This window comes from Amblyomma mixtum, chromosome 7 (genome assembly GCF_055824585.1).
Source record: "Amblyomma mixtum isolate Tamu chromosome 7, ASM5582458v1, whole genome shotgun sequence".
Classification (NCBI taxonomy): Eukaryota; Metazoa; Arthropoda; class Arachnida; order Ixodida; family Ixodidae; genus Amblyomma; species Amblyomma mixtum.
This window is the reverse complement of record NC_143018.1, coordinates 115,428,869-115,573,047: the sequence shown is the minus strand read 5'-3', so window position 1 is coordinate 115,573,047 and position 144,179 is coordinate 115,428,869. Positions and strand designations below refer to the sequence as shown.

Sequence of the window (144,179 nt, the reverse complement as noted above, 5' to 3'; positions counted from 1 at the left end):
GATTGCTGTAACAATGGTTGAACGAACCGGTTCATGAAACTGACTTGTATGTCGCCGAATACTTGAAACAGGCATTCTTGGGCGGTAGAAAAGTGAAAGTTGGCCTGAAAAGGGCATCTTCAAATTGCGGCTCTTGCATGCTTCAACGACAGCTCGGCACGCACCCGCATCTAAGTCCACTTTAGCGCATTTTTTAAGGAGGGTTAGACTTACGGGAGTAATTGCTCATTACAGTCCGTACTCCCGTGCTACCATCTGCAGGCCGCTCTGACTATTTTATTTGGTAGAGCACTGCCCGAATAGGCGTTTTTTCAGAGTTCGATCGTCGTACGAGGATGAATTCTTCTGCGATGTTCCATAACACCTTTATACCTTCAGCCGAATGGCCGCGCTTGGGTCGATGCTAATGTGTGCTTATATATTATTAATGATTCCATATTACGCGCACCTTTCACCACGCAGGCCACCGCGGTCGACGCTATCAAGGAGTTGAAAGGTGATCACCTGGCCACAATCATGTGGGCCGTTTCGGTGGCCATGTACGGACGTTGGTACAAACCCCGCTACCCTGACCTCGTAGCTCATTCGGTGCCGGGCAACTACGGCATCTACAACCAGTGCCAGGACGTGCCGGAGAACCAGATCGCCAGCTTCACGGAGGTTTGTCACAAAATCTGCCGTTGGCAATGGCTGCAACGGATGGCATTGCAGCAGTGGTACCCAAACACTATGCTCCATGCAAGACGAGGCACCTAAAGAACAGGGCTCCCTTGCTTTTCATGTATGTCCTACACAACCAATACTTTCCACTGAAATCATTTCTTTCGCGCTCGTAAAAACGGTCTCGGATTCTTAGATCAAAGCGTCGGAACGCTAATAAACCGTGGTGATCAAGCTGACTTTTGGCCTTGTAATAGCGGAATTGTTTTAAAATGGTACTAGTATGCCATCATTCTCAACGAACAAGTAGCAAGATTCCAGGTTACACCTCGTTAGTTTGCATTGCCCAGAGAAGAATAGTTCATTTCAGCGTCCTCCCTGCTCTGCCATTGTATTTCAGTCGTTTCCGAGCGGGTTGCAAACTTTATGTCACGAGGTGTTGTAAATCAAGATTTAATGCGTCTGGCGTGCCCTATGCTTGTAGTTAGAATGACCCATAGCTAGCAAGTGAGAGGCCATATATTAGAAGTAATTGGCTGCCTCCGACAGGACCTATAAAGCCACCAGTTCCAAACCTACTTTGGGGTCTTACCCACATTTCGATTTCGAAATGAAGGGGTGCGATCGCAATCCAACCCAGAACGCCAGGTCTTCGTTAAGCAGCATATCCTGTGGATAAATTGCGATTTTTAGATGAACGATAACCTCAATCACCCTTATTCCGTGCCGCCAGGGCCCATAAAACACGCTTTTTTGAATAAATAGAAAAAATCATAGCCAGCACCTATTTGTTGATCGACATCGACATTGCTCTTCAGTAAAGTGTGCGATGAATAATTGGTTTTTAATAACGTGAATTTGGGCTATATGGTACATTATTTGAGACAGAAACCGTAATAGCGCTACTGCAACACGTACACAACAAAGACTGACACAGGACATGCGCATGTCCTGCGCCAGTCTTTCTTGTGTACGTCTTGCTGTAGTGCTATTACCATTTCGGAAGAATAATTGCGAAATCTTTTATTCCCTGATTTCCGTGTAAGTGAAATCTAGAAATGGAGCTCGACGCACAGCAGTATGAAAGAAAGTGTCGTCGCGAAACAGAATGTGACATATTCTGTTCTACGTCAATATTACCTAGACCAATATGGAACACGAATTTTAAGGTATGGACGTTGGTGGAGAAATTTCATAGTTTAGGCTTGCGGAAATATTAACCAACAAAGAATCGCTGCTTCCTGACGGAGTACTTGGTTTCGACCCAATTACAATCAGGTGCAAAACTGCAGAAATAAAAAAAAAACATTTGATCTGTCGTGTAAGAGGGAGCTAGATATAGAAAAGGGCATAAAATCGGACATGAATATAACTCACCACGTATCCTGTGCATTCGTGCTCCACAAATGAATCGTTTCGGTATTTCACTCAATGAAATCAATTTCCCAAGTATGGAATTAATTTTCATGTTCGAAATATTCTCTCTTTTATAACACTATTTTGTTTTAATACATCGAGGGCGTTCACGTTTTTCTCTATTAACCACTATCAAACCTGATCAAGTAATGTTTTACGGAATCTCTTTTGTCTGCTTCTTTCTTTTCCTATATAATGATGACGGTTGCTTGATTTTAGTCACTTTGAAGCGAACAGTCCAGTCTGAGACACAAAGATAAGGAAAGAATGATACGTGCAGGGCGCCATCTACTAAGGCTTATTTCTATGACACCATGTGTAAGTACACAGATGGCACCAATGGGATTCAAGACATACACTTTAGTTTTTTGGTACCGGCGCATATGTTTGGAATCGCTGTGGCGTCATGTGTGTAGTTATGCACGATGTCGCAGAAATAAACGTTTAGTTCAACAGCGCTGTGTTCGTCTCGTGTTCATCGTCGTGCCGTGTGTGCCTCATGGCTGCGCGAGCCGGGCAATTTTCTATGCACCTTTCTGCCTGCCTTTTCTTCTCTTTTTTTGCGCCTCATGTGGGCTGTGAGATATTATTCATATTCGTTTCTTGGGTGCCAACTCTAATTTTTTGCGTGTATCAGGCTTCATGATGCTTCGCAGCGAAGTATAACGGCAAAATGTCTAAACGCATTTGATTTTACTCTTTCAAAAGTTGTTTGACAACACTATCTTGACTGCCTTCTCCGGAAAGTTTGCGATGTGAGAAAAGAAAAGGCGTGAGTGGACAGATTCTCACATTAATCAAATCCTTCACATGCCAGTTTTGAAAGCAAAAAAAAATAAACCTTCCCCAAACAGAAAAAGATTGAGGTGAGCACGCTGCTGGGCTTGTTGGTGCTTGATGATGTGAGAAAGTTGACGCAAATGCTGGACGAGGGAGAGTGGAAAGGCGTACGCCGAAGGCGTCCACAAGAGTTAATACCAAGTGGTTATTCAAAAAGTAATAGAGTGTACATAAGGGGAAAGGTGGGTATGCGCTGAAAGAGGCAGTTGAGACACGGTTAACGCGCAAACGTGGTTTTTAGCAAAGTCAATAAAAACAAATCAACGGGACGCTCAAACTCCGCCTCGAGGGTATGACGCGATAGCACAATCGGTTAATTCCAATTCCGGAGGCCCTGTTTCGATTCCCTACCTGGACAAACTTGGGAGTGTTTCTTATTAACCCTTCGGGGATTTTTCGCTCGCGGCCAATGCCTTCGACGCCGCGTGATCCTGATGCTGCTGATGTCACGTACGGTGATACGGACGGGGGGAGCGGAAACGACGTAGATGCGCTACCAGGCGCCTTCTCAAAACGCGTGGGACTCAAGGGGCAGTCGTAGTTCGTCAGCACATCGTTCTCGACAAACCCGATGCCACGAACGCCAGCATATCTTCCGTGCCAAGCGAACGTGCAACAAGCCACAAGCTTCGTGGTGAACGCGCCTTGGATGCGCGCTGCGTTGTTTGCCGCTCACCGCGTGATTCCTGCGTCCCCGATCGGCACCACTGCACCCGAACGATACGAGCGGGAGGCGCTGTCTTCGCGTGCTATCTGATGGAACAGTGGCGTACATTGTGAGGAGGAGGAGTGATTTTAGTGGGCACTGCCTGATGGCGTTCAGCCACCTCCCCTGTTCTGCAGTTGCCTAATGGTATTATTTCATTTGGGATATCGTTTGGGCCTGCCTTCGCAAAGTCTTTGTTCAAAGGCATTAATTGTAATTCTACGCTGTTTGACTGGCTAAAATCGAGTATATACTGAATTAACACTGATAAAAAGACGAAACATGAATTTTTAATCCTTGTTTAGGTAGCAGCTTCACAGTTTTGCAGGTCCTACCGGAAACCGGACGCGCATCTTTTCGTTCAATCTCTCCTCTCACATCTCTCAACTCTCCTCTGCCTGCACGTGACAGCAATTCTGGCCCATCTTGACCAAGTGGGCGGGCCTGTGAACTTTCCTTTTCATCCTTCATTCAGTAGCAACAACAACCGGACGGAAAAAACATGCAAGCAAAGAACATTGAAAATGTCATTGTTAACTTCCCTCCTGCGTTTAAAGCGCATTCAGCAGAATAAAGATGTGTCAACCACGCAGTGGTGAGTGATTTTTCCATGTATCTTGTATCAAACAGAAGGCTAACGTTTCCATGCACAATCCTGCTAATATTCGTGGTGTTCTAAAATCTTGCTTAACGCTTCTAGGCACAGGAAGGTAAATGGAGTGGACAATTTGTGCCTTTTTTTCCAGATTTTTGACGTGCTCCTGTAGTCAGACATTATTGGAACGCTCACATTCCTCTACATAGAGTGCTCCACATTAAAGGAGAGTGGAGTACACCATTACCATATTTCTCATTCATAAAGGTTAGGCTTCCATAAAAATGCAAGGCTTCTGCTGGAAGTTTGTCGCATAAAAAAGTTGATCACTACGTGAGTGACGCTCCTTTACATCGAGCAAACGTGAAATTTCAGCGAGTTGGTATGCATTCACTGTAGGGGAACGGCGCAGCAGCGGCGGGGCATCGGTTTTCTGCAGAGTGTGCATTTTCGTAATCTTTTCGTTAAAAACCGCGGTTACGTGTTATTCCTACCTCAACATCCCCATGCTTACGTTTTAGAGCGAAAGCTCTGATATCTTTTGACAGTCTATTTAATAGGAACACTTTATGAGGTACAAGGACAGCCATGTAAAACTTTTTTGGGTGAAATGAAGTGGCGCAGTAACTGTCTTAATACTAAATGGATATCTTGACATATTGTCACGGGTCGTTCAAACGACGCGGGTCGTGGGGACACTAGAGACCACAGGAGAGCAGGCGCCAGGGACAGTCCAAGCGGTCGCGGCCGGGCTCACGAGCGATTCTTCTTCTTCTTCACCTCTTTATAATGGCACATACCCACGTGGGGGGATTGGCCAAGGTGTAGTGGTATACATAAGAAAATTTTCATAGGATTAAACGTGAATTTTGAAAAATGTATTCATGGAAAACGACAGAAGCGATTTCCCACCGAGCCTCTTCTTCTTTGCCGGCGATCGGCTCCCCGCTCGTTGAAGATCACGTTAAGTGGAAAATAACACACATGACATTGCTCTCCTCCCGAAAGGCGCATCGTCCCGATGCGCAGAGAGGCAAAATTAGCGCTGTTAAACGCGCAAGGCGCGAAGAGTAGGCCACGTGCTACGAGCGGTCACAGTACGGTCTGAGGCGAACGACGTGAACAACCTCGGAGGCAGGCGGGCGGCGGGACGCGCGCGTTACTATCGGCAGCACTTCGTAATTTAACTCGCCTATACGGCGAATCACTTCGTACGGGCCAAAGTATCTTTTGAGCAGCTTTTCGCTAAGGCCACGGCGTCGAATTGGAGTCCACACCCACACGCGATCACCAGGATTGAATTGAACATCCCGATGGCCTTGGTTGTATTGCCGAGCATCGACTTGCTGGCGGGCTTGGATGCGAAGGCGGGCCAGCTGTCGGGCTTCTTCCGCATGTTGGGCGACGAGTTGAGCATCGGCGTGAGTGTAGACGTCAGGCTGGTGGGGCAGCATAGCGTCGAGCATGGCAGTGACTTCCCTGCCATGCACCAGGCGAAATAGTGAAAATCCGGTAGTTTCTTGAACCGCGGTATTATACGCAAAGGTGACGTAAGGTAACACTTCGTCCCAGGTTCGGTGCTCGATGTCTACATAAATTGAGAGCATGTCAGCCAAGGTCTTGTTAAGGCCCTCGGTCAGCCCGTTTGTTTGCGGGTGGTATGCGGTAGTTTTGCGGTGAGCGGTATGGCTTAAGCCCAGTATCTGGGAAAGAAGTTCGGACACAAACGCGCCACCACGATCAGTGATAAGGACCTCTGGGGCACCGTGCCGAAGAACAACTGACTCGACGAAAAACTTTGCCACATCCGAAGCCGTTGATGACGGCAGACCACGTGATTCGGCATACCTCGTAAGGTAGTCCGTCGCAACTGCGATCCAGCGGTTCCCCGATCACGACTGAGGAAAAGGTCCGAGTAGGTCCATACCAATTTGCTGGAACGGACTGAGCGGTGGCGTGATGGGGTGAAGGAGTCCCGCAGGTTTCATGGGTGGGGTCTTGCGCCGTTGACACTCGCGGCAGGTTCTTGTGTAATGGCGAACTGTCTTGTCAAGTTGTGGCCAATAATACTTCAACCGCATTCGCGCGAGCGTTCGACTGAACCCCAAATGTCCTGAGGAGGGGTCATCATGAGACGCTTCCATAATTTCGTCGCGTAGATCAGTGGGCACAACCAAAAGCCATGACCTGGGGCTCTCGGCAAAGTTCTTCTTATAAAGAATGTTGTCTCGGAGGCATAAATGAGGCAGTACGCGCACAAAAGGACGTGGAACTACGCCTCCTTGACCCTCCAAATGTGAGATCACGGCGCGAAGTTCGGGGTCGAGTCGCTGCCGCGCAGCCATATCTACAGGCATTAGAGTATCTAGGAAGATGTCAAAGTCGTCCGTATCAGTAGGCGCAGATTAGACGGGAGCGCGGGACAGGCAGTCAGCATCAGTGTGTCGGCGACCAGACTTGTAGACGATCGTAACGTCGAATTCTTGCAGTCTGAGAGCCCACTGCGCAAGTCGGCCTGCAGGGTCCCTTAGATTGGTCAACCAACACAGGGAGTGATGGTCTGTGACCACCTGGAATGGGCGTCCGTACAGATAGGGTCGGGACTTTGTGATCGCCCAAATTACTGCGAGGCATTCATTTTCGGTTGTCGAGTAATTGATTTCTGCCTTCGATAAAACACGACTGGCGTATGCGATGACACGCTCGGCGCCATTCTGATGCTGGATCAAGACGGCCACGAGACCCGTGTTACTAGCGTCAGTGTGGACCTCAGTCGCGGCGTCCTGATCAAAATGGCCTAGTACAGGGGAAGCCTGCAGGCGCCGTTTCAGATGGTCAAAAAGCAATCTGCTCTTCATCAGACCACTGGAAGTGGACGGACTCTTTCGTGAGGCGAGTAAGCGGCGCGGCGATATCTGAAAAGTTGGGAACAAAGCGTCTGTAGTAAGCGCAGAGGCCCAGGAATTTACGCACGGCGTTCTTGTCTGACGGCGTCGGGAAGGAAGCGACGGCCACTGTTTTATCTGGATCAGGACGGACGCCCTCGTGACTGACGACGTGACCGAGAAACTTCAGTTCGTCGTAGCCAAACTGGTACTTCGTAGGCTTCAGGGTGAGGCCGGCGTTTCTGCTAGCCTGAAGGACGGCTTTTAGGCGAACCAGATGTTCATGAAACGTGCTTGAAAAAATTGAGACGTCATCAAGGTAGACAAGGCATGTTTGCCATTTGAGGCCGGTGAGCACGGTGTCCATAACGCGCTGGAAGGTCGCTGGAGCTGTACAGAGTCCGAAGGGCATCACCTTGAACTCATAAAGTCCATCTGGAGTGACGAAAGCAGTCTTCTCTCTGTCGCGCTCATCCACTTCTATCTGCCAATACCGGCTTTTAAGGTCGATGGACGAAAAGTAACGGGCATGGCACAGGCGATCAAGAGCGTCATCGATGCGTGGAAGTGGATATACGTCCTTCTTCGTGACTCTGTTGAGGCGCCGGTAGTCAACACAGAAGCGAAGGGTGCCGTCTTTTTTCTTCACTAGCACCACCGGAGCAGCCCACGGGCTGTGAGATGGTTGAATAATGTCATCAGCCAACATTTCGCGCACTTGATGTTGTATGGTTTCACGTTCTTTCAACGAAACTCGATAAGGTGACTGACGAACAGGATGGACAGCGTCGTCGGTAATTATTCTGTGCTTGGCTATTGGCGTCTGGCGAACCCCAGGTGACGTAGAAAAGCAGTCGTGGAACTCACCCAGCAGAGCGACGAGCTCGTCTCTCTCCTGAGCAGAGAGTTGCGGTGCAATGCTGACACCTAAAGGCGGCACCGAGTGTTGGGGAGAGGGCGGACAGGAAGGAGCCGCAGACAGGGTCTCAGCGTCGACAGGGGCGCTGAGGCGCTCGATAAGGCCGATTACTGTGCCCTTGGTGAGGTGGTGCGCAGCGCTGCGGAAGTTCGTGACGAGGACTTGGGCGCAACCAGAGTGAAGACGCGTGACACCTCTAGCAACACCAACACCCCTGTCAAGAAGCAGCTGCACACTACCCTCAAGAAGAACTTCCCCAGAAACAACCGGTGCGGACTCGACCAGCAGAAACACGCTCGAGTCAGGCGGCAAAGTCACGTGGTCCGCTAAGATGCGCGCCTCGGAGAACGTCACTCGGAGCTCGGCGGGTCAAGGCAAGGTCGTTGAAGGGTGAGGCGGCAGTCGGCGAGGTCGATAACAGCACCGAACTCGGTCAGAAAATCCATACCAAGAATAATATCTCTCGAGCAGCGCTGCAAGACGACGAAGGTAACGGGGCACGTGAGACCGTTATTCTCAACGCGAGAAGTGCAGCGGCCTACCGGGGTGACGAGGTGACTTCCGGCGGTTCGGATTTGTGGGCCATCCCACTGCGTTAGTACCTTGCGAAGGCGGCGGGTCAGCTCCCCACTCACAACGGAGTAGTCGGCGCCGGTGTCGACGAGGGCGGTCGTGGCGTGGCCGTCGATAAGCACGTCAAGATTATTGTACACTGGGCAATCAGAGGAGGCTATAGGATCGGCGGAAAGGTCGTCGGTCGGTGAGGGGGAGCGGGACGTCGTACGTGGAGGCTCTTTTACAGATTCTCGGTCGGCAACGCCACCTCCAGGCGTCGCCGGGCTTAGTTTTCCCGACGAGGAGAAAGGCTTCCGCGACGGTCGCGCAGAGGGGAATCGAAGCGGCGCGGCGGCGGCGAGCGAAACGCACGACGAGAAGGCCGCTCAGGTGGCGGGGAATGGCGCAGAAATTCCTCAATTTCCTGAGGCTGTTCGCCGTACCGGGGGCGGGGCGCATCTCGTCGGAATCAGCGAAGACCGAGCTCACGATAAGGGCAGCGGCGATAGACGTGACCGGCTTCCCCGCAGTGGAAGCATAGCGGACGGTCATTGGGGACACAGGCGCAGAAGGTGACAATGGCTGTAGAGGGGGGGACGGGTGGTCGAGCGGTGGCGGCGACGAGCTACGGACGACGGAGGCGTACGTCACGGCGGGCTGTGCGGGAGGAGGGGTGACGGTGCAGCGAGGAGAAAGTGCACGTTGCACTTCTTCTCGGACGACTTCCGTGAAGGGGGACGAAGAGGAGCAAGCGGTGGGTGGCAGACACTTCTGGAGTTCCTCCCTAACAACTGCGCGGATGACCACGCGTAGGTGCATGGCGTCGACGCGTAAGCCACCCGGGTGGTCAGCGCAAAGACTGGAAGCGGTAGAAACTCCAGCAAGCCGACGATAATGATCTGCTCTGGCTGCCAGAGCGCGCTAGATGTTAGTCGTAACATTTGGTGTGAGGTGCGGGTTCTTCATCGCCATCCCGGACCCTAGAGCATCGCCGCCTTCTGCTCGCCTTCGTCGTTCGCCGAGGGGACCTGGACTCCGCCGCCAGCTCAACCCGAGCCCGACCTGACCAGAACCGACAAGCCGCTTTCCCCCGCCCCGTCCCCAGCCCCGACCACAAGACAAGACGACCAGGACCAGACGCAGCATGACCCGACGACGACCAGAATCAAGACGGCACCCCCGCCCAAGCTGTCTGGCGAGTCCTTAATCTCTGACCTTCTGCTGTGGGCGACCGACCGCTGGACCTGAAGCTCCAGGGACAACCGTTCATCGGATCATCTCGTTCATCTTGGTGGCAAGCCTTTCATCCTCTTCTATCCTTTGTGATCATGGTCATCGCCACCTCATCATTGAGAATTTAAGCAATCGATCGGGACGGTCGCTCGGAGGACCCGGGTCGTGTTACGAAGAAGAAGAAGAGGGCAGTGGCGCGGGACGGAGCGCTCGTGCTAGGCCCACAGCCATTAAATCATATCATCTGTCATCATTTCCTTTTCCTAAGCTTGCCACCACGTAACAATATTAACTGCACCTTGTTGGAATTGAGGACGGTGGGAGCAGCAGAGGAAAGGGAGAAATAGGTGCAGTAGTGGAGGGCGCCTAAATATTTCCTAGCACCTGGGGATCTTTAACGGGCGCTGACATCGCACTGCACATGGGCGCCTTTTGTGTTTCGCCTCCATCGAAATCTGCAGGTGGATACTATCACCAAGTCAAAGCGCCTTTCCGGCGTCCAGTGACACAGTTAGCCAGTTATGCGCCCTTCCTTTCCTGGAAACCAACTGATGGTTGATACTGCCTATAAGGCTGCGCTGGGAAATATACTCCCAGCCCTCCTCGACCCTGCCGCTGCAGTACCTTCAACGCCTTCAGGACTGCATTCAACACCTGCGCGCAATGCCGCCTCGATCATCCGACCGTGTGGTTTTGTGCACCCAGACCTTGCGTCCTTGCGGCCGCGATCCGTGGTAACAATGCCGGGGCAGCCGAAGCGGGAAACCCATGCAGAAACAGTCTTTGACAACTGTTTCCGCAGTAATGTCCGAAATGGGCAATGATTCGGGCGAACGAGTGAAGCGCTCGATCATGCTTAGAATGTACCGGCAGCCATTAGAGGGAGGTAGCGGTTCAACCAAGACAAGATGAACCTGGTCAAAATGACAACCAGTTGGTAGGAAAGAGGGTGGTGGAGTCTCTGTACAGCGGGTCACTTCGGCGGACTGGTAAGAGAGGCACGAGCGTGCCCACTGGCGAACGTCGCTGTTAATGTTCGGTCAGACGTAGCGTTGGGAAATGAGGCGCTGTGTGGCTCTGATTCTGGGATGGCAGATGTCGTGAACTGAATGAAAAATGACACGACGAATGGCCTCCAGGATTAATGGACGAGATAGAGCCCATGACATGTCACGCCAGAGCAATCCGGGCACAAGCGGATGAGGGACGAGCTGCAGAAAGTGGTCACGGGGTTGGTCACGCAGGGCCTGAAGCTCAGGGTCTTCTAGCTGCGCCTGGGCCTGTTATTCCCAGTGAATAGCAGATGTAGACACGCCGATGGAGGTAATGCGTGAACGTGCATCAGCTGTTTCACTGTCGATGCCTTTTATGGGCCGGATATCTGTTTTGAACTCCGATATGTAGGCCAGCTGACGAAGTTCGCGGCCGACGTACTTCGAAGAGTTCATACGGAACACATACACCACATACAAACATACAAAGTTTGAACTGCGTTGCAGAGCCCAAATGGCTTGCGCTCGAACTCAAACAGGCTGAAGGCTGTAGTGATGGTCGTCTTCGGGATATCGGCCTGTTAAACGGAGATTTGATGACACGCTTTGAGAAGGTGCACTTTACTAAATATCTTGCACTCCTCCAGATGTCCAGTGGAATCTTGGATGTGTGGAAGGGGATAGCTGTCGTGGACCATGTGAGGGTGGACAGACCTGTAGTGGCCGCATGGACGCCAATCACTCTGTTCTTTCTTGGTCACCACATGGAGCGGTGAGGCCCAAGTGCTGGGCGAAGAGCGAATAATACCCAGCTAGAGCATGTGGTCTAATTCCCGTTTAGCAATCGCCAGACGCTCACTGAAGAGGTGGGGCGGACAAGCTGCGACCGGTGGACCACGCATGACAATGTGGTGGGTTATACCATGCTTGGGTGGTTGGTGGAGATTACAAGGCCTCGTGACCACGGGATAGTCTGTGAGAACTTGGGCGTACGGGCATGATGGGATCAGCGTGCGGATCCCAGTGGAAGCGACAGCCGATATAACGCCGGTGAGGGAAAGGCGTGTCGTACTGTCGATGAGACGATGGCGACGCATGCTGACGGCCAGATCAAAATGCATCAGCAAGTCGGATCCGATGATGTGTTGACGGACACCGGCTACTATGAAGACCCATCGAAACATGCGGCGTATTCCAAAATCCAGAGTGAGAGACGGGAGGCCATACGTGGCAATGGAGGTTGAGTTAGCCGCACGGAGAGTAAGCCCACATGACTTGGAAGTACGCTCAGCCTTGGAGGACGGCATTACGCTGACTTAAGCACCAGTGTTGACGAGGAAACACAGGCCGGAAATGTGATCCATGACTACGAAAAGGTAACCAGGGTAAAGGGCGAGGTCACATATCGCTGTCAGTGATCTCGCAGCGTGTTTCCAGACCATTTGCATGGTAGAGTGCATTGGCGGCACGGTGTGATTCCAGCAAATACGCCGACTGCGAGAACTGGAAGAGCGCGAACCTCTTGGCGAAGACGAACGGCGGTGCGTACTTGAGAATCCGTGCTGGGCATGAGAGGACGTCCGAAGAGTATCGAGAGAAGCGGCCAGCTGGTCGATCCGGGTCTCTAATCGTGAAGTGACAGAGGGCACTGGTGGAGAGGAGAGGGCGACGACGGAAGGAGAAGTTGCATCGGGAACTCGATCAGCAAGCAGGGCGAGGCGGCCAAGGGTCAAGTCACCCGCAGCAGCCAAGGCGAGGCGGATAGACTGCGGCAAATGCTGCAGGAAGAGGTCTCTCAACAGTGCGCCGTTCGAGACGAAGTTGCCTACACTCAGGACCTACCGCATGCTAGTGGGTAGCTGGGAGGGGTGGCGGTCCAAGCTCGTCTCAGGTTGAGCAGCTGCTGGCGGCGCGCAGTCTCAGACACCGTGGTGCTGTCCAGAACGCACTGCTTAAGTTGCTGATGCGGAGTACTGCCCAAGGGTCTAACGATGACATCCGCCACCTCTTGAGCCGCCTCAGGAGGCAGGTTGGAAAGTGACGAAACCGAGACGCCTCTGAGGTGACGTGGTACAGATGGAAAATGACTTCTACCTGGGCGAACCAGATCCGCGGATGCTTGGGCCAAAATGTTCGCAGGCGGAGCGGTATAGCTGCAACGTCCCGTGGGTGCAAGGTAGCGTCAGGCGGAAGGTCGCCTGGGAGCGGTAGGTTGCTGGGGTCGGTCATCTCGTAGGCCGGAGTCGCCACTGTAGAGAATTTACGGGGTCGCAGCGGAGCACCAAAACAAGAGGTCCAGCGTGGCAGGCTTCTCGAACCTAACAGACCGTGCCGTGCTTGCGCACCGAACACGCGCCGTTCAACATTATTTTCTTCTTTCGCCGGCTGGGAACGCCGACCCTATCGCCTCCGCAATGCGGCGTCGCTGTGCGCTACACTATCACCTCCTCAAAGTGCCATTGCGGCACCCACTGACACAGTTAGCCAGTTATGCGCCCTTCCTTTCCTGAAAACCAACTGAAGGTTGAGACTGCGAATAAGGCTAGACTAGGAAATGCTTATTTACTCCGTGCAAGCGGACACTTAAGTCCGTGAAGTGTGCCGGTAAAGCCGTCAAACCGAAGACCGCAAGCGGAAGGAGGTAGAGTATTTACTTATGCGTATAGACGTGAAAATAGGCCTCTGAGACGTTTAACCCAACAATCGCCAGTGACACTTCAAAATGGGCGGGCCCCTCCAGTCCTCTCGGCCGCTAACGCTAATCAACCTTCACTGCTAATCGGGGAAGCTTACATCGAATAATTTCTACAGCCAAATCTTTAAGCCACTAATGGGGAACATCGGCAGCCATAATTCGAAATGCGTTTCGAATAGAGCGTAACGATTTCGCAATCACCCGTCGACTGTAGGGAGTGAAACCCAATATATCTATTTCCGCTTCCCCGCGTCGCCAGGCTTCGATGACGCATGATCGCCGTGGACCAAAGGTGACAACAAAGCACACACCATCATTTTCAGATACTTTTAATGGTTTGTCGTTTGATTTATAGCGACTGAAGGAAGAATGTAAAGTGCTCAGACCTGTACACTGGCTCGAGCTTAGCAACAGTCGCTGCCCCTCGCAGAGAAAATAAAGCTGGAAGAGATGCGCGGGGAACTATTGAAAGAAGAGATGGGCGTCGCAAGTACGGCGTCCACAATAACGACCACGTCTGCTTTAATAACAGATACCCGAGTTGTAACAAGCCTCTATATCGCAGCCTCGCAGGATCAGGCCAAGCTAGATGGCGCGTTGGGTGTTGAAAGCCTCTGCGCTTTTCTCAAGGCTACGCGTACATATACGGGATGTTGCTTCAGAAAGCTAAATAATTATTCTTTCCCTTCTGTTGTTAGTGCCCCCCCCCCCGTTTACCTCCGAAGTTAGCCGTGTCATCTATGAACAATTTTATTGATTAACCCAACGTTGCGAAGGCGGATACCCAGGAAACCGCGGATGCGATTTAAATGCAGAGGGCTTCGGAATCAGCTGGCGGAAAGAAGAGGATAGCGCTACTCTTCACCCAGGAACGAGCGCCACTGGTGGCTATGGCACCGGCAGAGCGGAGCGCGCCTCCGACGAGCAAAGCAATGGCCGTTTAGTCCCATCTGCGTAGCCAGGGGACCGGGTGGAAAGAAAAGACGGAGAATCGCGCCGGAGGGCAGGCAGGAAGATCGCAGTGGAAGATGAGACAGAAAACGGTGACGCGTTCAGTGACTGGTGGCACGTCCTGCCGAGGCTCCGGCGGCTAGCTCTACGCGGGGGCAGGGGAGAGGGGAAGGCTAGCGGGGAGGGGGGGGGGGTGTTGAGCGAGCTGCAGCGGAGATCACTGGACAAGGCCGTGGAGCGTGTCATGTAACAGCAGCCGCATGAGGTTTTGTAATGTCCCACAGTCAGCTGGGGAGTTCAATTCCGCGTTAACGAGATGTAAAGAGAAGACCACGATGAATGTTCGTGAAACGTGTGCACCGTGGGCCAAAACCAAGTAGCAAAATGTGCTCATAAAGAGAGGCGAAGCCTAGGCACTTAGCGCGCGCCAAACAGAAAAGCAAAGCAAAGTAGGTAGTGCGTCGCGTTGGCTCATTGCGTGCATGTGCCAGATAGAGCTTTCCTGACGGAACGCCATTAATTCCAACCAGCTGATCCTGAAGAATGCGCTAAGCCGTCATTCTTTATTTTGGAATGTTTGAAGAAATGGCTTCACTCTGCAAGGTAAAGCCAGGTATCGCCGTGTGTGCAACATGACTCTGGCAGAGGGTGCCAAATACCAACCTAGGAGGCGGGTAGGCCACCTAGGTCACGTGACCTTACGGTGTCATCACAACCTGCCCACCGAGTAGTGAGCAAACGGCCTGCCATGGAAGGCGGCAGTTAATGATTGGTCGCTGGGAAGATCAATCAACCTTGAACGCACAAGGCCCACTGTTAGGAGCACCTTCCATCGCAGGGCAGTGGCGCATCGCCTAACCGCTGCACAACTGCTCCAGGAGTGGTGTGAGGACTCCAAGGGATCTGTGAACGTAAAGTGTACAATGACATTCTGCATATGTGGCAATTAACCCACTACGCTATCGCGCCATACTCTTGAGGAGCTCAAGGGCCTCTTTTTTTCGTATATATCCTCTGCATGGCAATCTCAGGTTTCTATTTATTTTGTTCTTCATCCAGTGCTCGCACTCACTTCTTCGCAATATAGAACACAGATATATGCGTGGTTGACTTGAACTGGAGATCTTAACGAGATCCCTTTTCTTTCTGTTTTGTGACTATATCTTAGGATAATCTCTTTTTATGCGACGACGTTATGGATATCGGAAAGGACATCTGTGAGAAGTCTTTGGTTTCCAGCTAACGTTTCCACCATGCAGAAAAGATGCTCTAGCCATTTCGTGTCCTGGTTGCGGTTACTGGTTGGTTCGTCTTAAGTTGGCGAATGCTTTTGCCTTGTTTACCTTTTTGCAAATCAGGGGAGGAAGAGTGAAAAGACGGACAAACATGAAAAGGGACACAAAACTTAACTCTTAAATGTTTTGTCACGGCTTTCGTATACGGCTGTCGTATACATAGCGCTCTTTACACTCATTAAACAGGAGGCAGTCCTGTCTCCTGTTTTGAATTTGTCCTCGTCTTTCGTGCCGCCTCCCCCAAGTTTATGTGATCTGAGTCGTCATCATATACCGAGGAGGGCTGGAAGGGGGCTTTCGCTTAGTCATAGCCAGTTATAGTAAGTGAATATAATTAATATGAATGATGCTCAACGTAGTCGTTTTCGTCCTCTTTCAATCCAGGTTTGCAAGCGGCCAATATGCGGTGACGGCGGACACGAATCCTTCAACTCTAGATTTTGCTACGACAAGTATATCGAGCGAACGTTCACCTATGACACTGCGAAGACGCTGCGCGCAAAGGTTGGCATGTTGCGCTTGGTACCTCTGTGATGCCGGACGCAGATTGTTTTGCCAAGTAACCAGCGCATCTGAGGCTCCGCATTGTGAACGAGGATACCAGAGGAAACTATTTTGATAAGCGTTGAGATAAAAGTAGCCATATAGAGGTTCTCTTTAACCATTCATGACTTATATTTCTCCTTTTTGTCCGCGTGTTGCATGAAGGATGTACAGTATTAAACCCAGCGAAGTAGGGCGACTTGAGTTTTGGTATCCGTCAATGGTCGAAGTTTTGCGTGGATATAGATATACAACTGAAGGAGCTGCCGAAATTTTTAGTGTGTTCCAGGTAAAAAAAATAACCATGCGTTTGGAGAACGCGGTGTTTTACAAAAAATATATTGGTGCGATCTTTTCTTACACATAATTTCCAAGCAACTTCTGTTTATCATCGGCACCGCACGACTTTATTTCTGTTGGCCTTACGAAGAGAGACGAACAAAAGCAGTGAGCTCTGGAAGGCCGGAATCGTGCTCAGGCGCCTCTAAAATTTTCTAGCCTCAATTCCATCTGTTGCACTGCTCTGTAAAATATTAGCAGTCATGTTCATCATGAGCAAGGCCTAAAGCCGTGGACATTCTCCACCAACGACAGCCAACGTTCGGACACGGGCTACTTGCTCACGCATAGCAAATAAAGCAGGGCCTACCGCAAAAAATAACGCACCAAAACCGCTGCACTAGCGCACATTTTGTTTCCATTTTTATGAGAAATACATCTATATGGCCTAACCACTCTCTCCACCTGTTGTCAACTGAAACAAGAGATGAGCTAGGAAACCCTGAAATGAAACAATCTCTTGATAAGTGAAACGGAAGCTTGCATATATGTGTCTAGATCTGCAACTGCCGCAGCTCACATTTGCGACTCTGAAAAGCCATACTACCGCTGCCTGCTTTATTTGCAGAGAGGTCATGTTCGTTTAAGTGTTCACTGACACACTTTGCAGTCTGCCCGACGTATCCCTCTCCCCTGGCCAGTGCAAGAGAGTCTGCAACGCCTTCAGTAGATCATGGCTTCTAGCTATCGTTGTGCCCTTTATCGCAGATGCCCTTTATGGCGTCACCATTCAGATTGTGCGATAGCCGGGAAAGCTCCTGAACGTGGAGCGCTGCCGGAAAAACACCCTTCGAATTCGTCGTAACATGACAAACTGTACTTAATGAAGAAAATTAGTCGTTCCTTATTTTTACATTGTACAGCGTCGACTGCCCGGGAGCTCAATTGGCCTACGAAGGTCTGTCAAACTGAGAGACATTTCGAGACAACAAAGTTTCGCTAGTTTCTCATGTGGGGTCAATTCAAAAGACTTTATCACAAAGGGACATGCCGTGAAAAGAAACATCAAGACAAGAGCAGCGTTGTTTAAGAACTGAAGATTTTATTATGATAGCATACGTATTACAGGCACACAAAACACGTTACCAGTACAAAGTTGAAACCGTGAAGAAAAGGCGAGGATAAAAAAAGACGCAGGCCTAAAAGTAAGGTTGACTGATCAAGTGCTGACGCCAGTTTTGCACGTTGTCATGGAGAGGCAAAGAAACAAATGATTGGCTTGGTTTATTGGAGTTTAACGTCTCAAAGTGACTCAGGCTATAAGGGCCGCCGTAGTGAAGAACTCCGGAAAATTCGACCACCGGGGGTTCTTTAACGTACTCTGATATCGCACAGTACACTGCCCTCTAGAATTTCGCCTCCATCGAAATTCAACCGCCGCGGCCGGGATCGAACCCGCGTCTTCTGGGCCAGCAGCCTACCGCCGTAACTACTGAGCCAACGCGGCGGGTCTCTGCTGGCTGCAGCGGTCTTTTTAGAACCCTGCCTACCCTATGACGTCATGTGATTTCATGATTTCGAGCTTCTTTTTACATTTTTACTTGTTGTTTTTCTATTCCAATCATCGCAAGTTCCTTTATATGTCTATAAATTCGCTGCTCTAATAATAATACTTCGTTTCCAAACAGCCTTGGACTGGTATTGATCCTTTGTCTGGTTTGTGATGTCTGCTTGCATTAGTCACTCAAAACGAAACCGTGTTTAAACTATTTGAACTTTGCGTTACTACGGAGTGCATTTCCACTACCTCGGGTGCGTCTTCTTTCTTTTGTCTCGTAGTGTTCCCAGTCCAGCGAGTTGGGCAGTACTCAGTGCTGCGTGTTTGTTCACAGCAAGAGCAGCATCCTGGCCTAGAAAGGGGACTTTGTGCCCTCCTGAGGTATAGACAATGGTCGCTTCTCTCCTATCGCCATCTCACCAACCACTTACGGGTCTGCAACATCCTTCGCTCACAGTGGTGGAGTAAGACTCGAATTTGTAGGAACTGCCTACACACGATGTTCTCCATCATCAGCGGTTCCAGAGGCATGAACCAACTCTGCCGGCCCTGGTGTAGTTCAGTCAGACTTAAGCGTTCCTGTAGGCAAGGAAGCGCCGTCATTATCCAAACGTAGCACAAAAATTAAATGATATAGAGGTGTGTCTGAGCAGATATGCATATCCTCATCAGCGTTCATAAGCCGCTTTGCGACACAGTTTTCCCTCTCTATACAGCAATGTGGTTTTGAAATTAATTTTGAACCAAGTGCTGAACGCAATTCGCTTTCATTGTTCTTACGAACAGGTGCTTTCGTGCGCTGTTGGTAGTGGGCTGTGGTATGCGAACAGTCATGGCTCTTGTAAGGTAATTGGTTGATAATGATTCGATGAATATTGTGAAAGAGGTAGATTTATTTTGATTCACATCCATTGTTCTTAGAGATAGCTAGCGATGCCTTAGCAAAGCATTTTAGGCCATTCCAAGCCATGTGAACAAAGGTTAAAGAAACAGCCTTGGCAGTACTGAACCATTTTTGTTTTGAGCAGTAGCCCCGGAAGAGTCTACGGCTCAAAAAACAGAACGGAGTTTGTTATTGGCGGTACAAACTCACAAGACTTATACGCCATTTCGTGCCACAGTCACATGGGCTGGAGCTTGGCAAATTTTTTTTCTCTGGGGTTTCTGCAGAATTACTCAATCCAGTCTTGAGCTAGTTCGTAAAATTTTGTTTCCCAGATCTTACAAAGGATCTAAATGTATGCAGAGTTGAAAATCGGTGCCCATCGACGGTTTCAGTAGAGAGGTTCAGAATTTGTTTTTTCGCTGTCATTTCAAAAGCTTAAGCCCTTGAAAGATTGCGCTACAAAGCACAGCAATAAATTCAGGGGGCACTTTGACTGTCTAAAGTGGGTAGAGGCGGAAGCGTTTTCCACACCATCTTCGCTGTTTCTCTGGCACTGGTGGCGTCACATATATTTAAGTACTAATACTAAGTGATGGCAAATCACTAATTAATTCTTAATTACTGATTAATCCCTGAATACAAATTAACTGCTAATTAATGACGCTTAAGCTTCGCTTAAGTCTCTCATGAGACACGAGCACGCTATCCACTCCGCCATGCCAGCTCGATGGTTCGGAATCAACAAAGGCGCGTCTAGTGAATACGGTGTCTTCACTCACTCTCATCCTCCTCCATTACCCTCCGGCGAGGTTTAGGTGTCCACCGACAAATGAGAGACAGATACATTTCCTTTCCTCAAAAACCAATTTACCGACGAGCGAGGCGTAGAACCTAATGGGCGATGGCGTTCTATGGACTCCTTGGCAGCGTTGCAAGACGCTGTCGCATTCCACTCTTAGGGGCGAAGCTTAACATCTTAACCACACATCAGTAACCACACTTTAGGTCAAAGAAGTGCCCTTCTGAATTTTGACGGGTGTCCACCGAGATATGTGAGACAGTTACTGCGTAATTTCCTTTCCTCAAATACAATTTTCATTTTCTTCATTACGGCTCCTCTTTATCTATCTTCTTTCACTTCCACCTCCCTTGCTCTACGGTGCGGTTCAGGTGTCCACCGAGATGACAGAGAATTACTGCGCCGTTTCCTTCCCTCAAAAAGCCTGGCGTTCGAAGGGCTAGGCATCGCGCCCAACGGGTGGTGGCGTTCCGTGGACTCCCTGGCAGCGCTACAACGCGCTGTCGCGTTCCACTCCTAAAGGCGAAGCTTAAGCCTCATTAATTAGCAGTTAATTTGTATTCAGGGATTAATCAGTAATTAAGAATTAATTAGTGATTTTCCATCACTTAGTAATTAGTACTCACATATATGTGACGCCACCAGTGCCAGAGAAACAGCGAAGGTGGTGTGGAAAACGCTTCCGCCTCTACCCACTTTAGACAGTCAAAGTTCCCCCTGAATTTTTTATGAGCATTAATATGGCTTATGGGTTGATGAAGCGCTTTCACATGGTTAGTTCTCGATGAGTGATGAAATAGTTCCTGGATGTATGCGTCTCTTGATATGTTCAAATTACCATGATAAAGTAAGAACAGAAATTTTAGTCTTGATGTTGTTCTACGCTGTGCCAAGCTTTGAAGACCTGCTTTGTGAAGTAGGTTAGATACGCTGGAATGTCTGGAAAAGTTTGAGTATACAAAGCGTACTGCTAAGTTTTGAATGCGTTCTAGTTTGCCTATAAAATATTGCTGGTATGGACTCCAAATAATGCCAGCATATTCTAAGGTTGGTCTCACCAGCGCTTTATATGCATTAAGTTTTACATTAGGAGGAGCGTTGCGTAATCTTCTTCTGGGGAAATATAGCTTTCCTTGGGCCTTACGACATATGTTTTTAACGTGCTGTTCCCAGATTAGATTGCTTGATAGTGTCACTCCTAGGTATTTTACATAATTAGTTTTCTCGATTGGGACATTGGCTATAATGTATGAAGAATCTAGTGGCTTTTTCTTGTTGCTAAAAATTATGCTTTTTCTTTTAGTAGAATTGAGTCTCATTCCCCATCGGCCCCGCCGCGGTGGCTCAGTGGTTACGGCGCTCGGCTGCTGACCCGAAAGACGCGGGTTCGATCCCGGCCGCGGCGGCTGAATTTCGATGAAGGCGAAATTCTAGAGGCCCGTGTACTGTGCGATGTCAGTGCACGTTAAAGATCCCCAGGTGGTCGAAATTCCCGCAGCCCTTCACTACGGCGTCCCTCATAGCCTGAGCTGCTTCGGGACGTTAAACCCCAAAAAACTAAACCAATGATTCTCCATTTAGTGCACCAAGACTGAATAGCCGATAGGGATTGATTTCGTTTACTTTGGTCTTCTATAGAACTATTACCTTATATACTACGCAAAGAAATATTCAAAAGAAATACTTTCCCGTGTTCCCCTGAACGGCACCTCTGGTCAGTTTTGACCTCATCATGAAAGTAACCATGGCTGCCAGCGGTTTTGTCTGACCGGCAAAATTTAGCCCCATTAAGTTACTTGCAAGGTTGAGAAAGGTGCTAAAAATTCGTTTAATGCTCTGTATTGGCACAGTTTTTTCTGCAGAATTTTTTTTTGAAAATATTAGCCTCTTAAAGAGAGGTAATAGGAACGTTAATGAAGGCATAAATTGTCTAATTCTGTTTATTAGCATCAATCTGGGCATTGTATACATAATTGTAAATTGTCGCCCATATGTCAGAAAACGTTCATTTTGCCACGGTATCGCAACCTGCTGCCAGGAGAAGTTTGTAATCAATTCCATGTACAAGAACCGCACTTGCATCAACAAGTCGTCGATTACAATCTGGGTAGAGGGAACTGGATGTTTGGATAGTGCGCGGTGAGGACCGCAATATTTACTACGCCTGCTTCTTTTTACTTTGGTTATGCACGGTTGTTACGTTGCAGCAATAACTTCTTTTGTTCTGTGACTGCGAAACTCTTCGTTTTGAGAATGAACCCTTCACCTGCGAAACCGCTTTGGTCTGGTCATCCTTGCTTTGTGTTCCTATCCGTGTGCGCTAAAATATTTCAGTGACAACTAGAAAGTCTCTAAAAGAACTTAAACAAACAAAATTGTGTGTGTACAGCGCACCGAGGCAATTTGTCGTCTGGTCATCGCAAGCGCCACTGTGCGCAGCATTTTATTGCCGTGTTTTCGAATGCAGTTCTTCTATTTTTTATTCTGTACTTGAAAACCGCACGAACAGGACAGGGAGAAAGAAGGAAAGGTACAACACGAGCACACTTTTAGAATGAGTACCTACCAACTCGCCCAGGCTTCTACTTAGGCGAATTCCACATTCGACAAAGCCTTTCCAAGCACAGTGGTTATTCTTGTTTCACTGGAAATCCGTGAGGTATGAATTTCGCGATGGAACTGGCGGTACAGAGACATAAACAAGCGTAGCGTTTTGCCGCACAGCCTGCTGGTGTAAGTACAACTTAACCCGGCCGTTGCGCCGACTAAGTTGCGAAGAAATGATGGACAGGCTAAGAACGTGATGGCTACCGAAAACCCAATATAAAGGGCTATGTATCGCGGACAACTTGCTGGTCTGCTTGCCTAGCCTCTTTATGCCCATGCACAGCAGCTAGCCAGAGAAAAATGTTTATTCTAGCGATGTTTTCAAAGTGATGAAATAAAGAAATGCTTAACAAGGTAACCCAGGACACACTAGAACACTCTCTTGTTCACCATCGAGCCCAGTCAGCTCAACGCTTCCTCCTCCCTGTGTTCCAGCTGTGCCACGTGAAGGACCAGTACAGGTCTACGCTGTTCAGCGTCGCTGCGTACAACCTGGAGTACGATGACACCGAAGGCGCCTGCGGAGGTGGCACGTACCCTGTGCTGGGAACAATACGTGAAGACATCGACTTCTTGAGCGAACCGTCCGAACCAAGTAGATATGCCCGGTGCTACATGGACACCGGCAGGAATTTAATTAGGCCTGAAGGCGCCCTTATTCGCGGATGGCAGGCGCAGTAAAATGGCGCACGCAATAAATCATGATAACGCCTGGATGTGACTGCAGGACTACTTGCTCAATTAAGTGGTTAGGGTGCCTTCCCTGCCACTTTTGGTTTACGGTTTATGGGGTTTAACGTGCCTAAGCGACTCAGGCTAAGGGGGACGCTACAGTGAAGGGCCCAGAAAAATCGACCGCCTGGAGTTCTTTAATGTGCACTGACATCGCAGCGTAAGAGTCTGGAAAGCGCTAACTAGCACGGAAAGGACACACAGAAACACACACCGTGCTTCGTCGTGTATTTATTATGTGTTCTGTACCTGGCAGTTAGCACTTTCCGAACACTTTTTATGAAACACCAACTAGCCGCCATAGTAACTCTTCTGATATCGCACACTACACGGGACTCCAGAATTTCTCCTCCATCGAAATTCTGCAACCACGGCCGGGATTGAACCCCTGTCTTTCGTGCCCGCAGCCCAGCGCCATATCCACTCAGCCACCGCGGCGGCACACTTAATTAAGTGGTGTTTCCTTTAATAGCAAAAGCTGACATCAGCAGCGATTTGCTAGTAATATTCGGCAGAAAGCGCCATCAGAATTTAGCGAGTATTGTGGCAATTACTTCACAGTGTTAGTGACATTCAGGGCTGGTTATAGTTAGAAACATCTGGCGTACTCGCTTTGTATATACCTATCCAATGCATGTGAAGTTCCATGGGCGGTGGCTTGTCTGCCCCAGCGCGTTTTCTTATCCGTCGTTCGAAGCCACTGATCAAACCTGGGTGCGGTTTGGTTGATCTGTATCTGATAGGCAACAAGTACAGGTTGTTGATGTTATTAAGGGCAATTGTCAACAAGATCAAAATCTGTTCAACAGAACGAGATACTAATTGATAAGGTAATGCTGTTGGAAGGACGCTCAATCTGAATTCTTTTTTTCAAAGTTCTTCATATTGTACCACCTTCTCTACATCATTAGTTTTTCTCTCGCTGAAGAGATGATTGATGTACCCAGTAGTATTGTCGTTATTAGAAAGCCCATCGCGATGAATAATGCCGAAATACGTATGAGCGTCCCTGGTAAATAAAGTTGAGCACTGTAGACGAAGGAGCAGATGACCACATGGGCTTAGTATTTAATTGGAATACTAAACCCACATACCAATTATAAAGTTGATAAAGTTATAACATCGCGCTTTAAAACAACAAACGTGCGATAAACTGGACATATGACTGTTATCGTTCGAACTGTAAACGCTTTATCGCAATAAAGATGTCATATCCTGTGCAAACCTTGCTATCACACCGGAAATTATTACAGCATCATGTTCTGAGGAGCATAGTGGTGCTAGAGATAGCCTTGCAGGCACGTTTCGTTCGAAGCTTTCAGTGAAGCAGTAATTGCGGTGATTGAAGAGGAAAGCCTAACAGTTATTAGGGAGAGCGCTTCCGGTATTTGTTGAAAGCAAATAAATGAAACTAGTCAGAACACTGCTGGGAAAAAAACGGCGCTGAGACGAGGGACAAAGAAAGAAGAAGACAATACGACCGGCGCTGACTATCAACTGAAAATGTATTAGAAACAACGCGCAATATATACTCCATCGACAACCAGGAGCGCATGGCAACACCAAAAGCCATAGTGATACATTAATCATCTGGATCAAGATACTTTAGTTCACAGTCATGAACTATTAGAGAGGGTGTGCTCAGGCACTAGTCAATGTTTTCGTGGATATGAAACGCTTCACTGATTTCCCATGTTAGTTTATCTTTGTGTCTTTACAGGATCCTAGTTTCATTAAAAAAAGGGGTACGTGATTTTTCAGAAATATCAGGTTCGTGATTCCGGGGACAGTTCCTGTAATGGAAGGTCAAATTTGACGACGGAGCCCCTTTCAAAGAAGTGTAGTGGTCACTGAGGCGGGTTTCAAGCACTTAACTCTTTAACCTATATAGGTCTTCGCGCAAATGAACGGCACTTCACACACAACCCCTCTAGCATAAGGAACAAACCTCAGGTCATGCTTAAACTGGCAATCTTTTTTGTTTTTGTTCGTTTATTTTCCTCCTCCCTGGCCCTTCTATCTTCAATGGCACACAAATAGAATCGTGTACAGACACAGATAAACTAACAAGAGAAATCAGTGAAGCGTTCCATATAAAAAAAAATGGCTGAGGCTTAACTTGGTTAAGCCTGGAGAATGCGAAGCATCATCGTGCCGCGTAATTTGGAGGCGCACAACCACAGCGACGGCGCGAGGTGGGCCCCCGTTTCTCCACTGTCGTGACGTCATCGTGTCACGTAGTGTGACGTCATGTATCACGTGATTTGGAGGCGCACAACCACAGCGACGGCGCGAGGTGGGCCCCCGTTTCTCTACTGTCGTGACGTCATCGTGTCACGTGGTATGACGTCATGTATCACGTGATTTGGGGGCGCATAACCACGGTGAAGGGCTGAAGTGGTAGCTAAAGTAGTATGCTTCGCATAAAAACATTAACTCATGCGTGACCCTATTGAAAATATTGAGCGTGAATTCTGCGTGCCTATCTTTGCGTGTTTATTGCCACGCAAAATGCGACGATTGAACGAGGTCGCAGAACGCGAGACATATTTCACATTATTTGCGCAAGCTGAGCAAGCTCGCAAACGCGAGACATCTCTTACATAAGTGCGCAAGCCGCGTAAGGCTCGTACAGCAGGAGACATCCTCGCGTAATATGCGCAAGCCGGCTGAGGCTTCCAGAATGTCCGAGAGCCAAGGGTGAGTCCCAGAATGTTCAAGAGCCGAGTCTGGCTCACAGAGCACTAGACAGTGTCTAATGGAGTTACCATCATGATGCCGATAATACCTTGCATGGCTGCAAGGCTCCTACATCACTGCTCAACACGGTACGCTAATGTACTGCATTAAGGCCTCCTCATCTGTCTGTCACTGCCTCATTCAGCATGCATGTTGTGAGATAACAAGCTTTGCAGAAACGGTGCTTCGTGGGATGGTTCTCATGTGTGTAGCATGCTTGCAAAAGGACATAGATAAGGTCACCTTAACTGGCTTTATTAATGCCACATCCCTCATGATGGGTGCCACACAGTGGCTAAACAATTTCTTCAGTTTCTCCAAGTCCAGCAGGTTGGCGTCTTGATACAGGTTCTCACTATGCAGCACCTGCAAAAAGGTAGGAGTATATGCAAAAAAATTCAGTTAATCTGTTTTCTGGAAATTCGAGAAAAGGGCACAAGTACTTCTTCCATTAATGAACTAATGATGATTTCGAAAAGTTTCATTCAGGTTTGAAATACAGACACTGGAAAACCCGACTCAAGCACGCAGACTGCTCAGCATCAAACCTGCACAAAATCTAATAACCGTGTCACACAGGCATTTTGAAGGCTTTCAAATGGCTATTAACTCAGTGGCACTTGAATACAGCTAAATGGGCATTTCCAATAGCCACTGAGTCCCTAGAACAGTGTGGACATCTATTAAGATTTTGAAGGCTTTTCAGTGGTAGAAATTTGCACTCAGACATGGAGCACTCGCAACTATACACGAAGGAATAAAATCAAAGCAATTTAATCGCTCAAAGAATACTCAACATGAAATGTACAACTTATTTCACTAAAAAAAAAGAAGCCTAGCCACAAAACACTGCAGCAAGCATATTATTACTGTTGCCAATAGCACAAAAACAATGAATACCACCTTTTCAAAACTGTGTGAGCGCTACAACAGCTTCCCAGCAAAATTATCAACTGTGACAGTGGCGCCACAGCAGCTTGGTGCGAGATGATGAAATATCTCTACGGCGATCAAGTATTCTGTGTAGCAGTGGCATAACTCCCGAGTTGAAGTGCAAATCTCGAAGCTCAATCTCCCACCTCAACTGTTATCTTTAAATACATATTTAAATTCATTGGAGCGTGCTGCAGAAGTAGGTGGTCAGTTCATTCGAGAGGATACCTGCAAGCTATCTCAGGAAACGAAAGATCTGATGAAGAAACGCCAAAGCATGAGGACGTCTAACTTCAGAGATAGAATAGAACTAGGAGAGCTATCGAAGTTATTTATAAGTGCAAGGTAGCCAACATAAGAAAGTTTAACATGGAGAAAACCTAGCATGCTCTAAAGCATGGAGGTAGCCTAAAATCAGTGAAGAGAAAACTAATCACAGATAAAAACCAGATGTATGCGCTAAAAGACAAAGAGGGCAATGTCATAAGCAATATGGATAAGATAGTTAAAGTAGCCGAAGAGTTCTGCACAAATCTCTACAGTAGTGAATGTAATCAGAACGTTACGGAGAGAGGCAGTAGAGCATAGCAATGGGACATCCCGCCAGTAACGAGGGAGGAAGTAAAGAAAGCCTCAGGAGCAATGCAAAGGGGCAAAGCAGCTGGTGAGGATCAGGTAACAGCAGATTTGTTGAAGGACGGAGGAGAGATTGTGCTAGAGAAACTAGCCACCCTGTACACGCTTGCCTCGTGACCACGAGCGTATCAGGAGCTTGGAAGAATGCGAACATTATTTTAATTCATAAGAAAGAAGATGTCAAGGACTTGAAGATTTACAGACCGATCAGCTTACTATCGATTGCCTACAAGGTATTTACTAAGGTAATCACTAATAGAGTCAGGACAACCTTCGAATTCAATCAACCAAATGATCAGGCAGGCTTTCGTAAAAGATACTCAACAAGAGACCACATTCATGCAATCAATCAGGTGATAGAGAAATGAGCAGAATATAACCAACCCCAATATATAGCCTCCATTGACTACCAGACAGCAATTGACTCGGTGGAACCACAGCTGCCATGCAGGCATTGTGGAATCAGGGTGTAGAAGAGTGTTATGTGAAAATATTGGAAGATATTTATAACGACTGCACAGCTACCATAGTTCTCCATAAGGTCAGCAATAAAATTCTTCTATATTCCGAGTTTTCTAACACCACCATCATTTTTTGGCACCGTGACCATATCATACAAGAATGTGAGACCTACTGCATACCTAAAGAAAAAATGTGTGTAAGCCAAGCATCAGCCGTTGTATGCAATAAGAAGTCTAAGTGAAAAAGATTCGATGTAAATTAGAGAAAGCCTTGCCATTTTTGTACTTCTGCTTCTATGACTGCTTGCTGGATTTTTTTCTTTAGTTGGAAGCATTCTTCCATCCCTTATCTCTATACACTATTCCTCTGCCAAATGACTGAGTAACCCAAATAGCAATTCCTAAGTAGGGAGGGGGCCTTCCACAGTGACCACACAGGGGCCTTCAAGTTCTTGCAGCAATCAAAACATCCCTTTGTAACACTGGCCTTGAATGCACCACTATACTTTTGTGGCAGGCCAAATACTTATACAATTTATGTTTTAAAACCACACAGAAATCCACAACTGCCATTATGAAAACAACCTAGTAATGTAATCATAAGCGTACCTGGCCAGCATGATCAGCATGGAAAGGCGCACAGCTTGTGAGCAGCTCCTAAAATGAAAGCAAATTCACATGATTAATTGCAATTTCCACAGAGACATTCTTGAAAAATCATGTTTTTGCACCACTCAGCCTCAAGCCTGCCTTATTGCTCCTGCAGCAAGGAGGCAAATCTGAGCACAGCTTGGGGTGAGCTGGTGGTATCACATTACGCACCTGACACTACGTGCATCAATCCATTTGTATGATAGAATTTCAGAATGGCGAAAAGACACACACACAGGAAAAAATGGTGCGTGGATGAGATTAAGAAGTTTGTGGGGACACAGTGGCCGCAAGTGGCAAAGGACAGGGTTAATTGGAGAGACATGGGAGAGGCTTTGCCCTGCAGTGGGTGTAGTCAGGCTGCTGCTGCTGCTGCTGCTGCTGCTGATGATGATGATGACAGCCTGAGCACACCTACAAAGTAAAACTGTGATCTCGACCCAGCAGCACTTTACTGTGTTGAAAGAGAACAGGTACAATTGAATTACTGCATTACCTTGTTGTTATCATTAAAAAGTACAGGGCTCTAAGGACTTCCTAATTTACATCGAAACGAATGGGTTACAGTGAACTTTCACGGATTACACTAACAGGCACTGAAAATCCAACACAGCTGCCCAAGAGAATATTAGGCAGCCGCGCTAGCCTTCTTTTGCACTATGCTACCTGATACCAGATTAAAATTCCAGAGCAATTTACTCATACTCTAGCACTGGGATACCTTATGTCCCAGACTGATGCAGCTGTCTTACTAAAGGCAGAGAAGCTTTCAGTGTGGGTCATGTGTGCTGTGGCGTGAACACATGCACAGCATCGCCTGCTACCATTCAAGTCCTCTGTGTACACAAATGCAGGTGCAATAGAAAACCCACATCCCAAATTTGGCTAGTCTGGTCGGCCAAGCATGGGCCAGCTGATAGCACGAAGCAGCAGGTGCGACACATACCATCATCATCAGCCTGACTAGGCCCACTGCAGGGCAAAGGACTCACCCATGTCTCCACATTAACCCTGTCCTTTGCTAGGTGTGGCCACCATATCCCCGCAAACTTCTTAATCTCATCCGCCCATCTAACTTTCTGCCGCCCCCTGCTACGCTTGACTTCTCTTGGAATCCACTCCATTACCCTTAAGGACCAGCGGTTATGTTGCCTTCCCATTACAAGCCCCGCCCAGGCCCTTTTCTTCCTCTTAATTTCAAGTAGCATGTCATTAACCCGCGTTTGTTCCCTCACCCACTCCGCCCCCTTTTGGTCTCTTAATGTTAGACTTATCATTTTTCTTTCCATAGCTCACTTTGCTGTCCTTATCGTTTGGCACGTGTTTTTTTCTTTGTAATAAGGCATAAAGTATTATACACGGATTACCACATGGCATCCTCCTATGACCGCTAAATAATTTATAATCAAATTTCTTTCTCCTGCTGTATTTGTTTCGGTTTCAACAGCTGAATGATGGCTGTGACGTCAAAGCGAGGTTATTGGTCACGTGAGGCATGAAAAACTGCAATACAATTGGTACTTCTGGCTCTTAAGGAATGCTGGCGTCAGCGCTGTAGCGAATTAAAATGATGAAGCAGCGATTATAAGTGCAGTTTTCCCACGCCTCACGTGACCTATACCTCTCTTTGATGTCATAGCCATAGTCAAATTGTTCACCGAAACAGGATGGCAGAAAAAATTGATTATAAATTATTTAGCGGTCTCACGCGAATACCAGATGGTGATTCATGCATAGTAGTGTCTTCCGCACCATTATAGAGAAGAAAACATGCCACCAAGATTAGGTGTATATACTCTTTTAAGCTGAACTCTCTTCATTAGCCTCCAAGTTTCTGTCCCAAAAGTGAGAAACATGCAGGCTAAAGAAAAGATTTCAGCTTAAGTACCAAAGTGGCTCTAATCACACGATGAAGCGGAAAAACTCTCGACACTTGAACAGAGAACAAATAGGAATTCCAACAAAATTTTAGATTCTTGTAAGGCTATCAAGCATTTCTGAATATTGTAAACTGCACTTTCACACATACAGTATGCATGTATGCCAAGCTCACATTCAGTAGCTCTGTTTACCGGCAGTAATTATCACGGTCTGAGCTCAGTTACAGATTTAAAACCAGCCAAAAGATGCAACACAGGAAAAGATAAGAAAACAGGTTGGACTATCAATTGAATTTTTTGTAAAGGAAAAGAAGGCTCGCATGAAGATGCGCCACACATGACCCACACCAGGGAAAGGCAGGACAACAAATAACTGTCACTGATATATAAGCACGTCATCTAAAAGAGAAAAATTCTTTCCGTTGAAGATTGACTAATGGCTTCGCTACTCATATAGCCGTTGCCTTGGAGATATGCATCAAATACCTTACAGATTTGTTTACCACTTCTATACACCACTGAAGTGTCACAGAAATCAGGCGTACACTCTGATGGGTCATCTTATGATTTACACTCACGACATTGGCACTGTAGTGCCAGATTAGAAGCTGCCTTCCCCCTAACAAATTAGTGCTCACTCAGGAACACATTAAAGACACCTGCACATATCCCTGAAGTAGTTTCTTGCACAAGCTAGCGGAATGTGATAAACCACTTCCTGCAAGTCCTGAACCTAGTTTTATGGGATACCATACTGCTATCCCGGTTTTAACAGCAGCGCAAAGGCCATCAACACAATGATTGGCGCAAAAATTACATTTAAAAATTTTCCCGCCACTCGATTTGAACTCATGAAGTCTACACAAAGGACTCCATGATAACCGTTCTGAGGTGAATGGCAGTTCAGCCTAGCCTCTGGAATCTGTGCCAAAAAAAAACGGAGTCAGCGCATCGCAATTTACTTCCGGAATCAGCCGGTGCTGATGAAAATTGTATGTTTTGCTTTCTCTGGCTTATAAAGCTCCACTTTCAGAAAAAGTGTCGTCTTTGTGGTTAGGATGCGGAACTTCATCATCACAGGTCAACTTCAGCTTGCCATCAGTGTCCCTTTAATGCCTCAAAGTTGAACAATAGCTCCATTCATAGAGGAGGGCTGTGCATAAATTTCGACCACCAAAGATTCTTTAACATGCACTGACATTGCATAACACACGAGCAAATATGCATTTCGCCTTGTCGAAACGAAGCCACCACAATTCAATCTCGCGTCTTTGGGCTCAGTAGCCGAACACCAATGCAGTAGGCCACAGCAGCAGGTGAAAAACAAAAGAGAGCCCTTAATAGGCAATCTAACTTGCCAAAATCAACATAACGAGGGGTCACACAAGTAGCAGTGGACTAGGAAAATAAAAGCTACTTGTGTCGGAAGATGTCTTCAGTGCTTACCTCAAAAGCCTGCTTGCTTGCTGGGCATCCTAGCACCAAGTGAAAGGCTGGCACAGCCATACTGGAGAGCTTGGAAGAGGCATTGCTGGTAAAGCTATGTGGAGATTGCTGCAAGGTAAAAAGACACATTTAACAGCAGCACAGTGCAAAAAATGGACTAGAATCAAGCATGTAAGGCAAAATGCAAGGCACAAAAAGGAGCCGGTCGCAGAATGGAACACAACTGTTTAACCACATTTCGAAGTGGGCCAGGCAACAAGAAATTCATAACCACGGCAGTCATTTACAAGCTAGCCTCAGACCAGACATCACTTGCATATCGATATCCAGCATCGTTTCTACAATACATGCCACCATTCAAAAGAACAGACCACAGCAGAACGATATTTTCAGTAGAAGGCTGGTTTGCTTCAAATTCTGCATGCGTCCCTCAATTTGAAATCTGGCATGATTAGCACTGATTTCACATTCTCACAGGTATGATGAATTAATAGTGCCAATTGCAGAAAAACCACACTTTTTCCTTTAACATCAAATAAGGTATTGGAGAGGTACCTCAGCATATTTAAGTCAAAGTCAGATTTATTTGCGCCATTGGTTATAATCATGAAACAATCAAGTTTATTCTTCGTACATAGTAAAGGCTCAATTACCCTTAAATTTCACTGCAACTTCGGGATTTAGGGCAAATGGAGCTAGGGCACCTGTGTGCATTTTGCAGTTGTTTGTACCATTTCAGCTCCGAGCCAAAGTATGAAAAAGGGAATGCCAAAATAGAGGCGGAAAACTTCAGAGCAATTTGTTTTTATCTCACCGTTCTGCTATTCAAGGCTCGACTACACTGGCTCGGCTATAAGTACGAACGCAGCTGGATCATATGCAGCTTCGTACCTTAAATACACAATTTATAAAAGTACAAGTGAAATACAAGTGAAAGAGGAGGAAGCTCAATCCTAACGCATACAGCTGAATCGCAGTCTACGTAGTTAAACTGCTCGAGCGCTGTTACTTCAATTACAGCGTAACATGCGGCGAGAATGTAAAGCCCGGGCCGAAGATCTATTGGTGGGCACATATTCCATTCTCGGCGAGAGATGAATGGCAGTAGGGCGGCAGTACGGCGCCGATATCGTGCACCCCGCGATCGGATCAGCTGTGCATATTTGCATGGCATACTGACCATGACCGTGTGACCACTGACACTACACGCGCATTCATGCCCGTGTGCCGCCAGCAAACAACCTTTCAGCGCTGCGTGCTGCCGCGATAGGCACTGCGTCTTCGCGTCTCTGTACTAGCTGTGTTGACGTGGCCAGTTGTGCGCAAAGGCTTTGAAATAATGAACAGGTTCGAAGAAAATTAACTTACCCCCAAGATGCGAGATGTCACCCGGGTAGTGGTCTCCCACCAGCTGCTCCGCCATGGAGGAAATGAGCCCCACCGTCAGCATAGCGTTTCCAGTGAAGGCGCGCAAAGGACGACGCGCTATCCGTCGAGCCAGCTGACGCACGCTATAAACACAGGTTTACTCAGCACCTTACCACGTTTTCGTACATCGCACCAGCGAATTTCACTGCTGTCGGCACATCACATATCGGAAGAGTGACAAATGCGCATGCCAGCGACGGTTCATGCCCTCGGCACCACAAAGGACCACGACAAACGTAGTAACGCTGACCGCCATGCTGTCCCTCCCCAGACGCTGCGTTCGTTGGCTAGCGCTTCGGCCAGTTCCGGCTTCCTTCGGCCCGTTTAGAAAGGCATCGCCTCCAGGCATTCCTCCAGGTCGTCTCTTTCGGGCTCTATGCTTTTGGGCAGTGCGATAGCAAAGGACTAAAACCAAATGAAACTTTCGTTACAAAAATAATTAAGTTCTTGTGCACATATTAGCATTAAAAACTTGAGAAATTTGTGACGCATGGACGCATTAATATGCGTGTCGGTACATTCGTGCGTGCGTGCGTGCGTGCGTGAGTGGGCATGGTCTAGCGCGTCAAATCCAAAGCCTATCCGACATGCTGCATGGTTTCTGAGATCACCGCCGTGAGCTTCGCTTGTTTTCTTGTGCTGCTGCTGGGCGGTCTTGCGCGCCGCTGTTACTGTGCTGGAATCGCAAAAGAAGAAGGATTACCGGTGTGTGCTGCCGGTGGGCGCGCTCTCATCCAAGAGTGGTAGTTAAGCGATCCGTCGGGGCATATGTGTTATGGATGTCTGGTCGACAACGATAATGAGGTCAGCAGTGCGGTGCCGTCGTTTGATGAGTCGAACCTTTCGGCCTATTGCACTGCTAACTTCGTTGCAAAAATGCCTGGCTCATAAGCAGCGACAGTGGCCATTGTTTCTGTGGTGTGTTTCGATTACAAGACGGCGCCCTTCTACAGTGTGGCTTCCTTGGAAACTTAGTCGGCGGTGTGCCTGCAACGCCTGTCGCTGTCAGCTCAAACTGCCCGCCTGCGAGCGCTGCCTTCTTTTGCGATGTGAACGGTGACGGGACACTTACTGCCTGTGGCCGGAGCTTATAGCAAAAGCGAAGAGTGTTTTCTGTGAAGGTTTGACGAAGTGCGTGTGTCAGTCTGGACCCTTAGCAAGTCATACGAGATGCGACATGCAAAAGTGGTCCACCAGTCGCTTCAGCAGAAAGGAGTGCGGATGTTTTTTACGTTACTTCAATCGAGAACTGCCCATGCAAATATTTCAACTCGTCTCTTGCCTAAACAGCATAGTAAAGAAGCTAAAGCAACAAAACTGCTGTTTCCATGCTGTATATTGATTCCGCACTCGTGCTAGAGGTGGGAAATATGTAGCAGTTATTGGCGGAGTTACAGCCTATGAAGCACGTGCAGCTTCATGTAATTGCAGGTTAGGATATGCGCCTTACATGGTATTGACTTTGTAACCAGACATAGCCATCTGTCAACTAAAAGAAATTTTCTTGCTATAGGATTCTGCAGCATTATGTATGCTTCTGGACACTGAATACCGGGTGCGTCACCTCTTTTGAAAGCACTCAGATTTGTGTACTTATCAGTATGTTTGAGATGAGAAAATTTTATCAGCTTCTTTTCTTTATTTTATAATTAGCTACACAGCATGTCGCAAAAAAAAATGTTTTAAGGAAAAGTATTTCAGTTTAGAGTAGAACAGTTCAACAAAGTTGTTTTGGGCATTCTGGTGACTTCAAGATGGTATCTGATGGTTGCATACAGACACGCAAGTCAAACCTCAAAGGGCATCAAACTTAACAGTACCGCTGAGCTTATCCTTTCGTGCTTTTTATGTGTGTGTAGATCACCTGGGGAAGTTCAGTATTGTATGTTGGATTTCATAGTTCTGCTACAACTTTTATCTTCCTTTCTACACATGAAACATGACTGAACTTGCTTACATTCCCCAAGCAAATACCTGACGCCTTACAAGCGTTCCTTACTGTGCACAGTTGTCCCAGTGCATTATATCCACTCATGTGCAGCACACTGTTGTGTTGCTCTTGGTCTCCGAATGTGACTCTCAGCAATATGATGGAATCATAGTCCATCCAGATGGTCTTTGTGGTAGTGCAAATTTCAAAACAGATTGAAGAAGAATGAAGAGTGTGATACTTCGTCATGCATCATGCAATGCTGGTGCTAATCAGGCAACATGTGTGATATATATACTTCGCACATTTGAGATTCATTGGATTTGTTCTGGAGCCATACTGGGAATTAATTAATCGATCTGTGATTTGTCACTGAAATTGAGAGAGGGCACTAATTTCTGAACTTTTGACACCAACTGTGAATACAAAACTGTCTTTTCGTGTAGGCTTACATGGCCTTTTTACGTGTATGTAAATTTATGCTAATGACTTTGGAAATTGTTTTGGAAATGGTTTTGGAAATTGCCTCGTAACATTCCTGTTACAGCTCACAATTCGCTTTCTGCACGTCATGTTTGATTGAACCTGATTATATCCCCAAGCTTGTTTCTGCACCTAACAAACACTGTTGCCCTTTCAGAGTTATTCCATTGATTGACTCCTTTCGAGTGCAAGCAACAAATGGTTGTGTTGCTTCTGATTTCGAAATATGGCTGTCTGCATGACGGGCAACAACATAAGTGCTCTGGATGGCTTTCATCATGCATCTATAAGATATCTGTAACTTTCAGAATTGGTTAAAGGAAGAACTGAAGGATGCTGTAAGAGTCATTAGCAGCTTGTTTTTTACATTATTTTACAATGAACTTGCAATGTTGACAAGTTCTTGCTCAGTGTGCATGTTGTCATGTACAGGTCCCTGCAGTATCGAAGGGAACCATTTTGCACTAAAAGATAATTTTTTGGTTATTTATTTGCTGAAGTTGAAAATGATTAATGGGTACTTACGCCAAGACGAAAATTATAAAACAGCAAAACGTGAGCTTATTGCTCATTATTGAGAAGTAATCATTAACTGAATGCTCGAACTTTGTTTGCTTTCACCCTAAATGGGCCTTTACAGTCTCGACAAGTTGCTACTAAGCAAGCAAACGCACACATGGCCACACGCAGCCTCACTGAGCTTGCTCAGTATGCACATAAGCACGCACAGCTTCGGCAAGCCCCTCTCAGCACGCAGATGTCCACGTACAGAGAGTTCTCCACGAGAGTCCACGATTTTTTACACGCAACGAGTGTGCGTGAACGTCTATCAGCTCACAGTACGCGCATATGTACACACAGGACGCACAGAATGCGTACAGGTAACGCACAATTTCTGCGCATTCGTGTGCAAAATGAACGTGATCGTACAAATATCACTGTTCTCGTGCAAACTCACGCAGAGTTTTTTCAATAGGGGAGCGCCCCCTCTGTAACAGTTCATCACTGTGAAATAAAGTATCTTGGTCCAGGTGATTGATGTATCACTATGGCTTTTCGTGTTGCCTTGCGCTCTTGGTTGTCGATGGAGTATACAAGGTGTCCCAGCTAACTTGGACCAAGATTTACTAAAAAAACTAAGCGTTGTTCAGAACTGAAATCGCGTGGATGCTGTTAGGGTTTATTTAAAGTTGGAGTACCATTTTTGGTCGCTCGTCATTTTTCAAAAATTAATTGAGATAAATAAATTAACTTTTTAAATATAGCTTGAAACGTTCAGGCGTCAATAGGAGAGCTGTGGAGCTCCACAAATATTGTCCAACCCGGGCACTTCGAACAAGATAGACTTAGCGTGGCCATATTTATTCGGGAGTAACGAAAGGCCGCGGAGTTTAAAAAATTATGGCTGAGGCTTAGCTAAGGTTAAGCCTAGTAAGATGCGAAGCATATTGGTGGCTAGGCTTGGTAATACATGGCTTTCCTTGGTTGCATACTTGGTCATTTTAATACAACCACTAGAAGCCTTCGTCGTGGGGGAAGACAACGGCATGGCTACAGCGGAACACCGACTAACCTCGAGACGCGCGTTGGGTGAGCGCCTGGATTGCCACGGAAGCCGCGTCTGCCTTCCGGTGGAGCGAGCGTTTCACCTACACCGAGTGTGAACGCGCGTTCGAAATGCGCGGGAATGCCGCTCGAGGACATTCCGGCGTCTGTGCGATGGCATCGTCACGACGACGTCACGGTGTCACGTGGCGTGACGCCTAGGGGTCCCACGGCGACGGCGCCAGGTGGAGGCCGCCTCTCTCATTCAATGTCACGTGGTGTGACGGCACGGTGTCACGAGGTGTGACGTCAGGGCGTCACGTGTGTGACGTCCTGGCGCACGTGGTGTGACGTCACGGTGTCACGTGGTGTGACGTCTAGGGGTCCCACGCCGACGGCGTGAGTGGTAGCTCTAGCAATATGCTTCGCATAAAAATACCACGTGACAGCGCGCTCCGTGCGCCCGGATGGGAGGGGATTACAGCGCTCTCACCCGTGCTTTGTAAAAACCATCACTCGCTTCGCGCCTTGAATGCTTCCCAATAGAAGGCTTCGCGTTGTGCTTGATTCAAAGATAAGCGCCAGTGGGTTCGGGTGGCAGTTGAAATAAAGAGCGGCTCCCGTTTCTGCGGCGATAATTGCGCTCTCACGTTAGCAGAATGCATGCGGAGGAACGATGACAATCTCATGAGATCGAATATGGGAGCAATATACCAACAAGCAAAGGCGCATATAACAAGCTTGATAACGTCGTGTGAATTACGCTGAAAAACGGAAGCCGCGCTTTCTTTTTTCCTTACCACATGGTAGGCAGCGTCGGAGGAAGGGAGCCATATCACTTCGCCTACCCAAACTGCAGTGCGACATCGCTCGTGACGCGACCGGTTGCCTGTAGGACGAGGGTGATAAGACGTCACGCTCTTCACTTCGCGCCGGGCGGGAGGGCTTTGGCGCGCGCTTATAAAAAATCAAAAATAAATCCATCCGCTGAAAAATATGCGAAGTGACGACTAGATTTCGGCGTAATCAGATTCCGAGAATCTATTTTCAGTGTTTTTGTTCAAATTTAAGATTTTGCTCTAGTATCCATTTAAACGAACGCTCCAATGGCCGTCAGGGTGATCAGTGGTTATTGCACTCGGCTGCTGACCCGAAACACGCGGGTTAGATCCTGGGCACGGCAGTTGCATTTCGGTGGAGACGGAATGCTAGAGGCCCGTGTGCTGTGCGTTGGAAGTGCACGTTAAAGAACCCAGGGGATCAAAATTTTCGGAGCCCATCACTGCGGCGTCCCTCACAGCCTGACTCGCTTTGGGACGCTAAACACCATAAACCAAGGCGAACAAAGGCTGGACTGCGTGGCTTGCGGTGAAGCCAGCACCATGAATCATTGGCCACTGGATAGGAGATTTCGCACGTTTTTGGCGGCTTAATATTGCTGGAGCGCTGTTGGATTCTACTTCTATTTCGCCTGTGTCTGACCAGCAAGTTTGGTTTAGTGTTTGGTTTAATAGGGTTTAACGTCCCAAAGCTACTCAGGCTATGATAGACGCCGTAGTGAAGGTGTCCGGAAATTTCGACCGCCTGGGATTCTTTAAAGTGCGCTGACATCGCACAGTACACGGGCCTCTGGAATTTCGCCTCCATCGAAATGCGGCCGCAGCGGCAGGGATCGAACCCGCGTCTTTCGGGCCAGCAGCCGAGCGCCGTAACCACTGAGCCACCGCGACGGGGCTGAACAGCAAGGAGAGTGCGCTCACTAGACGGGCGCGTTTCGGCGCGTCTAGCGTGTGGCGGTGTTCTCACGCGCGCACGAAAACATGGTGTAGTTTGCTCAACCCTGCACCTCGATAAGACGTGAGACAGCTTGCGCGCTTTTCTATTTTGCCTCAGAGCTGCAGCTTGAATGAAATAAAGACTAGGAAAAGCAAACCAAAGGTTGGTTCATGGTGTTCGTAAGATTAGCAAACAAATAAATCTGCTGGTTAGAGTTGCTCACGTTCTTCTTGATTTCTTCATTCCCTGACAGTGCTCATCACAGTGCTCTAGGAGGCTAATGGCCTGCTTCCCGGCTTGTCCTCGCCGGCCGGCAGATCATGGTTTCTCTCGTGCCGTGAAAAAAAGAGCAAAAAATTGACGATGATTGGGTTATTTCCTAATGTGAAATTGCAGCACAGCTCAACAGCTGTTTCAGCTTTTTGATAGATTGAGGCAAAGAATGCGAGCAAGACATGTATGTACAATTACAGAGAGCTTGTTATTTTTCACACATGTTCCTTTTTCATGAAACCCTCCACTAACAGTAAAGTTACACTTGACAGAGATTACAATAGAAAGAATTAACGCACTTGAGGCGCACTACCACAAAACACAGGCAAGCACACAAAACACAGTTTGTTCACTGAAGCTTAAACGGCGGCTCGGGCGGTCAACGCCTTTCTTATATTGGCTCGCTCCACGTCTGTCTGTTCTTCGCGCCAACGCAGGCGTGCACGTACACACAGTGCCGGCTGTGCAGTCTTCTTCTCCTTCTGGCGCTGGGCGCCCGTCCTCATTGGTCAAAGGCCGGGAGTGGCTTCGAGGAGCACCTGGAACTTTCTGTCGTGGCGCCGCCCCCGTTGCGCGAGTGAAGAGGTGGAAGGCGTCTCTTAGCGCACGCAAGGCTACGCCCGCTCCGTCAACATCCCGACCCGGACAGTCTCGCACCGCATCGGCGTGCGGTGGAGAGGGGGCACCCACACACTTAAGGCTAGTCACTCTCCAGGGATTTCTTCTCCCCCGTTTTACGAAGCGCCGGCGAGGGCCGTTCCCGCGGCACTGTTTCGTTTTGTTTGTTTTTTGCTAAGGAGGGGAGGAGTTTGCGCTTTTACTCTCCTCTGGTCACAACGGACAACGACGGTGGAGACGGCGACACCGCGAAACGCGGAAACAGGCTCCTAAGAGCGGCGCTCTAAAATAACAAGTTGTCTGTAATTGTACATACATGTCTTGCTCGAATTGTTGGCCTCAATCTATCGAAAAGCTGGAAAGCCTGATGTGCTGTGCTCGAATTTTGCATTAGAAAGTAACGTAATCGCCGGCAATTTTGTTTTTTGTTTCTTGCTAAGGAGGGGAAGAGGGTGCGCTTTTACACTCTCCTGGTTACAACAGACAACAACAACGGCGACGGCGACAAACGCAGAAATGGGCGCCTATGACCTGCGCTCTAAAAGAGCTGCGCCTTTACAGAGGAAGAATACCCACGAGCCCGTGTTTGTTCTGTTTTTCAGGTGAAAGCCTTTAATGCCTCTGTAGAGTGGTTTATTGGCACGTTGAAGTGCTGGCGACGAAGACCCGGGCGCAAGTCGTCTAGGAACCAGCGAGGCGAGAACCCGGCACACAAGCGGCAGTTCTCCAGCACGAGCCTTCCACTGGCGGCGCAAGCGCTTCGTCGTCGTTGGTGGCGGTGCTGAGTCACCTTCTTCATTCCACCTTATTGTTGTCGACAGAAGGTTGTCAGCAGATGTGTCACGCATTTTATGGGTGTCCACCGAGACCGTTACTGCTTAATTTCCCTTCCTCAAATACAACTTTTATTTTCTTCATTACGGCCCCTCTTTCTCTTTCTTCTTTCACTTCCACTTCCTCCTTTCCTGCACGGTGCGGGTCAGGTGTCCTTTACTGAGCCGTTTATTTTGCTCAAAAAGCGTTGCGTTCAAGGCAAAGCATTGCGCCCAACGGGTGGTGACAATCCGTGGTCTCCCTGGCAGCGCTACAACACGCTGTCGCGTTCCACTCTTACAGGCGAAGCTTAAGAGTCATTATTTAGCAGTTAATTAGTATGTACTCATTATTGCGTAATTAGCCACTAATTAGTACTTTTTATTATTTAGTAATTATTCATTATTTATGAGCGACGTAATCCAGTGGCGACGTCACCAGTGCCAAAGAGGCAGTCAAAGAGGTGCAGAAAACACTTTCGTCTCTGCGCACTTTAGACAGTAAAAGTGCCCCCTGAATTTTTCCCAATCTTTACTCCTTTTTAAACTGAAGCTTTGAGGCTGAGTTCGAAAGGCGTGCCATCTATCGCAAGCCCTTTCAGGCTGCCAATATACACAAACCGCTACGTCTTTCTGCGCATGCGGGGGACTACAGCCATGAGCGAAATCCTGGGAAAATGGACCGTCAAGAACATGCGCTCTCCCCGTTACTCAGATACAGGCGAAATGCAGGCCATATCAAACTCCGCTGCAGCTGTCGTCAGCGGCCGCAAAAACTGTCTCAGATCCAGCAGCGAACGCTTCACGGCTCGAGCGTCAGTTCAAGCTCCGCTCTCGAGAGTTCTTAATCCACAGTCGACGGCATATAATTTGCGAATATTACCTAACGGAAAGCTGTGCTGCAGTTTATGCGGGTTACCTAAAGAGGGTTTATGTTACTGCGGGAGTTACGAGATGATGATGATGATGAGAACTTTATAACAAGGGAGTTTTGGACACGTCGGTCCTTGGGCCCCCGCACGGCCCCACTGCACTCAAACGTTCATGTCCCGGAGGCTCATGACGCTGGCAGCCCGGCCGGTGGCGATGGTTTGCTTGGCCGGGTCCTCGGAGCGCAGTAGGGTCTCCCAAGCCTCCCAAGTGGTAAGGTGCTCCAGGCCCCGCGGGGGAGGATCCGCCGGGCAGAGGAAAAGAATATGGTCGAGGGTGGCTTTGGGGTGGTGGCAGAGGGTACAGGAAGGGTTCGTGTGGACTGGGTGATATCGCGAGCGTATATAAGGGGAGGGCAAAGTGCGTGTTTGGAGCCGCCTCCAAAGTGTCTGATGGTAATTGTCGAGGGAGGGATGAGGTGGGGGGTAGAGCCGACGCTCGGCTTTGTAGGCCTGCGTCATTCCACTGAATGAGTGCATGCGCTCCCGCGAGAACCCCAGGTCGGAGGCCGCCGGTGCCCGGTTGAGAGAAGCTCGGGCTAAAGCGTTGGCGGCCTCGTTTCCGGGATTCCCGGAGTGGGCAGGCACCCATATCAGCTCCACATGGCGGGGCGGGTGCGCGGCGAGGGAGTCCAGTATGCGAAATGCAGGGACGTGAACTCTCCCGCGAGCAAAATTTAGTATGGCAGTTTTGGAATCTGACAGTATATATCGCGCCTCCGTGCGGGTGATGGCCAGGGCAATGGCGGCCTCTTCGGAATCCTCCGAAGTGGCAGCAGGGGTTATGTGAAGTGTGGCAATGGGTTGGAGGGAGGGGTTCGTGATGGCGACAACCGCGTCCTCGCCCGTGCATGCGGCATCCACCCAAACGGCATACGGTTCCGTGCCATAGTATTTGTGGAGTGCCCGTGCGCGAGCTCTGCGGCGGGGTTCGTGGTAGGTGGGATGCATGTTTTTGGGGGGAGGTTTAATAAATAAATCGCGGTGAATGAGGCGGGGGACCTGGAGCTGTGTGGGATCGGTAACTGGTAGGCGTATACCAAGGGTGTGTAGGATGTGTCTCCCGGTGGTGGTTCTCGCGAGACGTATGTATTGTGTCTGAAGACATTGAAGACATGAAGACGAGAAGACATTGTTTCTTGCTTGGCTTGGCTGGTGTCAGCCCTAACGATAACTGTAATTGAACAAATACAAATTTTTGAAAAAAATTTAAGGAAACGGCGTTTTTAAGTCATAATGTGCTCGAATGTACACCCATTAAATGAGCGGAAAAGGAGATAGGGGCAAACGAGAAGGAATTTGGGCCACGCTGAGAGAGGGAATACTTCCCGTCACCGAATGCAACTAAATATCGAAAGAGAGTTTGGAGTTTTGCACAAGCACTTTTCGGAGCTAGCAGGCTTTGAAGGAAATTTTTAATGCTTAACTTGGTAAACTTTAGGAGCTTCCCTTTTGGCATTGTGAAAAATAGAAATATTTCAAACGAGTCACCTGCTAACGCAGGTCTACAGCCTATGTTCTTGCCACGAGAGACTTGAACGAAGACTCACTTATCTATGAGAATGTAGTTAGCGATAGATATTGAAAAAAACTTGCACTGGCTTAGCTCAGCTAGGCCAGGATATACGTAGCGAAAGCAGTTTCGTCTACTGACATTTCGGTAGCGACACGCCGTCGTGGTCATTCAGCAGCTTGGCGGGGCCTCTTCGCGAAATGCTGCTCTCATTCTTCGGGCATGTCGGCAGCACGCTTAGCCCTTCTCGCCTCGTTTTCACGCCGTCCGCCAGCCTTGTATTATGCGACGACTTGTGGATCGGAAGACTCAATTTCACGCAGCCTGTACAGCTGCCGTGACGAGCACGGCAGCTCTTCGTCTTCCATGGTGCGCGTGTGAGGAGCGAGCGCATCGCTTCCGGCTATTTCCCAGCTGCACGGTGCGACTCTGCGCGTGCAGAGTTCGGCGGAGCGGCTGCGGCTCCGTTGTTGCCATGGTACTGGTTTCCTTGGTAACGGCACATGCGCAGCAGGGGCCTTTGGCAGGCGCCTCGAAATGCGCTTCTGCCAGCCGAGTGTAGTTTTCACCACAATAGCACTTCTGTTCAGCAAACACGGACCTTGCGAAGTCACTGAGATGAACTGCAGAGCATGATGAATCAGCCAGAGAGGCAGAGCGGAACGGTTGGTCAAAAATTTAGTATGCAGAAAACCAATAAACGAAGTACTGGAAATGCCAAGCAAATACGTCTACTTGTGGCAGGTAGAGACCACAGATTCGATTCGCGAGAGCGAAATGACTGGAAGAGTAATTAAAGAGTGGAGTGCATTTCATGAATGGCAGTTTACCAATATCCTTCAAGCGAAAACTTCATAACAGCTGCATCTTACCGGTTTCAGAGGCACCCGGAAGGAAAGTTCTCCGGCTATCACATAAACGCGCTCATTGCCAAGGCAAGACCCATGTCCAGGTGTGCAGAAGAGGCGGGTTTTCAGGATTTCATGTGCACAATGAAGGTTGCTATGCGCTCTAGGGCAGATGCATGTCTCTACGAAGTAGAGGCTGGCTGTTTGCGAGTTATTGATGGTAATTATTGACTCGATGCTAATGCGCGCTACACAGGGAAAAATAGATGTGCACAAGGCTTGTGCAGGATGGTTATTCCCTGTGTTGAGGCCGACGAGAATCCGGCAGCAACAAGTCTCTTACCGACCAATCCTTCGTCATATGTCGGACGCTGCGACAGCATGAGATAACCGACTGACACTGGGACCCTGGGCAAGATAACCGCTGGTCCTTAAGGGTAACGGAGTGGATTCCAAGAGAAGGCAAGGGTAGCAGGGGGTGGAAAAAGTTAGATGGGCGGATGCGATTAACAAGTTTGGAGAGATACGGGCGGTTTTTGATAATGATAGCAGCGACGCATCATCGCTCATTCCTCGACATCATTAGATTGGCCAAACTCTCTTCATTCATATAATCTTCCTGTTATTTAAATAATCATTATATTCCTCTTTTGTGACCGGAGACAATAAATATCGCATTGAAAATTTCCTCTGTGGCGTTTATTGTTCTAGCGTAGTAGTTATCTTGGTTTCCTCAAAAGCCTAAAATAACAGCTGTGTCTTATCCTTGCTCTACTCTAGAGCAGTAGCGTGGAGGGAAAATAAACTAGCTCAACCGAAATGAGACGAACTAGAAAGTCAAATGACACTTGTTTCGTTAACAAAAACCAAGAGAGCTGAGTGGTCTCTGAAAAAACGCCACCTAATGACATCCTAGTCAAAATCAATCAGATTAACGGGACATGAACAGCGCACTTAATATGAAGGGAATAGGACCGACGGTCTTTTAGTATAATGGACTGGTTTGCAAGTGAAGCCAAGCATATCAGGGCGAGGCAGAAAGTCAGGTTGGCGGATTAGCTTAGCGAGTTTTCAGTGGTAAGGCGGTCGCAGCTAGCAAACGACAGGTTTATTGAAATCTGATGTCTTTGCCCTGTAGTGGCTGCAGCTTGGCTCCTGATAATGATGACGTAGTGCTGGTGTTATTAAACAATATGCAGATGAAATTTTCAAGAAATATTACACTACAAGGACATGACAAACTAATAAAATGCAACTGTAAAAATTAGGCGGTTGATTTAGTGGGCTTAGGCTAAAGGTGAAAGGGTGAGATAGCACTTCGATTTTGCACTTCGATTTCGGTTCGAGGCTCCTTCCTCAAAGTCAAGCAGGCCTCAGTCAGTTATAGGTAAAATCAGGCATGTGCTCCTTCTGTCGTGATAGGGTTAGTGGGTTAATGCCCGCATATGCGGTTATTAGTGATTCTCAACTTGGCATTCTTAGATTACTGGAAGGCCTCATTCCACTCCTGGCGCATTCGTGCACCAATTAAAAGACGCGGCATTGCCCTACGATCGCAGTTGCTAGTGTTACAACCGCTGGGGCTTGTGAGAGTTGGGTTGCTCTTACCTAGGAACCTCTCGCGACAAATCATTAATTGAACAGCGTCCTGCCAAGGTGAGACCAGACAGAGAAGAACACGTGAAATCGCTGAGTGAGGCCCCCGTGCAAGCCAATTCAAAACTGGAGGGGACTCTTAACAACCGTCCTGACAGAATGGTGCGATATTGCTGAGGAGTTAACGCAGACATATGCGAAATGACTCACTGCCCACTTTGCCTTCATAGATTGTGAGGTTTCCTCTTCCGAATTAGTGGCCTGAGTAGAGCGTTGAGGATCGATTGCTCGACGGCAGAAAATCAAGTCAGGGACGAGGGAGACAAACGGTTTATGGACAGCGCAAGAAACATGCTGTTTCAGTGAAAGGGAGAGGGTAGAAGTGGCGAATAGAGAGCTCCTTGGGCCAATGATCCTTAGTGCGACGAATTACTAGAAGCGACACTATGCCCACGTGTTCGGCTACGGGAAACTTGGATGATGAAGTCGACGTCACTCATCTTCAATTTTTCGTTTACGGCAGTAAATATAACTCTGTCATCATAAAACACATACGCGCCGGCGGGGAGTACCGCATACAGTATCGCACCACATAAGCTTGATATATTATGCGGGCAGCGCCGAAAATATGGGACCCCAATCGACAGCAGTGTTAGGCTGCGCTGTCCAGCTCAAGTCCTGAGGACCAAAGGAAGCTGGTTCACCGGGCCAAGCAAATACATTAGGCCGTAGGATCCCTGGACCAAGGATTTTTCTGAGTTACAGGGGCGCACAGCTGTTCACTGAATTAAATGTGCATCATCATCCTCATCTGTAACAATTTTAAGTAAGGTATGTGTCCTCTTTTGTACCCACAGGGCGGCCGAACCACAAGATGGACCAGCACTCGCAGTTGCTCCCGTATAAGCGAGGTTAGTGCTTGTATATAAATAATCCTAGTGCGCTGTATCGTGTTTACACGGAGAGGGACGCAAAAACAGAACATGTTGCCATGAAGACAGAAACGATGGCGAATGTGCAAGAAATTGACTTCGAGGTGCGAGCAGTAATAGCAAATTACTGAGGTCGGTCGCAAGTTTTACCAAGGCACGCAATAACGTCCCTCACAGCACTGTAAAACAATGTAGCCATATTTCAAGATGTGTTCAGTTAAAGTAATGTATGTGAAAATGTATGTGAAAATAAAGGTAATATACAGGGTCACATGGCGGGACCATAACTGGACGTCCTTGCTGATGATAAGGATCGCTACATTATCTGCGCTTACCAGAGGAGGAAACGTAACGTGTCCTTGGCACTTATTCCGTAGGCGAGTAAAAATAAAAGCAAAGGAGTCCAGAGTCAGAAAAGTTTTGCGCGCGTTGCCGACAGAGCCCAAACTAGCAGCCGCTGTGCGGGCCTTCACTCCTTCTTGACTGACGCGGCGTGTGCGTCCGCGTATTCAGCCAGGTCGTAGAACGCTTCCAGGAGGATCTCTTCCAGGCTGAGTCCCTTGGTTTCTGGTAGGAAGAAGTTCACTGCCAGCGCCCCCACGAAGGTCGCCGAGCTGAAAAACCACCCCAAGCCGGAGAAGTGGTACTGTTCGCGGAGGCTTTCGAAGGCCCACGTGACTGCCAAAGCGCAGGCCCAGTTGAAGGCTGTAACCAGACCCAGCAAAAGACCACGGCCCCGACATGGCACCAGTTCCACGCCCAGCAGCCACACCACGGGACCAAGGCCAATCGAATAGCCTGCACAGACACCATTGTAAGCCCACTGCAGAACAAGGGGATCTCTATTTTACCTGCAACTGTCCATGGCCAGCGCCGGTTGCGTATACCTTATGCAGCTGCTCCCCTAATTCTGTTACGTTATTGACCTCGATAGGAATTTTGAAATGCTAAACATCAAGCTAAACATCAAATAATAGCAAACAAAAACTCACCTGCAGAAATGAGAATCATGTAAGCATCATATGGTAAATTTCAAGCGATGGTTTATGGTTTGGGGTGGTTTGACATCCCAAAGCAACACAGGCTATGAGGGACGCCGTAATGGTGGGGTCCGGAAATTTCCACCACCTGGGGTTCTTTAACGTGAACTGACATCGCAGTACACGCGGGCCTCTAGAATTTCGCCTCCGTCGTACTTTCACCGGTATGGTCAGGATCTAAAATTCATGCCAGTATCTGCATGGATCGTGGAATTATTCTTTATTCTAGTCTTATGTGGGGTACTTAACATGCTTCTGGCTTGTTTGTGATGCATTAATTGATTTAAAATAGTTGAGGTGAGATCTACGTCTCAGGGGGCACTTTTTTCTCACGTGTGACCGCAACGGTGCTTTATAGGATACCTCATTATTTGGAAAAGCTGCAGTGTCATATATATCAGCAGCAGGTCTGGTGAATATACCCTGCAATAGAAAATTCCACGCACGAGCAGCTCATCACAAACAATATATGCAAACGCAGAAGAATCCACCACATACCTTTGTAGTTTAATTAATCTGCAGCCATTGGGCAGCTCTGCCCAAGATCGCATTCTCACTCCACAGTGCCAGAATTTTGATATAGCCCATCGTGAATTGACTCTCGTGCACTTTTGAATTCCGGGTGGTAGAAAGTATCCCTTCATTAGGGAATTATACATAAAGAATAAACCTCTTTAGCATTAAGCATCAATCAGAAGACCAGCCCTCCTCCTTTGAGCATTGTAGGATACCAAAAGGCGGAGACATAATAAGACGACAAGCAGTGATTACCGAGTGTCCGTCTTTCTGTGTCTTCGTCTTTTGGCCGCCTTTACGATTCTATAATGCACAATCAACTAGACTAAACACCCTCGCTCCTGATTCGTTCAGCAATAAAACGCGGTATCAGCACTGCAGTATTTTTGCTTTATAATGAAACAAAATATGGTGGAAAGCCAAAAAACTGACCACAAATTAGAGGCACTCAGCAATTCTGCGTGTTTTTAATTTTTTTTCCTGTGCAGACATTTGTCCTGGAAGAAGTTCGCTGTTAAATGTGTATTCTACCTGCCGCCTAGCCAGACACATTGTCCTGGTTCAAAGAAGAGTGCACAGTGCTTGTGCAATATTTGTAGACTAGACAGCAGGACCTTGAAAAACGTGGCGCATAGGCCGATGATTGCACCCCTCCACTACATACCCGTCATGTACAATCCAAGGAGGATAACAGGCAGGAAACCGCTGTATCTTCCAAGTGGCTGCGCTCCGCTGCTGGCAGCGTGGTAGTAGGCACCGATCGTGAGCAGGGCGAATATGCACACCATGGAGGAGACGGTGAGCAGCCGGCGCCTGCCCACCACATCCATGAAGGACACCGACGCGAAGGTCACCACCACCTGCGTGCGGAAGTGACACAAAGGCTGCGATGCGAAGGTTTCGACTACACGTGCCACAGCGCAGATAGCTGTCGTTCCATTTCCAAACAACATGGCGTCCACGTACGCAGCATTATGGTCGGTAACTGCCATTTTGGGCTGTATCATAGCCTCGTCTGTACCATGGGTTACCCTCCTACTCGTCTGCTCGTGTCCAGAGCTGCCACCCCACGTGTCGCGCCTTCTGAACCACGCCGTCAGAAGACGAATGTTTTGCCACCCAGACGAGCCCGCCTTGGTGGGTGCCATGGTGCCTCTTAGCTGACTTCAAAGCAGTGTTATTTTCGGAAGCTCCTTCAAAAATGAGACATTGTCGCCGTTAATTTACATGCTAATTATGCGCGTTTTTTTTTAATGACATCAAATTCGGACAGCAAATATGTCCCGATATAAGCAGTCATGCGTTGACGGCAAAGGAGCAGCAAAGCTTGTTAGATAACGGCTTGTTGCAGTTAAAAAAATTTGGGAGACGCACTTTAATGTGCAGACAAAGCTCATTGACGTTGCAAGACCGACACTGTGAGAAACGGAGTGGTTAAACTCCTCTCGAGGCCCCACCGTGCGCTAAGTGTGTAAGGGTCAGTTTGATTGGGAAAATGTCAAAAAGAAAACCTCCAACCTCGCTTGAAGTTGAAAGACAGCAAACATCCCACGCTAATCATCGATAAAGCCTTAATCGTCACAGTGTAAGCAGATAAGTAACTTTAAACGGATGAGTGGCTTAATAACTTATTCATCATCAGCCTGACTACACCCACTGCAGTGCAAAGGCCTCTCCCATGTCTCTCCAATTAACCCTGTCTTTTGATTGTTGCCGCCACTGTATTCCCGCAAACTTCTTAATATCATCCGCCCACCTAAGTTTCTGCCGTCCCCTGCTACGTTTGCTTTCTCTTGGAATCCACTCCGTTACCCTTAAGGACCAGCGGTTATCTTGCCTTCGCATTACATGCCCTGCCAAAGCCCACTTCTTCCTCTTGATTTCAACTAGGATGTCATTAACCCGCGTTTGTTCCCTCACCCACTCCGCCCTCTTCCGATCTCTTAACGTTACACCTATCATTTTTCTTTCCATAGTTCGCTGCGTTGTTCTTAACTTAAGCTGAACCCTCTTTTTTAGCCTCCACGTTTCTGCCCCATAGGTGAGTACCGGTAGGATACAGCTGTTATATACTTTTTTTAAAATAACTCATTATTTTAGCTTATGTGCAAGGGCATGGCTGAGGACTCGTTAATTATTGTTGTAACGCTGCCATTTTTTTCCTAGACCCACAATATTTGGAAAAAATTTGAATATTTTGAAAAATGTTTGGAATAGACGATATGCGAAATTGCTTGGCGGTCTGGCAACACCGCGCCCACAACTTCCGGTTTCCATCTTGGCTCGGTCGAGCTCGTCGAGCTGGTGCATCGTTTTCTGTGCATACTTTCTTCTTGCGAGTGGAATTTCAACAGGTAAGCTTCAGCTGCTGCGTTGTTTTCACCGCTGATCTTTGACCAGAGATGTAGGTGCTTTCAATAAGCGCCAGCTTACTCCTACCGCGTCCTCAGCTTCGCTTGAAGTCTGGCGCTGAAGATCGCAGTAATCGGCACTCGACAGTGGGTGGGAAAGTCGAACCGTGACCGTGTGCTGTTGTCGTTTCAACCAGTTCAAGCATCACGCATTATCATGGCTATTTTATTCACAGGTGGACGCGAATTCATCTGGTAGGGTAGCGAGCGGTTATTTTGCGGTGAGTGCGCACGTGTGTTGACAAACTTCTGTGACAGTGCGAACTTTCGTTCGCGCCGACGCCAGGAGCTTCGTGCATTGCAGTATAATCACACAAGACCCTCGACCAGCTGCGTAATTCGATTCCTTTACTGTAAAGTGCAATGCGCATCCGCGGTTTTCAACGTCACCGTTTCAGAGCCCCGCGTCGGTTGATTTTCGCCACAATTCGTTGAAGCCGCGTCCTGCTTAAGACGCCGTCACTCAGTCGACATCAACAAGAGGAAAGTAGGCATGCACATATAATTCAATATATTGTAAGCGAAGACGCAGTTTTTTTTTTCAGATAAGCACTGAGCCACCGCGGCGGCTTGATTAGAGAAAGATGCTACAGCTCTAGGTGCATGCACGGACTCGATACGCTGGTCAAGCTGTGTGTGCAGGGGCGAAATTAGCATGTTCGGTTGCTTCCGAAACTTAATTAGCTTACTCCCAAACTCGGACAAATGGCTTTGTTGCGAAAAAGCTGTTGGAGCTTGCCACAACGATAATAAAATCTGATGGCCTGAAGCGTTTTCAGAACACTGTTGCACGTACTTTCTAGCTTAGAAATGCGTCCCTCCTTCATAATAAAGTAGCTATATTATTCGCTTCTTTTTGTAAGATTTTCGTCGCCACAGATATCGAAGGTATAGGAATCCTCAAGAAATAAAGCATTCGCACCTCAGTTTTTATACGTAGGGTGTATTGCTTCACAAAGACTCCTTAACGCGCATAACATATGCGTATGGTCCAGAGAGTTTGCTCGCCCTTCTAAAACAAATTGAACACGGGAAAAACTTAACTCAACACGTAGCAAACTAAGCAGTAATCGGCATATGGTTCTTCGAGTGAACTTATTTCGCCACGGCACGAGCGATTGGCCCGCTCAAAAAATTACCTTCTCTATTACGATGTTCAAGTATGCGTCTATATATATTCACGCCCGACCGGAGAGTTGATAAATGCACGAAATCGGCTTTTAATTTTGATCAGAGACAACAAAGGCTGTGGTCACTATCTTAATTTAAACGCGAATCACCTCGAGAGATTTGCCAAAAATTTGCCAAAGATTTGCCAAGATTTGCCAAAAAGCGAAAGCTGCGCACTGATCCGCGTGCTGACACATGATACCTCGCATGACGTTTTGTGTTACTAAAACGTTGGGACGGAGTAAAAAAATAGAAAAGCGAAAAGCTGGAACGCACCTAGTTCTGGCACCCATCGTAGTGTCTTTTCACAGTGGAGAGTTTAGCGCAACACTGCATCGGCATTTTACTTTTCAAACGAAGCGCAGCCGTTTTGACCCAACGCTGGGCAGCGGTTTCGTTTTCTGTACCGTACCAACATGGAGGACTTAGTTCTCGGAGCGCCGAGAGATGGCGCTGCGCATTTCGCATATCGTCTATTGTTATAGAAATATCGAAGGTAATGCTCCATTGTTCCAGTGTCTAGCCACAGTTGTGCAGGAAACGTTATGCGCAGCATAATGTTGCATGCCGACCGCATCTCAGCACTAGAATCACATAAAGCGACATCCTGAGCCGGAATTGATGGAATCTATTCTAGACTACTAAAAAACAGGGGAAACATTACAACCATTATTCTTGCACACATATTTCAATAGTCATTATCATCTCGAGTGATGCCACAGGACTGGAACGTTGGCAAAGTGATTCCAGTACCAAAAAAAGGTATCCTTTTTCCGGCAGTAGTTATCGTTCAATATTCCTTACTAGCATTTGTTCAAAACTAATGGAACACTTTGTTTACTCACAACGTAAACTTTTCGGTATCGGTCAATTTCTTTCATCCTAACCAACATGCTTTCCGGAGGGTATGTGTTGTGTAACACAACTGGCTCTATTCAACAATTAGATCATTTCTAATTTAGACCTTAACATACCACTGAATGCATTATTTCTACACTTTCAAAAAGCGGTTGCCATAGTATCCCATAAGTGACTTTTCCATAAACCCTCATGTTTAAATACACATCCTCTCATACTTGATTGGATGCGATGCTTTCTTTCTAACCGCTAGCAGTTTGTACCTGGTAATCGACATTGCTCAGCTTTCACACCATTTGCTTCCCGTACGCCACAAGGTACAGTACTCAGAAAATTGGTTTTTCTGCAAAGGAAAATGACGCAGTAGTTGTGTTACTACCTCGCTGGATAACTAACTACGCCGTAAGGAAAGGGAGGAAGGTTGGAGAGAAAGAGGTGCCGTAGTGGAGGTCTCCGGAATAATCTCGACCACCTGCGGATCTTCACATTACACAGCGCAGAGGTGCCTTTGTGTTTCGCGTGATCGAAACGCGGCCGGCCCGGTCGTGGCAGTATTCTGCCCTTTATTTTTCTAATTTACATTAACGACCTGCCGACTCGTATCACATCTAATATTCGATTACTTGCCGATCACTGCGTTATCCATTGAGCTATCACTAATAGCCGGGATACTTTTATACTGCAAGCAGACTTCAATTACATTAAATCATGGTGCAATAAAACGCTGATGTCTAGTTTTTCATAGAACTTCTCTAATTAAATTTCACCGTAGGCAGTCCTATCACGCGACCAAATACTATATCTCCGTTCCGAAATTTCCGCAGTCACCTCTAATAAATATCTTTGCGTAACTATTTACCACTCCCTCAGCTGGTCAACCCAAATTTCCAGCGTTACTAATGATGCCGACCGCATGATTATATTCTTGCGCTGTAACATACGACTAGCCCCTCCCGCTGTAAAACTTCTGACCCTTTAACTCTCGTTCGTCCTAAACTGGAACACGAATGCAAAGTTTGGGACCCTCATCAGTGAGATCTTTCTCTCTCCTTTGAATATGTTCAAATTTGTACAGCAAGGTTATTTTCTTGATCCAAATCACCAAATTGAAATCAAAATCTACACTTCTATCCCTCGTTCCAAGCTGTAACATTGCCATATGTCTCTTTAATAACTTTCATCACTCACCCTTAGTGTTTCAGTTATCACACCACCTCACCGCGTTTCTGATCGCATTAATCACGACAAAGCCATTTACCGACCATCCGCACATACGACTGCGAATCTTAACGGTTTCTTTCCCCAGACAGCAAAGCAATGAAATCACCTTCCTTCCGAAGCAGTTCACCACACTAATGCTGCACACTTCAAAACGCTCTTAGAAAAAAAAGCATCGGCAAGGTGTGACGACCCACCCTTCATGTAATACCCCAAGAGGGGAATTTGATGTATCAATAAAAAAATATATATATTTTACCAATCGCTCGCGTCAAGCAGTTAAGACTGCACCAGAACACCCATGGTTAACGCTTTTTTTTTTGCGGTCGAAAAATCATTAAGAGCAAGAATATGCAAGCCGGTGTACGATTGTTTTGTGGTTCATGGCGGTTTAATGTCGGAATGCGACTCAGGGCTATGAGGGACAACGTAATGATAATCATTATCATCAGCCTGACTACGCCCACTGAAGGGCAAAGGCCTCTCCCATGTCTCTCCCATTAACCCTGTCCTTTTCCAGTTGCAGCCACCGTATCCCCGCAAACTTCTTAATCTCATCCGCCCACCTAACTTTCTGCCGTCCCCTGCTACGTTTGCCTTCTCTTGGAATCCACTCCATTACCCTTAAGGATAAGCAGTTGTCTTGCTTCGGCATAGCATGCTCTGCCCAAGCCCATTTCTCTTTCTTGATTTCGACTAGGATTTCGTTAACCCGCGTTGGCTCCCTCGCCCACACTGTCCACTTCCTATCTGTATCGTTACACCTATCATTTTTCTTTCCATAGCAAGCCGCGTTGTCCGTAAGTCAAGGAGAACCATATCCGTTAGCCTCCATGTTTCTGCCCCATAGGAAAGTACCGGTAAGATAGAGCTTCTGTACACTTTTCTTTTGACGTATACTGATAAAATGTCATTCATGGTCTCACAAAACATACCATAAGCGCTCCACCGCATTCTTATTGTTCTACTTATTCCACATGATCCGTATCAGCGGTCACTACCTGCCTTAAGTAGACGTAATCCCTTACCACTTCCAGCACCTCGCTACCAATTGTGAATTGGTCTTCCCTTGCGAGACTGTTGAATATGGCTTTGTTTCTGCATATTAATTTCTAGACCTCATTGATCGCGATTTGCAGTTCATGTCCTGAGTGATTTAGCAAGGCCGTGCCATCAGCGAATCGCAGATTAGTTAGTTATTCTCATTAACTCGTATTGCAAACTGTCCCCAAACCAGGTCTCGCGAAAACTTGCGTCAAACAGGCGGTGAATAGCTTTGGCGAGACTGCTGACTATATGGAGGACTATGGTAGCCATGCAGTTGCTATAGATATCTTCAAGTATTTTCACATCAGACTCTTCTACACAATGTTTCCGCAATATCTGCATGACCGCTGAGGTTTCCGTTGAGTCAATCGCTTTCTCGTAAGCAATGAAGGCTATCTATAGGGGTTGGTTATATTCTGGGCATTTATCAATAATCTGCTTAACAGTGTAATTATGGTCTATTTTAAAGTATTCTTTAAGTAAAAATGCCTGATCATTTGATTGATTGAAGTCTAAGGTTGTCCTGACTGCATTAGCGTTTACCATGGTATATACCTTGTGGGCAGCGGACAGTAAGCTGGTTGATTTGTAATTTTTCAAGTCCTTGACGTGTGCTTTTGTATGAATGAAGATAATTTCAGTGTTCTTCTAACCTTCTGGTACGCTTGAAGTGATAAGGCATTGCGCATACTGGGTGGCTAGATTTTCTAGCTCGATATCCCCTCTGTTCTTCTATAGATCTGGTGGTACCTTCTCCTCCCCTGCTGTTTTTCTCCTTTTCATTGCACCTAAGGCTTTCTTCATTTCGTCTTTCGTTACTGGTGGGATGTTGCATTGCTGCACTCTACTACCTCTGTCATTGGCTACTGTCATTGGCTACTCATTGGCTACTGCAGAGGCTTGTGCAGAACTCTTTGGCTGCTTAACTATCTTATCTGCATTGCTAATCACACTGGCCTGGGGTTCTTTAACGTGCACTGACATCGCACAGTACACGGGTCTCTAGAATTTCACCTTGATTGAAATTTGGCCGCCGTGGTCGGAATGAAACACGCCTCTTTCGAGTCAATACCTTAGTGCCATAACCACTGAGTCACCGCACGGCTAACAGACCTGTGGACTGAAGATCGGCGGATATATCGATCGCTGTAGTAAAACCTTGCAATATATGACAAAAAATGTGTTCATAAACTCCTTCCAGCTCAATAATCCTTTTGTCCAGAAATGTTTGGCATGCATTTCTCTTACCTTTCCTACCCTAATTTGAGAGCCTGGCTTTGTATGGGTTCGGCAGATGAACAACAGGCTTAAGCCAAGCAAGCGCTGTTTTTCAGTGGGCCTTAGTGCTGGGCTCAAAAACGGTTTTCGTCCTTCCCCTCCTAACAATGATGCGAGCGCGTTATATAAGTAAATTCTTATTTGCAAGGCTTAAAAAGTTATTGCTTGCAAAGCTGACCCCAAAAGCAGAAAATGCAAGCACACAGGCTCTGAATAAACCGATCAGCTACCAAGCGACTTCGGGCACAGGTTTTGTTCACTCTGTAGGACGAATATGTTATGTTTTTGTTGCGCCGCGGGAGGTTCTTGAGGAACGTGAGGTCTGGTTGATGCCAAGACTGCGATGTGTAGGGGTAATACATGTTTCAGTGCGTCCCTGTTCTTACCAGGCCATTTCTTTTGTGCGCTGCTATTCGCGAGCTGGCGTCCACTCGTGAAAGTGTAGTCGGTTAGCCAGATATTTTCAGAGAAACTGGTTAACCATCTCATTGTTCACAAATGAGTTCGCATGGCAGCTATAGCTAACCTCCACGCGACCATTTATGTGTCCTCTTTAGGCAAGACTGTTGTTGTGCATGGCCGGGAAGGGGGTTGAATATCCGTTGCATTCGGGTACTCGTAGCTGTGGGATATTAGCCTACCATTAACGTCCAAGACTTTCTTAGATGGTGTAACATTGTGAGGACTCTGTGAGATTGCAGGTCTTATTTTCAACAAACACCAAAGTACAAACAATAAACGAGGCGGCTTTTAACGGAAAGGAAACCAATTACAATATGAGCGAGAAGAAAGGAAAGGAACAAGAGAACAACGCAACAATACACGGGAAAAACACACGGGGGAACAGAACAAAGTGCTTATGATAAATGCAGGAAAAAGAGTCAAAGAGGAAAGTTCACACTACTTGTCTTATTCGAGCAACGAGCGGGGAGGACTGGCTGGGTGTCGGGCAGTCAAGGAGTCTCTTGGCGTTCCAACGTCGATGAAACGCTACCGCAGTGTCAGCGTTCGTGGGCTCCCGGCACGGTTCCCAGGTCTGGTATCCGGGAAAAAGGTCACGTAGGCGCCAGAGGCGGCCTGTGTGGAGCAGCTGACGGATGGACGGAGAAGAGTGGCGCCTGGGCCTGGTGGTTGAGGCTCTCGACGATGGATGTCCAGGTCTGGTGGCCCGGACGTCTGCGGCTGAGGCCCAAGCCCGGAACTGGGGGAGCCAGCAGAACTCGTCCACGTCCGTCGCCCACCGCGCTCTTCTCTTCTCTGCCACGTAATCCTGTTCGACCTGTCCCGGCGTACCCCTCAGCACGCGCTCCTCGTGCTTTGTCTTCTCCTCACGAACGCCGCTGGGTGGCGCTATCTCCTTACAGAAGGCCCCCTCTTCGGAAGTTTTTTCCAAGGGAAAGAACTCGACTTCAGGAGAGCGACACCAGACGCGTTCGACGATCGCAACACAGAACACCGCACCACAGCGCGCACACTACACACCACACACAATACGACGGTCGTCAATGTTCGAAGCGTTCACAGACCTTCGCACACACAGCACAGAGAGCACATGGAAAGTCAACGTAAAGCGTCCATAGAGGGCGAAGAAACACGGAAAGCATAAAAAGTAGATAGCCGGCACTCAAATACAAATATGAACAAACAAAAACAATTCCAACAATAGGTGTGGGCTACATTCTTCCGTATTACATTGTTCACATCAAATCACATCACCGTCGCGAGAACTTTTTCGGCTAGTACTTCCGTTTTCCTTTGTGAAACCGTTTTCTCCAAACCGACCTCGGTTTCCACCATGATTTTACATGTTCCCGTCCTACGATGTTATACACTCTGTTCTCCCTTGCCTTCGACACAGTCTGCTGACACATATCACACGATCTGACATAACTCTTAATGTCAGCCTGTACACCGGGTCAGTAAAACTCACTGAGCACCCTAGCTATTGTTTGCCGTATTCCATGATGGCCGGATAATGCACTCTTATGTGCCAACTTAAGAACTTGCGTGCGTAAGCCCTTCGGTACCACCGCTTGCTCAACGACTTGGCCGGGACACACTTGGTATGTCCGGCAGAGAGCACCATCATCAGTATCAAAGGAGTGGGCGGTCTGTCCCTTGCCATGAAATATTTGCCCCAACTTCCTGCGACACACCTCTAAGGTCGGGTCTTCTTCCTGTTTGAGGCAAAACTCCGGCCGTGACAAGTGGAGTGTGTTCAGAGTGGGGCTTTTACTACTCTCTGAAACCTTTGCTGTCACCGTAAGGGAAGGAACATCGACCGCACCCGTCATGGCAAGGGAAACTGCCTGATCAGTGAGAACTGGCGGGTCAACCGAGAATGGAGGTTTAGCGCCAGGGACATTGCCTATTATGATGTCGTACAGGGGTGTAGATAAACACCGCGCGATGGCCTTACCCGAAAAGTATGGTGAGGAAATCACCACCTCCGCTTCCGGAACTTCTACACGGGTCCCATTGGCCAAGAATAATGTAGCCTGTTTCCCTGTAAGCGCCGCTGCCGGTATAAGGGACTCACGCACAACAATGCCGGTGCTGCCCGTATCCCGTAATACCGAACTAGACTGGCCGAACACCTCACCGTGCGCCACGGGCATAGCAACTTCCACCGGGTTGGAAGGACAGACCATCTCCCCCAACTGGCCCTCTACGCGCGTTACCACTGCAGTGCTATCGGGATGTGAATATCGAGGTGTCATGCAACAGGCGGACTCCTCACGGTCTCCTGGCCTCTTAGCTTTGCACGACTGGGCATCATGTCCTACCTCGCGGCACCAGGTGCAATACGATTGCTTCGGCTTCGTCCGACAATCCGCCGCCTTGTGCCCAGTCTTCTCGCAAAGAAAACACCGCAGGCGAGATTGTGAACCTGAAACCTCGTCCTTGGCTTTATTCATCGTATGCTCCCCCTGTTCTTTGAAGAACAACAAGTTATTTTGCCGCTGTGCTTCAAGAAAATGATCGGCAGCCTCCGCCAGCTTGGCAACTGTCTTGCCCTCCCGCTCACGTAAGAAAAGGGCTAAACGAGAATGACAGTTGTTCAGAAATTGTTCGCTCACGACCATCTCGCGAACCACCTCAAAAGTGCGGCCATCTCCCCGCATCTCGACCCAACGGTCAAAGAAGCTAAACAACCTGGCAGCATATTGCGAGGCCGTTTCGCCATCCTGGGGCTTGCTCTGGCGAAACTTCTCTCGGTACCCTTCCGCGGTGAACCTAAACCTCTGAAGCAAGGCAAGCTTCGCTTTATCATAATCCACGGAATCCTCAGGCGAGAGCCGACCGAAGACCCTAAGTGCTTCGCCGCCAAGGCACAAGCTCAACGCCGTTGCCCACTTTTCTTTTGGCCAACCCTGCCCCGTGGCCACATGCTCAAATCTCTTTAAGTAGGCATCGAGGTCATCCCGCGCTTCATTGAACTGTGGTATGAGGCTGTGCGGGTTAATGGAGCTGGTCGATGAGACGCTACGCTCTCCACGGTCACTCGGAGGATTTGCGCCACCCTCCATGAGCCTTATTTGTAGCTGCAAGTTCCGCGCCTCTAACTCCAATTTCTGTTTCTCCGTCTCTAAATTCCGTGCCTCTAATTCCAATTTCTGCTTCGCAGCTTCACGCTCCGTCTCTAAATTCCGTGCCTCTAACTCCAATTTCTGCTTCGTAGCTTCTCGCTCTAACTCCAATTTCTGCTTCGCAGCTTCACGCTCAGCGGCTCTCTCTTCCCGTGCCTTACGAAGCTCGTCCTCCACCCACGCTCGTAACTCCGCGCCGCACAAGCCCATGCGCTCGCCTAAAGTAACCAAATCTGACGCGCTCATACTGTGCCTAAATTAACACAACAGGCAAAGAAATAATAACCGACCTCGTCCTGTCGTAGTGGACGCCAAATTTGTGAGGACTCTGTGAGATTGCAGGTCTTATTTTCAACAAACACCAAAGTACAAACAATAAACGAGGCGGCTTTTAACGGAAAGGAAACCAATTACAATATGAGCGAGAAGAAAGGAAAGGAACAAGAGAACAACGCAACAATACACGGGAAAAACACACGGGGGAACAGAACAAAGTGCTTATGATAAATGCAGGAAAAAGAGTCAAAGAGGAAAGTTCACACTACTTGTCTTATTCGAGCAACGAGCGGGGAGGACTGGCTGGGTGTCGGGCAGTCAAGGAGTCTCTTGGCGTTCCAACGTCGATGAAACGCTACCGCAGCGTCAGCGTTCGTGGGCTCCCGGCACGGTTCCCAGGTCTGGTATCCGGGAAAAAGGTCACGTAGGCGCCAGAGGCGGCCTGTGTGGAGCAGCTGACGGATGGACGGAGAAGAGTGGCGCCTGGGCCTGGTGGTTGAGGCTCTCGACGATGGATGTCCAGGTCTGGTGGCCCGGACATCTGCGGCTGAGGCCGAAGCCCGGAACTGGGGGAGCCAGCAGAACTCGTCCACGTCCGTCGCCCACCGCGCTCTTCTCTTCTCTGCCACGTAATCCTGTTCGACCTGTCCCGGCGTACCCCTCAGCACGCGCTCCTCGTGCTTTGTCTTCTCCTCACGAACGCCGCTGGGTGGCGCTATCTCCTTACAAACATAAACAAAGGCATGAAACGTTTTGAAATAAATCATATTTATGACGTGAAAGAAGCTATATGAGATAATAGAGTGATTTCATGTGACCGACAGGTCTATCGCGCAAATATGCATCAGTATGTGTTAGACATTAATAAAAGCATCTCAAAGCCGGTCTTTTGGCACTTAGACTTTAACTTCGTTTTCCCAGCTGCTTCTCGCAGGGACGTTTTTATAGCGAACAGCAGCGGTTATGCGGTCGCAAAATGCGGTTGCACACTCTAGCCATAGCAACAGAACAAGCTGTTTTGAGTGCGATAGATATATATGAATAGATATATCTCATTATGTGCACTGTATATGCTGAAAACACGTAGTAGTGTCGCTTTTAGAGCAAGTCGACGAAATTTGTCATGGAACCACACGAATGCAAACATTTCGCTTTTTACAGACAGAATGCCAGCTTATAACGACACAGGTAAACACACACACATACACAAACGCGAGCGCGCGCGCGCACACACACGCACACACACACACACACACACGCACGCATGCACGCACACACACACACACGCACGCACACGCACGCACGCACGCACGCACGCACACACACACACGCACACACACACACACACACACACATACATACATACATACATACATACATACATACATACATACATACATACATACATACATACATACATACATACATACATACATACATACATACATACATACATACATACATACATACATACATACATACATACATACATACATACATACATACATACATACATACATACATACATACATACATACATACATACATACCTACATACCTACATACATACATACATACATACATACATACATACATACATACATACATACATACATACATACATACATACATACATACATACATACATACATACATACATACATGCATACATACTGCCACCTAGTATTGCCAGGTGGCGCATACGAAGTAGGGCGACGACGACGAAGTAGGGCGCGCGCCGTGTGGAGTCTGTCGAAGTTGAAGTCACTTGCAACGACTTGCATGACGCAGAAGCAGTCGCCGAGTCTAACCGTTCACTCCTGCTTACTCAAGGCATCTGCGCCGCTCGCAGTCTACTGACGCTTCGTGGTGGCCGGTCTGCGGTCCTGGTCACTAATTTTTCTAATGAGTACCGGCACCTTTTTGCAGGAACGGCTATCGCTTCTGCCAAACCTGTTACCGATATTCCCGTTTGTTTTGCGTCCGCGGCAGCCGGCACTGACGAACCTTCCTTTGAAAACGTCGACATAAACTGCCACCTGTCTCGGGAGCAACGCCTGACTTTGAAACAGCTGCTGAAGGAATACAAGTCGTGCTTCGCTTCCTCCTCGAAGGTTCGTCAAACACCCATCACGCAGCACCGCATCATCACCTATGACGACGCTCGCCCTATACGACAGCAGCCTTATCGTGTTTCTGCTAAAGAACGGGCGGTTATCCAAACTCAGGTTCAGGAAATGCTTGACGATGGCGTTGTTCAACCTTCCCAAAGCCCGTGGTCTTCACCTGTAGTCCTTGTTAAGAAGAAGGACGGCACTCTCCGGTTTTGTGTCGACTATCGCAAACTGAACAGTGTGACCAAAAAGGACGTCTACCCGTTGCCGCGCATTGACGACTCGCTGGATAGATTACGGCGCGCTAAGTACTTCTCATCCATTGACTTAAAGAGCGGCTATTGGCAAATTGAAGTAGACGAACGGGGCCGCGAAAAAACCGCCTTTGTGACTCCAGATGGCCTCTATGAATTTAAAGTGCTTCCTTTCGGTTTGTGCTCCGCCCCGGCTACGTTCCAACGGATGATGGACACCGTCCTCACAGGCCTCAAGTGGCAAAGCTGTCTTGTTTACTTGGACGACGTCGTAGTTTTTTTGGAAACGTTTGACCAACATCTCCAGCGCCTGCGGGCTGTCCTCGAAGCCCTCCGCTCGGCAGACCTTACCCTGAAGCCCCAGAAGTGTCATTTCGGTTACGAAGAGCTCAAATTTCTGGGTCACGTTGTGAGCGCTGAGGGAGTGCGGCCGGACGCCGAAAAGACTGCCGCAGTCGCACGTCTTCCCGTTCCGACCGACAAGAAAGCTGTCCAGCGCTTCCTGGGTCTCTGTTCGTATTATCGGCGCTTTATTGCGGACTTTTCCACGATTGCTGAGCCGTTTACGCGCCTCACCAGGAATACCACCTGCTTTGTCTGGACCACTGAGCAACAGAACACTTTCTCTACGCTCTGCCAGCGCCTTCAAACACCTCCCGTTCTTGCGCACTTCGACGAAGATGCCGATACCGAGGTCCACACCGACGCCAGTAACATCGGTCTTGGCGCGGTCCTTGTTCAACACGAAGACGGCCTTGAGAGGGTTATCGCCTATGCTAGCCGTACTCTCTCCCGCGCCGAGAGCAATTACTCCACGTCTGAAAAAGAATGTCTTGCGGTCGTGTGGGCCACCATGAAGTTTCGCCCTTATCTTTACGGCCGCCCATTCAAAGTGGTCACCGATCACCACTGCCTATGCTGGCTGGCAAATTTGCGAGACCCATCTGGACGCCTGGCACGCTGGGGCCTACGGCTCCAGGAATTTGACATTACTATTGTCTACAAGTCCGGCCGCAGACACGAAGACGCCGACACACTGTCGCGTGCACCAGTTGATCCTGCCGACGCAGCGCCCGATGACGACAGCGGCTTCCTTGGTACTCTCACCGCCTCCGACCTACTGACTCGGCAGAGGGCGGACTCGGACCTTCGCCCTCTCATTGACGCCCTTGAAAGTAGTGATACGGTTATACCTCGCTACTTCTCTCGACGTCTTGGCTCCTTCTGTTTGCGGCAAGGTCTCTTGTACAAGAAGAACTCGAGAGGCAACGATAGACCTTACCTTCTCGTCATTCCAGCCGACCTCCGATCTGACGTTCTTTTCGCCTGCCACGATGAGCCCACGTCTGGCCACTTGGGCTTTTCACGTACTCTCGCCAGAGTGCGGAACATGTATTACTCTCCTGGACTTTCTGCTGATGTCAAACGATACGTTAAAAGCTGCCGAGAATGCCAGCGCCGGAAAACGCCACCACTTAAGCCGGCGGGTTTTCTCAAGCCCGTTACTGCCCCTCGCGCTCCGTTCGACCAGATCGGCATGGACCTCCTCGGCCCTTTCCCCTTGTCGCAGGGCGGCAATAAGTGGATCATAGTTGCTACCGACTATTTGACTCGCTACGCCGAGACCAAGGCGATCCCTCGTGGCACAGCTTCAGAAGTCGCAGAGTTTTTCATGCACAACATCGTCCTGCGACATGGCGCTCCTTCGCACGTGATTACAGACAGAGGGACGGCGTTTACAGCTCAACTAATCGACCACATCTTTCGGCTGAGCTGCACAACACACCGCAAGACCACGGCCTACCATCCGCAGAGCAATGGCTTGACCGAACGATTAAACAGGACCCTTGCGGACATGTTGTCCATGTACGTAGATGTTCAACACAAAACTTCGGATGAGGTCCTGCCGTATGTCACCTTTGCCTACAACACCGCCCTGCAGGAAACTACGCGCTTCTCCCCGTTTCGCCTTGTGTACGGACGCGAAGTCCAGAGCATGCTTGATGCCATGCTCCCGTGCCCAGAGGATGACCAACTCGCCCCAGACGCCCAACAGTTTGCCCAACGTGCTGAAGAAGCCCGTCAGCTGGCCCGCGTGCACATCGGGCAACAGCAGAGCTCGGATGCGCGCCGTTACAACCTTCGCCACCGACAGGTTGACTACAAACCCGGTGACCAAGTCTGGGTGTGGACTCCTGTTCGTCGCCAAGGCTTGTGTGAGAAACTGCTCTCCCGCTATTTTGGCCCTTACAGAGTGGTACGGCGTGTGAGTGAGGTTAACTATGAAGTGGTTCCAGACGGTGCTGCGCAACCGCGACGCCGACAGCCCGACTCTGACACTGTGCACGTTGTGCGGCTTAAGCCGTACTATACACGGTGACGCAACCGTGCTGATGTTTTCGCGCGCTTCAGTTGCGGCAGTTTGCTTGTTATTTTTTGTTTTTTTTTTGTTTCACCCTTACGTCGACAGCGACAGCGCTCTTTTTTTTTTCTTCATAAGGGGGGAATAATGCCACGTAGTATTGCCAGGTGGCGCATACGAAGTCGGGCGACGACGACGAAGTAGGGCGCGCGCCGTGTGGAGTCTGTCGCTGTTGTTGCCCCAGCTTGCCTGGCCTTCCCTTTCGTGCCTGCTAATAAAGCCCCCCTTCGTCAGCAAGTACGTTACAATACATACATACATACATACATACATACGTACGTACGTACGTACGTACATACATACATACATACATACATACATACATACATACATACATACATACATACATACATACATACATACATACATACATACATACATACATACATACATACATACATACATACATACATACATACATACATACATACATACATACATACATACATACATGCATGCATGCATGCATGCATGCATACATGCATGCATACATACATACATACATACATACATACATACATACATACATACATACATACATACATACATACATACATACATACATACATACATACATACATACATACATACATACATACATACATACATACATACATACATACATACATACATACATACATACATACATACATACATACATACATACATACATACATGCATGCATGCATGCATACATACATACATACATACACTGCCCTGCCGCGGTGGCTCAGTGGGTACAGCGTTCGGCTGCTGACCCGAAAGACGCGGGTTCTATCCCGGCCGCGGCGGCCGAATTTGGATGAAGGAGAATTTCTAGAGGCCTGCGTACTGTGCGATGTCAGTGCATGTTAAAGAACCCCAGGTGGTCGAAATTTCCAGAGCCCTTACTACAGCGTCCCTCATAGCCTGAGTTGCTTTGGGACTTAAACACCAGTAAACCACACACACACACACACGCACGCACGCACGCACACACACACACACACGCGCGCACACACACACACACACACACACACACACACACACACACGCGCGCACACACATGCCACCGCGGTGGCTCAGTGGTTATGGTGCTCGGCTGCTGACTCAAAAGACGCGGGTTCGATCCCGGCCGCGGCGGTTGAATTTCTTTGGGGGAGAAATTCTAGAGGCCCGTGTACTGTGCGTTGTCAGTGCATGTTAAAGAACCCCAGGTGCACGAAATTTCCGAAGCCCTCCACTACGGCGTCTCTCATAGCCTTAGTCGCTTTGGGACGTTAAACCCCATAAAACCAAAACCAAACCATACATACATGCATGCATGAATGCATGCATACGTATATACATATAGCGGAACTTGACTGAGAAATATAAGTATGTTACATTTCATGCGCCCGCAGAAGCGCAAGCGCTTGTGGGTGCGGCACGGCAGTCCCAACAATTCGGGCTTAATACAAAACAGTCGATTTTTAACGGCAATAATAACACAATAAACAGAACAAAACAGTAAAATGCATAGAATGTATGATATTTGAATAACCAATAAATCCTTAATAACGTATAGGGAAAGTAAAGGAAAATTTCTAGGCAATGAATGGAAGAGAATGTTCGCGAACAAGATTGAAATGTAAGAGAAACCTCATCAAATTTTGTCATCATAATTCAGAACCTAATCTTTCAGGCCAGATTTTGCCCCCATGAGCGAATCTCAGTGCAGTTCATCGACCGGTAGTTTGTTAAAATAATAAGAGTTATAAAACTGCCTCGTTCTTTTTCCATAGTTAGCGTAAACTCTGGGAACCTTATAACTCGGTATGTACCTAAGTGAGTGTCATTTCCTGTCTGGGTGTTCGAACTGCTTTGAAAAATAGTTTCGGATAATGACCACTAGCATGTTTATATCCTGGAGAGCAGTAACCCGGGTTTTATTCAAATTTAATTTGCCTATGAACTTCTTGTGAACTGTTCAATACAATATATTTGTGGAGATTTCACATAGTATTCTGCAAACCTTTTTGAATTTAGATGGTTCGCATGGCCCGTACACCGAAATACCGTGCCTAAGGACAGATTCTTGCAAAGCTCTATGTGGAGTCTGATGCCAGTATAACAAGGCGCGAAAAGTCTACTCTCCCAATCTGTCTTATACAATCGGGGAAAGATATATGACACAGGTACTTTCACTGCTAAAATTTACTAAGCTATCCTGAATGTGTCTCTTTCTATAAGGGAGCGTGGCCTTTGACGTGATGGCTATGGCACATGTTCACGACCCGCAGGTTACTTCGCAGGCCATATCGACTGGCGACCTCAGCGTCGGCATTCAGCTACCAGCCAGCTTTTCCATGGTGATGGAAGCGTGGTTATTTTGGCAGATACAGTACTGTATCGCGAAAACATCAAATAATATTAGCGTCAAACGATGCCAACGAAAGCGCTGGTGGGCTACTTCCAAGCAATACAATAAGGGGCTAGAACTACCCCCCCTAACAGTTACGTATCACGGTGAAGCGAATAATTCAGTTCACCTGTAGGCCCGCAATGAAGAGGTAGGAATTGGCGGTGCTTATGGCCACTCCAGAATCGGCCAGCAGAGCGGGCGCGTAGAAGATGATCATGTTGATGCCGGAGAACTGCTGCAGGCAGTGCACGAGCAGAGCAAGGAACACGTGCAGGTGGGGAGTGGGATCGCAGGCGAACACTTCTTCGATATCCTGGCACTCCTCGTTCTCCGGCTGCGCAATGGCATTGCCCCGCAAGCTCTCACTGGCATACACAATAGGAGTGACGGACTCCGGGAGGGCACAAGTTGAAACATTCGCCTTGCTACAGCCCCCCCCCCTCTCTGTCTCTCCATATACCCTCCCACTACGCTTCACCTCCTTACAACGAACTAGGCTCATATCCCGACATCCCCATTGGCAAGCAGAAAAAAAACCCTGGCTGGCCAACATCTATATATGCCTTTGAGATTGCCTATATCTGAAAAAAATACAAATGAGTAAATGCACTTCTTTCCCGCTAGTGACAGGAGCCCAGATATTAAAGTGCCGGTAACGTGAACCAAAGCCGTGCTGAAGCGGAAACACGATGCATGTGAAATATAACAAAAATGCAGAGGGCACCTCAGGCTGCTTACGTGCTGTGAAGGTGAAAGCATTGATGCGTAATCCTGAGCGTTCGACCTCGATTCAGGTTGCGCACTGAGAAATGAAATGAATACACGGCTCTGAACGCTGATTCCAAGAACACCGAATCCACAAGCGTCCATGTGACCCGCTCGGACACTCGGTTAGAATGCCTGGAGTGAGCAGGGTTCCAACCTGAGTAAAGGACGTATGTTACATGTAACAAGAAATCGTATGACACCACCTCCAATGGCGTAGGACGAACGCGTGCGTCACATTCCTGATACGAAATTAGCCGGAAAAATTGATGTCACATTCAGATCAGGCACTGGGCTGTATGTATAGACCAACGACATAATCATTGTCTGATTATTGGTATTCGGCTTGCTGTGTGCGTGCTACGGTCGTTCGATGACATCACGCGTTTTTTGTTGCCATCGCTGGAATTTTCGGTACCATCTACCAGTACGCACACTAACAAACGCCGCCAAGTGTAACGGGACTAGTAGTACTGTCGTAGTAAAAACTGCCGAAAGCTAACATTTTTCTATACGTAAAAGGCTCCCACTAAATTGTCCTGAGATCAATCACTTCTCAAATAAAGATCTTTTTGGCATTGTTTATACCCTGACGTCCATTAACACTCCTGCTCGAATTCAATTTCGTCCTAATTCTTTCTGCCTTTTAATCATCGTTCCACGCCTTTCTTTTTTTCGTGGGAGAAATTATACTTATAGGTAGATGGCGGAAGTACAATAGAACGGGACGGAAAAAATTGTGTAATTTCAGCTTTTACTCACTACATAATGACTTTAATCATTACATACGTTCCTTTCTCTGCTTAGGAAAAAGAGACCATCAGGCGCGGTTTTGGCTAGAAAACATCTGCTCGTAAAAAGCGAACTCATTCTCGCTTTCTCCTTCAAATACTATACGTAATCTGTACCGTTATTGGCTGTCGCATGTGGTTAATAACATTCAAAGGGACGAGTAACCTTGAAAACCAGGTTTCTAAGTTAACCTCAAATGATAGAGACTAGCTAAGCTAGAGCTAACTTATTTTCTGCGCAAGGAGGCAGTAAATTGGCGTTTTATTTTACTACCTTTCAGGCTTAGAGAAGAAAAATTGCCCTTGTAGTTTTGCCAGTTGCTCGCCTTGCAAGAGCTTTCATTGTCGACATATTTGAGTTATGCTTTCGAAAGCGTGCCTAGATTTTCTTCCGCTTCGTTCCCACGCCGAAAGTTTGCAAACGCCAGCCAGCGATACTTGCTTACCTCGCTATATCCCTACGCCCTCGAGAAGCCAAAGACAATTTGGCTCGTTGGATGCTGCCATCAGCGGGAGGAAAGTACGACTAAAGTTTGTTGTTTCAAAGCAAGCCCGAATACACCTCGTATGGCCACTGACAGTCCTCTATAAAATCGGCGTATTGAAATCGTTGAGCGTGGCTCAAATGTTTCAGAACGACAAATGTGACACCCCTATCTTTCACCCTGCATTGTTCTGAGGCAGGATCTATTTTCATCCCCCATGAAACGTCATGTGACTGGCCAGAACCAGACTCTTATGGTATTACGGTACGGAATAAATGGCGATTAGCTAGAGATAACCTCTCATTGGCCGGAAGATAATAACATGAGGTTTGAACAAAACCTGGAAAGTGGCACACAGCTGGTAATGCAGGAAATCAGCGCAATAGCTAGCATGAGATAATTATTGCGCACTCAAAGATGCTGCCCATGCGAGATTCCTTAGAGGATGCCTCCCCCCGTCCTACTCGGCGGCACGGACGTTGTATAACTACAAGCGCAAAGACACTATTTCAGGTTAGCTTTGTTTCATTTCTTTGGTGAGAGGGTTAGTTTACTAGACGCACGAGGCATGGGCTGTGGGCGTGGGTTTGGCTCGTGATGGCAACCAGCATTGGATGGACCCCTGCCGCTGGCCACGGGTTGAGTTGAGGTTCTTCCAAGCTACAGCTGGGGTGCCCGGTTGCGATACTAAATTACAACGACGACAAAGATGCTTTGCCCAAGAATATTTTCTTTACAGCAACCGGTGCAATAGCACAGGATATGTCTCGGATGAGCTATAGAAAAATAGTTCTTCTTCAGACAGTGGTGCCATTATAATACCGGAGCACATGGTATCGAGTTGCTGGCACGGCACCTTAAAACACAGGCATAGGTCTCAGGGTGAGAATAGCCGAAAATCTGCCGACCTTGAACCTGGGTCCGCGAAGCCTGCGCAGCGCATGGATGGCCTCCAGTTTTCGGCCCTTGGGCATCAGCCAGCGGGGAGACTCCACGGCCAAATGACTGGCGATCAGGACAAGGACAGGCCCCGCCAAACTGGCCACGGCCAGCAGGTGCCAATCCAGGAAGCGGCCCAGGAAGAACGAGTACAGGATGCCCGCGGTGATGCTCAGTTGCAGAGCGCCACCCTGAGCAAGAATGTCGGGATGACAGCATGTCCCAAACAAACTGAATTGGGATTGGGATAGAATGAAAACGGCGTGGCTAATCTTCACCAGCCTCATGCTAGTTATATGCACGCAGTCACGTAGCGTAATCAGCGTGTGAATAGGACTTTACTGTGAGGTTAGCCAATGGACGAAACAACAGTGTCTTCTCACATTTGGCTGGCATACACCTTCCATGCTGCAAGCCCGCATCAAAACCCATTTCTGATTTCCTCTTCGCGAATGCCTTCGAAATACTAAAAAATGCAAAGCCTTCTTTGTGCATCTAACCCAGTCATGCCGCAGTGCATCATCCCGACGATTTATTGGAGGCCTTCAGGCCAATAACTATGGAAATCATGATACCACATTCAGTGTTGGAAATTTGAGTGTACCGTTTCGTCTGTCACATACCGTTTGAATATACAGCTGGCAGTTTGGAGTATCTAGTTTCCAAGGAAGAAAATCCTTGGCTTTCCATTCCAGGCGACGTGATTGAATGACTCGTTTCGAAATTACGAGCCTGACTTTCAGAAGCTCTTCCTAAGCTATTTGCTGGAAAGCTGACATTGTGCAGTGAAGCACTGCTGCGCCAATTTTGTGTACTCGCATGAAATGTCGGATTCATTCGGCAAAGCCCATGACATGAGCCATGGTCGGTAGCAAACAGATCAAATTGTGTGGTTAAAATAGAATTAAGCATTCCTTTCAACTCTGCAACACTCTTCGCAAAGGCAAATCTTTAAATAGTTATTTGCGAAATGATCACAAAAGAACAAGAAATAGAGTGGTTTACTTGTTTTAAGGAGATCACTGAGTAAACCAAGCTAGGCTCATTTAAGCGTACGAGCCATCGATAGAACATTCCCTTACGCATTTTTCTCTCCCCGCTTGCTACTAAACAATATGCAATTAATAGGAAAAATGAAGATTTATCATTCGATATCTTCGCTTATTGCAGAAACGCGATGAACTGGAAGCCTGTAAATTCTGACGGGCCACTTGCCACTCCATTTCGAGAATCAGGCTTTTCTGACTCTTTTCCAAAACCGGGAAACCACGGTTCACTGTCTGACGATGGCAGAAAATATACAGTAGGAACAAGGCAAGTGATTCCCCATGTTTTTAATGACGGCAAAAAATATCACACCTCTTCACGTAGAACCTATATTTCTCCGCCTATCGCCTTCACCTACTAATGGATGGCAAACTAAGCATTTCTCTCTCCCCTTATGTGCAATTTTCAGAAACTCGCAAAACTCGTCATCACCACGATCATATCTTAACACCCTACTTCGCGACAACCAACGTTTGAAGCTTTCTTTTTTTCAGAGGATAGTCACCGACTGGAATGCCCCGCCGAAGAGTGCAATATCCGGAGATGTCTTCTTGAAGGCACGTCATGGTGTATTTTAGATAGTGTATACGCATATGCTCCAGTTTCATTTGTCGTGCATATTTCTGTCCCTGTCTGCTGTTGCATTCAAAGATGAATCTTTGTGCCCTCAGCGGAGAGATTAATGCGCAAGAAATCATTAAAACAACAAATGATTTCTTTTTCCAAAATTGAAGCTACTGAAGCGATACACGAGACTCAGCAGGCCACACGTAGAAACCAGATACTTTCATTATCCCATCATATCACCGAATGCTGGCGCCACGTCCGCCACGGCGGAAAAAGCTGTAAGATTCATCACCGGCAGTGCATTCGGCAGGCCGCTCTTACGGGAGATCGAGCGGCGTGCCAGTGCCGTAGAAGTTTTTTCATTATTTTTAGATACCTACAGTGTGCTTAGTTGAAAAAAAATATGAAAGGTATATACTTTTGTAGCAGTGCTCTCTGAACGCATCCGGACATGATTTTGGTATATGGAGCAAGAAAGCACTTATCAGTCGAGAAGAGGTCACTTACACACATGGACACAAGAATGGGTCATTTCAAAAGAAACAGAGGTGCAGTGTCTTATGTCACCAGCAAAGAAACCCAAAAAGCAACGCACTCGCAATGGGCACCGTACCGCGCTTCCCCGACGCCCGGGCACGACGATCTCGGCGATGTACGCGGGCACGCACAGCGAAATGATGCCGGCGGAGAGGCCCGTCAGGAGGCGTCCGAAATAGAGGACCGCCACAGAGCTGGCTGCGAAGATCGCCGCGTAGCCGATCACGTGCACCATGGCGCCCAGGATGAGGGTAAAACGACGACCCATGACCTGGCACGTGATGGCCGACACGCCGGAGCCCAACATGGCCCCGACTGGCAGCAGGCCCCTGAACCTGCAGAGAACTTCTTGTTGGGCTGAAATCGGGCATTTCACTGAAAGGGGACACTGCACTGCACCGTGTGTGTTGCCTCGAGGTGGCAAACTCGCGCAGAAGGCCGCATAGAGGTTCTGTGCGATGATTGTGCGCGTTCAGGAGTTTCCTGACCTTGAGAAACAGAAAAACAAACTGCCGACGATTACGCTACTTCCTAAGGCGAAATTTGAGCGCAGCTCATCAGCTGTTCAAGCTTTTCGATAGACTGAGGCAAAGAATTCGAGAAAGACATCTATGTACAACGACAGACAACTTGTTCTTTTTCACACACTTTCCGACTTGAAGAAACACTCCACTAACAGTTCTTGATTGTTATGAAGGAAGCGTCGAGGTCGAAGGAATAGTTGGATATATGCTCGACTTGCTGCGCCAATGCCGGGTTCTCAAAGACGAGGTTTAAACAAGTATTTCGCGAGGTTGTCACAGCCGTAGGAGGCGTTACGACCGAGACGAAAGGGATGTTCTCCCGCATAAGTGGTGAGAAATTCCTTTTTGTCTTTATATGTACAATAAAGTCCCCACCCATCCTGCCACGCTGGCAGGCGGTGGTTGATAGTTGATCGCGAAAGTTCGCTCACCATTGTCAGCGCTAGCGCATGCAGCGCACATCTCTCTCTCATCACCTTACGTAACTATAAACGCGATTCAGGTGTCCGCTGACCCAGGGATAAAGCTATGCGCACTTCCTTTCCTTAAAATGATCGGATGTTTAAACGTTGTCAACGCCAACGCCAATGAACACAATGAACGCCGACGGCCTATGGCATCACCACCGCCTTTCTGGCACAACGTTGTCAATGCCTGCAGCCTACATCTCTCTTTCATCACCCCACGTACCTACAAGCGCGATTCAGGCGTCCACTGACCCAGGGGGCCAGTTATCCGCACTTCCTTTCCTTAAGATGGCACGACGTTGTCATGCCAACGCATGCAGCGCCCATGTGTCACTACAGCCAAGAAGCTTAAAGCACGATTGAGGCGTCCACTTTTCCAAGAGGGCAGTTATGTTCCCATGCTTTGCTTTTCAGGCTCCCGCTCCATTGCTTTCGCAGCTTAAAGTGCGGGTTAGGTGCCCACTGCTGGTTACAGCGAACAACGGTGACGGCGACGCCCCGAAACGCAAAAACAGGCGCCAAAGAGCTGCGGTCTGAAAAAAAAAAGACGCTTGTGGAGCCTATTTGAGCGAAGAATTTAAAAAGGCCCCAAATCATCCTGTGCACCAAATTAGTTGGAGATGCAAGTACAGAAGACATATATCATTGAAGCGTCTCCTGTCCAATAAGCTTGGTCCGCACGCGCTGTAAGCTCGAAAGAGCCTGCGTGGATGAAATACTGCTCTAAGCGCTTATCTGCCCATAAAAGCTGACAGATTCATCCCAAGTCCTCTGCTTTGGAAGTGTTTGTTCACTTTGCGCCAGTGTCGAGTTGCGCACCCAGAACTGTGGTGTAAGAGCGAGGGACAGAGCAGAAATAAAACCTTTCACTTGTAATCTCAATTTCACAATAATTATCATTAGTTAATTTTGCGCAATGAACAAAGTAGTGAGTTACATTGCATCGCTGCATACCGTTTGCATACGAAAGTATAGATTTAGGGCTGATTAATTGCAAAGGTTCCAACAAAAAGAGAAGAAAAGATGAAGGCCGGAGGAGCGAGAAACTACCAAATGATTTATAATCGATAAAGAAGGCTCATAACCACCGCGAACTATATACAGCATAAAAAAGAGTTATGAATCATTGTATACAGGTCTTTTGCCTCACGAGTCGGGGGTGAGAAGAGTCGCTCCCGTCTACATTTCAGGTAATAAAAATTCCCCTTTGAATTATTGTCTCATCTCACTAACCAGAGCGCCATGCAAAATCAGGAGACATGTCATACACTCATAAATCACGGTACTAGCAACTACTAAGGCTAGTCGTGTAAGGGTAGTAAGGCTAGTCATGTTGACAAAAAACAGCTAAGAGGAGAAAATGGCATTTGAAGTGCGCTCGCCAGCCATTCACAGGTTGTCGCAGAGGCCTCGGAAAACGAGAAATGCAGGCGCTCCAAGGGGAGTGCACACCAGTAATATCAGTGTGTCGGAGAGATCGCCATCTTTGGAGGAGACCAAGATGGCGACCATCTGGCATGCGGTTGCATGAAGCGAAGGGCGCGATGTGCAGCCGCAGTTTGCTCCGAAGTCTCCATTTCAGCGTTCCGGAGGCGTCATATATATCATTTTTTTATAGCTAGAAGTTGAATGAGAGTAGTAGACATTGTAAATGGACATTGTACAGTATATTTAATATTTCATTTCTTAAAATCAAACTTTTCTCATTTTTTCATCATTTAAAGACCCGCGTCTCTCCTTAAGGGAAGAGGTAAGGATTCCCAGAAGGCATACAATCGAAGGTGCATATGCCGTCAATTCGAATCATTATCGCAAACTAGCTTCCAACTTGAGCTGCACAGGTAAGCCATATGCAAGGAGAAATCGTAGACACCAACGGGTACATTTTACTACAAACGCTTGCTCACAAAACTAGTGCCGTGTTGAGGTCATCCATTCGGGATATACATGGACGTAAGTACGTGAATGCTATTGTCTCAAATGGTGGTGCTTGGCTTTCTGCGTGCGTCCTACGCCGCTTATTGAGGCCAGGTTATTTTAGGGACGTTAGCTCTAACTCAACACGTTTGTAGACTTCGTGGGGTCTGCTGCCACCCTGAGATCACTGCGCCATCTGTGGCAGCAACTAGAAAGCAGCAAATCTGGCATTGAGACTTGTAGCGCTCCCTGCAATAGCATTGTAGAAACAACAACCTGCTGCGTGCCAATGGTGCAGACATGGTCCAATATGGTGGATAGAGGTGGAACTATGTGAGTATGACGTCGCAGGACGAAATGGCAAAGTAGCCTAATCTACCGAAGAGCTAACGCTCGTTACTTAGATGTCTTGCAGACGGTTAGGGCATTTTTTTCTTGCTATCCCTGGAATTTTCTTGTACCAACTGCGAACACACACACACGCGCGCGCGCACGCGCGCGCGCACACACACACACACACACACACACACACACACACACACACACACACACACACACACACACACACACACACACACACACACACGCGCACACACGCGCACGCACACGCACGCACGCGCGCGCGCACACACACACACACACACACACACACACACACACACACACACACACACACACACACGTCTCTGGCTTTTCATCTAATGAGGCTAGTAATGTTTTCGCATTAATAACGTTTTCGTTCTTTGAACATAAGTAATGGCAATAATGCACCTAATTTGCATCGTGATCGCTGTTATTACTACTCTGTGCTCAACGTAAGCTCCGAGCATTAGGTAGCAGTAACATGATGAAGAGAAAATAGACAGGTAAACTGTATTTTCTCTGCTCAGAAGCGTTGTACCATATACAGATTGTGCCAATACAGGAATTAAGAAAGTTATTGTGATGTTAGCAGTTTGAAGAACGATGTGAACAAAATTCATGCTTGGTGCACTAAGTGGGGCATGCATTTGAGCAGTGATAAATGTAAACTTGTGTCATTCACCCGCAAACGCTGTCCTGTGAGACCAGTCCAGAAATTGGACGGACTTCTTGAAAAGGTAAAAAAATTGCAAATATCTCATGCCCTATTTTTCAGAAAAATTAACTGGGAACTGGCTTATTTAGTACTTAACCTTAATGTCATCTCGTATGCTAAACCTCACTAGACGTAATTTTCATAAAGCCCCACAGAAAGTAACGGAACTACTTTACACCACAAATGTTCGCCCGGTACTCGAATACGCTTGCACGGTATGGGTCCCTAAAAGCTCTAATCTTATAGAAAAGCTTGAATTCGTCCAAAACAGCGCTGAAAGATTTCTTTCTTACAGTTATAACTTCCGTCGCAGTATTACATTCGTTAAAAAGAACCTTGGTAGAAAAGCAGTCGCACACTGCCGTCTAACTGCAAAATTAGTATTTTTTTCCCGAATTTAGTCTGATCTCACAGGAATAAAAAAGAACTTGCAAATTTTCGCTCCCCACTTAATCTCTAAAAGATGTGGTCACGAGGTGAAAGTTCTTGAAATTAGCTGCCGTACTGATGTCTACAGTAATTCTTTTTTTCCGCACTCTTCCACCCACTGGAATAGGCTTCCCAAGAGCATTGGTGAATGTAGAACGCGTTCAGAGCTTCCGTCTTTATTGTCATGCAGTCTGCCGCAGATTACTATCATCCTGCTTACTTCATATCTGTTGGCTGGCATTGCGCTTCATACGACAGTGCACCCTTTACATTTCTGTTTTGGGAATTTCGCACCCCGGTGCTGTGAAGACTGTTTGTCGTCGAGATGACTTATCGCGGTTACGTATTATGTTACTTTGCTTTTACCAACTATGCTTAGCTGTTCTAAGTTTTTGTCACATGTTCATTTCACTCCAATTGCCCCCTCCCCCCCTCTCTAGCAATAATGCCCTTGAGATGCTGCAGGTACTTATATATATATATATATATATATATATATATATATATATATAAATAAAAAATAAAAATTGCCATAGTATATAACACTGTCGGAAGAGTTGGGCCTCGGAAGTGAAAGACAGCGAGTGGTTAGAAGGCATATGTTATATCGTATATCGGGTAAAAACCACATTCTGATCACTGTTGCCGACAGCATACTTCTCCCAAAAACCTGCACTGTTTACAGGCTCAGAAAAGTTAGAAAAAATACTACATGCCTACTCCATCGTCAGCCAGCCCTGGACCAACGGTAACAGCACCTAATATTCAGAAACGGCCCTCGACTGGCTCACCCCTGCCAGTTTAGCTAATTAAGTGCGACGATTTTCGCTCTACAATTAATATGCTGACCCGCGTGAATTATTTCTGTGCCCTCTTCTTAACTCAAGCCAGCCATATTGCGAGTCACATTCTTCCATAAGTAGGTGGGCTTAAGGCGCATGCCACCAAGCCAAGCGCTTCTCGCATTGTTCTCGTGAGTCTCAGATTTTTGCGTGCGTTATTCTGCCCGCTGTGCCATTCATCATATGCACTTCGCATCGGCTATTCCTCGCACCTCAGCACTACCTTACAGGTGCTTGACTTAAGAAATAGTGGCTACCCGCCTTAATGCACAAGCGCTTGCCGGTCAAGCACAGCTACGAAACGCAAGCAGGTTTAATAGCGGTATCATTCCGAAACAGGCGCCAGCATTATCTTAACTTCAGTGTGAACGAAATGCAGAGCAGGCAACATAGGCGCAGCGATTGCGGAGGCAAATGGCGATGCTCACCAGAAGGAGTCTGCCACAGAGCGGAAAACGTCGGCCGCCTCCCCCGTGGTGGCAGCGATGCTGTCAGCAGCTGGGGACGTGTAGCCCAGACTCGTTCCCATGCAGAAAGATCCTGACCAGGCGCTCACCAGCGTCCACAGGAATGACGCTGGGGAGTCTGGGTGCAATAGTTTGCCAATGACATGCATCTTCTTGAAGACTGCACTTCTAACGCAGTGGTGCTATGGACAAGCTTCTTCTTTGCCTCGTGCAGTAGCACGCACATGGCGAGCGTTAGTTTCTTCTTCCTGTAATAATGAAGCACGCGCTGTTTTTTTTTCCAAAGAGCTCAGCAAAGATTTCTGGTAAAAAAATCAGAAGAGTGGAATATTTATTTTTCTTTCAGCAAGCGCTCTATTATATATCTACCATTGGTCTTGATGTACATGATCGGCATTCTGGTTTAACTGGGAGCGGCAGATGATGTTTTTCAAAATTATTTCGGTAGGTAAGCGAGGAACCTCCCCCATAACTGAAATGGGCAAGCTTTGAAGAAAATTGTAGTAATGTTAGCGCATTTGTTGCTAGTACTCTTTCTTGGACATTCGAACATATTTTCCTCACTGCGTAGACCCCAGCTGTCGACAGGAAGATTGTACGGTCATTCCTTAACTAGAATCTTTGCACCGGGTGGTAACTAGGGTTTTTATTTTACTAATATTACCGTATTTGATACTAGCACTCTTTCTTGAACATTCGCACGTCTTTTTCTTGTTGCGTAGACCCCAGTTGTCGACAGGAAGGCTTTCCGGTCATCCCTTAACTAGAATGTGTGTACTGGGTAGTAACTAGAGTCTTTACTTCTCTCCTGCCATAGCGCAGCAACTACACCCTACATGAACCTTGGTGAGATTTGGGAGCTAATTATTGTGTTTTCGTGCTGATGACATTGACAGCTGCATTGTTTGTTTAACTAAAATCGAAGCTTCTCCCACGTGCGGAAATGCCGTTTTATGTCTTGTCATCACCACCGAACCAGGAAATATTCATATAAACTTGTTAGAGTGCATTAATGACCACATTGTTGTGCACTACAAGTATGGCTTAGAAATCCAAAAGCCTGAATTGCAAAATCAGGGTCTATACTGTTATACGCAAGTAAATTAGACCTCTTCTTGCGCAAACTTTCATCATTTTCTGTAGAATTCCAAAGCACAACTTTCTACCGCGACAGTACGGAAGTTTTCTGGGTAGTACTCGAGAAGGTAATTGAACTCAAAGATAAATTTATCCCAAAAGTCAGCATCACCTCATCGGCGAAAAATGCATAGTTCCCATCCAATTTAAAGAGCGTTGTGTTTTATGGCACATAGGCAACTAAGGCGATCATGCGCCAACAGAAGGTACACAGGAAAAAATATTTTTCTGAATTTGATAGAAGTTTGAAATATTATCTTTCCTGTAGAGGGTCTAAAACGTTAGTACTACCTAGTGATGACTAAGAAAAGAAACTTTAGAACTGGCTGTTTCTAAAAGGCGTGGGCCAACCACAGCAGCTACCCTTGGCATGGAAAGTATCTCAAGGCTCCCAAGGAACCAAATAACGGCCTAAGCTTTCTTCTCAATACCGGGACTGTGGCTAAGATCTACCAAAAATTAGCAAAAAAGTTGTTCAGAAGTTATTCTCGACCAATACTGCTTCTCATCAATATATAAAAATGCATGACATGCAAACAATTTCCATATCATATATAACACTACTGAATTAAATAGAATGTATTCGCTATAAAAGTGAATAAATCATTTTTTCTTAGTTTTTCAAGTGTTCACAGCAGAATAAAACGTGGCTACCACAAAAGTTCATATCCGAATTCTTCGCACCCATGTTTGTCTTGTTGTGTTAGCAGGAAGTTTTGCGTCAGGTGTGCGTGGCCTATTCGGAGACGGTAGAGAATCAATATTTTGAAACGTTCCCGTGAACGTTCCTGTTGCACGCATCACTTCCATCTACCTCAAACCGGCTTTACCAAGTGCACTTTCTAATTTACTTTGTTGTTCCATGACGCTACCCGCCGTGGTGGCTCAGTAGTTACAGCATTCGGCTGCTGATCCGAAATACGCTGGTTCGGTCCCGACCGCGGTGGTCGAATTTCGATGGAGGCGGAATTCTAGAAGCCCGTGTACTGTGCGATATCAGTGCACGTTAAAGAGCCCCAGGTGGCCGAAACTTTACAATATAGGGCGTGGTACTTAGAATACACCCCTGCACTACCCCATTCTCCTGAAGGAAATATTTGGAAAGTGTTGAATCTAATCACATACGAACTGAATGGTCAGACAGGAAATCTTTCAAGCAGTTCAGCATCCTCTACGGGCATCTAGGACTGCTAGGCCTCGGAGAATCCTAATCTTCTACGTAATCTCGAGAGCCTTTTTCAGGTCAGAAAAGACTATCAGACAGTGCTGCTTGTGTATGAATGCTTCTCGTAGAGTGTTTTCAAGGTGGACGAGATGCTCAGTTTTTTAGCGTTCTTTTTTAAATCCACATTGTTGTATGTCAAGAAGTTCACGGCATTCAAGGATAGACTCTGGGCTTATATTGAATACAGTCTCGAAAGATTTGGCGAGGCAACTTGTGAGTGCTATCGGTCTGTAGCTACCAGCAGAGGGTGGTTGCTTCCTAGGCTTCACGAATGGCACAATAATGGTTCTTTTTAAGCTCTTTTATTAAGGCGAAAGCCTTTAATGCCTCATCGTTGTCGACAGAAGGTTGTCAGCAGGATTCTCAGCAGAGGTGTCACAGCTTTGACGGGTGTCCACCGAGATAAGTGAACCAGTTACTGCGTAATTTCTTTTCCTCAAATATAATTTTCATTTTCTTCATTACGGCGCCTCTTTCTCTTTTTTCTTTCACTCTCACTTCCTCCATTCCTGTACCGTGCGGTTCAGGTGTCCACCGAGAGGACAGACAATTAATGCGCCATTTCTTTTCCTTAATTACCGATACATTGATTGGCTGAACCTATCTTCACATTAATCTGCCTCTAATGAGTTCATGCAGCTAACACTCGACTTTTCTTTTGTTCAACTGCTCAATGCTCCAACATGCGATGCTAATATTTTAGACCTTATTCTATCATCTGCTCCAGAGAGGGTTAGTGATATATCTTATAATGACGGGTTCAGTGATCATCAGCTTCTTCAGTTGTCGAATAATGCCACTTATTACTCACGCTGCACCCAACCAAAACAGATACTAAATTACAGGAAGGCTGACTTTGACGCCATTAATCGTTGTCTCGAGCATTTCTCCGAATTTTTGTGCGTGATTTTTCATCCCGGTTTGTTAACGAAAACTGAACTTTGTTCAAAGAAAAAATAGCGAAAATGCTGCGCAAACACATTCCGAGAATAACATTACGGTTCAACATATCTACACCTTGGTACAACAATTCTTTACGAGCATTGAAAAACAAGAAAAAACGTCTTTTCAGAGCCGCGAAACGATTGCGCACTGATTCCGCGCATGCTGAGCACAGACTGTTTGAAGTATCATACTGCCGTGCCACCTGGACGGCCAAACATAAATTTTTATCACAGGACCTTCAATCGCTCATAAAAAATAACCCCCAAAATTTTGGAAATTCACGCACGTCGGACGCCATTTCATTGCTTGATGAAAACAAATGTCCAATACCCTAAGAGAACTGTCCAGCCACGTTTAATGACTACTTTACATCAGTATTCACTACCGCAGATTATTCCAACCTACCTCAACCCCAAGAACTCAATTACCCATTCATGACTACAATAGATATAGCAGCAGAAGGCGTAGCATCTCTAATTAACAGTCTTAAGGTATCAGCTTCCTCAGGTGTAGACGGAATAAATACAAAAATTTTCAAACACACCAAACATCCTTCTTGTATCATTCTCTGTCATATTTGCAGGCAATCTTTAGCAAGTGGCAAAATTCCTTATGACTGGAAGATTGGCAAAATAATCCCTGTTTACAAATCTGGCGACAAAAACACAGTTAGTAACTACCACCCCATATCACTAACGAATATCCCATGTAATTTAGGCCGCCACGGTGGCTCAGTGGTTATGGTGCTCGGCTTCTGACCCGAAAGACGCGGGTTCGGTACCGGCCGCGGCGGTTGAATTTCTTTGGAGGAGAAATTATAGAGGCCCGTGTACTGTGCGATGTCAGTGCACGTTATAGAACCCCAGGTGGTCGAAATTTCCGGAGCCCTCAACTACGGCGTCTCTCATAGCCTTAGTCGCTTTGGGACGTTAAACCCCATAAACCAAACCAAACCAAACCAAACCAAACCAAACCATGTAAGTTACTTGAACACATCATTGCATCTAACATCGCGAGCGATCTCGAGAACAACGATTTCTTTTTCCCAAGCCAGCACGGATTCAGTAAAGGGTTTTCCTGTGATACACAACTAATTGAACTTACCAGTGATTTATTCAAGTACATGGATGAAAACTACCAGACTGACTGCATATTCACTGACTTTAAGAGCGTTTGCCCTGTTGCCCATTGTCGCCTTATAGCTAAAATATCGTCGCTTAATTTAGACTCGCTAACTGTCTCCTGGATCCGGAACTTCATATCTTTTCGAAAGCAGTTCACGGTAACAACTTTTCATCACTCCTTAGTGAGGTCACTTCTGGCGTCCCTCAGGGAAGTGTTCTCGGTCGCTTATCATTTTCAGTTTTCATAAATGACCTGTATCGCATCTTACTTCATCAGTCCGACTGTTCACCGATGACTACATAATTTATCGCCAAATACGCTCAACCACTGACCATGCAATTCTTCAGCAGGACCTTGAATGCGTAACTAACTGGTGCACATCATGGCAAATGACACTTAATACTGACAAATGTAAAATCATGGCAGTTAGCCGGAAGCATTCAAACTCACTATTCACTTATTCACTTAACAGTGTCACGCTATCCCGCACGTCTTCCTATAAATACCTTGGCGTTTATCTGACTTCTCATCTTTCTTGGGCGGAACATATTCAATACATAACTGCCAAAGCATCGCGCGCGCTTAGCTGCCTGAAAAGAAATCTTCATAGCGCACATGTTTCTACCCGCAAGCTAGCATATTTAACATTGGTCCGTCCTCATCTAGAATATGCATCAGCTATCTGGTCACCACATCAGGCTTATTTAATTCATTCCCTCGAAGCAATTCAGAACCGTGCAGTGCGTTTTATTTCTCACGACTACAGCCGTCATTCCAGCGTAACAAGCATCAAGTTATCTTTATCGCTAACAAGTTTACAGACACGTAGGGATATCGTACTTCTTTGCTTACTACGGAAGCTGATATACAGTCGTCCCGCGTCCACACTCCCACTGACACGAACAATGCGCACTTCACGTCGCCTACATAATAATCTTAGCTTCCAACGTCTATTTGGCCGAACACTCGCGTTTAATTCTTCTGCTTTGCCACGTGCTATCAAGTGTTGGAATGGCCTTCCGGATTGCAATGCTACCATGCGTGACCCATTAATGTTCAAAAACGAATTGACCACCTTCATGCATCCACGATATTGTACATGAATTTATTTATTTATTTATTTTGAATACTTTCCAGGCCCGAAGGCATTACAGAAAGGAGTGGTAAGATACATAAAATGAACAGTGCATGTTATACAATATTATTTACAAAACGGCAGAAAATACAGGTGTCTTGAAATTGCAGATGTTAGAAATGGCAGCGATGGAGGGAGGAAGGTCGTTCCAGTCTGCGCTCGTTTTGGGAATGAATGAACTATGACACATTTTTGTTCTGGAAAATGGAACAGCAACTTTAAACATGTGGTCAGAACGGGACGATATGTATGATGGGCGAGCAAAAAGATCATCCTTTAATACAGGGTTGTGATGATACATTCTATGGAAAAGACAGAGTCGAAAACATTTACGGCGTGAGGAAAGGTCTGGCAGGGTAAGGGTGTTTTTCATGGAAGTAATGCTGGCGTGACGGGAATAGTTAGATAAGATGAAACGTGCTGCGCGATTTTGAGTGGATTCAAGTGTGTTGATTAATGTGATTTGACTGGGATCCCATACTGCGCAAGCATATTCTAGCTTCGGCCGCACTAATGTTTTGTAAAGTGTTAGTTTTATTGGTAGAGGCGCAGCAGAGAAATTTCGACGTAAATATCCAAGAACCCGGTTAGCATTATTAGTGACATGCTCAACGTGCATATGCCATGATAAGTTACGTGAAATATGAACACCTAGGTATCTGTATGACTTGACGGATTGAAGGGAAGTGCCGCGAAGAAAGTAAGTGCGCGTGTTGTCAGTGATGTTAGTGCGACGCGATACATGCATTGTTTTACATTTGCTAGCATTTAGTTGCATGAGCCATTTATCGCACCAGTTAGATATGCTTGTAAGGTCTTCTTGAAGCTTAATAGAGTCAGTGTGGTCAGTTATTGTGCGATAAATGACGCAATAATCTGCGAAAAGGCTGATAGATGAATGGGATATGCATTTAGGTAGGTCGTTAATGTAGATAAGGAAGAGAAGAGGTCCCAGTACCGATCCCTGGGGTGCGCCCGATGTTACAGAAATGTGAGAAGATGAACAGTCGTTAGCAGAAACGTACTGAGTTCGATTAGAAAGAAAGATTTTAATCCAGTTTAGTATATTCGGATCAATGTTAAGCATGCTAAGTTTAAAATTAGGAGATCGTGTGAAACAGTGTCGAAAGCTTTCGCCAAGTCCAAAAACACGCAGTCTACATCGAAGCTCATGTCAGCATGGGTAAATAGGTCATTAGTAAAACATATAAGCTGTGTTTCACATGAGAACGTCTTTCTAAAACCGTGTTGTTCAGCCGCAAAGAAGGAATTAGACTCAAGGAAAGTGATGAGATGCGAATAAATAACATGCTCCAAAAGTTTACATGGAATACTTGTGAGTGATATGGGACGGTAGTTATTGGGGGAATGGGTGGTACCTGATTTAGGGACTGGAACAACCTTGCCAGCCCTCCAATCGCTTGGGAGTACTGAGGAACCTAGAGACTGTGAAAAAAGCATCGAAAGCATAATGGACGAATACGGTTGAGTAATTTTGAGCATTTTACAATTTATTGAATCTTCGCCCGATGAAGAAGATATTTTCATGTTATCAATCAACTTTGCTATGCCCGCAAAGTCTATAGTATTGGAATTCATTGGCAAGTAAGAGCAATTAAGTAGAGACGGAAGACTAATAGGAGCACTTTTGAGGAAAACGGAACAAAATACATCATTCAAAACGGAACAGCACTGGTTCGGAGGGATCGGGACATTGTCAGAACGGGCTAGTTGGATTACTTTGCTTTCTTTGCCTCCAACAATACTCCAGAATTTGCGTGGATTAGATTGTAGAAGTGATGGGAGGGTGTTGTCAAAAAAATTCTTTTTTGCATTTTTGATTGCGATAGCGTATTCTGCGTGAATGGGATGATACGGAGCCCAGCGTTCAGGAAGGTTAGGTGCTTTGGCGCGACGAAAAATACGCTTCCTTTTGTTACGCAGGCGGCGTAGAGTTCCAGTAAACCATGGTAAGGCAGAATGCGAAAGAACCTTTCTTTTAGGCACATGACGATCTATTAGTGTAAGCATTTTGTGTTTGTACAATAACCAGTTGTCTTCAACGGTATGTTTAGAAAAGTTTAGTGTGTACTCAGTAATGGATGACTCTAGTTCAGCTGTGATGGATGTGGTATCGGCGGCATTGTAGTCACATATAGTTTTAACGACTTTCGTAGAACGAACTTTTTTCTTAATTGCGAAGTGGAGAAGCGAGTGATCACTGACTCCTTTAATATACGTTGGAATTGAGACCAAATCAGGTGCTGTGGTAAAAAAGAGGTCTAAACTGTTAGAGGAACTGCTTGTAGTGCGTGCGGGTTCATGAATCAGCTGTGTTAGATTGAAATCAGCGCAGATGTCTAAAAAATGGATGCATTCGGAGGATGGCTGCTTAAGAGAGGGAACACCAGTTTTCCACACTCTATTTGGGAAATTGAAATCACCTAATAAGAACAAATGCGATTTTGGGTATCGAACAATTAATTTGTTAAGGATATCATGAAGATCAACGCAGAAAGTAGCTGGTGAAGATGGGGACCTATAACATGCACAAAAGATAAGATCGCCTGTTGGAAAAGCTACATGAGTGCAAACTATTTCTAACGGTGAATCAATGGGGATAGCGAAGGAATTGATAACAGCATTCACGGCAATGAGTACGCCTCCACCTGCACGGAAATCGCGATCGAATCTGTAAAAGTTATGTTTTTTCACAGTCTAATATTTCACTTTTTTTTATTTTTGCTGAGAGCCACGTTTCAGTAAGAACAACTATATCAGCTGAGCATGCGTCGATATGAGATGACAGTGATGTGCGTTTGTTGGTTATACTTCGAACATTCGTGAAAATAAGAGATATGCAGTTTTTTTCGCTTTGGACAAGAGATAGTTATGCTGAATCTGAATTTAATGAGGGCGAAACCGGTGGTGTGTTGGCTGTTTTGGGTCGAGTCGCGCTCCTTGCTGATCCGATCTCGCATACTTCGTCTGTGGTTGCGCTATACACGTAGCACTTATTACCTACGATTAGTTTGTTATGTCGCAAAGAATAGAACTGACCGCTAGCCTTTCCAAAGTCATTTATTGCTTTCCTCGATCGACGGGTAGCTTTGCAAACATCTTCGCCGATTGACACACCCTCTCCTTTAAACTTCGATTTTTGGGAAAGTATGCCGTCTCTCATTTTGAAAGACGCAAACTGTGCAATAACAGGCCGTGTCTTGCCGACATTAAATGTGCCTAATCTATGGGCTCTATGAATTGCGACTTCCGACGAATTCATGTTGAGGCACTTAGAAAGAAAGTGATGTATCTGGGCTTCTGATTGTACCCACGTTTCTGATAAGTTGTCCGAGATTCCATAAAAATCAAGTTATCGCGTCTTGATTGATCCTCGAGATCGTCTAGTCTTGACGCGAGCACAGCATTTTCATTTGAAATTGCTTCTTGAACTACGCAAGCAATATCTGTTCCTGAAGGCGTATTTTCAAGAGACTCAACCGCGGCTTCCACGGCAGCCACTCTATTGGAGAGGTGGGAAACAGTCTCAGTAAGGGCTTCATGGTTGACCTTAAGTTCCGCTATGGCATTCATCATTTCAGTATGACGCGCGTCAAATATGGACGACAAAGCAGCCATGGCGGCCATAACTTCACTGTGCTGACGGTTAGCGTCTCCAGGACCTGGGTTTAACTCCACGTCACCAGAAAGTAATAGCAACATAGCAGCAGATACACAGTCGTTCAGAGTGGCAACCAGCACTTGTGGGCAAGGGAATAGCAGCAAAGAGACATTGTTTGTACGTTTGCAAAGCATAGATTCAGACTGACTAACCTGCACAAGAAAGCAGAACGGAGTTTTTAGCAGCAACCGCATGGTAGCTGCTCTCCCGTGCCCACTGGAAGCGCCTTGGAAAGACCAGTTGCTTAATTAAATCTGGCCGCTGCAGTGCTGCCGCTGGTGGCAGTGTCGATGTCCCACTAGATACGGGCGTGAAGGTGATGTTTTCGGTGATCAGATATCGAAGGCTGTTGTTGGCTTCGGGGGGTGGTAGATTCAGCAGGGAATCCGATGCAGATGTGGACGCAACACACGTGTCAGACGGTGAAAGCCATGAGCCGAGAACAGCAAACTGCACAAGAAAGCAGAACGGAGTTTTTAGCAGCAACCGCATGGTAGCTGCTCTCCCGTGCCCACTCCATGCCAATTCCGTGCCAATTGTGTTCGTATGTGTAGTCAAATCCATGCAGTGCCGCTATTTGTTTGCTGTTTTTTCCTCTGTGTCAATATATTACGGTTTGCTTCAAGTACGGTGTAATAATTGTTTGCAGTCCAATGTATTTAATATTGTTTACTTTTGTTCTTTCCACTTTCTACCATCTTTTGTCTGCTAAATATTGTAACCCCTCCCCTCACACAATGTTTCAAATGTGGGACCTGTGAGGTATTTGAATAAATAAAAAAAAGCGTTGCGTTCAAATGGCAAGGCGTCGCGCCAAACGGGTGGTGGTGTTCCGTGGACTCCCTGGCTGCGCCACAACGCGCTGTCTTGTTCCCCTGCTAAAGGCGAAACTGTCATTAATTAGCAGTTAATTAGTATTTAGTCGTTAATCAGTAATTTTTCATAAATTAGTAATTGGTCCTTACTTACAAATTAGTCATTAATTATGTGTGACGTCGCCAGTACCACAGAGGCAGTCAAAGCGGTGCGGAAAACAACCTTTCGCCTCTACGCACTTTAGACAGTCAAAGTGCCCCCTGAATTTTATTCCCGGTTTCCATATTTTGTTGAAGAACTGTAAAATTGTTCCTCTGAAGCTTCGGAAAGGTGTGCCATCATGTCGTAATGGTTGGTTGGTTGGTTGGTTGGCTGGTTGATGGGGTTTAACGTCCCAAAGCGACTAAGGCTATGAGAGACGCCGTAGTGGAGGGCTCCGGAAATTTCGACCACCTGGGGTTCTTTAACGTGCACTGACATCGCACAGTACACGGGCCTCGAATTTCTCCTCCAAAGAAATTCAACCGCCGCGGCCGGGATCGAACCCGCGTCTTTCGGGACAGCAGCCGAGCACCATAGCCACTGAGCCACCACGGCGGCTCATGTCGTAATGTATTTTTTCAGGGCCGGGTGCTGTCTGTTTTCCAGACGACGTTACTTTATGGATTTCCTCGACTGCAATTAAGTTACGATATGGTTCACTCAAACTGCCACTGGTTTGAATCTGTTTCTCAGCTGTGTTTGTAGTCTCCGATCTACCTCCCTAACCTTCGCCTCGCACTCATTCCACGCAACATATCCGCACACACGCACACGCAGGCCGCCGGCAAGCATGCACAGCGCTCTTTCCTGTCCCTTCTTCGTTTCGCCTTCGGGCTTCTTTTGCGCTGTTTTCAGTCGTGTCACAATGAACCAACTAGCCCAGCAAAAAGTTCTGCATGAGCATACAAGCCACCTTTGGACGCTGCGGCGGTGGCCTACACAGATGTCTGTCTCACGGAAACCGCGGGCTGCACAGCAGCCTTCTTCCTCCACCATTGCCTCTCTACAACCAGCACTCACACAATTGGTCCATACAACTCCCCACCCTCCACGCTCGCTCTAGAAATTCACGGGATCGCCGATGCCATCACACACTTTGCCACACTACCCCCCACCTCCCAATACGTTGTCTATACAGACTCGCAGGCAGCTCTGCGTGCCTTCCATGAAAGAGCCCTCCCTTTCCCTACCCGATCGGCCTTAGATGCCGCCCTCTTAGCATTAAGCCCACTACCGGTGACCCTTCGGTGGATCCCTGGTCCCAAGGGCATCCCCGGCAATGAGCTGGCTCACCAGCTTGCCTGCGAAAGTATACACCGGGTGCCGGGGATCCCATGGACGAGCTCACCGACGGAGCAGGCGGTCAGGGCTTACAGGCGCACTGTCGACGAATACTACGCGCAGCAAAAATTGGACTTAGCTGATTTACCACCACCACACCCATCCTTATCGATTCGTGAAGCTCGCATTCTTCGCCGAATACAGTTTAATCTCCTACATACACCAGCTAAACTTGATCTATACCGGTACACTTCCACACCTGAGTGCCCAAACTGTCCACACACATATGCAGACATGGAACACTGCCTTACACAGTGCCATGCAGCCTTCTAGTCACCCGCCTATCCTTTCCCCCCACCCCCAACGCGGCCCATCTGGCTCGCCTCCCTGGATCTGAGGCTGCAACGTGCCCTCGTCGCCTTGGCCCAGGACGTATTTAAAGCCTAATAGAAAGGTTGTTCTAAAAAAAATTCAGGGGACACTTTGACTGTCTAAAGTGCGTAGAGCCGAAAGCGTTTTCCGCACCACTTTGCCTATGTGACACTGGTGACGTCAGCGGATGTCGTCACACATAATTGATGACGAAGTAATTCCAAATTACTACTTAATGACTAATTACTGATTAATCACTCATCACTAATTGACTGCTCATTAATGGCGCTTAAGCTTCGCCTTTAGGAGTGGAACGCGACAGCGTCTTGTAGCGCTGCAAGGAAGTCCACGGAACGCCACCCTCCGTTCGGCGCGATGCCTTGGCCGTTGAACGCAACGCTTTTTGAGGAAAAGAAATGGCGCTGTAATTCTCAGTCATATCGGTGGACACCTCAACCGCACCGTACAGGAAGGGAGAAAGTGGCAGTGAAAGGGGGTGGTGGTGGTGGTGAAAACATTTATTAAGAATGAACAGGAGGTATGTTTCGATCAGCCCGTAAGGGACCGATCCTTACAAACACTAGGTGGAGGTCCCTAGTATGGGACACCAGTGGCGGTGGCCGCCGCCCGGGCGCGCCCGACTAAGGCTTGTTGGGCCTGTAAGTCGTGACAGCCGAGCAGGGTCGCCTCCCAGTCCTCCCGGGTTGTGTTGGCGATGGGGGGAATAGCGGGGTTGGAGGGGCAGGCCTACACCATGTGATAGGTGTCAAAGACACTGCACTACAGTGTGGGCAGCTGCCGCTAAAGGACGGGTCAAAATGCTTTAGCGCTGCCAGGCACAGCAATGTATTCGTTAGAAGGCGGAGAAGGAGCCGCTCATCCGCCTTCTTCAGGCGTTTACATGGGCTAGGGTAAAGGCGATGACAATTTTGATAATATGGTGTAACATCTTTGAATGTATAGACCGGATTAAAATCCGGTTCCTGATCGGATGGGCAGGAGAAAACAGCCCGGTGAGAGAGCGCGCGGGCGGCTGCGTCTGCTGCCTCGTTTCCTGCCAACCCCTGATGAGCAGGGGCCCATATAAGGTAACTGTGTGCGGCGTCCGTATCCCGTATGCAATTTTGGCAGATTCGATAGGCTAGGAAGGGAGTGCAGCCTTGTTCGACGTTCCGACAGGCTCCTCGAGAGTCGGTGATTATGTATTTTGAATCGGAATGTGAGGTCGCGAGAGCAATCGCGACCTCTTCTGCTTGTGTTACACTGCTGGCTCGGAAGGTGAGGCCGTTAACTGTGTTGCTGTTGCGAACCACCGCGACCATGTACCATCCCCCGTGGTGAGGAACGAAGGCGTCCACGTAGTATACACCTGTTTTGTTGCCATAATCTCGGGCTAGCGCTTCCGATCGGGCCAGGCTCCGACCATTATGATCTTCGTGTGACATGTTTCCTGGAAGAGGCCGCACGTGGAGGGCACGTCTACAGAGTTCTGGGATGCGAAACCTGTCTTCCATTGGAGGGGTGTGTTGGATATGGAGTCGAGCAAGAAGGCGGCAATCCGACTCCGTTAGCGACAAGCGCTTGTACTGGTTTGTAAGGTGCGCCTCCCGGAGCTCCCGGAAAGTATTCACCACCCCTAGAACCATAAGCCGGCTCTTTGAAGTAGTGATGGGGAGGTCAAGGGCGCGCTTAATAATTTTGCGAAGGATGACCTCAAGCGCATCCTCCTCTTGTTTCCGTAGGTGGAGATAAGGAGTCGAGTAGGGAATTCGACTGGTTACAAAGGCGTTTGCCAGCCGCAAGGCATCCTTACTTCGTAACCCCCCGCGTTTGTTCGAAACCCGGAGGATCATGCGCCCCACCTGGTCCCCCATCTTACAAAGTTTGGCTAATGTAGTGTCTGGCCGCCTGCGTTTGTGGATGTAGAGTCCTCGTACCCGTATCTCGTCACTTGCGCGTATGGGACCACTCTCAAGAGAAAGAGAGATTTTAGTTGTGCACTTCTGTGAGGGGCGGAGGTGCACAAATTCCGAATTTTGAGGGGAACATTGAAGACCGCAGCGATGGGCGTAGCGGTCTACTATCGTAGCTGCTGTTTGTAAGCTGGTTTCAATGTCCCCTGTGCTACCCTACGTGGCCCACAGGGTGAAGTCATCGGCGTACAGGGCGTGCTCCACGCCGGCAACGCCATCAAGCTGTGCCGGCAGGTGCATCATAGCCAGATTGAAGACCAGCGGGGAAAGTACCGCCCATTGGGGGGTTCTCCGCGTGCCGAGTAGGTCGGGACCGTGCTCTGTATCATGTATTCGGATGTAGGATAGACGATCCATTAAAAATTGGCTTATGTATCGGAATGTGTTGAGACCACAGTCGGTCTGCCTTAGGTTAGTGAGTATGATCTCGTGTGTTACATTGTCAAATGCCCCTTTAAGATCCAAGGCGAGTACAACCCGATCATTATGGAGGCATTCGAGGGAGTCAAGGATTTTCCGATTAAGTTGCAGGAGGACATCCTGTGCGGATCTGTGTGGGAGGAATCCGAACATGGTGCTCGCAAAAACATGTTTGTGTTCAAGATATGCAGATAACCTAACCCGCACCATCGTCTCCATTAGTTTGCCCACACAAGAGGTGAGAGAGATGGGGCGAAGGTTATCTGTGTCAATTGGTTTGCCTGCTTTAGGAATAAATGTGACCAGAGCCGTTTTCCAGTCAATTGGCAGGGGTTGTTCCCGCGCCAAATTGCATCGATGTAGTCGAGGAGGGACTGGTATGCCAAGTCGGGCAGGTTCGTCAAAAGCTTGACGGTGACCTTATCCCTTCCTGGCGCAGTGCACCGTTTCATTTCGGCAAGAGCCGCCCGGACATCATGGAGCTGGAAAGGTTGATCCAGCTCCGTGTTGTCCTTGCTTGCATAAGAGTACGCAGATCCACGTGGCTCTTGGGCTGTACACAGATACTGGTCCAGAAGTTTCGGTACCAGTTAAGTTGTGTTGCCAGGGAAAGCGTGCATGGCTCGCTGCAAATGTTTTTGTGTTTCGATTCGTGTTTGGGTTGGGTCGAGTGGGCCTCGAAGAGACGCCACGTGTTGCGGCTGGACATTTGTCGCGCGGCCATGTTACATATATCCACCCAGTTGGATAGATGAATTCGAGCTTTAAGCTTTATATATGTGTCTGGCATCGCCAACGAAGGACGAGGCTGTGACGGGCTTCCCAGAGGTGTAGAAGGTGGTTATCCACGTCCGTGACCGCCTCAGAGAGCTGTATCTGATTTTTATGCGAGCAAAGGTGTGTCAGCAGCTGTTCGGACCATGCTGGGTATCCTTGCTCGGAAATGGGTGTGTTATCAAGTGAGTGAAAATTTTGCCTGAATTTCGTCCAATCTGGGATACGGGCTTGTGTTCTGGGACGCTTGAGGGGGCGTGTGCTTAGTGTAGTGTTAAGGATGCAGTGGTCGCTACTGAGGGTCTCCTCGGTGTTGAGCCAGTCTGTGTGTCGTATGTTGCGACTGAAGGCTAAGTCCGGACACGCATCCCGAGTCACGGAATTTCCTAGCCGGGTTGGGTGGACAGGGTCAGCGTAGAGGGTGAGGCCCAACGTGGACGCAAGCTCCGCCAGCTTACGCCCGCGCGACTCCTCCTTGCGATACCCCCACAGCTGACCGGGAGCGTTAAAGTCGCCCACAATCAGCTGGGGATCGCGGCCCGCTACTCTTAGCGCGCGGCCAAAGACGTCCGCAAAAGTCACACGCTTTAGTTTGGGAGAGCAGTACACGTTGAGTATATGCAACGGTGGGTCCCTGCGGCGGACTGGTAGGAGGGTCACCATTACATAAGAATACTCTAGAGTGAGGTCGAGAACCACTGAATTGGCTGTGTAGTCTTTGTGAACGAGAAGACAAGACGCGGGATCCTATTGGAACATCGTATAATTTGAAATTGTGGCGCCCAGGCCTGGCTCTTGGAGGGCAACCACGGCTCGTAAGGACACGAAAGTTTCAACGCAGAGGCGGAAATTGGCCCGCTTAGCGGGGTCATTAAAGCCTATACAGTTCCACTGTGTTATTGAAGTTGACATGACCGAATCGGAGATGGCGGAACTCCTTTGATTAAGGTGTCTCGCCGTGATTTAAAATTCTTGGGGGGGGGGGGGGGGAGGAGGAGAGATTGGCTGCCCCTGAGCCAGCTACTTGCTGGTTGGTTGGTGGTTGGTTTATGGGGTTTAACTGCCCAAAGCGACTAAGGCTATGAGAGACGCCGTAGTGGAGGGCTCCGGAAATTTCGACCACCTGGGGTTTTTTAACGTGCACTGTGTAAGTGTCGTGGCAGACTGGCAACGTCCTCGTCTCGCACGCCGGCAGACTGGGTTCGATTCCCACCTAGGCCCAGCTACTTGCGCCATCAAGGGGGTGATGACGGAAGGAGCGGGGCAGCTGTCCTCATTGTCCCAATCGATAATCAGACGGTTGAATTTTAAAGGGCGGGATACGTCCCTAATGGGCCCCGTCTGACGGAGGAGACGGGGTTGTCCGAGATGTGTTTTGAGACCACCGCGGGGATGGCAGATTTGACCTTTGTCAAGATCTGGTCCATGGCGGTCTCGATCATATATCGCAATATAGAGGTTAAGCGCTCCTCCATCGCAGAGATGGCTGTCACGAGGGCAGGCGAGATCTCCGCGTCGCTCTCCATTGCGTCCGAGTTCTGCGGGCTCGGTGCGGCAGACGCCAATTTTGACTCTAAATTTTGAATTTTGTTGAGCAAAAGCTCATTCTGTGCCCGGAGCACGTCTATCTGTTTTTTGTATTCCACGTCGAGTGCGGAGACGGTTACGGGGGAGGGTGAGGGATGGGAGGAAAAGGAGGCGATCTCAGCCCAGCTGCTCGCCTGTTTGTCGTGTTGAGGCGCTGATGCCCGGGCGTCGGCAGTGCCAATTGTCTTGAGGGCCGGGAAGTGGCCAGTGTCGCTGCCGCTGGGCGGTGGAGGTGCTGTCTTCTTCCCGGGCGCTGACTTCACCGACGGTGAAGAAGGGGGCGATGTTTTCTGGTCGGTGCCGTGAGCACCACGCGGCGTTCCGCCACCGGCACCTGATTTGGGATGACTTGGCTGCTTGCCATGTCGCTGATTTTTTGGCAGCTGTGGGTTTTTAGCCTAGGGGCCATGCACCTTGAGCTGCCGGAATTTTCCCGTCCTGTCGCGGGAGTTGGTAGCGTGGGCTTGCCCACAGACTGCACAGGACCGATTACATTCATGCGGCGCCTTGACTCCGTCGACGGTCGGTGCCGTTTCGCCACACAGGCCACACTTTTCATCCGGGCAGGGGCAGGCGTCTGCTCGGTGGACCACAGTGCCGCACCGCACGCAGGCCGGAATGGTTTTCTTGTACGCACGCACAAGGCTCCCCTCGGAGTTATAATGCACACACCGCGGAACCACTTTTCCCACGAAGGTGAGCGCCGCGACGTCGGATTTGTCAACCTTGCGGATATCGGCAAGCTCTCCAGCACGGCACTGGATCTTGTTTTGGAGGAACTCAGTGGTCTCGTGCTTGGCCACGGTGATGACGCCGCGGCACACGTCTCCAGTGAGTTTCAGCTGGCCGTACATGGAGAGCTGGGCCTTAGGTGATGTTAGTTGAAAATCCCGCAGAAGCTTGTCCGCGACGTGCGGCTCTCTGGTGCCTGCGACGACCAGGTTTTGCTCCCATGTGGGGAGCAGGCTGAGGGATGCTGCGGCCTTGGCGCCCAGGTAGGCCGCGAACGCTGCTCCCAGCTCGCCATGTTGATACACATCCCTGAGAGCGACGGCCACCCGGGGTTTCAGGATGATGACTATGTCTTCTGGATGAAGCCGCGGAAGCGGCTTTGGTTTCCAGGAGGGCCCGGTCTTATATTGGGGCCGGCCATGAAGCGCTGCAGCGCGCGCAGCAGCGTTCTGCCGTGTTGACCGTCCTGCCACATCAGCGTCCGTTTTAGCGTTCCGCTTGCGGGAGCTGCGTTCCACTAGTTTGAAGAGCCTTGGGTTCTCGATGGGCGCAGAATCCGGGCTCTCAGGCGTTGGAGCTGAAGGAACCTCGGACCAGGCCATGGCGTCCGGGTCGTAGCCGCGTTGTACTTTTTGGGCAGCCATCTTGACACGGGTGGGCGACTCACTCACGGCCGAGCGTCGGCGTAGGCGTTAGGCCTAGTGCCGTCGCCACGAAACGCAAGTGAGGATCGGCCCTAAAATGCGTAAATGTTGCCCCACCTGTGTGTGAGTGGTGTCCACAGGTAGCTGTCGAGTTCGCGAAGGCAGACGCGGCTGTTGACTGGGTTCCGGCCGAGGAACCGTGGCTCCAGCCAGAAGTTGGCGGAGACGATGCGCTGTACGTCCACTCACTCCGTGCGCTCACAGCGCCCTCGGCAGTGTAATGAGAAAGAGGGGCCGTAATGAAGAAACTGAAAATTGTATTTGAGGAAAGGAAATTACGCAGTAACTGTCTCACATATTTCGGTGGACACCAGTCAAAACGCGGACACATCTGTCGACACGGCTGCCGACAAGGATTGCTAACGACAGGATGAGGCATTAATGGCATTCGCTTTAATTAAAGTTTCACACCACCACAACCACCAGCTGTGTTTGTCTGCTTTAAAAATGATTGTGTGTAATTCGCTGAGCTAGAAATTATGTTATCTAGTGTATGTCTGTAATCCCCTGCATTTTCGGATTGGGCTGGCATGATATAAAAGCAAAAAGTGTTAGACATTTTGAACACTTACGCAAATATTGAACGACCAATCAACCAGCAACATGTGCTCTCCGATGGAAACAGATGTACACGGCAGATGGCTTATGATGATCAGCGCAAGATTTGCATTTCAGGATACTTAAGTATGTAATAATGCGGCCAGTTCTTACACTGTCGCATTACTAGTTGAATGTCTCCTGCCATTGTGATGGCCTCCTTGAGGGAAATGTTAGTAATGTCACCATAAAATTAGTGATTTCGCAGTTTTAATATTAGGCATGCAGCCTTGTATTAAGTATGTTTGCCATAAAAAACTAGTTATTTGATTAGTGCGTACTTTTTCTGCGATTTTCTCCGGGTGTGGGGCACCAGTGGAGAAGAAATGTTGAAGCGCCACAGTCTGATGCCGAGGTACCTGGCGCAGGAGAGCTTCGACCTTCCCCTCTAAAGTAAGTCTTGCAACGAATTGCAAGTTTAGTTTATTAGTGGAATTGTTTGCATCCTAGTTTTGTGTGTTGTACAGTTATGCTTGTTTTTTTATGCACAGGCTGAACTGTAAAAAGAAACGGCTGACAAAATTTTAGAAACCCTTTCTTAGAGGAGACAGACACACGTGGCCCACACCGCTTTGACCTTTCTGTTGTCAGGAGGGTGGATCTGTGAGGGCATCGCAAATAAATGCATCTCAGATTAGGCTTTCAGCCCGCATATGTAATGTCAGTTTGTTATCTTCTCCAGAGAGAGGACTCGGCATTAAAATCACCGACTAACAGATATGGCTCGCGTAGCTGTTCATAAATGTTCCAAAGTCATTAAGTATATCTGTTAGGTGTGGCTCGAGATATATAGAACATGTTTTGATAGTTCTACAATGAACAAGAGTTACTGTAAAAGTTTCATATTTGGTTTTTAACTTGATTTCCCTGGCTGCAACACCAGACTATTTATAATTACAACACCTCCAGAGAACTTGCTTCCTTTCTCTACGTCAGACCGAATGACATTACACTTTCTAAAATGTTTGTATGTATAAAGCGTAGGTTAGTTTCCTGAAGGGTAAAACCATAGGGGGAAGGTGAGTCGAAAAGACCCGGCCCATCACTGCAGTTTTATTAAGAGTCCCCGACAGTTCCGATTAATTAGGAACGGCATGTTAAATATGTTTCGAGGGTGCAGTTATACCTATGTTTCCGGTTTTCAGGGTCCTGCTACTGGTGTCCTCCCTCTTCTTTTTCGCTCAAGAGAGGTGTTCCACAACTGCGGCGGGGAGAGTTCTGTATTATGTCCATCACCTCGCTACAGGCTCTGAAGGCCAGCCGAGAACGCGTAGTTTTACGGCTTAGAGCATCCCCCCCCCCCCCCCCCCTCGAGTGGGGGAAGCCTTGCAGGCAGCTGACTGAGGGGTCGGTGTGCCCTATTTCAGGGTTGGCTGAGCAGCCTTAGCCGCATCGGCCGGGGGCGGGGATGGCCCTGCCAGAGGCGCTGCCTGGGCAGTGGCCGCAGCCGGGCGTGGTGCTCCTCCCCTGCGTACAACATCTGCGAAGTTTGTCTTCGCCGTATGTTTATCAATGCCAAATTTTTTGGCTTCTCAGAATGTTATATTTTCTTTTGTTTTCTATGTTACGACTTTCTTAAATTCTCCATCTTCGACAAGACCAGGTGTAAACATAGTGATCTCATTCGCGGTTGACACAGCGAAACGCCACTGCATCGCAGTTCTCAGTTGCGCGATCTTTCGTGACATATTTCGCGAGGTTTTGTGGCCTGGACAAATGTTTGACCCATAAACATATCTTTGACAGTTGAAGCATTTGCGGAGGCTGGGTATGTAAGATCAGACTTGAATTTTCAGGTATCCCACTTCTATTGTTTGATGCAGTGTGCTTGCATAGAATGTGAGAATGAGGTGCACTGTAAAATTGCGTTGTCACATTTACAGATAGTTATTCTCAGGACACTGACCACATTTTGTTCAACAAGGGCACCTAGTATTTCCTTTTCGGTGATATGAAGGATGTCTGACTCTGATATTACGCCGCGGACGGTCTTTAATGTTCTATGTACATTGGCAGTTACACGATCATTCCCGAAAGACTGAATGTTCGAGAGTTTTGCATACTGTAATTCACCGTCTAGTTGAATTAGTAGGTTTTTCACTGGCTATTTTGCTCATTTGGAACTTTAAACCTAGAGTATCTGTTAGATATTTTGACACGGGGAATGGGGATAATATTCGGTCTGGTTTGTCTTGACTGCAAAGTGAACTACAGAGTATTTAGCAGTACATTTTTTTATTCTTTGCAGGAAATTTGCCGTGACTTTATCCCGCCTCCTTTTGTTGGCGTGGTCAGGTTTTAAGGAATAGGAAGACATAAAACGGATATGCTGTTCGTTTACGGTGCCAAGAGCACATCTGTGGGGCCCAACAAGGGGACGGGACAGGAACTTAAAAAACGCACTGCGATCCGCAGTTCTAGAATGCGACTATATCCAAATAGGACAAAAAATAGGGTAGTATGCCACACAATGTTAACCCTAGCCGCCAGGAAAAAAGAAAAAAAAAACCTAGAAGGGTGTAGGAGACAGGAGAGTTGTAAGAAAGATAGGAAATTGAAAGACCTAGGTGAGGATAGGAAAAGTTGACTGCCGATTCCCCCGGTCGGGTCAGGCCGGAGGTGCCGTCTACAGGAAGCTTGGGCCAAAGTGGAATGTTGCCTCCTCCGAGAGGCCTAAAAGTTCCAAATGCTCAGCACCGGATCAACCACCAGGATCCGCTTTTCCCCGGATTCGATGATGCCACGCACGGCTAAGCGCGGATGCTCTGGTCCGTGGTGGCGCACTGCTCGCCATCATACCCCTAGGGGGTGTCCCTGCGGATGCTCAGGAACCCATGGTGTCGCAACTCACCAGGAATTGCACGCTGTGGACACGCCTGCAGGGGTATCCCATTTAAAGAGATGAATTTGTAAAAGGAAGCGCACATACTCTAAAGCAAAACTCTAAGCCTCGGGACAGGGATTGGCAGCTCTATAGGAATAAAGTGGAACCATGGAAGTGTAAAATTGAAGCAGCTGGCTATCAATCACGATATTATTGCCTTCTCAGAAAATATCTTAACAAGTATTGGAGGGTAGTATATCCGAAGCCTTCAACACCTTTCATACCTCCTAATAAGAACGGCGAGTTGCTTTCAGCACCAGAGACAGCAACATAATTTAACTCTTTCTTCAGTTCCGCATACACTCTGGAGACGACAGTCAATCGTGATCACAACTGCTCTCTTAGTGTCACCATGAATAATCTCATCATTACTCATGAAGAGATAGAAAAGTTATTGGCCGACTGAAAACTAAGTCGTCGCCTGGCCCAGGCAGTATTTGTTTAAAACTACTCATATTAACAAAACCGGTTATATGCCTCATTTCCGCTGCCTTGTTGAAATCAATATATTGGCACTGGCTTCGTTCCCGACTCGTGAAACCTAGCTAGTGTTATCCCTATCTTTTAATGAGGTTCACCCATCCAGACTATCAAAAATCAGACACATCTCCTTAACCAGCGGAGCGACCAAAATCTCACCGACAGCCGGCAGGTCTTTAGCTGAAGAGGCAGAAGGGCACACCAGGACTTGCACAACCGGCACACCAGGCCAGTCCACGCTCGAGCAGGAGAAGCCCAGTGCTGTCGCACCGCACGGCGGCGCCAGTAAATGGCTAAGAGTGTAGCAATACTATGCAAACTACCAGAGCATATCATACCATCTGCCATAATGACACACTCAACCGAGCAAAGGTGTGTTTCCCTATCAGCATAGCTTTCTAGTTGTCCTTCCTGTGAGAAAACGTTATCTGAATTTATTATGCTACCTATCCTTATTTGAAAATTGTGCTATATTATTGACTTCACTAAAGTATTGGATAAGCTACCCTCTACACGTTTATCATTGTACCTTAAGTCTCAGTGTTGCGAAAGATATCATCCGTTGGATTACTGATATTCTTACCAACTATCAAAATACGTCCTGGTAAATGGGCGTTGTTCATCCCCAACCTTTTTAAACTCTGGCATGACGCTAGGATTAGTACGTGAATCGAGCATGTTTTGAATCTACAATAATGTTATATTTAACACCATTTCTCTTGCTACTAGATTATTTGCCGAAGACAGCGTTATAAGTAAATATATTACTAACAATGATGGTGCTAACTCAAAGTAGTTGGACCTTGACAGAATAGCGGTGTTGTGTGAACGGTGGTAGATGTAAATTTACGTTTCTAAAACAAACACGAACATTTAAGGCAACTTATCAGTCATAAAATCTTCGTCACTCTGTGAATAGTGCGGCCTTTGAGACCGTTCTCACGTAAAAATACCTAGGTGTTAATGTTCTGATTTAATATGAAGCAACCACATAAATGGAATTGATATTAATCCGTCTAGAGCACTTTGTTTCACCAGACGACACCAGCGGCAAACTAACCCTGCCACTAAACATTTAGCACGTAATGCCCTCATCCGTTCTGACTACAATACGCATCTTTAATTTGGAATCCGCATAAAATATACTTAATTAACAAACTAGAGGCAGTACAGTATAAAGGAGCTGGATTTCTGACGGGAAACCCTTCATATCATTCCAGCTTAAATGCGATCAATGTACCGAGGGCAATTAGGTGTTGCCGTGTGCCTGCCAGTAAAATAGGAACTAGTGCGCTGCTTGCCTCGCGTACGGGCGTTATGCAACCTCACATCTCGGAAAGATGGCGCGCTCGTTTAAGCAAATTTTTTCTCGCATAGGTGGCGGCCACGTTTTGAGTGCAGCGGTGTCCTTGTAGTAGAACATCCACCTCGCATCCGGGTGATACTAGCTTTGTTCACAGGTCCACTGGGTAGGCACCGTTTTATGATGGGCACCAGAGCTCCTTCAGCCGCCTGGTGCCTGTTTGATTGCTACTTTAATGGAATCGTGCAGTAATGCCCAACTTTAGCGCTCGTTTTTTTTGTGAGCACTACTGCCACTATACTCGCGCAAAGAGCCACTTTTAATGTGCTGGCAGTTCGTTTGAAGCAGTTTTTTGTACGTGAGGCACGTTAGAGGGCTAACGGTGCTTCTTCCACGCGCATATTTACCCGTATTTAAAAGTGGCAATCGCACTCTCATGAACAAATATCGGCCTGTGTCACTTACTTCAATCTGCTGTAAGGTAATTAACTGTGTCAAGGTTGAAAACCCTCAACGGAACCCATGCTGACATTCAGAAAGTAGTCCGTTTGTTTCTAAAAAATTGATATGCTTCGCAACAACATGTTATAACAGTGACGTTTCTATGCTCTCTTGTATTGTATGCTCGAAGAGGCTTGTTCATTCTTGTGTATGTATGCTTTTTTTTCTTCATTTTCCCTCCCTGTAATGACCCTCAATTGAGGGTTGACAGTATTCATAAATAAATAAATAAATATTTCTGCACAGAGCCGGGCGCGAGACGTGAAGGGTGCTTGTACATATTTCTTGCGGCGGGTTTCCAGCCAGGCACCTTTCGCAGCCCAGACGGTAGCCCTAACCACTGGCCCACGTGGTCAATGAGACATGAAACGAACAAACTTGCGTAGCTGGCACTGAAGCAGACTTATTACATATTAGGATTATTTTGCGCACACAACGTACAGACCAATTACACGGCGGCGATAGCAGCAACAAAGAAAAAGATTCAGGACTCAAAACACAACCAGCACAGTTACAAGAAAAAAACAAACATGTCTCCAAAAGCATGCCTTGTAAATTGCAATGCTCATTGCGCAAAGGAGACATGCTCTAGAAATCGTTACAGAAAACGGGGAACATTCTCGATTTCAAGCCGCGAATTAAACATTGTGCCTTTCACCCGTAGATCTGTTGTCTTTCAATATGTCATTTGTTTATACCGATGTACACTGAACCGGCACCTGGAAGATTTATGACACGACTGGTCTTTTATAGGGCTGAGCATACAAAATTCGCGCTGGTACAAAAATTTGGAGGGTGCTTTTCACTCTGCCCATGCAGATCCCAGCGCAGCTCCTGCCAAGATGCAAATGAAACGCTGGTTGGCGGGCGGTCCGCTGGCTTCTTACAAGGCAAAAGCTACCTACAAACTGATTCAAGCAGCAGACTGAGGAAAAAAATCGCGAAGAATTGACAGACGATTACCACCGCTGGGAATGCGAAGACTGAGCGCAGCTCTTTGTGGCTGTCAGGTGGCATGTTACGCTGCTAGCCACCCTCAAGAATCTTACCATGGCAGCCACCTTCCAGCCGTCCATCCCTCCGCTTTCGACGTGGCAGGTGGCGCTTCGTTCTCACACTAGGCGCCACTTGTCACCTGTGAGGTGGCCTGTTACGCCGACTAAGCCGTCGCGTAGCGGCAGCTTGCGTGTTCCGTTCCTGGCCACCCTCCGTGATCTTTCCATTGCAGCCGCGTTCCATGTAGCCTTTCGCTCTGCTACTTGAACGACTCATGAATTTAATGGAAGGAACGCCAACCAAAAGGTTGTTGTTAATAAGATGAAGGCGTTTCGGATTCCATACGAAAGCCTTGATTACTCTAATAAGAAAACGAAGACGTTTCGGCTTCCATATGGGTGCCTTCCTACGGAAGCCGAAACGTCTTCGTCTTCTTACTAAGAGGGTGCAAGGCTCCCGTATGGAAGCCGAAACGTCTTCGTCTTCTTATTAGAGTGATCAAGGCTTCCGTGTGGAATCCGAAACGTCTTCGTCTTCTTATTTGAGTGATCAACAAGGCTACCGTACGGAAGCCGAAACACCTTGTTCTTAAGTGCGATCACGGCATCCGTATGGAAGCCGAAACGTATTTGTTTTCTTATTAAGAGTGAGCAAGGCTTCAAATAGACTCCGAAACGTCTTCGTCTTCTTATTAGACTCATCAAGTCTTCCGTATGGAAGCCGAAACATCTTCTTCTTATTAAGAGTGATCAAGGCTTCCGTATGAAAGCCGAAACCTCTTCGTCTTCTTATTAAGAGTGATCAAGGCTTCGTATCGAATCCGAAACGTCTTCGTCTTCTTATTAACAACAACCTTTTGGTCGGCGTTCCTACCATCAAATTCATCAATCTTCTATCCGACCACATGAATTTTCGTCGAACATTGGACTACTGGAACGACCGGTTACGGCGACAACGACGCGGAACGCGGGAACGGGCGCCTACGACCTGAGCTCTAAAAGTGGGTGGGTGACAAAGAAGGAAGTATAGCAAGGAAGAATTTTAAGTGCACTTCAGGAGACGCGCTGCGAAAATAGGGCTTGTGGACATGGGGAACGTGGACATGTATGTGGCGGGTAAACCATTTCCGCACGAAAGCCTGGGCGCTGTTGAATGTGTTCCCATTAGGTGTTCAGGCTTTTCACTACAGCCGCTGACCACATCTACTTTCCTAAAAAACATCGTTTTGGTAAGCTGTCCTGCGGCTTCACTGCAAGTGTGCCCCCCCCCCCCAAAAAAAAAAAAACAAAGAAAAAAAGGTGACGACAGAATACTGTCTGTAGATGTTGTCTTAAATTGGTTTAAATGCTACAGCACTGTAGCACCATTTCGCCAAAGTCGGGGTGGTGCGTTGTGGGCGTCAATTTAACCTCCCCAGTGCCCTCAGTGACCCGCGTGGCAGTCGTAACGAAAAATCTGCGGCACGTACTCTCTGGTGCTATAGCGCGGGGAGAGCACGCAATGTGTGCGTGCTGCTCCGTGACTGCTTTTCATGATGATGCCACGATAGCGCGATCGCTTTGTGCATGATGGCTAGGCCGTGTATTATCTAGTGTTAATATCTCAGAAAAAACGATGAGTGGTTATCGTCGTTTATTTCTTTATGAAAAATCAGTGCTTTCTCGCTAGTTTCACGACACAGATACTAAAAGTGGTGATCATCGGTGAACGAAATTCTCAAATTTTACGAGACTGGTGATAGAAGCAAAGAGAGGCATTATTTTTAAAACGCATACTGTTACCTAAGCAATGCGCAGTTGGTTGTCTCTAGGCGTTGACAGCTGGGCTCGTTTTTTTTTTTGTGTGTAACACTATGACTCATCTTCCAGCGCACACATAAATAATCGCGGACAGAGACAGAGAGAGAGTAAACACCGCGGACGCAAGTTGCTTGTAAGAAAAGTGTTAACCATGTTTACTTGACTGCGTTGTATGCTTATTTTGACAGCACAGAAGAAAACCTTAATGAAGGCACCGCTTCCACACCCTTCTTTTTCTTGTTTTTGAGGCGACTGCATCACAGGTGCTGTTCACGGGAAACGCCGACGTCCGTCCTCCCGCGTCCCGTAAAGGCCGATTCACACGACGGACCGTTCGTCCGCGGCCCGCGCAGTACGTGTGCATACGTCAGCACATTTATTTATTTATTTATTTATTTCGAATACCCTCAGGGCCCGGGTCGGGCGTTACAGAGGGGAGTGGAATACTCAACATAATTAAGATAAAAGCACAGGCACATATATATATATATATACATATATATACACATATATATAGGGGTGTCAAAAACAGTGCAAAAATAGTAAGGAACACCAGAAGGTAACAATAAACATCCAAGAATTCAATACAAGTACTACAAGTAAGGAACACCAAAATATAACTGTAGAACACAATACAAGTAGTAATACGGGGGTAAAAAATAAATAAGCAGTGCGTAACGATTAATCAGGAACACCAAAATGAGCTTTTAAGGCATTTTTGAACAATGTAACATCAGTAATAGACACAAGATCTTCGGGAAGGTGGTTCCACTCTGTTATTGAGCGCGGGAGAAATGAATTATGAAAGGTATTCGTGTGGCATGCGAAAGATCCAATTTTATGACGATGGTCCACGCGATGTGACACATAAGAGGGCCGGTGGAGTAAAAGATTGTGAAGTGTGTCGTGGTAGTATATTTTATGGAGCAAACAAAGTCGCTGTATCTGACGTCTCAAGGAGAGTGGAGGTAGGTGTAATGTGTTTTTCATGTTAGTTGTGCTGGCAGTACGATGATAATTACTGAGAATGTAGCGAGCAGACCGATTCTGAAGAGCTTCGATGGTTGTTACCAGATGATCAAGGCCGGGATCCCATACAGAAGCAGCATACTCAAGCTTTGGACGGATAAGTGTTTTATAAAATTTTAATTTAAGAGATGAAGAAATGTTCGCAAAATTACGTTTCAGATAGCCTAGAGATCTGTTAGCGTTGCTAGTTATATAGTTGATGTGCTGTTCCCATGATAATTTGGATGAAAATAAGACGCCCAAGTATTTGTAAGATGTTACCTGTTCAAGCGGGGAATCCTGAAGAATATAAGAAGAAACATTAGAGTTAATTCGAGATACATGCATTAAGTTACACTTGTTAGAGTTAAGAGTCATTAACCAATCCTGACACCATGCAGTTACTGCGTTAAGGTCTGATTGCAGAATCTTTTCGTCATTGGGATTGGTTATTTCACGATAAATTACACAGTCATCTGCGAAAAGGCCAGCGCGAGATTGAATTTTGGTGGGTAAGTCATTTATGTAAATTAGAAAGAGCAAGGGAGCAAGAACGGAGCCTTGTGGCACGCCGGAATCAACGGGGACATAATTGGAGTCGATTTCGTTAATCGTTACGTATTGGGAGCGATTAGTAAGAAAACTTCTCAACCATGCAAAAACGTTGGGATCCAGGTTAAGTTGGTGTAATTTAAAGAGGAGTAGAGTGTGTGATACCTTGTCAAAAGCCTTAGAAAAGTCTAAAAATATGCAGTTGACAACACCGCCGTGGTCGAGGACGCTGTGAAGAAAGTGAGTGAAAGATGCCAGCTGCGTTTCACATGAATAATATTTTCTGAAGCCATGTTGGGAACTATGAAAAAAAGATTGAGAATCAAGATGGGTAGCGATTTGGGATGATATGATATGCTCAAGAATTTTGCATGGAACACATGTCAAAGATATGGGGCGATAGTTTTTAACATCATGCTTGTCACCATTTTTATGTGTGGGAACCACCTTCCCTACCGCCCAATCATCAGGAACCAAGCCGGTGGATAAATATTGGTCGAAAAGTTTTGTTAAGATGATAGATGAATAAAATTTGGTGTTTTTAAGGAATTTTGACGTGATACCATCAGGACCAGAAGCAGAAGAGAGCTTCAGGCAATCAATAATCTTTTCGACACCAGCTGGATTAACTGTGATGGGAGGCATTGGCGATAGCGGAGGTATGTCGAACAGAGGTTTAGGGACGTCTGCATGACTAGAGAACGATGCTGCAAAAAAATCGTTGAATGTAGAGGCACATTGTTCATCTGTTAACGGTAGACCATCACTGGAGTTAATAATCATCCTATCGCTTTCAGGGCCTTTTACTGTTCGCCAGAACTGTCGAGGATTTGAACGTAGCAGATTGGGGAGGGTGTGTTGAAAGAAATAGCGTTTGGATTCCCGTAAAGCGCGACTGTAACTAGCATTCGCGGTGCGATAGGCTTGCCATCGCTCTGATAGTTTTGAGGTTTTAGCTAGGCGGTATAAACGCTTCTTTTTATTGGCTAGTCTTCCGAGAGCTTTATTATACCATGGTGATTTGGTGCACTTAATTACTCGTATGGGGATGTGCTTGTTGATGAGCTCGGCTGTTTTGGTTTTGTACAAGTCCCAGTTTAATTGTAGGCTGCGATGTTCAAAATTTCTCAAAAATTCGTCACAAAAAGAAGATAATGCACGATTAATTTCGTCGTAATTTCCTCGGCTGTAATTCCTAACAATTTTCATTTTTTTTCCTGCTCGGGGGGCAGGGAATCCGAGCGTAAATTCAAGGAGTGAGTGGTCGCTAAGTCCTGGAAGAATGCTGAGGTTTGAAATTGATTCAGGGCATGTAGTTAAGATAAGGTCAAGAGTGTTTTCAGAATGACTAGTGCATCTTGTAGGCAGTGTGACGATTTGAGAAAAATTGAACGTTGAGCACAAGTTAATAAAAGATTTAGATTCTGAATCAGTAGGAAGACTACTGGGGCCATCCACGCCCCAGGAGATATTAGGGTAATTAAAATCACCCAAAAGAAAAATAGGATAACCAGGATACCGAACACAGATTAGATTAATGACATCGTGTAGGTTGTTAATGAATTCGAGGTCTCTGGGTGGTGGACGATAACATACACCGACTGTGATCTTCCTGCCTTTTATGTTTAATAAAACCCACGTTATTTCTAGATTGCTTGTCACATGTATTGCGCATGAGGATATGTTATGGTCTACGGCAATTAGTACTCCGCCACCTGGCCGGCAATTTCTATCATTACGGTAAAAGTTGTAGCGTTTGTTACATTCTAAAATTTCATGGTCGCGTATTTTGCTTGAGAGCCATGTTTCTGTTAGTACTACTACGTGGGCTGCACAAGAATCAATAAATGAACTTAACTGTTCACGGTTTTTCAGTACACTTCGAATATTAGTATACACAACAGAAAGCTCATTAAAAGGTCCACGACCCCTCTGTGACCGCTAAGGTGATAAACTAGAAGGTTGGATGACGCCACTGGGAGAAGGGCTAGAGGATAGCGCAAGGTCAGTGACAGGTTTCTGGGTGGTCACAGCCTTGTTTAGTTGAGATTCAATGACGGTTTTCGTGGTAGGGTTGTAGGTGTAGCACTTCCCGTTCATGTGGAGCCTTTTATACTTCAACTGGTATGACGAACTGCGAGTCTTGGCAAATTGTAAAAGCGTTTTTCTAGCTAGCCTAGTTGAGGGACAGAAGTCTTCGCCGACAGAAACCTTGTTCTTTTTTATCGTGTCTCGATTGGACAGAATTAGATCCTTAGTCTTGGAATGAACAAACTTGGCGATAATGGGCCTGCAAGAATTCTCTCCGGCACGTCCGAGCCGATGTGCACGCTCAATGTCATCGGAGCTTAAAGAAGAAAAGGCTGGTAATTCGGAGAGTACTGAAATTAACTTTTGTTCAGCGTCCGATGGGCTTTCTTGGGGCACTTCAGGTATGTTATAAAAGATTAGATTATTGCGCCTGGATCTATCTTCGGCGTCATCTAGGCGTGCGTGTAAGTTAGCACATTCCTGCTGGAGGGTTTCAATATTTTCTTGTGTCGCCAGCATATCAGTTTGCAGAGTGTCGATAACAGACACCTTTTCTTCCAGGCATGTTAGCCGGTCGACAACTTCTGTCAGTTTTTGACCTAAGCTATCTTGCTTATTGCTAATTTCAGTAACTGAAGCTTGAAGTAGCTCTTGGCTGTTTTGCACCGCGACAGTTCTTGAGTGTACGTCGCGAAGCAGCTTTGATATTTCTTCTAGATCCATGCTTTGTGTATTAGCCCTCGTACCAGGGCCAGGGCCAGGATTTAGTTCAACATCACCAGCAATTAGTAATAACACTTTCACGACATCAGCACACTCAGATATCACAGAAATAAGCACTTCTGGGCTCGGAAACAGCAAAAGGCAACGATCTCCGGTTTTCTTGCTATAGAGAGACGGATAGCAACTGACCTGCACAATGAAGAAACGGTTGGCATAAGTAGTCCGCATCGCCGTGCTGTCTCCGAGCCCACTGAAGGGTCCCTGTGGCGACGCTTGGTTTATATCGTCGGGCAGGGATGACGTCACTGTAGTCGATGATGTGAAGGTAGTTGGCGGGATCTTTAAAGCCGCAGCGCTGTAGATTAGACTGTCTTGCTCTGTGCTGTGGCACGTTTCCACTGGAATCCAAGGCTCGTGGTAAGGCGCGAACAGGACGGTGCTTTCGTTGAAGGCGGCGTATCCAGAAGATGCCAGGAATGCGAAAATCTGCACAATGAAGAAACGGTTGGCATAAGTAGTCCGCATCGCCGTGCTGTCTCCGAGCCCACTCTGTCTCCGAGCCCACATTGAGGGGCGCGCTGTCGGCCGCCATCCATCCATGCATCTAGCGCGCCTCTCAAAGTGCTGACGTATGCACACGTACTGCGCGGGCCGCGGACGAACGGTCCGTCGTGTGAATCGGCCTTAAGAAGCAGATAGTCGGCCTTCAACGGCGGACAGGTGGAAACCTGCTCACCAGCTGCGACTCGCAACCTGCCCACCATGGCAGGTGCCAGTTAAAAGGCTCAAAATAAATTCAATGCCCTCACCACCCACCCACAGTGGCCCTGAACATAAGCTCTTTGCTAGAGAGATACAAATCCTCCCGAAGAACTATCTGTGCAAAAAACGAGCCTTACGAGAGCTCGCGAAGAGGAACCTGGTCTCCCAAGAACCAGTGGCGGTGTTCGAAACAGCTACCAGCCGGGCAGTATAACAACTGCACTACTGCGCCGGTAGTGGCATCAAGACTCCCCATGGTGAATAAAGCTATGAAAGAGAAGGCATGCATGCGTGGGAATGATCTCCGATGCTATCACACTGTGCTCTTAAGGGAAGGTTAAGCATTGTCCAAATTTTTTTGTTCAACTCTGTGCTGAGAAGGACAGCACAGTTAATACACCCATGTACTCTTTAAGGGCGCACAGGTGTAAGGGCATTGCAACTCCTTTTGAATAGCACTGCTGTTCACAACGGAAAGTGCTTGAAGACCGCGTGATAGTCGATGCGCTTAGCTGGTTAGATGCAGAGGAAACTGCCTACGTAAAGATGATTTTCGAAAATGCTCGTCAGATAAATGAAATAGGAACCTGAACCCAACTCCTCGATATAGCTCGGTTCTCTATTTTCTGTGACTTCGATTTTATGGTCAATTGTGATACAACCCGGTTTCTTCAGTATCCATAATCGATACAAACAGACTTTCTGGATTTAAAAAATTCAAACTAGATATTTATCGGTTTGTTTTTCTTTGCATGCTCGTAAATTTAGGTAGCGGGGCGCTAACACCTTGTCTTCTATCCAGATTAGTCAATGTAATAATTACTCAATAAGCTAATATAATTGTTATCTCTAATTGGGGGGAACTGAAATGGGGGAAGCCACAATTATCTTGACTGACTGGTCGCGAAAATTTTGGAAGCCACCTGCCTAAGTTTGAACACCCTTGTGCATATGTTGCCCATTTCACGCAAATCTGTGGATCAGTTTCAAAGTGAACTGGTTTGGTTTGGTTTATGGGGTTTAACGTCCCAAAGCGACTAAGGCTATGAGAGACGCCGTAGGGAGGGCTCCGGAAATTTCGACCACCTGGGGTTCTTTAACGTGCACTGACATCGCACAGTACACGGGCCTCTAGAATTTCTCCTCCAAAGAACTTAAACCGCCGCGGCCGGGATCTAACCCGCGTCTTTTGGGTCAGCAGCCGAGCACTATAACCACTGAGCCACCGCGGCGGCACGTCAAAGTGAAATGAAAATTGCCGTTCTTAATTACCACCTTATTCTAAGTCCCGGCTCATGATTTTTTATTGGAAATGACCACTTTCTTCTGTGGTAAACTAGTGCATAAACTCACATTCTTCACTTTACCTCATTCAGAAAACTGAGGTGGTTCTGATTCAGAATTTTTTTCTTGACTGATTGGCGAGAATTTGTTTAGCTAATTACGTATTTTGACAACTACTGAGCTGTTGATGCGTCTGAAATGAATTAAGGACACCATATTGAGTACAACCTCATTATAAGTAGTTACAATTCTTATTTGAAGCTGCGCTTAGAAATTTTAGATACTGAAATCGGTGCTAGGTAACATACAACGATGTTAAAAAACTTGTGTCGCATTTGGCTGATTAGTTTGTTGCTGAAGACTGTTTAAAGTCTTATTTTTCTACCATTCTGCCACCACTGCATGTTATGATCTCCGCGAAGGAGTGAATAGGATCGGTTCTATCTCCTTTAATGGGCACCAGTTCTTGCATTATATTAAAGCACAGGCCCTTCTCCCACTATCGGCTCTCCAACCTGGCTCTTAAAATACAGGACCAAGTACTTAAGACGTCAAAACTATATTCAGAAGAAAGTTTATTCCGCCAATTCTGCAAGCCATTAGATACGCAGAGCAATGAAGGAGGCGGTCCGCACTCAGTGTGTCACAGCTGAGCATGTACAGAAGGAAGGAACAGCTAACTATCCAGCTGAAACACGAAAGGTGGAACAGAATTCTGAGGAGGGAAATAGCTAGACACAACATAGAATTAGAAAGGTACGCCCGACAGTTGGAATCTCAGAGTTTGGATAATAGATGCGAAGAAATGGAGAAAACCAAGGGAAAATCCATTACACGGCAGTTGCTCAAAATTCTCATAGACCCAGAGAAATATAAGACGGCAATGAGAACTGAGCAAACAAAAGCTGGGTATAAGTTTAATGGCACAGATGAGCAGCTTATTGACACGCTCAATTCGCTGTATATTGCTCCCCATGGGGCCGCTGAATATGAGGACTATAAGTGACAACCAAATGAAGCGTTGCTTGCCCCCATATTAAGAGCCGAGATCAGAATGGAATAACTGAAGCTAAAACGAAGGTCCGCACTGGGGCTCGACAGAGTAGATAAGAGAATGTTGGGAAACCTGGATGAGGAATCAATAAATATCCTCACAAGGTATCTCAACCAAGTGCGGAAAGACGGCGCCGTCTCCGAACAGTGGAAAAAGGCCAAGATCACGCTTATACACAAGCAGGGCAAACCTCCGAGCTTGGAGTACCTGAGGCCGATCTCACTGACATCATATGTAGGGAAACTGCTAGAGAAGGTCATCCTGACCAGACTGACCAAATACATGGAGGGTAACGGCCTCTGGCCAGATGAAATGGTCGGATTTAGGCCGGGGCTGCGCATCCAAGATACAATGCTAAGACTCGATGAAGATATAGTAGGTCAGCTGGACCTCGGCAACCTGAAGGCGGTCTTAGGTATAGACCTTAAGACAGCTTTCGACAATGTCAGCTATGACGCCATCCTTGATGGGCTAAATGAGACAGCCGTGGGGAAAAACACCTACAACTACATCCGATCGTTCCTAACGGACAGGACTGCTATCATTACCTTTCAGGGCATCAGATCTGATGAGTTCCCAATGGGATGTAGAGGAACCCCGCAAAGTGCTGTGCTCTCCCCATTTCTCTTTAATATGGTAATGAGGGACCTTCAACGCAAGCTTAGAGAGACACTAAGGCTTAAACATCAGCCTCTACGCAGATGATGTAAACGTCTGGCTAAACAAAGGAGGTGAATCAGAAATGAAAGAAAAGCTACAGAAGGCAGCGGATGCCATTAACGAGCATGCGAAATGCACGGGTCACAGCTGCTCTCCGCAAACTCGGAGCTATTTGTAGCAATGAGCAAGCGTAGTCAAACGATACCGGCAATCGAGGTTACACTTGAAAATAGAACGATACCAAATGTCGAGGAAATAAGAATCCTAGGCGTGTAATAACAGAGAAAGGAAAAACAAAACTACGCGGGAGTAGTTCAAAGCGCAAGCTGAACTTGTCAGAGCGTTCAGAAAGGTACAAAACCGAAAACAAAACCAAAGAAAAGGCATTAGACGCAATCATCAGGAAATGTGTCAAACGAGCGCTAGGGCTGCCCATTTCCACGTCCAATGATATACTGGAGAAAATGGGCCTGCATAACAATTGCAGAGAACTGATTGAAGCGGTTAGAACATCGCAAACCTAAACGCTAACATCCACACCCGCAGGAAGTAAATACCTAGAGCTAGCGAAATGGGCAATCGTAGATAACACAGTGAACACTAGAACAGATCTTGGAAGTGAAATAAGAGAGCATCTTATTATCGCTCGCATATCTAGAAACATGCATCCCATCAACGACACAGGCAGAAAGGAAAGCAGGGTCACACAGCTGGCTGCTAAACTAGGCAATATGCCACTGGGAACCGTGGCCTACACTGATGCCGCGGTAGGCATGCAGGAGACACCGTCTCCGTAGCCGTCGGATACACAGGCAGAACGTTAGGCGTTGTAAGACACTAAGACTTAAAACAGGTTGTGGCTGAGGAGGTTGCGATAGCGATCACTCTAACTCAGCCAGGTACTAAATACGTAGCAAGCGACGGCAAAGGCGAAATTTAGAAATTACATCAAGGGACGCATCCACGAAATGGCGGCTAAATATCTAAAAGACTTCATCCCAGCCCACAATATTCTAAGCATCGGGACTCCAGCCCCTCGGTTCTGGTTGGAAACGAGGCTGCCCACAGGCTTGCCCGCTCCTCTTTACACCGGAGAGCCGTGGGCACCTCATACGAATTCAGCACTAAAGAGGAAACCAACACCTTTAGTAGCATCACATACAATCTCAAAAAGAGCCAAAGGTTCTATCCTCCTCCGGATAGTTTGATTAGCTCGGCTAAGACGTATGACTGGAGAAGACTCCAGGCTAGAAACTTCGCATCGCCGCTCTGGAGGAGCTGGACAGAAGGTGACACGAGGGAGGATGCGGAGGTCTGCGAATTCTGCGGGCAGACCGCTACACCGGAACACATATTATGGAGATGCCCCACTGCCCAAGGACATGGCAGAATTAATAATGCAGAGGAATGGGAGAACATACTCAGAAGTGCCGACATTAGCACACAACGATAGGCTTCCCGCATGGCAGCAGAAGCTGCGCGACTATATGGTTGCTATTCTTCCAGCTCCGACGCTGCCCTTCCCCGGACGCCTGCGTCCGGACACGGAGGGGCACGGGTCTTCTTCTGCCAGAAATAAAGTTTCTTCACCTTCACCATCACCTCGCCGCTGAAATCTCTCAATAGAGCGGAAGCTGTCGCTTGGAGACAATTACAGACAGGCTCTTACACAGACCTGGATGTACTAAACAAAATGCACCTTACGATATACGCGAAGAAATGCCCCTGGTGCGACGCAAACCCCACTCTGTATCAGATCACATGAGCCTGCCAAACCATAGACGTGGTGCCCAAAACACAAAACCCGAGTTCGGCGCAACGGGAGACTCCCCTGTCCAGCGACCGTTGTGGACAACAAGAAGTTCTGGTACAGAGAGCTCAACGGGCAGAAGTCGCCAGCAGAGTCCTTGACTGAGGGCAACCGGCCATTGATTAGAGGTGGATGACGTCGACAGAGAAGGCTCCTGGGGATACAACCAAGGAGAGAAGGTCGCTGAATATGCATGCCCAAAGCCGCAGACAAAAGCACTACAGTATATTAGTTTCCTCTTCTTTTCCCTTCTTTGGGGGGGGGGGGGGAGCTGGGTGTTGTTGCTTTTTGCTGAGAAAGCAAGACTACGCTAGTGGCCGAGCCATTTCGAACACTCAAAAGGCCAAGCAGCGCATGCGCGATGAGCGGATGACGTCACATGACGCACAGCTCACGCGCCGGGGCCGCAGTCGGAGCCGCCACCGCAGGCTCTCCATCGCCTCGCCGACAGTTCCTTCTCTCTTTCTCTCCCTCTCTGATGCGCAGTAGTGATTGCGCATCGCCATATGCGTGGTTTGTGGTGTATACCTGTAAAATGCAGTGGCTTAGCTCTCTAGAATGCACGTACCGTGAGGTGAGGGCCAGGTGTTCACATCTCGGTGGATACCTGAACCCTAAGTAAGGCGCATGACTGCCTTCTTGGAATAGTGGATACCTCAACCATGCTTTAAGCTAAGTGGCGGTAGTGACGGCTGCATGCGTTGGCACTGACAACGTTGTGCCTGAAACGCGGCGTCGTTCGTTGTGTTCACTGGCGTTGGCGTTGACCTCATTTTACACTCTGAACATTTTAAGGCGGAAGTCTTTAATGCCTCCTCGTTGTAAGCAGGAGCTGTCGACAGAAATGTCACGCTTTTCAATTGGTCGAAACGGTCGCGACGCCACAGTGCGATAATTTCAAACGGGGCCAACTGTACTTTGGCTAGTAACCATGCAACCAATTAAAGGGATCGTATAGTGTTGCTCCGAGTAAGTGGGATTGATTTTAGTTAATTGCTTAATTACCCAATTAACCTAATTAACCCTTCTAGTTAGGCCAGATAAATAAATAATCCGAGTAGGAAATTGGTCGAGTCCCGGAATCGAACCCCGGTCTCCGGAGTGCGAGACGAGCACGCTACCACTCTGCCATGCCAGCTCGATGGTTTGGAATGAACAAAGGCGCCTCTAGTGAATACGATGCCTTCGTTCACTCCCTTCCCGTTACGGCGAGGTTTAGGTGTCTACCGAGATATGCGAGACAGATACATTTCCTTTCCTCAAAAACCAATTTAGCGACGAGCAAGGCGTATAACCGGATGGGCGATGGCGTTCTAAGGACTCCCTGGCAGCGTTGCAAGACGCTGCCGCGTTTCTCTTTAAAGGCGAAGCCTAACATCTTAACAACGCATGAGGGACACAAGCAGCAACACCGCGCTTAAGGCTTTCGCCTCACCGCACTTTAGTGCTGAATTCGTATGAGGTGTCCACAAACGAATTCAGCACTAAAGTGCGGTGAGGCGAAAGCCTTAAGTCCGCTCCTCTCTACCCCGGGGAGCCGTGGACACCTCATACGAATTCAGCACTAAAGAGGAAACCAATACCTTTAATAGCATCACAGACATTCAGAAAAAGAACAAAAGGATCTATCCTCCTCCGGATAGATCGCTTAGCTCGGCTGAGGCCTATGACTGGAGAAGACTCCAAGCTAGAAACTTCGCATCCTCGCTCTCGAGGAGCTGGACAGGAGGTGACACGAGGGAGGATGCGGAGGTGTGCGAGTTCTGCGGGCATACCGCTACACTCGAACACATACTATGGAGATGCCCCAGTGCCCCAGGATATGGCAGAATTATTAATGCAGAGGAATGGGAGACCATACTCAGAAGTGCCGACCTTAGCATACAACGATACGCTACCCGCCTGGCAGCAGAAGCTGCGCGACTATATCGTTGCGAGTCTTCCAGCTGCGACGCTGCCCCTCACCGGACGCCTGAATGCGGACCCGGAGGGGCACGGGTCTTCTTCTGGCGGTAATAAAGTTTCTTCACTCACTCACCGCACTTTAGGTCAACAAAGTGCCCCCCTGAGTTTTAAGGAAAGGAAGTGCGCATAATGGGTCCCTGGGTCAGTGGATGCCTTAATCGTGATTATAGGTACGTGGGCTGATGAGAGAGAGATGTGAGCTACAGGCATTGGCAAGGTTGTGCCAGAAACTCGGTGCTGAAGCCATAGGCCGTCGGAGTTCATTGTGTTCATTGACGTTGGATTTGTCGACGTTTTCCACTCCGAACATTTTAAGGAAAGGAACGCGAGCGCGCGCGGCGAGGCACGCCAGCTGCGCGTATTGACGTCACTTGCTCCTCGCGCATGCGCAGTATGGTCGTGAAAAAGCGCCCGAAACGGCGAGACTGTGCGCAATGTAGCTCACGCAACAATATATGGCTAGGCGCAGATGTTGCTTTCGCAATCCTCCAGGTTTAATCAGGGCTAAACCACAGCCAAAGTTTTTTAATATTTAGGCTGCGTAAGGACTGTTCTCACAGGCACGCTGCATTTCGCGATGTTCGCGCAAGTATGTACGGTTAAGTAAGAATAGAAATTGACAACTGTTGTTTAAGGACAGGAAGTGACGCAGTTATTGTCTCACATATATCGGTGTACACCCGAACCGAGTCGTAAGCCGAGGGATAAAAGAGGGAGTGAAAAAAGAAAGGAAGAAAGTGGTGTCTTATTGGTGATCTGAAGAATTTCGATCAACTAGGGACCTTTAATGTGCACTGACAACGAACCTGATATGTTCGTTGTCAGTGCGCATTAAACGTTACAACGAACTGATGTTCGTTGTCAGTGGGTGATTTTGCGTTTCGCCTGCATCGAAACGCGGCCGCCGCGGTCGGGTTTGAACCCGGGCACTCCGGCTTAGTAGACAAGTACCTTAACCACTGAGCCACCGCTGTGGGATACAGTTAGGTCTTATTACCCTAAATATGTAACTTGAGGTCCGTCTAATACAAGGGTGCGTAAGTAGGCATCAACTCTTTCTTTAAAAAGCTGCATATATGGGGGATGCGTCTGACACAATGGTGCATGTTATGCAGCAGAAAGAAAACAATGCGCAAGGTTTCTAACTCATTCTTCTGAACGCCGGTAGTGAAGCCTTGTAGCGACGTTTCTGAAACGTGACCAGTTTTGTTCCCAGTTTGGGGGGGATGGTATGGTATCTTAAGCAGTCGGGAAGCCAGGAGTGTTAGCGGCTGGTTGGTGAAAAGGCCTTGTCACCAGGCAGAAGGTGCCACGTGCTTTTCGGAGTCCGAGACCCCTGTCCTGGACCAAATTCTGGTGGACGTCCTGTAATCTGCTACGTTGGAAATCAGTTTACCGATGTCCTGTGAAAGGTGAGCCGCTTGCAGAGGTATCCACAAAATGCTGTCCGCAGTCAGCGCATCGTCCAGTTGCTTTCTTGTGTACCTTGCATTCAGCAAGTTAGGAGCTATGTGCACTTATCGCAAACCAAGCTTGCTCAAGCTCCCTTTCTTTTACCTTTGAACTACCCGCTAACCAGTCGATTCGTTTTTTAGAACTTCAACTAACTTTTCGTGACGATGGCCATGTAGCTGGTGTTTTTTACCTAGGAGTAAGAAGGCTTTATTACCGTACTCGTCTGCACACTCAAAAGTCGTCAAGAGAGGGATTGCCATGAGCTGTTTTCGCAATGCTCTGCAGAAGAGTTGCCACCATAGCATGAAGTCAAGTTTCGACAACCAGGTTAAGCGTTTGCAAGAGGCCGGTTTCCCAAAACCGCTTTTGAATGCTGTGGCAGAGTCGTTGCTGGAAAGAATTAAGAGCCGTGACGAAAAGGTGGCTGACCCTACTAGGGCTGAAAGAAGAAAATTTGAGGTGATGCCTTATGTGCATGGGGCTTCCCACAACATCAAAAAAGTTGCTGCAAGACAAGGTGTCAATGTTATCTTTTCTGCTCCTTGCAAACTTTCAAGCCTTTGTTCACGTGTCGCGCGTGGCAGAACTAGACCACCTGTTTGTTCGACGCGGCATCAAAACTGCTATGTTCCTTGTGCGACACGGGTGGTTTATAAGATTCCGCTGACATGCGAAAAAGTTTACATCGGCCAAACTGGCCGGTGTATAAATGAAAGGCTACGAGAGCACCATAACTCTCTGACTCCGGCTGACGGAGCAAACTTGCCTCGCCATTGCCGCGATTGCGGGTGCTACCCGTTGTTTTCCAATGTCACTTTTCTCGGTAGAGGCAAGGGTAAGGTTGAGCGGGAAATCCTGGAAGCATTTCACATTAGCAATCATGGAGATAACTGTGTTAGCACGGCTTCTATCACGTTGATGCAGAAAGAATTAGGTTACTTGTCCCGTTGACACCGCAGTTTCACTATCTTACGAGATCGCTGTTGTTGTTTTTTGTGCTGGTTTTGCGGTGCCGTTGAGCTGCGCATGCTCTGTTGGGTTTTCTTGGAGACTGGCTGTTTTTTCAATAAAGCACAGTTGATAGTCCAGTCGTTGTGTGTGCCTCGTGTCTCCTTTGTCCCCGTCTTTTTGGCTGGTTTTTCTTAAGTATAATGTACCAACTAACCCAGATTTCAACTCTTCTCCAAGCTTATCGCTTCTGCTAACGATTTCTTTCGATCAAATCTAATCCTCGCTTGACAGCGCGGAGGTCGCCAAGTTTGCTCTTAGTTCTTCATAATGGAATGGAAGGCTTCTGGAACGTCGGAGAGCAGAGCATTCTCCGACAGTAGTGACGTTATGGGCGACGCAATTGGTGTTATGAGGAGCAGGCATCTTTGCACGGGCTTCCAGATATGGTCTTCTTTCAGAACAGCTTCTCGCACTAATTTATTTGCTTTAGGGTCACCTAATAGCAAGGCCTGTTGAAGGACCTCCTAGTTTCTCAGGAGGCTTTGAATTGACAGAGTCATGCCTCCTCAACTTGTTTTGCTCGGAATGTTTATAGTTTTCAATCTCCCTTTAGTACATTTTTTTTCTTGTTTCTCCTGAAACTTCGCAGTAACTATATGCTTATGCTTCACGTAGCTTATATATTGTCTTGCCGTATGATGGACATCCTCTAATGTTCTCAGCTTCATCAAATCGTTCAAAAGCTACTTTAGGCCTTCAGGCACACATCCAATCCATGTGATATGCTCATATTTGCTTCCAAGAATACCGTAAGCTGCTTGCATGTTGCTAGCGTTGTCTCTGACTACCAGCACTAATTTTTCGCTTCCAGCGATTCAGTCACTTTGTAGATATCGGTAGCAACATGCACCGCAGTGTGACGATTTAGGCTGGTTTCGACAGGTGAGTAAAAAATAGCTTTGGCGTAGCCAAGACCAAATACATGACTCCCTCGCCAGGAATGTTCGGCCATCCATCTGTCAAAGGTGTCAGACAATAAGCGTTTCACAATGTTTTCTGAACGTGTTTCTTTGCTCGCGTGCACTGCGAGTCCAGCAGAGATACAATGAGAAGCTGTCGTGAAGGAAAAGAATATGATGGCCGAAGCATCCTAAAAGTTGCACTCGAATATTTGTTCTCAATCACAGAGACGGCCACGTTGTTTGAGTGGAAGCCTCAGTCCAAAGCCGAGTCTATTTGACTTTGCTGCTCTGGAGTCATACAGTCTACAAAATACGCTACACTCTTGATTTTTTTTTTTGGCAATGGCTGCCCTGCATTGCGGCTACAGAGTGCTGCCTCACTTGTTTCAATTGATGACTCAGCTGACATAAAACCCGCTAGGCGTTTGTTTCCTTGCTGACAATTTCCTTGATGTCCAGCTGGCATTTTACACACCAACAGATGCCTCGTCAAATTTATGGCATCCGGCAATTCGCGGTGAACGCTGCAGTACTCGCATACTGCTCGTACTGTTCCACTACTGGACGTTTCGCACACAGAAAAGTTTTCCAAAGCGTTCGATCACAGGTGAACCATTGTCACGCTCAGAACAGTCTCCAACGTTAACAAAGTGGCATGCTTTCTGAGTACTCTTTCTTGAGTTTGTTTTGTCACAGTACACATGGCAGCACTGCGCAGCCCTGTACACTGTAGGAGATATAGGCAGTAGTAGTCAATGGTTTCGCGGACAGTTCCTTAGATGCCAATGCGAGTCCATCTCGTTTGATCTCGCTTAGTGTTACGGTATGGTCTTCCTACCCAGTCTCTGTCGCCAACAAAATAGGCTTGTATTTGTCTAACGCCGCGTACGTGAGCAACAGGCTATGTGGTTTTGGGCCGTGTGTGTCACGCTGCAGAATTTTCAGCCGTCTTGTTCTACTTCAGCCCTGAATTCAATTATTTAATGTCTGTTGTTAAATGCAGCCTGGAACATCTGCGTGACCTGGCCTTCAAACAGGGTACTCCCAGCACGAGGGTTTCAAATGCACTTTTGGCGCAGGTGATGACGATTGCTCTTCCACTTGTTCAACGATGTACGCTCTAGTTGTTTTCAAAAGAAAAACTACACCTACACTGAAAGCAAGCACTAATGAAACATTGAAACAGCACCGACAAATTTTTAATTCATTTGTCAATTGCAATGTAGAAGAAAAATCGCAAAAACTTTTTTAATTTAATTGTTTTGCGGCTTCGTTTGGTTCCGTTTTTTTCTAGGAAAGGAAATGGCTCCGTACCTGGATTATATATCGTGGTGGACAGCCGAACCGCGCCATAAGAGATGGGATAAAGGAGGGAGTGACAGAAGAAATGGAGGAAGTGATGCCATACTGGTCTCTGGAATAATTTCCACCACCTGGGGAACTTTAACGTGCACTCACATCCCACCTTTCTGCGTTTCGTCTCCATCGATACGCGGGCGCCGTGCTCGGGTTCGAACCCAGGTACTCCGGCTCAGTATACCACGTCTTAACCACTTAACCAGCACGGCGGGTTTGACATCATTAATCCTGAGCCGAAATATACATCATAGATAAGAGAGCAGAATTTGACTCCGTTCATAACCTAATCTAAACGAACTTGAGCAGACAACAAAAGAGACAAATTTGCTGCGCTTTTTCATTTCTCCAATGAGAGAAAACAAAGAGCGTTGCTCGGAAATACCATCCGTAAAACCTACTGCGCATTGATTTGTTGTGGAGATCCCCAGTTTTTAGTTCCAACGAGGCGCTGTTGTGGAAGGCTGTAGAATAATTTCGACCACCTGGGGATCTTCAGCGCGCACTGGCATCGCACAGCCCACGGGTGCCTTTAGCGTCTCGCCTCCATCGAAACTCGAAGGCGGCCGTGGGCTCTGCGATGTCAGTACAGGCTACAGACACCCGGTGGCCGAAATTATTCCGAAGCCTTCCACTACGGCACCTCTTTCTCTCTTTCTTTTGTCGCTCCCATCATCCTCCCTTCCCTTGCGTCGCTGTTCCGGTGCCCACGAGATATTTCAGACAATTACTGTGCCATTTCGTTTCCTCAAAAACCAACTTTCATTTTTTCGACTTCTAACTACTCCTGATGCTGCTTCTTTGCGTTTTTGGGGTAAAAACTTGCCGCTGCAAGTGCAGTGTAATAATATTGCTACGGGTCGACTCAGAGAAGATGAGGCAGATGAAGTGAGAGGGCGCTTGGCGCGTGCTCGGGCTCCGAATCCTGGACAGTGGCCTGTTTTGGCATCCGGTGCGCCCTGTGCTTGTGTTCTGTTCAGCGTGAGTGCACCAGTGTTCTGCTTGGCGTGAACGCCTCCTGCCACGTAACATCTTGGTGGAGGTGAGGACTTTCCCCTTCCTCTCGTTCTGGACTATCCCAACACGGAGCTTCGCAGCGGTCGCTACACCGGGACCGCTACAATGACGAAGCCCGGCGACTCGCCAAGTGCCACTGCCACTACATTCATGGTCATGGCTCATCCCCGTGACCCCGACAACTTTTCCGGTGCCTCAACTGAAAACGTCGAGAGATGGATCTCCATGTACGAGCGTGTCAGCACCCATAACAGGTGGGACCCCACCGTCATGCTGGCAAACGTAATTTTCTATTTATCTGGCACAGCAAGGCTATGGTACGACACCAACGAGGACGAACTAACGAGTTGGGACATCTTCAAGGAAAAGCTTCGCGCTCTGCTCGGACCTCCAGATGCTTCGAAGCTCGCAACCCAAAAACACCTTGAGTCGCGTGCTCAGTCCTCGAGTGAAGGGTACGTCACGTACATACAAGACGTCCTTGCCTTAAGCCACCAGGTTGACACCTCCATGTCGGAAAACAAAAAGGTGGGCCACATACTGAAGGGGATCGCGGACGACGCTTTCCATTTGCTTCAGTGCAAAGGATGTGATATCGTGGATGCCGTTATTAAGGAGTGCCGTCTCTTCGAGCAAGTCAAGAGCCGGCGCATATTTCCACAGTTTGAACGACTTCCCCATACGGCCGCCACATCTACGTGTGTTTTGCAGCAGCCACCACCTAGCCCACCTCCCACTTCGCCTCTCAACATCACCGACGCAGTCACCCGGATCGTTCGCCGCGAAATGGAGGCCTGTGCACCTGCGGCCCCTCAACCTACCACCCCCAGTCACCCCTTGCCCGATGTATCCCTCATTCAAGCCGTCGTGCGAGAGGAACTCGCAAATTTGGACCTCTCACATGCTATCTGTTCCATCGGGAACTCTAGCGTCCGACCACCAACCAGGAATGTTTTCCGTCCAAGGGCTCCGTACTTTCGTCGCTACCGTAATCCAGCAGAGTGGCGGACGCCTGATGATCGCCCAATATGTTTCAACAGTTCCTGTGTCGGCCACATTTCCCGGCACTGCCGCAATAGATGGTTTCCGACTCCTCGCACCGAGCTTTCCTATGCCAACCGTTCAGATATGCCCCCCCGTTTTCCGCCCCGACCACCTCATGACCAATCAGATTCGGCCAATGATCTCGCCAGCTCCCGACCACGTCGTTCTTCCCGCTCTACATCTCCCCGAGGCCGTCGTTTCCGATCCCCGCAGCCCCTTCGATCCTCGGCAGCCTCATACGACCGCTCTGACTTGGAAAACTAGCTGATGCAGCTCCCGGAGGTGACGCTGCATCCCCGACCAGGCCCACAAATCCTCTACAGACCTCCCACTTGAACCAACTAGACGTTTGTGTTGATGGTGTCCCCGTGCGTGCGCTTATCGACACTGGTGCGCATATCTCTGTCATGAGTGCACAACTTCGTCGTCGTTTACGTAAAGTTCTCACGCCGGCTCGGTCTCGAGTGCGTGTCGCGGACGGTGGAACAGTTTGTGTTGACGGACTCTGCACTGCACGCGTTAGTGTTGCTGGCCATGACCTTCCGGTGCAGTTCACTGTTTTGAACCCTTGTGCTCATGACCTCATCCTCGGCCTCGATTTCCTGTCAGAACACTCCGCCTTGATCGACTGCTCGCAAGGCGTCCTACACCTCGATCTCCCAACCATCGATCCTGAACCCTTGCATTCTCCCCGACTGTATTCGCCGGACCTAGTTTCTCTGCCCTCACTAGCCGCCTTATTCGTTACCCTACGTCCTACCTCATCAGTGGCCGATGGTGACTACTTAGTCGCCCCTATTTCAGATGTCTTGCTGCACCGCAACGTTGCACTGCCCCATACTGTCGCTACAATCAGGGGAAACAGCGTGTCACTACCGTTAATTTCAGCTATTCAGCCCAAGTCCTTCCACCTGGCATATGCGTGGCAACGTTCTCCCCTATTGGCTCCTGCCCAGTTGCCCCATTGGACCCTGCCCATGCATCAGCTCCTGCAGACCCTGTTCACGCTCCTACTTCGACTGACGCGATCACGGCAATGATGCCCTCCGATTTGCTCCCTGCTCAATCTTGTCAGCTGCGTGCGCTTCTCGAGTCCTATTCCGACATCTTCGACCTCCATAACAGCGCCCTCGGCCAAGCTCTTACCGTTACGCACCGCATCGACACCGGCGACGCTCCTCCGATCCGCCGCCGACCATACCGGGTCTCCCATGCAGAACGACAGGTAATCCAGGCTGAAGTGGCAAAAATGCTGGAGAAGAACATCATTGAGCCCTCTCACAGTCCTTGGGCTTCGCCCGTCGTCTTGGTCAAGAAGAAAGATGGCTCGTGGCGCTTCTGTGTGGATTACCGTCACCTGAATAAGATCGCTAAAAAAGATGTCTATCCGCTTCCTCGAATCGACGATGCCTTAGACTGCCTCTACGGAGCCAAATTCTTCTCCTCCATAGACCTACGCTCTGGCTATTGGCAAATTGCTGTGGATGACCAGGATCGGGAGAAGACTGCTTTTGTTACTCCTGATGGATTATATCAGTTTAAGGTTATGCCTTTCGGATTATGTAACGCCCCAGGATACTTTCGAGCGCATGATGGACTCCTTGCTGCCAGGATTTAAGTGGTCGACTTGCCTCTGCTATTTAGACGATGTAATTGTGTTTTCTCCCTCGTTTTCGTCCCACATGGACCACCTCTCACAAGTTCTTTCCCTCTTCCGTCATGCCGGGCTGCAGCGCAACTCTTCAAAATGCCGTTTCGCGCGTCGTCAGCTCACTATACTAGGCCATGTCGTCGATGCTACAGGGGTTCGTCCCGATCCAGACAAGATCCGAGCAGTAAAGGACTTCCCAGTACCCCGTACGAGCAACGACGTTCGAAGTTTTTTGGGTCTTTGTTCTTACTTTCGTAGATTTATTCAAGATTTTGCCGACATTGCTCAGCCACTCACCGATCTTCTTAAAAAGGATGTCAGTTTTTCCTGGGGGTCCTCTCAAGACCACGCCTTTGCCCACCTTATAAGGAAGCTTACCACTGCACCGGTCTTGGCACACTTTGATGTGTCAGCTCCTACGGAAGTCCGTACTGATGCTAGTGGCCATGGAATCGGAGCAATCCTTTCCAACGTCAATCCGGCACACATCGCGTAATTGCCTATGCTAGCCGCCTCCTATCCCCTTCCGAGAAGAACTACTCCATTACCGAAAGAGAGTGCTTGGCCCTCGTCTGGGCTGTTGGCAAATTTCGACCCTACCTATATGGCAGGCCATTCACAGTTGTTACAGATCATCACGCACTGTGCTGGCTCTCTTCTCTGAAGGATCCTATCGGTCGCCTCGGTCGTTGGGCGCTACGACTCCAAGAATATGACTACGTTGTGATCTACAAGTCCGGACGGTTGCACAAAGATGCCGACTGCCTCTCACGTTACCCTGTTGCCCACACTAATACTGCGACGAGCGCAAGCGCTATTGACCTGTTCTCTCTATCGCCGTTTACAACTATCGGCGAAGAACAGCGTCGGGATGCGGAGCTTCTCTCCATCATCGATCGCCTAACGTCCGCCCACACCGACCCTTCACTGAACCGCTTTGCTCTCGTTGATGGTATTTTATACCGCCAGAATCTTCAACCAACTGGTCCTGACGTTCTCCTCGTCGTCCCGAAGCACTTACAAACAGTCGTTCTCCACGAACTCCATGACCTCCCGACTGCTGGCCATCTAGGCGTTACTCGCACGTACGACCGCATCCGTCGTCGGTTCTTCTGGCCTGGCCTCTACCGCTCAGTGCGCCGTTACGTTGGTTCTTGCGATGAGTGTCAGCGTCGCAAGCGCCCTGCATCTGCTCCCGCTGGCTTTCTTCAGCCCATTGACATCCCTCCGGAGCCGTTCTACCGTGTCGGCTTGGATCTTCTCGGCCCCTTTCCTGAGTCCACTTCTGGGAACAGATGGGTTGCACTAGCCACAGACTATGCCACCCGGTACGCGATAACACGTGCGCTCTCCACGAGTACTGCCGCTGATGTCGCCGACTTTCATCTTCAGGACGTCATTCTTCATCATGGAGCACCCCACCAACTGCTCACTGACCGAGGCCACACCTTCCTTTCAGCAGTGGTAAACGACATTCTTCGCGCGTGCTCAACTAAGCACAAGTTGACGACCGCTTACCACCCCCAAACTAATGGCCTCACTGAGCGACTCAATCGCACGCTTACCGACATGCTCGCCATGTACGTCTCCTCTGATCACCGAGACTGGGACGTCGCACTCCCATACGTTACATTTGCATATAATTCATCCCGCCACGACACTGCCGGCTACTCTCCGTTTTACCTCCTGTACGGCCGCGAGCCTCAACTGCCGCTTGACACATTGTATCGAACATCTTCTCCCCCACATTCTGAATACGCCCGTGAAGCCATTGCCCATGCCGACCATGCTCGCCAAGTCGCCCGTTCCCGCTTGCAAGCCTCCCAAGCTTCTCAGCAACAGCACTATAACCGCCGCCACCTGGACAGTGCCTGGGTCCCTTGTATTGCTCTGGGTGCCTTCTCGCCGTGTAGGGCTCTCGGAAAAGCTTCTTTCTCGATATGTGGGCCCGTATCGTGTGCTGCGCCAAGTCACAGCCGTCACATACGAGATTGAGCCTGCCTTCCCCGAGTGCACTTCCCGTACTCCACCCTCCGATATTGTGCCGTGTCGCGCCTTAAGCCCTACCACCTACCTTCTTCTGACACTCGCTAAGCAGCACCGCGACGGTGCTTTTGCGCCCGGGGGTCATGCTACGGGTCGACTCAGAGAAGATGAGGCAGACGAAGTGAGAGTGCGCTTGGCGCGTGCTCGGGCTCCGAATCCTGTACAGTGGCCTGTGTTTTGGCATCCGGTGCGCCCTGTGCTTGTGTTCTGTTCAGCGTGAGTGCACCAGTGTTCTGCGTGGCGTGAACGCCTCCTGCCACGTAACAGTATTTTGCTACGTCAGACCGAGCGGGCCTATATTAAGCAGGAAATAATCGAAGAACCATTGCAAAGAACCAATGGTTTATAGAATGTCCTGCCAATGTATCGCTGAGTAGCCGGCGTGAAGTTCCGGTTGCTGTCTCTGTGTCTTCACTGGAAAAGCATTTCTTATAAAACCAGGAGCTGAATATATGTTTCATTTCTGACGGAGGCAGAGTGGAGTGAAAAAAGTGAGAGTGAATTGGAGACCGCTGCGCAGAGCTTTCCTCAAATTTCAACTTCCTAGAGGGAGAAAGAAACAGAAAAACTTTATTTCAACAGGAATTCGGGGCACGCCCCATGGTCCCCGCACGAACCACGTTCTCGGACTTAACATCCACACAAACCACTATTGTGGATACACACTGGATGGTTGAGTACTTATGACTGTGTAAAATGCTGAGGAGAGTGCATGTGCACACACGGAGTTGCAATTGGCAACATTTAGGATTCGGCTACAATTTCTGCGGCGAATCTTCTCGCACTCTCATCCAAAGCTTGGAAGCACCAAAAGAATAAGGTAAAAATAAAAAATAATAAAAGATGAGGTCACTGACGCTCACCTTCGTCATGTAGTTGCTCGAGTGCCCGGCTGCCGGCTGGCCTGTCTGCGCCGAAGGGAACCCCCTATGCCCATTCGCCGACGTCACAGCTTCACGAGTGTCCACTGATGGCACCCCACCCGAATGCGAGACGTCGACATTTTGCCGTCGGGTCCAGCTTTACTGTTACTTGCCTCATCTCCCCCTACCCCAACCTGCCGAAGCCGCAGAAACGCTTAGTCCCAACAGCGCACAGTCTAAAACCAGTACTGCGCGGTCACCGCTCAATGGGCATAGAAGCACGAAAGTATGATAGGCTCACGCACGCTCTTCTTTGCCACGTTGGCCAGTTAACCGTCCTGGCTACCTTACTATTGTTTTAATTCTGCTGAGGAACTGTATAATTGTGCTTCCATGCCCTGGATCTCTGGTTGAACCATTTTTCTCCCTGCTCTTGCTTTTGTTTGTTGATGTTGAGTGCAGTCCGGGTCCTAAAAAATATCGGCTGATTCTCCTGCGGAAGTACTGGTACTAAAAAAATATCGGCTGATTCTCTTGCGGAAGTACTGAAAGGAGACAAAAATTTTAATTAGCCTTCTACTAGGATAGAAACAGTACAGAAAGAAGTTGTCGAAACGTTGACAGAGCTAGAAGACCGGCAAAAAAAAAATTGGCTATGGCTCAGCTAAGGTTAAGCCTGGATATCTCGAAGCGAAAAGCTCTCGCTGCTTTTCAGCCAACTCCCAAGCTACCACTCTGCGCCGTCCGACTGTTGCTTCTTCTTCTCCTTCCATGGCAAGAGTGTGCGCCTGTTCTATGGGCAAGCGCGCCTTATGTACCCCTGCTTTCAAATCAGCACTGAGCACGGCTTCGGCGAAAGGTCAAACAGCTGCTCGTTTAGCTCTGGCGTTTTCATTCTTTCTTCGAAACCGCTCGAGGTCTCCCGAGGTACAGCCTTCGCTCACCTCGAAATTCTCAGTTGACGCAGCAAAACGCCACAATTCAGCGTCGTTTTGCCGCCGTTTAGCAAGGAATGCCTATCGTGCTTCTGGTGTTTCAGCCGCTTGTCTAGCCTTGCACTTTTCGTATGCTCGCTGCTTTTGAGCCAACTCCATCGCTACAACTTCTGGGTCTCCTTTTCTTCCTTCCATGGCGAATGTCTGCGCCTCCTCCACGGCCGCCGCCGCCTGTCACGCGCTATCGCAACGCCTTGCGAAATAACCTTCTCTTGGGACGGCGGCGGCTACCGCGCGGCAGCGGCGAAGGGTAAACCGGTGGCGAGGAGGAGGAAGAGCGCGCCGCGGCGGCGCCCAGGGCTGGCCCATGCGAAGCGCGGTGTTAACGAGCTATAGGGAAGCTTTTCGCTTCAAAATACTTTTCAAGCTATATCAGCTAGAAACGATCAGAAGCTGCAGGAGGCTGGATATTGAATGCAGCTATGGCAGCCCGATTTCAGATGGAAGCTTGTGCACTGCGCCATGGGCCAGATGATGCTGAGGACCGCTCACGACAGACAACCTAGTTTTTATGCGAAGCATATTACTAGAGCTACACTACAGCCCGTCGAGCACGGCGGTGGAGCTACCATTGGCCTTTAGCGTGACCACGTGACACCACGCGACAACATGACGTCACAGCAGAGCAGAGATGGGCTGCCGGCTCGCGCGGTCGGCCGCGGCGGTGGAGGCTCCACATCAGAGGCGCGGCGGCTGACCACGTGAACACATGACGTCACAGCAGAGGAGAGATGGGCTGCCGGCTCGCGCGGTCGGCCGCGGCGGTGGAGGCTCCACATCAGAGGCGCTGCAGCTGACCACGTGACGCTACAGCAGCGGTATAAAGCTGAGCTTGCCTCGCTCTCCGGGCACTTACGAGGCGGCCAGGTGTTGGGATGCCGCCTAGAAGCAGGGCTGATTTGAACGAGAAGCGAAAGCTTCAGCGTGCCACAGAGACCGATGAAGAGCGGGATGAACGTCAACCAAGGAAAGCCATGTATTACCAAGCCTAGCCATCATATGCTTCGCATCTGACTTAGCTAAGCCTCAGCCATTTTTTTGCGGAATGAAGGACGTGAAGAGTGACACATATTGCGATTCTGAAGCAACAGCAACAGGATTACCAATGAGAGGATTTTATGTGCTCATGGACTCTATCTGTTTATCGACGGTAAAACACGGGACATAATTGTCAAATTTGCTACATATCAGCATAACAAAACTTTTTTTTGCGCTAGTTGGTGCATTTTGAATCTACGAAAAACACCAGCGCTCAAGCATGCAACACAAGAAAGAAGAGCAAGACACAGTCGCGGATACTCAACTAAATTTTATTGAAGGAAGGCACACAGCTCAAATAAGGCGAGGAATAAAGGCGAAAAGGAGGAGAGCGAAGAACCAGGAATGTTGACAGCCCGCCCAAGCAAGCAACAAGACACACAAGAACTCAAACATTAGCTGCTTCTAAAAACTCGACGTCTGACGCAAAGGATGGGGGAACATGCCCGAAGTTTGTCCAGTAAAGGACAAGTACGCACAATAAGTTGCCCATGTCAATAAGTGCAGAGGATGCGTGTATCGGTTGGATGAGACCAGAATTCTAGGTAAGAGTACCGGCAACGCTGCGCGTGGTAGCCTGAAGCATATTGTATTAAGAGCAGCAGCTCAACCAGCTCTCCGTCAGTGTCACTCTTCGCAGCACAGGCTGACTTTTTCGAAACAGACAACGTTTGAGTTTTTGTACGTCTTGATGCTTGCTTGCGCATGCTGTTGGCATTCCTGATTCTTCGCTCTCCTCCTTTTCTCCTCTGTTCCCCGCCTTTTTTAAAGGGGCGCCCAAATATATTTTCAGTGCATTTTTTTGCCTCTTGGTTGCTTAGAATCAGTTGTATTGATGCTATTAGCATTGGTCGTACCCCATGTATTGGAGTTTTAAATATTTCAGTTATGTCGCACAAAAAAATTTATGGCGCCTATGGTGTCACCACACAGGCGGTTTTAGCCGTCGATATTACATCATCGATCGATTGGGAGCTTGATAATTGTACAGAGAGTACTGTACTGCAAACTTTATTGATAAATAAGGATACGTTTTGTCACGCTTTCGGATTTTATATTAGATCAAGAAAACCAGGAAGTTTGCCTTACGTAAACGTACTGCAAAGAAAGCAAAAAAACAAAGCACCAAGAAAGATTCTGGCTATTGTTTCGCTTCAAAGGACTTTGCACCTCTCTTTGCTCATGCGTTCATGACCTAGCACACAACACTCAAGGCTATTACTCTCTATTTATCCGAGAAGGGCTTGGCGGGATATTGCGTTCTATAAGCGTTCGTTTCGGTCTCAGGGAAGGACATAAAGAAAACATTGGCGACGATTACGTTAATTCCTAATATAAAATTTGAGCGCAGCTCACCAGCTGTTTCAGCTTTCCGATATATTGATGCAAAGAATTCGAGCAAGGCATGTATGTACAATTACAGACAGCTTGTTATTTTTCACGCATATTCCTTCTTCAAGAGTCACTCCACTAACAGTTCTTGATTGTCATGAAGGAAGCTTTGTGGTCGGAGAAATAGATGGATATATGCTCGACTTGCTGCCCCAATGCCTTGTTCTCAAAGACGAGGTCTACGCAAGTATCTCGCGAGGTTTTCACAGCCGTCGGTGCGTTACGAGCGAGACGAATGAGATGTTCTCTCGAATAATTGGTAAGAAATTCGTTTGTCGTTATATCTGCATTGAAGTTCCCTGCCACCCTGGCAGGTGCCAGGTAATGGTTGATCGCGAGAGTTCGCTCGCCGTTGTCGACGCTAACGCACGCAGCCCACTTCTTTCTCTCATCACCCCACGTAACTATAAGCGCGATTCAGACGTCCACTGCCCGAGGGAGCCAGTCATGCGCACATCCTTTCCTTAAAATGATCGGAGTGTAAAACGTTGTCAACGCCAACGCCAGTCAACACCCCGATTGAACTGCACATGTACGGGAATCCAGTGCCCATTGTGCCTCAGGTGAAGAGTCTCGGTCTTCTCATTAACAACACACTCGGTGCAACCGCCACCCTTCAGCTCTTGCAGAGACAGACCAAACAGATCGCTGCACTTATCAGGCGGGTGGCAGCACGCAATCATGGGCTGTCTGAACGCGAGACCCTCAATATGACAAATGCAATAATCATTAGCCGCATAACATACCACCTTCCATACCACATACTCACTAAGCGGCAAAGACAACAGGCAGACATCCTAATACGCACGGCTGTCACCTCCCCCCTACGTCTTCCACGGACGATTAGCACCAAACGTCTCCTGGCCACTGGTACCCACAACACAGTGATCGAATTAATTGACGCTCAACGCACCGACCAATTAGTCCGCCTGAGCCGCACGGAAACATGACCATGCCTACTGCGACAGCTACGTCTCAATCCTTCAATTCCCACCTCAAAAAGTCCTACACCTTACATGATTTCTCTGCGCACGCAAGATCACATATATCAGAAGCCCCTACCGCGCAATATGAGTGCTAGTCTCCACCACGGTAGGCGGCAGGCACGAGCGAGCTATTACACCAAAACATACAGCAACCGCTCCGATATCCTCTATGTCGACGCGGCCCAAAATTCTAAAAGAGGTTATTTCACGGCAGTTGCAGCCTATGAAGACGGCACAGTGGGGGCCGCCGCCGCTATCCGAACTAATTCGCTTGCAGTGGTGGAAGGAGCCGCCATCGCACTTGCTCTGGCCCACTCCACCATTGACACCAACATAACCGAAATTTTCACAGATTCGCAGGCCGCGTACCGCCACTACCTAAAGGGCGTGGAGACGCCGGCAACACACCGTATTCTTACCACGGCCACCTCTCTCGATAGGCTGTTTTGATTGGTCACGCCCAAAGTCGTCATTGGGAAAGTGAAATGGGAAAGACCTCGGTAATTCTGTTTAGGGCAATATTTTGTTTCCTTGTATTTTGAAATTTGCTAATTGAATAACTCCCATTCCTACTCGCCGATTCCAATACTTCTTTTTGAATCGGCATATATATGGCATAAGGAACCGCCCAAGTATCGGCCTGCTTCAGAGACCCTTTAAGGTGTGCCTTCTATCAATTAAATTTATTTGGCAGTCAGCGCCTGTGTCCTGTTCTTTCATCGGCAGTTGCGTGCTTTGCGATGATATTTTTTCTTACATTCGATATCAGCATCAAAAATCTTTTCTATCCAGTGTTCTTCGCTAAAAAACAGAGGCTTTCCTCTCAGTGAGGACTTCTTCCTCACCACGCGAACCATTCAGAAGGCTAAGGAATAAGGTATGCATAAAGATTAGGATTACAGTGCAAGAAACTACATATTGACGCAAATTCTACTGCTGCAATGAAGTGGACGGCAGCAATTTTGAGATCGGGCCCTTCGGTACCGCACAAATTTTATGCCGTACATCCGCTCGAATCCTCCGCTCTGGCCGCCCACTGTAGCCCAATGAGCAAACGGCATAGGCGATGGTAAACGGTGCTGCCTGAAATCGGAATTTTCTTGTTTAGAGCGCAGCTCTTGAAGGCCCGTTCCTGCGTTTCGGGGTGTCGCCGTTGTCCTTCGTAACCAGCTCCGCAGCCGCGGCAGCGCGCTGCTCTAGCTGAGCGCGTCCCTGGCGCCATCTCCCGCACGCCCAAGCGGAAAGACATAGTCGCCGCCGTTTGGCACTGCGTGTACTCCGCCCCCACACAACGCTTATGTATTTATTTATTTATTAATACTGCAGGCCAATAGTTTGGCCCAAGCAGGAGTTGCATAGCACAAACAAAAAGGAAAGCACAGAAAACAATCTAAAATGTAACATTAAATTAGAATAATGCGCAAAAACAAGCACGAATGAAAACGCCAACATCGCTACCTTGCACAAAAATGATTTTGCAATGCAGCCATGAAATCTTTAGACTGAAATGCACCAACGGGAAGTGAATTCCACTCGTTCACCGTTCGAAGGAAAAATGGCTGAGGCTTAGCTAAGGTTAAGCCTAGTCAGATGCGAAGCATATTGATGGCTAGGCTTGGTAATGCATGGCTTTCCTTGGTTGAATACTTGGTCATTTTAATACAACACCTGGCCGCCTCGTAAGTGCCCGGAGAGCGAGGCAAGCTCAGCTCAATACCGCTGCTGTAGCGTCACGTGGTCATCTGCAGCGCCTCTGATGTGGAGCCTCCACCGCCGCGGCCGACCGCGTGAGCCGCCAGCCCATCTCTCCTCTGCTGTGACGTCATCTTGTCACGTGGTCAGCCGCCGCACCTCTGATGTGGCGCCTCCACCGCCGCGGCCGACCGCGCTAGCCGGCAGCCCATCATCATCATCAAAACGTTTATTTCCACCGAAATGAGACTCCTTTTTGGACCCCCCGGCACGCAGGCCTAAGGGAGCCCTACTTAGGAGCCTCGCAAACTAAGGTCTGGTGAAGACACATAGTCTCTTCACGGCCTCAGCCGCCAGGTGGATGGCTTGTTGCTGCTTAGCGCGGTCCTCGCTCCGCAGCAAGGTCTCCCAGGCTTCTCTATCTTCTATATTTTGCTCGGCGCCCGGGCTTCCAGCACATTCCCATATGACATGGTCGAGAGTGCCCCTCTCGCCGCACGTTATGCAATATTGGTCTTTCTCCTCTTTGGAGATTATTATGTATACCCAGAAGGGGCTTATATGATTCCCCCCTTGCAATCTTCTCCACGCAATTGCCTCCTCTTTTGCGAGGGAACGGTCGGGCGGCGGATAGACCCTCCTGCTCAGCTTATAATGTTCCGTGATCTCGTAGTGTGAAATTAGGCTATCTTTCATGTCTATGCGGGAGGGCTGCTCTGCGGCCGCCCGGTGATAGAGAGCTCGGGCAAGCTCGTGTGCAGCCTCATTTCCTGCAATAGACTCATGCGCTGGGATCCATATTATCTCTATGTTACGTTCTATCGGCTTCGCCTCGAGGATGTGTTCGACCTCTTCCGAGATTCTTCCTTTCCCGAAGTTTCTTACTGCAGTTTTGCTGTCACTTAAAATCGTCGTGGCCTTGGTACCGACGCAAGCGAGCGCTATCGCCAACTCTTCCGCCGCATTGGCATCTCTCGTGCGGCTCGAAGCCGCTACCGTTGGTACTCCTGCCCCGTCGACCACAGCGGATACAGCCGCCCCGTGCTGTCCGCACGCCGCGTCTACGTACGCCACCTGGTCTGCCGGTCGCTCCTTCATCTTCCTCTCGTAGGCATTAGCCCTATGTTCTCGCCTTTCCTTGTTATACACGGGGTGCATGTTCCGCGGCATAGGTGGGACGCATATCTTGGCCCTGATTCCTGCCGGGATGTTTACCATCTTGTGCGTGCTACTTTCTGGCCGGATTCCTACCCATTCGAGTATTGTCCTGCCCGTTTCAGACTGGCCGAGCCGTTCTAATTGGGATATCCTCACCCCCTCTGCCAGCTCAACCCATCTGTTGTGTACCCCCATTTTTTCAAGCCGCTCCGTCGACGTAGATATCGGAAGTCCCAGAGCTCGCTTGGCGCATTTCCTCAATATTCTATCTACCTTCTCTATTTCTGCCTTGTTCATGTTTAGGTACGGCGTCGCGTAGCAGATCCGACTTATTACGTACGCCTGCGACATTCTCAGGAGATTCCTTTCTTTTAGTCCTCGCCCTTTTACCGCTACCCTCCTGAATATGCCTACCACTTGGTCTGCATATGTGGCTAATTTCTTTATGGTATTGGTGTTGTTGCCTTTCTTGTTGATAAACATGCCTAGGATCCTCATTTCCTCGACCCTGGGCACCTCCAGGCCTCCCACCACCACTTTAATTTCTACGTCTCTCTTGTTCCTGCTGTTGCTATTGTACACGAAGAGCTCCGACTTCTGCGGTGAGCACGCCAGGCCTCTTTCGGCCGCGTACTTCACCACTACGTCTGCTGCCCTTTGAAGACTCCACTCAATTTCCGCGTCGCTTCCGTTATTCATCCACATGTTTATGTCGTCCGCGTAACTGCTGAATTTTAGATCAGGGATCTTGTTCAGCATGACCGGGAGACCTCTCATCGCTATGTTGAATAAGAAGGGGGACAGTACGGCGCCTTGCGGGGTACCTTTGCTGTCCAGCCTTATGCCGGGGGACTCTGCGTCGTGGAATTTAATCACCGCCTTCCTCCCTTGGAGAAAGTCCTTGATGTAGTCGTATGTTCTCTTGCCCACATTTACCTCCTCCAGACCTCTGAGCACCGCCTCGTGTCGGACGTTGTCGAAGGCCTTCGTGAGGTCAAGACCTAGGATCACCTTGGCATCTAATCCTTTCTTGTCTACAATGTCATGTTTGAGTCTGAGCATTACAGCCTGCGTGCTGAGCTTAGGTCTAAAGCCCACCATCTCGTGCGGCCATAGGTTTCCATATTCCATGTATCTCGTTAACCTCGTTTGCACAGCGTGCTCCATGAGTTTCCCCACGCAAGACGTTAGCGAGATCGGTCTTAGGTTTTCCAATTTTGGTTCTTTTCCCCGCTTGGGGATGAGAACAACCTCTGCCTGCTTCCATTCCTCCGGCAATTTACCTTCCGTCCATACTTTGTTCATGTACCGCGCAATTGCATCTATCGAGTCGTTGTCTAGATTCCTGAGCATGACATTGGATATTTTATCCGGGCCAGGTGCCGAGCGATTTTTTAGCTCAGCGATAGCTGCTCTGATCTCCGCTACCGTAATGTCCGCGTCTAGATCTTCATTTTTCGCTCCTCCATATTCTGGCTGTCGTACTTCTGTCGCGTCCCCTATGTAAATGTCCCTGAGCCTGTCCATCAGCTGTTTGTCCGTCCCCTGGAAAGCGTGTCTAGCTTTCACTTGGTTAGCGCTCGCTGCCTGTTTAGATTTTCCCGGGTCGAGGAGATGCCGCAATATATTCCACGTGTTTGCTAGGCTCATGCCCCTTTCCATTTCGTCGCACCTGGCGTACCAATTTTGCTCGTTTAGTTTAACAGCATACGTTTCCATTTCCTTGGTGTGTCTGGCTAACGAACGCCTTAAATTTCGGTTCCATTTTTGAGACTTGAGTCTCTTCTCGAGCCTTTCCTTTTCCTTCCACATGCTCATTAGCTTGCTATCCATTATCTCTGGAGCATCTTCCCCTTCAGCTACTGCTTCCGCGTGCCTGGCATCTTCCCTCAGCTGTTTTGTCCAGTCTCCTATGTCTCCAATTTCCTTAGCTTTGTGGCTTCTGCGAATCTCCCGGAATTTGTCCCATTCCACTATTCTCGCCTGTTTGAGTTTCCGTAGCTTGATTCCTTCTCCCAGCTTCGTAGCTACGATGAAGTGGTCACTACCCAGATTTTCTCTGGTGTTTGCCCATTCTACCCTGCCTGCATTTTTACTGAAGGTGAGGTCCGGCGCGGTGTCTCTACTTACACTGCTACCTTCTCTAGTGGGCGCACATGGGTCGGTATGCAAGGCAGCCCATCTCTCCTCTGCTGTGACGTGATGTTGTCACGTGGGGTCACGTGGTCACGCTAAAGGTCAATAGCAGCTCTACCGCCGCGCTCGACGGGCTGTAGTGTAGCTCTAGTAATATGCTTCGCATAAAAACTTTACTTGCAAGCGTTTGTTCTCGCGAAGAACGGTGCAGCAGATACTCATGACTGCGTCGTGTTCTCCTCGTAGAAGGCCGACATACGGGAGCTAGTAGCGTCATATTATTTTTTCCAGAAAGAGTATTATGTAGTAGTATAATAAGATTAATTTTTCTGCGTATTTGGGGTGCATGTATTCTATTTTGTAACATTATTGTGGACGGCAAATCCTTCCTGGCATATTTCCCGTATGTAAGTCTCACTGCTTTTCTCTGGACTCGCTCGAGTTCTTTAGTGTCTTTCATGGTATGCGGGTCCCAGAGTACGGAAGCATGTTCTTAGATATTACTATTGCTTTGCAGGCTAACATTTTAGTTCTTACAGGCACGTTTTTACGATTTCTCTTTTTGAACCACATTTTTTTTAGCGCAGCTCAGCAAACATCAGAGATATGTATTGACCATATGAGCTTATTGTTAAGAGTAACGCCAAGGTATTTGTCGACTTCGAGGACAGCTCTATTTCGAAGTTGGTACAGAAAAATGCTACCAGATTTTTTTCTTGTTACGGGTAAAAGCATAGTTTTTTTCCGCATTGAGCTCCATTCCCCAATTGGAACACCAGTGAGTAATTTCTGCTAGGCATCTCTGCAACACATCATGATCATCATGGGACTCCGTGGTGGCGACCACGCTATAGCGCACGGTGTTCTGCGGTTGCCGAAGCGCAGGCTCGGCATCAACGGACCACGGTGCATGCATCCCAAGCAGAAACGCAGAGCCACATTCACTTGACCCGCCAGCAGCGCCAGCGGCATCAGTCAGTCACTACTATCTCGTCTCCGCGCAACGTTCCTATGCGGCCATGCGCTGACTCTCGCGACCTCCCGACAACTTAATAGCTCTCTTCGCTCCTCCTCCACTGTCACCTCTGTGCGGCGGCAATCAGAGCGCCAGATCGTTGGCGGCAGATCTCGATATGTGCACCGCCCGAGCGGAAACGCATAGCCGCGGTTCGCAACTACGAACTGCCTGCCTACAAGAATTGTTTATTATCTGCCAGACCTTTTTGCGCCATGAGCGAGGCAGCCGGTGGAAACCCTTCGTGACAACCCCGAGAAATAATTGCGTAGACCTCGTCTTTGAGAACGAGTCATAGGTGCAGCCCGTCAAGCATATATTCATCTATTTCTCCGACCACAAAGCTTCCTTCATGAGAACCAACTGTCAGTGGAGTGTTTCTTGAAGAAGGAATATGTGCGAAAAATAACAAGTTGTCCGTAATTGTACACACATGTCTTGCTCGAATTCTTCGCCTCAATATATTGAAGAGCTGAAATAGCTGGCGAGCTGCGCTCAAATTTCGCACTAGGAAGTAATGTAATCGTCAGAAATTTTTTATACTAGTGAACTCGGAGTATTTTTCATTTCACAGGAAGGATGATGATTGATGCGCTCTGGTTAACGACCTGAAAGCAGATATAATTTAAATCAAAACGTGGCTTAGCAGCAAAAAAAAAGAGAATTGTTTTATTGCGACCAAAAGTATGTTATCCAGCGCAATTTACCCCGAAGTTATCCCCACCTCCACAAATTTTGGTTTCACTCAATCACTTCGCTTGGGTGAAGTAGTCACTTCACCCAAGCGTGTTACTCAAAATTCATCTGTCTTGCATGTCTGGAACTAACATAATCTGAATATACCACATTACCTGCAATACACGTGCCTAGCCTAAGTGACGAGGCTGCTTTGCAGTTCACGTTGAATATCTCACATGCAGCATCATCAAAACGCACCAACAACATCAAAGATTACATTAAAGCTAATTTTCTGGCTATTAATAACGAACTGGGCTCATTTTAGACAGCTCCTATGAGATTATCTAGATACACATTAAAAGTTTTTATGTTGCATTGGCTGCGCATTTACATGTGTATTGCGTTGATATTTCAGTTGTTTTCTTTTGAAGTGTTTTTCTTCTTTTTTTTTGGGGGGGGTGGGGGGTTGGGGGGGGTTGGTGAACTAGTCAATAGCAGCTTCATTTATAAACATGTTTACGGCGTTGTTGTTTGTAATTCTTTTTGACTATTTTTTTACAGAATGTGCAGCTTTTCTTTTGTTTTTTTTGTTTACCTCCTGCATTTATGTGTTAAGTTGTATGTATCAAACCTCCCATCATCGCAATGTAATGCCAAATCGCGCTGTGCGTAATAAATAAAATAACAGGGCTTAGTACGGAAAAACTTGTGTATGTTCCGAGATACGGTGTCCGAATTGAAAAACAGCCATTATCATTCCGGCGTGTCTACTTGAATAACCCGTCTCCTTGCTATTACAGATATTCAAACCGACTTTCCAAAAAAAGAATACTTTTTAGAACTTCTCAGCGTTTATTAACCGGCCGACTGAACGGCATGCCAGACAGCTGCATCAGCATATTCACCCGCACTGAAGACTACTGAATCCTCCTTTCTAAAGCCAGAGCCTTATAGCCAAGCGGCGTCGATTTCGCTGTGTCTGCACGAAGGAACTGGAACAGGAGGAGCGGAGCCGCGTAGGTAACCACGTGACGTATACGACGTGACTCGCAGCAGCTGCAGCCGCGCGCTCCGCCGCGGCCACTGCGCGCTGACTATCCAGTGCCTCGCTATGGACGAAGCAAGTCAGCCAGAGCGATGTTCTCGAGAGTGGGTACTCGCCCACTCTTTCTAATTGAAAAAAAAACCCGAAATAGGAAAAAAAAAACGCCACTGCGGTCCCTAATTCATTTGGATGAGAGTGCGAGGAGATTCGCCGCAATGATTGTAGCTGGATGCTAAAGCTTACCTATTGCGCCCCTTGTGTGAACATGTATTCTCCTCAGCATTTTACAGGGAAAAAGTATTCATCCATTCAGTGTGTACCCAGCGCGGTGATTTCTGTGGGTATTGAGCCCGAGGAGAGACAGAGAAAAACTTTATTTGAAGAGGAATACGGGGCACGCCCCAGGGTCCCCGCACGACCCCAACTGCACTCACGTGTTTATGTTCTTAAGGTCCATAACACTGGCAGCCCGGCCGGTGGCGATGGTCTTCACGGCCGGGTCCTCCGAGCGCAGCAGTGTCTTCTCAAGTCCCATGGTTTCAATTACCAGGTGATTGAAATTGGAGAAAAGCCCGGCACTGCAGTCCCTAATTCAGCCTCAATGTGTTCACTCCAGTCTTGCTCCAGATATAAGGATTGTCCGCTAGGGGGCCCGAGTGAGTGCACGCGTTTATTGTCGGCTCCGCCAATTTCTGGTTCCTATGCCCAGCTAAGACCTTTCTAGGACCCACCAAGGCCCTCAACGGACCATGGAAGGTTCACGGACCCCAATCGCTACCATCTTTTGGATGTGCCCAATGACCTCGGTGGGCTACCCGGTAAAAATGTCTCTGGCAGCCACGCCGCTGCGCTAAGCCTCGCCTCATCGAGGCGAGCCTCGCCGGCGCGCCGCGTTCTTCACTCCCCAAAGCCATGGAGGAGCCCGTGGATGGAGAGATCTCGAACCCGTTGGACTGCCACCCTGGTGGGTGGAAAACAGTGCTCCATGCATACCGTAATCGGACCACGGATTCGAATTCGCCCCGAGAACACCCGGCATCGGCCTCCGTTGAACCTAAGCAAAGCCCCAGCAGCGCCGGCGTGCCACCGGACGCTACGTCTGGGAGCTCCCGAAACGCGTTCAAGGAGACGCCGCAGCTCCTACGCATTACGCGAGCCGTCGTCCGTAGAAGTAAGCAACTCGCCGCACTGCCGGCGGGAACCATCAGAGTCGTCTTTCGCCCGCGAGGCGGCCTCTCCCTGTAGAAGCTCCCGGCTCCCATTATCCTGCAGACACTTCACTCGACGCTCAGCTGTTCAGTGATAGGCGAGTTGAACATCAGAATCCATCCAACAAACACCACTTTCACAGTGACGACGGTAGCGAAGGCAACAGCTCTGGCATTGGTCAAAATTCAGCAAACTACTTTGGATGGACCGCAATACCCTGTAGCCGCATACATCGCGGCCCCTCCAGCGGCAGTCAAGGGTGTTATTTCCCGGGCGTACTGGAATGAGACACCTGACCAAATCCTTAGTGACATGAAGTACAGAAACCCAGAGGCTAACATTATAGCGGGGCGACGCATGGAAAAAGCAATGTCCATCCTAATAATCTTTGCCTCAGGTCCTGTGCCTCACACAATAAAATACGTGTGCGTGGTACACCGCTGCACCAAATACAAGGGTAGCCCCGAAGCCTGCACAAACTGCAGGAAACCTGGACACAGGTACGACGTGTGCCCTCTCCCGAAGGCTGGACTCTGTCCGCGGTGTGGCGAGAAGCACACCCCTCAAGAGACCCCATGCACGCCACACTGCATTCTGTGTGGTGGTTCCCACCTTACCGGCACAGGCTCGTGCAAAGCCAGGACCCGTCCACCTCGTAGGCAGACCCCGCCGAAACCCAAGCAACCAGTGCCCACCCAAAAGGACTTTCCACCGCTAGTGCCTCATCAGGATCGCCAGCGAGCCTGAACCAAGCCCACCAGTACACCCCAAACCTCACAGCGGGAGGAAGAGATAGCTCTCATGCGAGAAGAGGTAAGGCACCTTAGGGCAGCCATTACTTCTATCCCTCCTACCGTTTCTCACCCGCTCCTTCACCAACATCACAAACCTCTTCACCAACACCCGAACCCTCCACAACCCCTCCTCAAAATAAACGCAGACCAGACGTCATTCCAGACATAGATTCTCAATTAAAAAACTTTGCCCAACAGCTCGAAGCTGTTCTAAGCTCAGACTCAAAATTACAATGAAGCCGCCATCACTAAACTTACAGAAACGATTGTCAGTCAGGTAACCACTGCCATTCTACAACAAATTCCACAAATAATTGCTGGAATGTCTTCACATACACAAGCTAGCAACCCCCTAGCTGCTCCCATCCTTCGCCCCCCTACCCTCCAGCATGGCCCAGTTGACGGGCAGTAATCTTCAATTTAGCATCCTACAATGGAACTGCAGGGGGTTTCGTCACAAACGAGACCCCTTGCAGCAGCTCCTCTCTGCTTCCTCCACACCCCCTGATAAAGTAGCACTTCAGGATGCTGGCACAAATTTATCGCTGCCACGATACGCTCTGGTACCCTCTGACACCACTCCAAACCCCAGAGTTACCCTGATCTCCAAACTTTTGTACCATACACTTGTCATGTACTAACCTCGCCGGTAGCTCACACACTCCTAGAATTAATCCCCTCCACTCACAGATCTCATCCCCTCTTCATTTTCAACTGTTACCTCCTTCCGCGGCAGCCGGTCTCAGATTTAATCTCTCTCATTAAAACCGCCTCCGGCGCTGCAAAAAAAAGGACCCACTCATTACGTTAAGTGACTTCAACTGCGCACATGTAGACTGCGGGTACACGCGCACTAACAAGAGAGGAGCGAAATTGACAACACCCTTCAGATGCACGGCCTGTCGATATATAATGATCTGAGGACACCTACAAGAATCGGCAATAGTGTCACTGCCGACACTAGCCCAGATCTTACTTTTGGTCGCAACCTTCCCGGTCTGGACGAACTCAAATGAGGCCCTGGGCAGTGATCATTATATCATAAATATGCAGCTTGACTTCGCCAAAAAAGCTAACAACTACCGTGTCCGGATTACCAGCTGGGATAATCTTCGAAAGCATACAGAGGCCAAAACATTAGAATCCCCCTTCAACCTCCACAAATGGATGACAGAGCTGAAACAGGATGTCCAGGCATTCACGGAAACGTTAGACGCCACTCCCGAGACTCCCATTTTAGATAGTCGCTTAGCGCACCTAATTCAAGCTCAAAACAGTATCCTCACACGCTGGAAAACCCAGAAACAGAATCGGAAACTTAAGCTAAAATTAGCGCAACTACAAAAACAAATAGAAGAGCACAGTGCCGCAATCAGTAAATCTAACTGGCACAAATTATGTGACGGATTACGAGGTAATCTCTCCTCCACCAGGGCCTGGCATCTTCTACGACGGATGAGAGACCCCACCGAATTTATAAAGCAAACTCGGCTTACATTCAAAAGACTTACCCATCAAAATCAACAAAATCATCAAGCACTGTTACGCCAACTTCAGACAACTTATACCACTGTGGGCCAAGCTGCATCATATCCCGACTATGTAGGCACCGAACAACCCTCCCTCGACGTCCCCATTATGGAGGTTGAAGTCAGAGCAGCTCTTATCAAGCTCCGAAACTCAACCCCTGGGGAGGACCAAATCACAAATGTCATGCTCAGAACTCTAGATGTCCGTTAAATTTCCCTTCTCACCGACTACTTCAATGAGTGGTTGGAAATGGGGGCGCTACCTGCTAAAGGGAAGCACGGGAAAATAATTTTCAATCCTAGACCAAATAAGCCGATTAATGCCAAAAATCTCCGTCTTATTTCGCTTACTTCGTGCCTGGGCAAACTGTTTGAGCATGTCACCCTCACCCGTCTCACGCAACACATAGAATCCCATGGACTCTATCCCCATACTATGGTAGGATTTCGAGCCCATCTCTCGGCTCAGGACGCCCTGCTGCGGATTTCACTTGCAAATCCCCAATGACATATTACATCACTCCAGAGCAATCCTGGCAGTCGACCTCACCAAAGCATTCGACAAAGTTACGCACAGCGCCATCCTGCAGGGCATCCAAGAGCTGCAGTTGGGTCCTAAGACCCACAACTATATCCGGGCCTTCTTAAACGGTCGCACCGCCTCCCTGCATATAGATGATATAAAGACCCCCTCCTTCATGCTTGGTAACATTGGTACCCCGCCAGGGGCAGTGTTATCTCCCTTCCTCTTCAAACTCACCCTAATCCCCCTGGCCAAGGCTCTCGTCCGCATCCCGCACT

At 48.0% G+C, this 144,179-nt stretch overlaps 3 protein-coding genes across 4 annotated transcripts; all 3 read right to left on the bottom strand.

The window, feature by feature from the left end:
- Window positions 1-25,829: 25,829 nt before the first annotated feature.
- LOC149337281 (uncharacterized) lies at window positions 25,830-33,510 on the bottom strand. 2 transcript variants are annotated; one of them, XM_089554854.1, is made up of 4 exons: window positions 33,261-33,510; window positions 31,893-32,000; window positions 28,525-28,572; window positions 25,830-26,251 (listed from the first exon to the last, which is right to left on the bottom strand). In XM_089554854.1, the coding sequence occupies exons 2-4, from the start codon at window positions 31,950-31,952 to the stop codon at window positions 26,027-26,029; spliced, it is 333 nt and encodes a 110-aa protein (XP_089410980.1). In that variant the 5' UTR covers window positions 31,953-32,000; window positions 33,261-33,510; the 3' UTR covers window positions 25,830-26,026. The 2 variants fall into 2 exon arrangements, with proteins under 2 accessions (XP_089410980.1, XP_089410979.1); XM_089554853.1 differs by lacking the exon at window positions 33,261-33,510 and having other exon boundaries at window positions 31,893-32,153.
- Window positions 33,511-47,044: 13,534 nt separating this feature from the next.
- Window positions 47,045-127,732, bottom strand: LOC149337279 (facilitated trehalose transporter Tret1-like). Its single transcript, XM_089554371.1, has 5 exons — window positions 127,712-127,732; window positions 70,102-70,323; window positions 67,280-67,486; window positions 48,796-48,991; window positions 47,045-47,373 (listed from the first exon to the last, which is right to left on the bottom strand). The coding sequence occupies exons 1-5, from the start codon at window positions 127,718-127,720 to the stop codon at window positions 47,045-47,047; spliced, it is 963 nt and encodes a 320-aa protein (XP_089410497.1). The 5' UTR covers window positions 127,721-127,732.
- On the bottom strand, window positions 71,406-78,156 carry LOC149337280 (uncharacterized). Its single transcript, XM_089553640.1, has 3 exons — window positions 77,969-78,156; window positions 72,355-72,618; window positions 71,406-71,412 (listed from the first exon to the last, which is right to left on the bottom strand). Exons 1-3 carry the CDS (start codon window positions 78,154-78,156, stop codon window positions 71,406-71,408), a joined length of 459 nt encoding a protein of 152 aa, XP_089409766.1.
- Window positions 127,733-144,179: the final 16,447 nt, after the last annotated feature.

What these genes read in the sequence shown, in the direction of transcription:
- LOC149337281 (XM_089554853.1), bottom strand. Translation starts at nt 32,021, where the DNA reads ATGTGTCTTTTTACCTTGCAGCAATCTCCACATAGCTTTACCAGCAAT. An exon ending in CAAGCAAGCAGGCTTTTGAG is followed by an intron (nt 28,573 to 31,892) that starts GTAAGCACTGAA and finishes CTTTCATTTTAG; the next exon opens with GAGCTGCTCACAAGCTGTGC. An exon ending in ATGCTGATCATGCTGGCCAG is followed by an intron (nt 26,252 to 28,524) that starts GTACGCTTATGA and finishes ACCTTTTTGCAG; the next exon opens with GTGCTGCATAGTGAGAACCT.
- LOC149337280 (XM_089553640.1), bottom strand. Translation starts at nt 78,156, where the DNA reads ATGCATGTCATTGGCAAACTATTGCACCCAGACTCCCCAGCGTCATTC. An exon ending in TCTGTGGCAGACTCCTTCTG is followed by an intron (nt 72,619 to 77,968) that starts GTGAGCATCGCC and finishes AGTTCTCTGCAG; the next exon opens with GTTCAGGGGCCTGCTGCCAG.
- LOC149337279 (XM_089554371.1), bottom strand. An exon ending in TCTTCATTGCGGGCCTACAG is followed by an intron (nt 48,992 to 67,279) that starts GTGAACTGAATT and finishes TTCCGCACGCAG; the next exon opens with GTGGTGGTGACCTTCGCGTC. An exon ending in CCTTGGATTGTACATGACGG is followed by an intron (nt 47,374 to 48,795) that starts GTATGTAGTGGA and finishes GTGTCTGTGCAG; the next exon opens with GCTATTCGATTGGCCTTGGT.